Source organism: Argopecten irradians, chromosome 5 (assembly GCF_041381155.1).
Source record: "Argopecten irradians isolate NY chromosome 5, Ai_NY, whole genome shotgun sequence".
Lineage (NCBI taxonomy): Eukaryota > Metazoa > Mollusca > Bivalvia > Pectinida > Pectinidae > Argopecten > Argopecten irradians.
The window spans coordinates 2,495,110-2,639,288 of NC_091138.1; the positions used below are offsets into that span (position 1 = coordinate 2,495,110).

At 35.4% G+C, this 144,179-nt stretch overlaps 5 protein-coding genes and 1 long non-coding RNA gene across 6 annotated transcripts; 4 read left to right on the top strand and 2 right to left on the bottom strand.

Annotated features, from left to right (window-relative positions):
* Positions 1-14,793: 14,793 nt before the first annotated feature.
* On the bottom strand, positions 14,794-76,859 carry LOC138322650 (somatostatin receptor type 2-like). Its single transcript, XM_069266651.1, has 2 exons — positions 76,574-76,859; positions 14,794-17,927 (listed from the first exon to the last, which is right to left on the bottom strand). Exon 2 carries the CDS (start codon positions 17,873-17,875, stop codon positions 16,637-16,639), a length of 1,239 nt encoding a protein of 412 aa, XP_069122752.1. The 5' UTR covers positions 17,876-17,927; positions 76,574-76,859; the 3' UTR covers positions 14,794-16,636.
* A 10,010-nt stretch (positions 76,860-86,869) lies between these two features.
* Positions 86,870-89,492, bottom strand: LOC138324487 (uncharacterized). The gene is made up of 2 exons (XR_011208632.1): positions 89,362-89,492; positions 86,870-87,437 (listed from the first exon to the last, which is right to left on the bottom strand). It is a non-coding gene; the product is annotated as an uncharacterized lncRNA (long non-coding RNA).
* Positions 89,493-100,610: 11,118 nt separating this feature from the next.
* Positions 100,611-103,204, top strand: LOC138324195 (uncharacterized). Its single transcript, XM_069269275.1, has 3 exons — positions 100,611-100,620; positions 102,066-102,530; positions 102,570-103,204. Exons 1-3 carry the CDS (start codon positions 100,611-100,613, stop codon positions 103,202-103,204), a joined length of 1,110 nt encoding a protein of 369 aa, XP_069125376.1.
* Positions 103,205-103,657: 453 nt separating this feature from the next.
* On the top strand, positions 103,658-106,491 carry LOC138324196 (enolase-phosphatase E1-like). The gene is made up of 3 exons (XM_069269276.1): positions 103,658-104,512; positions 104,690-105,682; positions 106,063-106,491. The coding sequence occupies exons 1-3, from the start codon at positions 103,658-103,660 to the stop codon at positions 106,489-106,491; spliced, it is 2,277 nt and encodes a 758-aa protein (XP_069125377.1).
* Positions 106,492-106,869: 378 nt separating this feature from the next.
* On the top strand, positions 106,870-108,683 carry LOC138324197 (uncharacterized). The gene is made up of 2 exons (XM_069269277.1): positions 106,870-107,841; positions 108,255-108,683. The coding sequence occupies exons 1-2, from the start codon at positions 106,870-106,872 to the stop codon at positions 108,681-108,683; spliced, it is 1,401 nt and encodes a 466-aa protein (XP_069125378.1).
* Positions 108,684-109,061: 378 nt separating this feature from the next.
* On the top strand, positions 109,062-109,661 carry LOC138324198 (uncharacterized). Its single transcript, XM_069269278.1, has one exon. It carries the CDS (start codon positions 109,062-109,064, stop codon positions 109,659-109,661), a length of 600 nt encoding a protein of 199 aa, XP_069125379.1.
* Positions 109,662-144,179: the final 34,518 nt, after the last annotated feature.

Sequence of the window (144,179 nt, forward strand, 5' to 3'; positions counted from 1 at the left end):
AGGAGATTAATTCTGTGCTGTATTATTCATGGAAGCTCTAAGTTCGATTCCTGTATATAATAGGTAATTGAACATGCAGTTAGAGATAGAAATCCTAATAAACGGAACTCCGCTCGTTGGCCAGTATGTATGTTAAACGGAACTCGGGTCTGGTTCCTAGTTCCGTATAAGCTTAAACGGAACTCGGGTCTGGTTCCTAGTTCCGTTTAAGTTAAACGGAACTGGAGTCTAGGTGTCAGATCCGTTTAAGGAAACTTGTGTGAAGGAGATTAATTCTTTGCTGTATTATTAATGGAAGCTCTAAGTTCGATTCCTGTATATAATAGGTAATTGAACATGCAGTTAGAGATAGGAATCCTAATAAACGGAACTCCGCTCGTTGGCCAGTATGTATATTAAACGGAACTCGGGTCTGGTTCCTAGTTCCGTTTAAGTTAAACGGAACTGGAGTCTAGGTGTCAGATCCGTTTAAGGAAACTTGTGTTAAGGAGATTAATTCTGTGCTGTATTATTCATGGAAGCTCTAAGTTCGATTCCTGTATATAATAGGTAATTGAACATGCAGTTAGAGATAGAAATCCTAATAAACGGAACTCCGCTCGTTGGCCAGTATGTATGTTAAACGGAACTCGGGTCTGGTTCCTAGTTCCGTATAAGCTTAAACGGAACTCGGGTCTGGTTCCTAGTTCCGTTTAAGTTAAACGGAACTGGAGTCTAGGTGTCAGATCCGTTTAAGGAAACTTGTGTTAAGGAGATTAATTCTGTGCTTTATTATTCATGGAAGCTCTAAGTTCGATTCCTGTATATAATAGGTAATTGAACATGCAGTTAGAGATAGGAATCCTAATAAACGGAACTCCGCTCGTTGGCCAGTATGTATGTTAAACGGAACTCGGGTCTGGTTCCTAGTTCCGTTTAAGTTAAACGGAACTCGGGTCTGGTTCCTAGTTCCGTTTAAGTTAAACGGAACTCGGGTCTGGTTCCTAGTTCCGTTTATTAAACGGAACTAGGAACTAGGAACTCGCAACCAACTTCAGCCCTCCAATGATTTCATCCCGTTAGACCTGCACCTACTTCTATTCGGTAATTCTATTATTATCCAAGCAAGATAACGAAACTATTTGCCAATCCACCCAGCAGTTTATTAAAGATACTAATAGATTTAATTAGAATATTGCTTTGTTTGTTTTAATATATTACATCATTCTGGTCTTTCCCGGCTCAGGTGACAAATATGTTTGTGATAAGATTTTATAGAAGGATCAGCGAACGAAAAGGAGAAAGACATCGAAGGCACGGTATGTGATAGACATTAGATAGTTTGAATGGCATGAACAGTGGAATAGTTTAACACCGGTGATTGTCACCTGAGCCGGGATGGACCATCTACTTTATTAAAAATATATATATATACAGGATGTATGTTATATATGCTAATAAGTCTCTCTCTCTCTCTCTCTCTCTCTCTCTCTCTCTCTCTCTCTCTCTCTCTCTCTCTCTCTCTCTCTCTCTCTCTCTCTCTCTCTCTCTCTCTGTATATATCTTTGTATATAGTTAAGGTCATCCGTTTGTTGTTGTATATGATAGATAATAATTGGGGCGGGCTTAATATAAGTTTGTGATCTTGTGCCCAATCCTTTTTGTGTATGAATTTACAAATAAACTATGTTTAAATCAAATGAATACATCGCCAAAATACCCGAATTTTTAGACCTACTCCTTTCATATGAATCATATATGCGTGTCCCCCAATGGGCCTCACAAGTAACGTTCTCGGAGGTTGGCGCATGCGCGGCGGTAGTTTACAAAATGTCGCTCGATTTTAGCCGAGAAATTGACAACATTGGATTCAAATGCATCTATCTGATTAAATAATGGTGATAAAGTTAAAAACTCGACGTCTACAGCTATAATAACATACCCTTCTAACATCCAGATATGTGTAAAAGCCGTGTTTGATCGGAATAATTTTTGACAAGACATAATCGATGGTCGGTCGTACCTGATTTGGTTTCCCACACCTTTATAGAGGGACCTTGCAGTAGCGGAAAAGTCAGTCAGAAGGTGATATCTTTTCCGCTACAACAGAAGCTACAATTTTCTATACATATATATATAAGTCAAGAAAAAAGTATGTGACTATGCAGAGTTGAATACATAAAAAATAGAACTCAACGACATTCCCTCTTGTACTTTTGTCACTTCTTGATGGCTCTTCAGGAATATAAAAGCATTTATATTGTTATAAATGAGAAAATAAAATAGTCTATTCATGAAGAGCCATGCAGAAGTGGCGAAAGTACTAGAATATATGAAACAAATAGCAGAAATTGAATTCCGTTGTCCTCAGAGTTTATGTACTAGTATTCTAGAAAGGATCTATGCCGTTAAGGAAGTCTGTGTTTATTGTGTTTTCTGGAACACCAAACTTTCACGTCTTCACAAGTAATATATATCAACCATCAGTACCTAGATATTGTTAGTTTTCTATCTGAATACTAATCAGCGCTTGATATGGCCGATAAACTATTAATTATAATCAAACACACTATCACAGAATGAACGCTGGAAATTGACGACCAGAAACAATAAAGTGCATGCATGAAGTATATTGAAAGTTCAAACCTACAAATGGTTCTACATATAAGGCTAACGTTCGGTGTACATTATCACTGATAGTCATATAGACCAGACAAACTTCTCCACAATATGTAAATATAACATCTGGTTACTGTTTTGCGGGAAGTTGTTCGGACACCAACCCAATTCCCTTCCACCAATAGATCCCATTGGCTCCAATCTTAGTATTTTTTATAATCTGTAGTTATTGGGATAAACTATATGCACTTGTCGTCAGTGTTGTTTTGCTGGCTGTTGCTCTTACATAATATATGTACACTCAGAGGATAATGCTACTTCAAATGCTCCAGTAACATAAATAACAATTCACTGTATACGTATCCATAGATTAATTACGTGGATCTTCGTGCACATCATATTTGATGTTTTAATGTTCCTTCTCTCCTAACATACATCTGTATCTAGGTTTCAAACAATAGGATCATGGTAAAAAGCAATGAATGTTTCTCCCTACAATCGTGACTACAACGTGCCGCAAGATCCTGAACGTTCTGTCTACGTGGAAAAACGCAGACACACATAGAGGACTTCGTACGTTTATTCGGGAGCAAGCAGACATGCCGTACATCATGCAGAGCTTTCGTTGCGTTCGGTGTGTTTAGACTACGGACCGTGTATGGGCAATGCATTTGTGTAACGTAGTAATGTCAGTCAAAGTCATCGAAAATCCTTGTCAACAACATCAACATATAGTTACCAATATCTCAAGTAATTGGTGGTTGTACAAGAATAATAGATGATCTAAAGTGTAACATATCTGTATGTGAATGCCCTGGTATAATTCTAAATCGTTCCAGGTTCCGAATTAATTATGTTCACAAATCCAAGAAGAAAATGAATGTCCACAGATAATTTGTTAAGTTCCAGGCAATATGAATAAATCCACACAATGCGTTGTAACAATCCACAGATAAAGTCACAATAGCTCTCCCAATAGAATCTATTTCAAGACTATTTGAGAACCTACTTCTAGAGATATCTAACTAAAAACAGTAAACAAATAAACACACAGAACTTTCTGGAAACAAATCATTCTAGATCCCTACTTATAATCAATATGTTTACAAATATGTATGTTTATACATGGTAATGTTCTAGAAAGTTCTATAAGCTAAATTAAGAATGTATTGATAATAAAGCAGCTATAGGAGTTATCTCCCTTATCTAATAACTACATGCATTTAGTGTCATACATAACAATAGATATAATGAGTCGCATTGATCTGAAAGAAAATTTAATTACAAGGTAAATTATTATTTTCAGACCTGGTTTATTATTCATACAATAACAATTGAAATAGAAACATGTGTCTAATAAACTTCCTTTGTACGGTATCTACTGCATGAGGAGGGAGCAAGGGTAACTCTGTCAGAATAGATCCAAATAATTATCTCGGATATCAATATCTTTCTGCCATTGAAGGTCACACGAGGAGATCGTTCACCTTTGGAGATGGCAGCATGTTCTGAATGTAACCCAGAAGCGATATGATCTTATTGTTCATACGTCGTGGAAAGAACACTAATTTACGACACCAGATCAGAGCGTGTTATGTGTGCAAATCTCGTCTTCATCGGCCAGTGAATGAAACCAGCTAAATCACGATAAGATCTACACATTTATGTCCGCTTCATGATTTTATTGGTAACCTAGGGACTATAAGTCTCGCTTTATTAGACCGTAAACATCACGGATCAAGCATTGTTTCAGTCAAATGTCCGTGGAATATCAATGAGGCTATAGAACAACATCATAAAGACTATATTGGGCATAAGAACGGAATGGCCGCAACAGGCATCTGGGATGTAATTGAAAACGGTGACGCGTATTTGATCGTCTTTTTGGATATCCACAGTGATTCGGTCTTCTTATAACCCTGATTTGGAAATTACAAAATCATAATTTGTGTTGTGACCTTTTAGATCTAGGAGTCACTGAGATTAATTACTTATCAAGTTTTAATAGCTTGTTGTGATAGAATATAACCTCATATGACCTTGTCTGGTTTTGCTTTTAGACAAGATATGTTTAATGAAAAGTATTGTGCTGTCAAAATGATAAAAAGAAGAGTTTTCTTTTTTACACATGGTAGTTGTCAGTGTAGTTACTTAGATGACATATTTATGTTCATTGTAGCTGTAATTAATTTATTCTTATTCTCCGTTTGTACGGTATTTGTGTTGCCTGTCTAGTCTACCATCTATGTGTATGGCCCTTGCTGTTTGAATAGCGTTACATTGAGATAGAAGGGATAGAAATCAGAATGATACTTATTTAGAATAACTGACTTGTTTATATGTTATGTTCGGACATAAGAATTCTCCTAAGACAAATGAACCTAAGACGCTACATTACAATTAACGGCAGATAGAGATCCGGATATTCTAATTGAGTTTTGTTCCTAGCATGCCCAGGAGACATATTCTATTTGTCGTTTCCTACCACGCTTCCTTCGTCCACCTTCATCATATGTTCAGATTTCAAATGGAGGCAGCACGAAGTAAACAAGTGCGATGATCCTTTCAGTCTTCCAACTAATCGGATCACAATATAGACTGAACCTTGTGGTCGGCTGCTGATACCAGCGTGAGGCAGGTCAATACATCTCTGGTCACTCGACTCCACTCCCAGGATCCATGTGACTTCGAGAACAAGTATCGTTTGTGTAATGATATTGACCCTCTCACTCAGGCTTTCCATGTGGAATGGATGGTATAATTAGTGAACCACTGTGTAATGTACTCCTCCCGTGTGACTGCTAGTGGTAATTCCAATGGTCGTATTTTGCATTCCGTGCATTAAAATATAACTTTGTCCTTCCTAAATAACGTTTTACTGTTTATTTTTCAATTAATTCTGACGGATTTAGTTCTTTCATTAGTCGTCAATCCAAATGACGTGCTTGAAATGCTTGCTTTGAGTAGGGAAGAACATTATTTTAATTTCTTGTTTAGAAAGTACAAGTTCGAGACATTCAATTTGCATGTAATTTCTTTTATCAATTATTTTCACTTTCTTTAATCACTAAGCCAATTTTTTCCCTCAATTTAATTTTCGAGACAGATGAGTTTTAAAGACAGGCGCACTCCAATTGTGTAACAATATGAAACGTTAAAAGCAAATCCGTAAACAAGATGCAGATTTCCATTGCAATTTTCATTTCCTTGAGAATTGATGAAACGAACATAACAAACATTCTTATATACAAAAATTCTTTTCATTGCTTCAATGATTACTAACTAGTCTTAGGCATATACACGTCATCAATGAGTAAATAAAAGTGAAGAACAGTTGTCCCTTTTCGTTTGTCCTCTTTTCTCTTTCGCCCTGCAGGTTGGGCGTTAAAATTGCATCTGTTGCCTCTATAGCATGTTCGGAAAAAAACGACTAAAGGTGGGGTTGCAAAATCTGCCCACGTGCCAATTTTTTTTCAAATTTTGCAATGTTAAAGGTCTAGGTACATAACTACTTTTTATGTGCTGTTTATTTATTTTATATGTTTTAAAAAGGCATAAAGGGCCTGAAATGATTTTTTCTAAAATTACTTTGGGTATGTGGCAAGGGGACCCCTTGTGTCCATTTTTTGAACATAGTTTTTATTTTTTAATTATTTTTGTTGATAAAAGATACTTCATTCTCTATTTCATATCCATTTATAATGATATTTACGAATTAATTTTACGACAAATTGATTTTGAAGCAAAAAAACCTCAAATTTTTGTCAGGATAAAAATTGAGGATATTGGGTTTGCTCGAAATATTTGGCATATTATCGATTTTGTCCACACTTTTAAACCATTTTAAAAACATGCTATAGGTATAATCTTTTAACAGATACTTTTTCAAAAAAATTGAAATCCGGGAAAATAGCATTTCATAGGCTGAAATGTAGGGAGGGGAATTTTCTAAAAAATCAATATTTGCCCTAGTTGACCATAAATTTAAAATTGATCATAGACACCATAATAAAACAACAGTTAGTGATATATTTTTTGTTAACTAACATATGTACTCTAACATTATTGCATTTCTATTCATGCATCTTCCCTAACAGTACAAAAAAGCCTAACAACTAGATATGCTCTTGTGTGAAACAAATAGTTTCTCTTTTCTTATCAGAAATCAAATAATTATTGGAAAGAAGTATATTTTCGTCCGCAACTTAAACTCAAAAGATATAAATTAAGATTATCCATCTCTGTTATGTAGATAGAAACTATTTTAAATTGAATTAAAAATGATTAAAGGGGGAAACAGAGTTACATTTGATTTTCAAATAAAGTATGTATAATTTTAAAAATAATACCACCACCACAAAGGCTGCAATCTTAATTTTGAGCAATCAGACGGCTTTTATTATGAAACAATGGCAACAATGTATTAAAAACAGTTCCTATCTCATTCGGCCGACCCCATAACCCATATGTACCAATTTTCACTAATATCTAATAATATCTAAATTTCAACCAATCAGAGACCTCCATTTTGTTTCCAAGGCAACCAATCTTTCAAAAAAGGATTCCATGTTATTCAGCATATTTTATAACCCATATATACCAATTTTCACTTAAATCTGACAATATCTAAATTTCAACCAATCAGAGGCCTTCATTTTGTTTCCATGGCAACTAATCTTTTTGAAAGTGTTACCATGTTATTCAGCATACCTCGTAACCTTTATATACCAATTTTCACTTAATTCTGACATCATTTAAATTTCAGCCAATCAGAGGCCTCCGTTTTGCTACCATGGCAACCAATATTTTAAAAGTAGTTACCATTATATTTAGCATCAAACATTATTACTGTACACTGATTTTCACTTATATCGGACTCATAAACTGGAAATGTATAACTAGGTATACTAACAAAGAAGTGGTTCGTTGCTACATGCACTCACTATTTTGAAATCACTCAAAAACAGTTTTCCCGGATTTTAATTTTGAACCTAATTTACAAATAGACCGAAAATGTCATGGGAGTATTTTTAAATGGGGGTAAAATTGTGGACAAAACCAGTAATAGGGTGAAATGTGATGACAAAGAGCAATGTTTCGTTTTCATTTTTTTCCAAAAAGTGCTACTTTTTCGTACAAAATATTTTTCAAACTACATTTTCCGTTAAAAATCTAAAAGAAATGACTTAGATATAAAGAATACAATCAACTCAAATAATTTATGGATAAAAAATGTAGAATATTTAAAAAAGGCTAACCTTTTTTTGGCATGTTTGTGCAGGTAGTTTTAATGAAAATGACTACAAAAAATTCAGGCCCTTTGGACCTTTTTAAAATCACAAAATGAAAAAGAAGTGTCATGTTAAAGGGACAACTAGTAGTACTTTCAATATGCAAAGTTTCAAGAAAATTGGGCTGTGGGCAGTTTCTATGGGATTTTTAACATTAGCTTGAACACCACCTTTTGGATCTTTTCCTTATTTTCTTCCTAACTTACTTTCTTCATCCCATCGTCTCCCTTGACACCACCTCACTTTGCGCTCGTCCATGTGACGAATGCCCTATAAAATTGGTGATTTCTGCTCAACGCTATACACCGCATACGTGGGAGGCCTGGCTGTTAATAGGGTGTTAATTAATCAAAGAAATAAACAAACAATTCCTTCGTTCTCAGCTTAGTCTGTATACATGATGTAGACAGTCATTTGGTGTTAACCTTGTAAGTTGCACTGGTAGACATTGGTTAATTTGGAGTAATGTGTTAGTCAAGACAGGATTCCTTTCGTCGTGTAGCTTTTTTTCCCCCCTAAAAAGATTTTTTCTATTTAAAGATGCTCCACCGCTGACAAAAGGTATTTTTTCACTATCAAAAACAGGAGCAGACGATTTAGTATTTTTCTTCAGTTACAAAAGTTACTTACTTTACACCATTACTACCGTTGAAAAGTTTGAGCTTCTAATTTTACTTCAAGTTAAAAATATGAAAAACAATTAATTGCATTCCGAAAAAATTCCGTGGCACTATATCCTATATGGAATGATGTACTGATTGCACATATACCAAAGGAAAATAAATTATTTTTTATTATTTTTTGTGTTAATGAGACATATATATACACTGTAAAACACCAATTATTGTTCAAATGATGAATGTCATTTATGGTCTGTCGGCGATGGAGCATCTTTAATAGACATTAATAGATAACATTATGTTCCTTACACAGAAGGACTTGCATACAAATTTCCATATTTAAATAGATTATTCTCATCTTGAACAAACTTTCATCGCTTTCACATTATTTACAGATATATCATCATTTATTCATCATTACCTCTCAAACATTCATATCCATTCAAAATAAATTGATATTTGTAATTTCAAATGATTAATTTACATTGTGTATTTATTATGTCAGATAAGGGGAGACAACTCTAATATAAACGTCTGGGATACTATCAACGTACTTATTTTGACGGTAGGTTAATCTCGCGGTGTCTTAAAAGCACTACATCATTATACATTCTATTGTTTAGCCTTGTACAGTCTTGTTTGGTAAGTACTCTTCCAAATGATTTACCTTAAACTTCAGACTTTTATTTGGGTTGTTATAGTTTTAATCTGTACTTTCAGACTTTTATTTGGGTTGTTATATTTTTAATCTGTACTTTCAGACTTTTATTTGGGTTGTTATATATTTTTAATCTGTACTTTCAGACTTTTATTTGGGTTGTTATAGTTTTAATCTGTACTTTCAGACTTTACAGAGTGATCCCGTGTTACTAGAGGAGATAGCATTCTATCTGACACAATGAGTTGGTATTATAGATCAGTTCACATGCCCTTAAGGACATGCTTTGTGGATGGAGCCATTTATGTGGACGTATAACAACGCCTCTGTGATGATCGGGGTTGTGAAAATGCTTAAAAAATATGTTCTCTTTATTTTTTCTTGGCAGGTCTTGACAAACCGGACTATTACCCTCGGTTCGAGATATCACTGTCCATATATGATTGTATACATACACGAGCAATTTTCATCAGAACAAGTGCAATAACCCTGTGTTAGTTTTACTTTTAAATATCCACGAAACTCGGTTCAAAATAGTCAGATACGTATTTAAGTCACTAACTTATTGTTTTTAATTGTGTAAACTGTAAATGTCATTGATGACTCTTTAATAGACAATTTAGTTTTTCTTGTTTAAGTAAGCTACCGAAGAGAATCCTTGAAAATAAAAATAAAAAATAAAAAATAGGGATAGTGGAGGTCACTAAGTAGATTCGAAACAGGATGATGGAAATAATATGTGAGAGATTACAGATATTCTATAACAACGAGAAACAAAATTGTGAAAAGAGATAATTAGACAATTATTCAAGAACCATGTTAAAGACATGGTCACACAGTATTATTTTCGACATCTGGCCATTTGTCGTTTTCTGGTTACTATTTTCGCTGACTAGTTTCGAATATGTACTTTATGTTTCGAGATTTTGCTGATTTAGTGACAGTCATTAGTTTATAGAAGGTAAGAATCTACTATTGAGTTCAACAATTGATAACTAATAGCAAAAAGAAAAAAAAAAGTCGTTAACGAAAAAAAAACCTTAATTAAAACATCAATTTTATGGGATCTTGAAAAATACAAAGAATGCCAGGTGCACAGACTGATTTAGTACTCTATACATAATATTTGATAGTATATTACATCATATTAAACTATTAGAAGCTGACGGTTATCCGTTCCTTAAGTATCCTTAAAAATGCTCCACCGCTGACAAATGCTATTTTTTCTCTATCAAAAACAGGAACAGGTGAATTAGTATTTTTCTTCGGTTACAAAGGTTACTTATTTTACACCATTACTACCATTGAAAATTTTGGGCTGCTAAGTTTTCTGCCAAGATAAAAATATTAAAACTTATGAATTGTATCTCTGAAAAAATTCCATGGCACTGTGTCTTATATAGAATGCAGTAGTTATTGCACGTGTACAAAAAACGAAATTAGTTTACTTTTTGTGTTAATAAGACATATATATATATACACGAGTAAACACCAATTATTGTTCAAATGATGAGTACAGTTTATGCTCTGTCGGCGATATAATATGTATTTAATATAATATTTGCCTTTATTAAGACAACATTGCGTTGACATTGCAGTTTCACTAACGTGACCCTATCTCAGGGCACATCAGCCATTACATGAGAAGAACAACACAACATATAAATATATCACTATGACATTCAGGAAACGCGGTCACGATTAAATGAAACAAATACAATTAAAATCTGAATGGATCTACATGAAATGTTCTCCTTAATGTAACGGGAGCTGTAAATGATATTGAGTGAAACCATCCTTTGATTGGACATCCGAGCTGATACAGACATAAAAGCATGTTTCATTTAAGTGAGAGTCAATAAAAGATAGGTTCGAAGATACGTTTAGCTGGAATAGAAAACATCGAAAGGTTAATAAAAACTTAATATAACCTACATGGGAGTTAACCGTCATCTAATGAAGTGAACGGAGAGACCACTAGGGGAAGCTACAGAGTCAATAAACATTTATTGGACACAAAATAGCACGGGAACGAATCCGCACAGGACAGTCACAGCTGCAGTGACTTAATACATGTCTCGTCACATTCGTGAGTCGATTCCTGATGAATGCCATTCAGGGAAAACTACAGCGGTTTTCAGTTCGACACACTGCAACCTAGTGTTACATTACGTTTTAGTTATAAAATACCATTTGTTTATCAATGAAATGAATTGAGTTGTAGAAGTGTGAGAATCATTTTTTTTATATTTTATATCGTTTGAATGATACTATCATAGTTCAATGCATCTGTACTGTCCACCTACTGTGTTCCCTTAACATTTCATTGGTACGATATTGTCTGGAACAATGAAATCTAAAATTCACCGAAGGGACGGATACATTTATCTGTAACACTGGTGTTTATTGAACTTTTAGGTTTTCAGGGAACTTGTAATATTAAAGTGAATAGTCAGGCAAATGAAGGCTAAAGTCGGTAGAAATGGTGTTAGTATATCCAGTATAATTTCTACCAACTAGGTTATATCGAGTTTTTATTTCTTTTGAAATAGAAAAATAAAGTTTCTTGTCCAAATTGCTGTGCATGTGAAGAAGTTTATTTAATTTATAGGAATCCTAACATGTCCCCCCGGCTGGCTATGTCCCTGTTGACATTTCCACGCAGCCTTGCTTTCTTTAAGAGTTATTCTTAAAAATATTCTTAATTTACACGGGGATTTTTCATAATTCCAATGGTCAAAACAGGACAACGTAAGCAGAACTGGACTGTCATTTTGATTAATGCATTTAGGCTGTTTTCTTTGTCCGACTATTTACTTTAAGTAGAGCGTCAAATGACAATATTTTCTTATATTGTCTCCCTTTTCGCTATCACTACCACTAACTATATGGATGTATCTTGTGATGTCTGCCAACACTAGTAAACACCAGTCATGTCAGACTTAATGCTGCACTAGTAGGGATTACCAAGCCAATTCCCAGGTTACTCCTTGCCTTGTAATGCCTTTGTAGATTGGGCTTTCAAGTGTTAGTACATTGTGTTCATAATTCTCTAAATGATTTAATAACGTGATAATGACATATTTGCGATAATTTTTACATCATTACATATTATACTATATATATTTCGGACCTTTTTACATCATTACATATTATACTGTATATATTTCTGACCTTTCTACATCATTACAGATTATACTGTATATATTTCTGACCTCTACATCATTACAGATTATACTGTATATATTTCTGATCTTTTTACATCATTACAGATTATATTGTATATATTTCTGATCTTTTTACACCATTTCAGATTATACTGTAAATATTTTTTACTTTTTTAATCATTACAGATTTACTGTATATGTTTTGGACCTTTCTACATCATTACAGATTATACTGTATATGTTTTGGACCTTTTTACACCATTACAGATTATACTGTATATATTTTTGACCTTTTTACATCAATACAGATAATACTGTAAGTATTTCTGACCTTTTTACATCATTACAGATTTACTGTATGTATTTCTGACCTTTTTACATCATTACAGATTTTACTGTATATATTTCGGACCTTTTTACATCATTACAGATTATACTGTATATATTTCGGACCTTTTTACATCATAACAGATTATACTGTATATATTTCGGACATTTTTACATCATTACAGATTATACTGTATATATTTCGGACATTTTTACATTATTAGAGATTATACTGTATATATTTCGGACCTTTTTACATCATTACAGATTATACTGTATATATTTCGGACCTTTTTACATCGTTACAGATTATACTGTATATATTTTGGACCTTTTTACAACATTACAGATTATACTGTATATATTTTTGACCTTTTTACATCAATACAGATAATACTGTATGTATTTCTGACCTTTTTACATCATTACAGATTTACTGTATGTATTTCTGACCTTTTTACATCATTACAGATTATACTGTATATATTTCGGACCTTTTTACATCATTACAGATTATACTGTATATATTTCGGACCTTTTTACATCAATACAGATTATACTGTATATATTTCGGACATTTTTTACATCATTACATATTATACTGTATATATTTCGGACCTTTTTACATCATTACAGATAATACTGTATATATTTCTGACCTTTCTACATCATTACAGATTATACTGTATATATTTCGGACATTTTTACATCATTACAGATTATACTGTATATATTTCGGACATTTTTACATCATTACAGATTATACTGTATATATTTCGGACCTTTTTACATCATTACAGATTATACGGTATATATTTCGGACCTTTTTACATCGTTACAGATTATACTGTATATATTTCGGACCTTTTTACAACATTACAGATCATACTGTATATGTTTTGGACCTTTTTACATCATTACATATAATACTGTATGTATTTCCGTCCTTTTTACATCATTACAGATTATACTGTACATATTTCTGATCTTTTTACATCATTTCAGATTATACTGTATATTTCTGAACTTTCTAACATGTGTAAGTCCACCCTCGGAAACCCAGTGACTAAACTCCACTGTTCTTCGTTTATAGTACAGACTGATTACGTACAGTGTACGATAGGGTGGGATGAATTAGTATAATTCTCAAAATTGTCATCTCCGATATCTAGTGTTATTACTGATCATAATGTTTAATCATATTTCGATTTTTTTTTTTAAATTTTACCAACCAAGAACAGGAAATTTGTCGTTTATTAGCTAACCGCACACGGTACCGTTACAACACATTTTCCTGATGTTTGTTATTCTTGGTCTCAAAGTGTTTTTCCAGTATATTAATAAAACTAAGTGCACTGACTGTTTAAACACAGTTCTAACTCAGTGGTGTGGAACTAGGCGCTATTGTCTTTAATAATGTTTAATCATTGGTTTTGCATATATGGTATTTTATGCGTGAACTGAAACGTGATGCAATGGATGTCGAGCACGATATTCTTTGTTGCAAAGTCACGAGAGGAATTTTTTCAAATAAATATCAAAAATCATTTATGACATGTGAAATACAATCTCAATTTAATAGTAAAGTTAGTAAAAAAAACCTGTAACTCGAAGTACATGGATCCGGTTAATAGTTCGAGGAATACGGAGTATTAGAGTCATCAATGATTGTTCATTGATATAAAAATAACAAAAAATACTATGATATCACATGAGGATACACCATGTCTGTCAATGGTATTTGAACATTTAGTTTATACGATTTTTATTATTATAACAGTGATTTTCAACCGATGGGATAATAATATTGGATAGAAATGAATAAAAGTGCGCATTAACAATACTGTAGATAGAACATTAAGACTTACCGCCTCTTTAACGAATAGATGGTTTAATTACTCTGACTTCGAAGATAAGCGGATATACATCTGTTCGAGGAACAAGGGAAATTCGACTAAACGCTGTTCGAACTATCCACGGTTTTGTTACATGAAATAAAAAGAGTACGGTCGGGGCCATGCGATTAGTTTTACGTATAGGGGTATTCAAGTTGTTCGAGTTAGAGAGGTTATACTGTATTGCGGAACTTACTCTCGAATAAAACAAAAACCTAGTTTACTTAACAATCATTTATTACACAAACAACATAAACATTTAACCAGTCTATTACATACAATTGACATTCAGAAAATATATTCATTAATATCAACAACTCATTTATATATATGTCAACATATACACCAAGATTTCAATGAACACTATACCCAAAAAGAAAGTGTATATTTTCAAATCCGTAAATATTTACGCGCGCAACCATTCCTATTTAGACCATCTCTTTATATATTTATCATAAACCAATGTATTACAAAACGGTGAAACAAACAAAAATAAAGCAAATATTTAAATTATGAAAATTCTTGTCGCAATGTAAGCTTTTAAATAGTTGATAAGATAGAGAGTTGGTAACGGTACCATTGAACAAACGAAGCAGGGATTGCTTGGACTTTGCTACAACGCGATTTAAAAGAAACGTACATGTATTTGTATAGTATGGATTTCAAAACGCAATTCCATCTATAATTATAAAGGATTTTTAAAATAAAATTAAAAAAACCACTTTTACAATCATTCGCACAGATTGGTATTCATAATTGACACGATTCACAACTCACTCATTCATTCTATATAAATCATATGTTTGTATAATAGCAAAGTATAACAACATGTCAATCAGAGAAATTGTTTCTATAGTAACAATATTTCAAACCTTGACCATAATATATATTGATCTGTTAAACAGTCCTGGTACAGCCCATAAGAAATGTATTACACATGATTCTAATACATTACGATAAATGTTCATTAACATCGATATGCCGTTTTCTTAATATTATTTTTTTAATGAATTCAAATACAAATATAAATATAGAGCAGTTCCATGTTGGAAATATATATCTTGGAATCAGATGAAAAGATACCGTCGTTACACAAGCATATTTTGTCTAAAAAATCCTAGAAATGTAAATGTAAGACAAAAATGGTTTTATATTTGTGTGTAAGCTGCATGTTTAGTAAATAATTTCAAAAGAATGGTTTATGTGATTTAGTCATGTGTGATAAATTCAGTTTACGCACCAGTGGATAATAGATTACATGTATTTACATTAATGATGTGTACGATGTATTGATTATCATATTGTTTATTTATCAATAATGTTTATTATCGCATTTCATGTTAAATTTCTGGACAATTTGGTTCTTTTTGGTATCGATTGGAAATCACTGGCTTGTGATAAGATTTACAATAAACGACATGAAAATAAATATTACACATATCTGCACTTCACTGTGTACGACAGGCGAGCTATATGTTCAAATAAACGGAGATAACAATAAATGACATTAAAGATTTAGGTATAGATGTCTCACATATATTTCTTATATTAATTCGGCCCATTACGGTCCGTGTATTATAATATACACGTTATACTGCGTCTCAGGTCACAGGAAACCATTCGGAAACATTTAAGCACGGTCTCGTTGAAACACCTTAAGCAGGATCTTTAGAAAATCGTCCACAAAGATCTGTCGGAAAGTTTCACGTGGCGACATGATCAAAGTTGTAAGTCTGAAGTAAGTCCATCACTATGGGTTCAACCCGGTTGGTGTCAGTAGTTAGACTTAATTAAGAAATACATTTGAGGCCAAGTGTTCAGTAAGTGAAACTGATAATGTTTACGTAATAAAACAATCATGATCTTGGTTTGTCCCTTGTTTACTGAAAGGCAGTATGGCTAACCGTTGCATGTCAATCGATCAACGATTGGCATGTTCACATATTAAAGTCCAATATTTAATCAAATGTCGTGCGCATGTGAAGCGTCCATCTGTAAAACAGCACAGACCAGGGGAATAGTCTTGTTTCTGTACTTTACAATCACGTGATTTCTGTTACCACGTGATTGCCGTTCGGAGTCATTGTGTCTGACTTTCTTTATCTACATACAAGTTACCTTCGTCATTGATCGAGCCCTTGCTTCCTGATTTAGCATTCTGTTGAGTGTTCTCAGCACTCGTTAGCATGGTGGCCATTTCGTACTTATCACCCTTTTGCGCTTTGCACGAGTCATTTCGCCATTGTTTACTTTTAGCGGGAAAACTGCTTTCCCTAGTATATATGCTGCGGTCCATATCCGCCCGGCCCAGACATTTGAACGCTTTAGCAAAGCTACGACGGAAATTGTCACTTAGGAAAGCATACAATACTGGGTTAAGCATACTGTTGGCGTTGGTGAGCACAGTAAAGAAGCTGAACAAGTACACTCGCCATTCTGATAAGTTGAAGCCAGACTTCATGAATGTAAGATTAACCTGGAATCCCCAGTAGGGCAGCCAACATATAATGTAAACAAAGATAACTGTTAAAACCATCCGGGTCACTTTCCTGTGCGTTCTTTTCTTTTCCTTGGATTTAATTACCGGTCCTACTGTGCGCAAGCGCAGGATAACGGACAGGTAAAGAACGGAAATCATCGAGACAGGAATCGCAAATCCCAGCAGGAACGTGTACCAGGTAAAGGCCTTACCTGCAGGTATCAACTGACCTTTGGGCCAGACGATAGTACAGGTCTCGTGGGAATCGTCGCCCATTTGCTTTACCGTCGTGGAGTAGAGAATTATGGGTAACATGACGAGAAAAGAAATGGACCAGAGACACAGGCACACGAAGAACGCGATATTGGTGGTCCTGTATTGGCTGGAGCGGACTGGATGACATACTGCCAGGTATCGGTCCCCACTTAGTGCAGTCAATGTGAATATCCCAGTAAATAAATTGATGGACACTAACACGAAGAAAATTTTACACATGGCTGCTCCGAAAGGCCAGTAATGTAGAATGGATGTCGTTATCAAAAACGGCAAGCTCATGAGGAATAAAGCGTCAGAAATAGCTAGATTTAAAATGTATAAGTTTGTGACAGTTTTCATTTTAGCGAAGCGAAGCACAACATATATCACCAGTCCATTACCGATGAGTCCGATGAAACATATTAAAGAGTACGAGGTCACAAGGATAACAGTCATGCTAGAAATGGCATTAGGCATGCCCATCGTGTTGTTAGCTACCGATGACGTGTTGTCTTCGTCATCACAATACTCGAGCGAGTCATACTCATATGACGTGTTGGTGGAGTTACTGAATGATGTTTCCATGGTGACGGCAACGGAAGTGGCTTCCTCAGTGAATCAAATACTTGTGAAAATCCTGAAAAATAAAACAAAACATTTATTACATATAACATGTTATCTAAGCTTTTTGCTTTCGTGACATCTGAGTGACTGATATAGGTTATAAAAATATAGCAAACAATTTAATGTTTATTTTATAGATATTTGTTTAGTGCTTGCATGGTGAGCAAATGGTGCATACAATAAGTATATTAATAAAGATATCCTTGTCCATAACTAGATTGAATGAATACATTATCTATGGAAATTAAACTTAATATACCCGAGATAAACCACTGCAATTAACTTAATTACTTTTGTGTATAATATTATAGTAATATTGATAGATAGTGTTTGATTCACTTCACATTCCTAGCCCTGCTTTTGTAAACTGTTACTAAAAGAGATACTAAGAAAACCTGGTTATTAAAAGATAAAAACGTCGCATGCACATAGTTTGATTAATTCATCATCAATTTAACCTTGCTATCGTTACATCCTACTTCAAAATTATTGATTATTACAGAGAGCACTCAATCCAGTGGTTCTACTGAATTATGGCTTAATCACAGACAGTGAACTGGCCTTGGCGCATCTCTCAACGTATCATTTAATCACAGAAATACATCTACGGCACCAAAGTATATATTTTACGGTCCTAATGGTTTCCTTCGACATTAAGGAAGCACTTGTCCGATGTTGAATGTTTGCGATAAATGTTTAGTATATCTCTAAAGCGCCCTTGACATCAGAAGAGAGCTGTGCCAGAGAAATGTGACGATGATTAATTACGAGGATACATTATTTGAAAAAGAGAAATCTAAGGCCAATAAATAGTGTATACTAGCAGAAGTACCGGCCCAATTAGGCGCTCAACCGACGACGGATTACAAATAAACAAGCCTACTCATTACATAGAACAGCTGATAACCCTATAAACAATTTGTTTAGCAAGCATAAGGCCAGTGGAATCGTTTCTGCTGTTCGTCAGAGGGGGAGGGGGAGATCCCCCGGAGTAATTGACCATACTTTAGTATCGATTTTGCCGTACCGCTGGTAGGTAATGCCGGTTTGTTGTGTTATTCTTTGTGTCGTTATCATTAGGTATCTTTGATGTTGGCGTATGTCAAATTAACAATGTTTGGATTTGAGATCGTCGTATGATTTGATGTTTGGGAACACAGACGAAACATCAATTTACCTTGTCTGCATGTGGCTTTATACACTAGTAACACAATATCCAGAAGGCACAGATAAATAAGCTGTCTGTCACTTCACTACTTACACAGATATATCCACCTTCTAAATAAGGATCAATCGGTACCTTTTTGTTGGAAATCAAATAATATCCTTTTCTGACGTAAAGCTATATGAAAATCTAATAATACCAAAACCAATACAACAACAGGTCATTAATAAAATAAAATTACAGGTAAGAATCAACAGACATAACCAGGTGCGCTAATGACGAGCGACGCGACAAACAGCTGTAATCTCGTCGTATTACCGGAAAGATATCTCTAAAATTGACATTTCTATTATCGAGCGAGAGGATCGATGTCTGAAATCGGACATTGTCCCTTTTTTGCCCATAACTAGCCTGACTGCAATTGACCTTCATAGCGATAGCGAAATCAATGGTTCGTCAACGGTTTTTGTCATGCCCTCCGTGCACGTAAAAAGTCGACGTTTTCCAAAACAGTAATCATAACAGATTTAATTCAATATTATAAAAATAAAAAAAAAATGGCTGAATCGATTTTCTTGAATATTATAAGTGACATGAACTCAGTCTCCCAAAACACACATCTCGCACTTCACACACGCTACACACTGCATACATGGGAGGCCGTCCTTACAGGATCCTGGCTGTTAATAGGACGTTAAAATAATCAAACAAACAAACATATTTTCACAGCATTTTAATTTCGCGACTTCAATTAAGACTACCATTGCATATAACGATTGTTTTGCGATTAAGTGTCTTGAACCTGCGCTTTAAACAATTTCGCGCTAATATCATCAAACGATTTTCATAAATTCCATTCCATTTGCAAAAATATCATTATTACAAAATATATCTGTCTTAACCTATACCATACAGTGTCCAATCACCCGATCATCTATCTTAAATTATTGTTTTGTGTAAGGTTTAGTTTTTTTCTCTTCTGAAAATGTCCTTTGCCATTCCAAACTCCATAATAATTCCTTTGTTTGTTTGTATGATTAAATTACGTCCTATTAACAGCCAGGGTCATGTAAGGACGGCCTCCCGTGTATGCGATGTGCAGCGTGTATGTAGAGTGATGTGCCTGTTTTGGGAGGCTGTGGTATATTCGTGCTGGTTTTTTTTTTTTTTTTTTTTTTTTTTGAATAGTTGAACTGTTGACATTTTATAGTGCCATATCACTTAAACATGATACCAAAGATACCAAGCAACATACCCCACCCGGTCACATTATACTGACAACGAGCGAACCACTTGTTCGAATTCCTGTATGCGGAGTTCTAACTACCAAAAAGACTTTGTGTGTCTCGGCCAGGGACAGAAGCCAGAACCTACCTCGCATGGGCGAGCGGTCAAGAAAAGGCCAAAAAAGCGGTTTTGTCAAGGGAGACGTTAGGAAGAACAAAGTTAGTTAGGAAGAACAATTTAGTCGCATTTTACGTTCATATGCAATAGGAACAGAAGGTACAATTCTAACGCCCTACCTTCAGGACCAATTCCTATGTACAAACCAGTATAGGTCTGCTATTAAGGACTGCTGATTGGAATCTTATCCGCGTCTTCATCAAATATTTCTATCTAACACGCGTAAATGTCCATTCGACAAAAGTGTATTGCGTCGAAATTCTAATAAGACATCATAAAACCAATATAAGCTGACTGCATTGTCATTTAACAGTTATTGATGGCGATGTGTATCATTGACTTTTCGGATCCACCACATAATTATGGCTTCCTGATGTAAACTTGACCTAGAAAAGAAGTCTCCATGGGATATAAATTTGTTTTCTATATGGGGTATTTAAATAGCAGAAAAAACGGAACTGTCAACACACTTAATAAATAAAATGAACAAATATAGATTGCCTTCATGATGACTTCGAGCTGTAGGTTTCTGCTGCAGTATTACAATATACTACTAACTATATTACTATTACCGATTCCGTAAAGATTTGCATAGGCTGACATAGTTTCAGTAATATATAGACGGTATTAGGAAATTTTTTCACAGATTCCAGACGGCAACGACATCCGAATTTGTAGAGATGGCAGTTGATATTTACAAGGACTTTGTACAGATCATGATAAATCTTTATATTTTAGGTCACCTGAAACGAAGTCTAAAGTGGACTATTCTATTCGCCTTTTTTACGTCGTCGTCCGTTGTGCGTCGCATGTCCATACAATTTTTACATTTTCGACTTAAGTAATTTCAATGAAATTTTGCACAAACCTTCTAAAGTATAAGGCCAATCAGAATTCTGAATTATATGGACCCCGACTCCTTGGGGCTATGAGAGGGGTCAAATTGGGTAAAATTGACTAAAATTTCAAAAATATTCTTCTTCACTTACAGATGTGTTAGAATCAAAAACTCTTCATAGATAGAAAGGTCTTAAAGTCCTTTACAAAAAATATGAATTATATGACCCTAGGGCCTCAGGTTTTCCCCTAGGGAGGGGGTTAAGTTTTCTATAGTTTATTTAGAAAAAAAACACATTATTTGAGTATTATTTGGTCATTTGTAATAGGAAATGGGGCCTTAACGACGGGGACAAAGGGGGTCACATAGGCTAAAATTCCAAATATCTTCTTCTGAAATTCTGGAAATGGGAGAATCAAACACTCTTCATAGATTGAAAGGCCTTTAGCTCCTTTACAAAAATTGCGAATTATATTACCCTGAGGGGCGGTGCCAAACAGAGTCAAAATGACAAAACATTTTAAAAATTATCTGAATTCACAGATTTGATGGGACCAAAAACTCTTCAAAAATAAAAAAAAAAGTCAAAATCACTGCCCGACTTCAAGGGCTGCTGAGCAAATATATAGTATTTAAATGTCTTAGTTTCATTATGTATCCGAGCTCAGGTGACCGTTAAGGCCCATGGGTATAAAAGCATATTTTGTACGTGCCCTTAATTAACTTATTACGAATTGCTATAAATAAATGTATTATTCATTGGCCAAGGTTCAGTGTCCGAGTTGTGAAGGATGTGATACTGAATTATGATTTTCAACAAATATGAGTGGTGGAGATTGTTAAACTAAAAAGATAATTCTAAACATATTGTATACACTAGTCTGCAGTGACCAAAGGATTGAGGTATCAAACATTTAAGCCATCTACATTTAGACTGACTTGTTAACACTCAGCATGTACGGACCATAGGGTAATAGTATTTTCTCAAGGTAAATTGGTCTCTGGCATTCCAACAGCTTCCAAATTTGGCACTTCCTTAAATATACCTGACCTTGATGTAAATATCAGTATGTAATAATGAAGACAACTACGATATTCAGACAGGAAGTAGCTGTATTAATACCAACATTGACCCATTAACGGCTGGGAAATAGACGGCGTCCAACACATACTAGTATACAAGCGTTTGTAGGAAATACGATTTTTAGCTAAAGGCCATGCAAAAAGGAAACCCGTGGACCATTTTGTCCTCGGAATCCTTCAAGTACAACACTTGCCAAATGTAATATAGGCTCTCTTTAGAATGCCTACGATGACTACCGGATGTAAGAGGTTTCCCTACTTCTTCACTCATGTGACTATATATTCGGGTCAATAGGGAATCCTCGATAAAATGAGCAGTTGTTTCTATCGGTAGTTTTAAACAAATTTAACGTTATTCATTTGTCAGTCTGGATTGTGATTGTCTTGATTGTACAGACATGGATAACCATGAGGTTGTTTGAAGGCGACCTCTTCTGTAGATACTGTAGATCAACTGTATTTCACGGTTACTAAATTTCGCGATTTCCGTTTCAAACCATTTTCGCGGAGATTAACATTCGCGATTTGTTTTAAACTGAATAGAGAAATCTTTGAATTAAATTGTACAATAATTGTCTAAGATATTAATTAGCGGAGAAAAAATTCAACTAATTTACCTTGATCGCGGATTTCACGAAAATAAATCGCACACGAAAGGAAGTTGGTTTACAGTAAGTATAACAGGGGACAGTGATAGAAGAATATTGTAATATTGAACCACCTGCTAAAAACACCAGATACAAAACAAAAAGGATGGATCAGTGGTTAGTAAACATAGCAAAGCCAATTCCAACACGTATGTAGACGTGTTACTGGCTCATCAACAAGTCGGCATAGCTAAAAGAGTTGACAACAAAAACAACTAGTATATAGTTTACATTAACATCCATCAGTAGTATTGTGTACTACAATTCTGAATAATATCTAAACTATTTCATTCTAACTTCCTGGTCGAAGGATACGGAAGTCTATACATACCATGTAGTATTTCGTTTTATCTCGTTATAACGAGATAACTTATATGTTTCCGTAAAAGAGGACCTCCACACCACATACAAAGATTAAGCTTATGACTGATGTTTGTTTGATGGAAGATTTTCCACCTGACGAGGATGAGTGTAGATATCTGTCCTAATGATGTATATACCATGGAATAGGTGATATATCATGTAAAGATAAACAAGTAAACAGTAGTTTTATTATAGTTTGAACTTTGAGCTCAAGCTAACATGTGTATTCCATTACAACAAGGATAAATTATTACCAAATATCGATAAGATCATGATATCTCGGGGATCAGAAATAAAAATGTAATAAAGTTAATGGCCGTTTCTTCGTCAGACATCATAATCCACGGGTAGGCCTAACTGCGCATGAGCTGAAATCGATCTGATGTGGACTCTACAGATCGAACTCGAGGAAATGAAGTTGATAATTTGCCGTGTACATTTTATCGTCAAATAATGAATCAACATGTCAGAACAAAAAGAAAACTTTGGCTATTTAGATAATTCTTTATCACGATGCTGCAGGCTAGAATATGTGGACATTTTAAGTTTATTCCATAGCATACGTTATACGCTTGTATTCTACATGTAAATAGGAGATTCCTTTCTCTTATGAAGCTCACGATTCTGTTTGTCTGGTTTTGTCTACTGAAGACGTGATCTCTATTGTAGTTATCGTTAATTACTCATTCACCTCTGAACATCGTAACAGTCTATTTCAGCCTTTGAATTGGAATAGACCAAATGTATCTAAAGAGATGAATGAATTGATAATGTCCTTTGCCGAGTGAAACAAGGTTTTTTTCCTGAAAATGTCACTCGCTCCGTGCGTAATGATTCTAAATAAAGATGGTTATGATAACATGTCACTATCTGACGTTTATAGTTTGATGTACATAATACTGGAGGAAACGAGATGTCATCCGAGCTTTTTCAAGAATTCAATTCCAATTACGTGACGGTCAATGACCAAAGAAAATTTGACATTTCCGAAAGAGAGGATGGTGAAGTTTCATCTAACGACATATTTAGATATTGCAATGCATTTGACAATAACTACACTGCTTTTACAGCGATAATAAAGTTCTTAATTCGCATTGTGAGTAGAATTAAAATTTACCGCAGCAGTAATTGTCCTATCATCATTTCTGAATTGTTGCAATAAAGCTCGTAAACAATTATAGCAAAGTTAGCGAATTTCAGGGAAAAATGAAGAAATTGAATAAATAACAATGCCATGAATCACTAAAGCGTTCATCTTCAAATTAGAATTTGCGTTTTTTTTTCATTTCTGTAGAGCAGGGTAGATTTGGTATGACAGCTCCACTATCGATATGCAATTTAAAGAATCCATCATATTGTTTCCTTTCCGAATTGATAAACAATAAATAGAATGATTTAATTGTTGTAGTTAATTCTTGCCTAATTAGCTCTCAAATGATGATTTAATGATGAAATATTGTAATGTAAATAACAATATAATGCAGAGTTTCCATTATACCATAAGAGAGTGAGTGGTTACTGTTATAATAAACCATGGTATACAATATCCCTTGTTCAAATCCTTATTTTTGTACGGACATTTTACGGTGTAATAATTTGATTTCCTGTGTTACACTCATTTCAATGTTTAGGTAGTTTAAGTTATTTTCACATATATCGAGAGGACTGTACATCGATTATTATGACGTCATGCATAAGGAACGTTTTTGCGGGAAACTTTAAAAGCAGCACAGTTATTGGTCAAACTGAACTATTGGATAACATATCAATGCGGCAAGACTTCAATTATTTTAATGTTCATGTGAAAGTAATTAAAAGCACGAAAATTAATGCCTTACTAGCTCCTGATTTAGTTACGCAAATTAACGTATAAGCTCAATATCTCAAAAACGGACAGACATTCTTAAAGACGGACTGTTCTTCCATTTTTTTGTCTATGACTTCATAAACCCAACAGATATTGAGAATAATGCTTAAAGTTGTATGGTCAATCACATTCGCTGTTTTTGTCATAGTCAAAAATGTTTAAGTGTTATACACATTTTTCTCCGTCTGTACGAGATTTAAACTTTCTAATTTTACCACTTTTTATAAAGTTGCAGCCCTGTAAGTCATTTTGATTATAAAAGCAAAAAATCTTTTTTTAACTTGTACAGGTGAAAAATAGGTTGGAAAGATGCCGAAATATTCCGAAACCAAGAGAAAATGCAAGCAACACTTGTGGTTGACCTCAGCAGTCTGGCTCTACAAAGAAAATAATGCTCACACATTACAATATTTGATACACACAATATTGAATTATGGCAACGTTTGAATAAGATGTTTCAAATACTAGCTCTGTGGGCATATACAAATGTACCAGCACGATTTGCTCATATTAGCCAGAAGGAAAACGTAAACAAACACATATGCGCTTACGTTAGTTACCTGGATCACCACGTGCATGTGTTGTGGACGTCAGATAAGATTCGAAATTCCGACAAAACCCGAAGGTACTAAACATTGTAGTGATTGAAGGCGCTTTATTCAAAACCAGAAATATATGGTCCCTAGATTTCGGCTCTCTTATTGGCCGACATATGCTTTTGGGGAGCTAAATCATCCAGTTACATGAACGACATTTCGTTACAGTGAAATTAGCATTATAACTTTAAATGAATGACAAAATGTGTAAGCTTACCGCTGTACTTGGAACTTTAAAGTGAGTCCCAGAAACTATCTAGCGTTAATTCCCAGTGGTGCAAAGACTAATCACGACGCATTTTCTCAATTAATTTTAATTTTCCATTAAACTAATTTTAGGTCGGTCTTATGGTTTCTTGTGGTAAATCGATATTGTTCAAATCTAGTGCAGATCAAAGAAAAAGACTGAAATGGAATTATTTGTATATGTTTTTTCACTTAGGAGATGGAAATGAAGCGGACAAGAAACTTTTTTTCTCTGAGTTGTTAATCTATGATCGATTTGTGTAAGGAAACTCAGGACGTATAGAAAATCGGATAGGTCAGACAAAGAATAGAAGGATCACGTGATATTTATTGGGAATTAATCTTCTCAGGGATAGGTCTAAAGGGACACAGATGGCGCTGTGTTCCGTCTGATCACTTCCGTATTCACGCGGACGGATTGGTTTGGAAGGAGTGTCAGATACAGATAGATTGAGGCAACAGATCTATAATAGGTGGACGGAAATGACATTATTTTATAATAGCAGAGGAACAGAAGGAGAGATAATAAGAATGCCGTGAAAAAAAACCTACAGTAAGTTGTGAACGAGGGAATCAACATAAAAAATCAAAAATGGATTCAGGGCAAAAACTACAAAGCAAACGAAAATGAAAAAAGTTATACAGAATCCTTCCACTCTTTCATCTGTTTCCTTAGCATTTTTTTCGTTTTCCTTGATGATTATATAAGCCTGAGATCAAATATCGATATTGAAACTCAAAAGCCGCATTTCTGTTTTTACTCTAATATGGACTTTTATGCTCGATTAACAAAAAGGAAAGCATTTCTATCCCGTGTCTTGAATATTGCATAACGTAAAATGACACCGACGTTTGTAACGTTACCACGGATTGGCTGATACAATGGCGTAGGATTTCGTGTAGAGAAAGTGGTCTTTCCAGAAATGCTTAATTATATATACTTGTGAGGCTTACTTTGGAATGACTTGAATAGAACTTTTTATGTTATGAAACTTTAACAGAATGTTTTATCATCATTCGTGGTTTCTTTCAGAGAACCCTTTAGATGGTTAGCCCACACAACATGAGAATTCGTTATGCATTTAAATAATCGGCACCGAATTTAACTTATTATATTTTGAATAACGACAAACATGCATTCAGTGAAGAAAATAATATAATTACAATTAACACAAAAAATCAATTCGCGATGGATAATGTGTTTAACAGTATTGCATACAATGCCCAAATGAAGGTAAGGTCAGTTCTAGAGGAAAGCAGTCCCGACTGGCATCAATATCAGAAATAAAATATTAATGGATACTTTAAACAATAACAAACTTTATAAACTTCTCAACGGACAATGAGGTATGATACTATTTGCGCTGATCATTTGATAACTTTATACCTTACACAATAAAGAAGCAAAACAGATTTATTTAATAATTACTGTACTCCATTTTCATAATACACTGGAAGTAAACGTTTTGTCAAACATTCAAAACTATATTGTAATTCAAGGACATAACAAATAGAACTTTAGAGGACGTATAATAAAATCAATATTTAGATCCAGTATGCAATGTTCTGTGGTGCAATGTTGACATTTCAAAAATAGTTTGATGTAAGTATTTCACAAACATTATCCATAGATCCTACTGTACATTGTGCAAGATTCGCTTTTCAACCAGATCTCATCAAGGATTTTCAAATCAATATAGCCTTTCATAACGCGTACAAAGTTTGTCAACAAGCTCTGACCGATGGTGACATGCTTTTCAAATTCATCTAGCATTTCGTACGGCGTATTAAGTTTGGTGTTGGAAACATTGATACATGTCGGTTTAAAGTTAGATTTTTTTAGAAATTACTTCCATACAATTTGTTATCCATGCTTTTCGAAGGTGTATAATTTAGTTTTTTATCAGTCCTTTTTTTAATATGTATACCAATAAAGAATTTATTCATCGAATAATACCAGTGGCTTGATATGTGGAGGATGATAACATCAAACTTATATTTATCGTTGTATTTGAGAAACTTTCGCGACCCAAAAGTGGAGAGTTTGTGGTAATATGTCGAGACATCTTAACCACTCGGCCAGGCGGGCCGTAATGAAACCAATTGGAAATATTTTAACATTTTTTAAACTACATGAAAATATCTAACATCACTTCATAACGTTTTTTGAGTGAATGAAGAAAAACGAAAATAGCTTCATCATTGGAATACAATTGGGAAAGAAGTTTTCATGATAATGATGTCAAATTATTGGTTTTGTTGTGTTTTGCGAAATTAGCTGTGGCATTGCTTGTGCAATGCCTGTGTAGCAAATGCCGCGATGAAAAAAGGTTAACATTCCGTCGATTCCAGATCAGATCAAATATTTAGAACATATGTTTCGGCTGTTGACATGAAAGCCCGAGAACATTATAGCGCTACTTCACCAACACAAGGTAACCTAACAATGCATTCTTATATTAAATTATCATTTCTACATCGTCACAAATGTAAGTGTAAGCTTTTAATGCTTTCAGTTAAACGTTAATTCCAATATCCAACTGCCGTACCATCGCTTCAGAGACGTCTATATCAGTTAATCGTTGGATGGAGACGCCGACCCAGACAAAAAAAAAACCTTGGACATTTCAGAACTGTGTCGTGGCCTCCAGTTAACACTTTATACCATAGCAATACTACAAGCCTTCCATCAGCTAATACCACTGAGATATGTCAAATTGGTGTACAATACCACAACTAGTTAAGTTCAACGTTTAGCTCAGGATTTCAACTATACCTCTCTACACAATATTCAAAGTTTCATTTAGTCCAAAAGTTGAATATGAAATGTTACAATAATGTTGTGTGATCCTGTGTGTAGTGTTAGAGTTGTATATGACCCAAAGATCTTCTTCTTTTATTACCATTAGGAGAGGGTATCATTTTTGCTTTAGTTTTAAACGCCGAAACGAATGAATCATTTGATGTCAACCTTACAGCATATAATCTGGGTATCATAATATCGACCATTATAACAATCTAATAAGAAGCGACTGGCACAAGTCTGGAGCCACTCATTCCTATTCGATATGTCATCCGTAGCTCTACAATAATACAAAACACATCATTATCTAAAGCAACATGACTATCCCATCTGTACTCCTGTATTAAAAGTCTCTGGAATAACAAACTATTGTTGTTTATGTTCGTATTTATACAACACCATTGCAAACGTTTGTTTTACAAAAAGTATTTGATATTATAATATTATGTCTGTGGTAAAATTAGAGATATAAACAATGCTAGGAACATTGTCATTAATATCATTTGTAAAATCGTGTTCGCTCTACCAAATGATTCCAGGCACACGGCCTTGTATATGATAATAGATAATGGAGCAAATGTACATCTAGGACTGTCGTGGCGCACGCTGCTGGCAATGAGATGATATATAGGCGGTGGTTATGAATCCGGTTAAAATGCCCAAAGACAGTCGTCTGTGGCTCCAATCAATAAAGATAACGGCGCTATTGTCTTGGTTGCTTTGTTTAGATTATCTTGGGTTTTCTAACACTATTGGTTATATTAACGAGTTTAAACATGAAAGCGAGCTGGTCGTTTCTATTGTTACCATTGCCATAACATATTAATCACAATAGAGATCAAACAACAGCCACAAAGCTTCAAGTTACAACTCTCATTAGGAAATATCTTAGATAGAAACAGATTCGATGTATTTGAGATAGGAGCCAGACTATGTCTTTCAAGATTAATTAGAAATGTAGGCACAGTTTACTAATTACATTGCCTTATTTCGCTCGTCTTGGTCCCCACTATTTACACGACCTAATATATCATCATTATACAGAATCTCACGAAAACAGTAAATGTCTTACAGGTTTCCGCGATTTAACTTCGGGCCTGTATCAATATAAAATGATCAAATACAATTGTTTGACCTTCAGAGCAATTTCCAGTACAATCTCACTGAAACGATTTACTGATATGAAAACGTCATTGAAAACTAATATATGATCTTCACCTCTATCTTAATTAACGAAATCAATAATACAACGTATATTGAAAATACATATTTATTTGTTAATTTCCCACATTTCCATATTTTGTGGTTAATGTGTGATTTAACACTTTCATGTTCAATTAAAATAAATATAGAGAAATTTAGGTATATCATAAACAACTCTAACTTCGTGTAAACTTCCTATAATTACCATAGGATTTTCTACAATATACATAATAGATACGTAAAGTATTGGTAACATGTGCTACAACTGATCCGATAAGGATATTCTTCAGACAATATAAGTGTAAGGCCGGGGGTTTTATTGGTCCGGAATGGCCTTGTGGACAGATCGCCATTGTCAGACAGTGGAACAACACCGGAACAACACAAGCTCTCATTACAGATGGGCAGTGATATTGGGTCCTGTCATCCATTATACGGCCGGACAAGCTATCGGGCATCTAAGCATCCTCGATTTGTCTGACCTCTCATTACCCCTAGCAATACGGATAACCTAGAGGCCAACTAACCTTTGGTATCTGTACGATGTATGCGATTATATCACAAAAATAACTAGGAAAAGCGGAGGGAAAGTGCCTCAGACCCTCGAATACCATTACAATAAATTAATGAGTTATAAATAGTTAAAGCGGAAAAAGGACTTCGCATCATTTTACCTCGAAATATATCGAAAAAAGGCTACCAGTTCTGATATTAACATAGCTACAGCTTTGAACATTTTTCTTCTCAGAAACTGATGTAAATGTTTATGAATATGGTCAGTGACGCAGCAGACACATCTCACCTTCTGATGCTCGGAAAACGGTATGTTTATGGGTTCGATTTCCTTTAAGTATTTCCTTTGTCTCTCTATCAGCAATGACAACACATGCTTGTTACTTCTACATGTTCTATAATCTAAACACTGAGGATAGGTTTAATTATAAGGGAATATATGTGTAATTCACAGACATTTAAGTTGGGTCACTCCTGATCATGACTTTACATGCATGAACTGCTAATCAAAGTCTTTGTTGAATACAAACCTTGTCTCAAGTTAAAATTAATTTTGATTAACAATGATCAGATACGCCTTTATTTTCAAGGGAGATAATTGATAGTAAGATCTACAGTCGCATACCAATTATTACTCTTATTCATCAACAGATATGTCCCATTACGGGGTAATTTGTAGAGCCGTAAATGTATTACATGATATTTCATCGTCCGACAATAATGGCTTATGTCTGCTCCGACAAATTGACCAGAATCAAAATTGGACTGTCAAAGTCGATGGTTCTGCTAAAAAGCAATGTCGTGACGTCTGGACTGTAGTTTGTGACGGCCATAATCACTGGTACTGACAATGGGAATCTGAGTAATGGTCAATATAATATACAATGGCACGAACGTAAGTTCCATTTCAGACAAATCATGTCGACTTTACATCAATAACCTAGATACATCAGTGCTAATGTACTTTATACGATATTCAAACTTGACGAAAGTGACCTTCGACATCAGGCAGAAACGAGGTAACTTATTTTAGAAGGTGACAAGACTATCGATATGATCAGTGATGTAGATGCGCGGAGACAACCTAGCATTTAGTTTAGTGTTTTGTTCGAACACTTTAAATACTACTTAACGAGAGTAAAACATTTTGATTACATATTTCCTGGCTAGGGTTGTCAAGCTTGAACGATGCCGACTGATATATAGGATTTCTTTGACTGGTGATAGTTACATTCGGGTGTATTTGTCATGCATCATACATTGTTCACATTGAGCAATTACAAAGGTGTTATAAGACAAAGCAGTTACTTATAAAGATAACAATGTCGTGCTGGTGGCGATGTTTTCTGATGTAGCGTTCATGCATCGCAAATCGTTCACCATCAACAAAAACACAATGACAACAGATAGACCAACTAGCTAGTGATAAACATAGAACTGGGTCGTTGAATATAATCATAAAAAACATTGGTCTGCTAAATATGGAAATGGGTCGCTAAAATCTACTTTGCATTGTCTTTAATACGTATAAAACAGAATTAATGAATAGTTTGCAAAGAGCTTAAAGCAAAAAGATAAGCTAAGAACGTACATGAGTAATCAATGTCTTTTTAAATGGAAATAGAAAACTAAATTTGCATTAATATATTAGATTTTCGGTCGACCTCGAAAAGGGACAACTATTCTGATAGAATGCCATTATATGTTTTCAATAAGACCAATTGTTCCGTATTAAAAGGCGTTAGGCGATGAGGTTTTGCAGCAATGATGAAAAGCGAAACGTTAGTCATATACGTACTTTGAAAGACGAGCGGAACATTTCCAATTACTCCACGAACCGAACAGCTGTTTGTGTGTGAATACGTCGAGGCCGACATTGGCAGAAGGAACTTTCAAAAGGAGGTACGGTTTGGGCACGAGAATGGTACAGAAAGAACATAATTATTCAGACGTAGACCTTAAAATAACACGAGTAAACAAAACCATTCAACACCAAGTTATAGTGCATGTCAGAATTATATAGATGGGCAGAAATCAGGCTCAGATCTACGGTGTATTCAAGAACAACTAAGAACGTAATATTTTGTAACACAGTGAAAAGAACAGGTGATTAACATTAGGTAGTTCATGAAGACTGAAAAAAAGATACTTTACATGTTTACTTAACAACCTCTAGATAATGCGATGCAGTAATAAAACATTCTAGCATGGAACACGAAGAGTAGAGATTTATGTTCTTTAACGAAGTCTGGAAAAAGAAGATTCTTCAGAAGACCGCTCTACACATTTGTACTATACTCTACACATATGTACTATACTCTACACATGTGTACTATACTCTACACATATGTACTATACTCTACACATATGTACTATACTCTTCACATGTGTACTATACTCTATATATATGTATTATACTCTACACATATGTATTAAGTTATTGTAAAGTTATGTTTGCGAAGAGACAATTTAGTTAGCATTTACTTATATGTTCGAATTTGAAGCTTAAACTTAACATTATTTATTTTGCAACATGTTTCTTTGGCTGGCATACCGTAAAATTTCTTCATCCCCTAATGGGAACTGGTCCAAATTGTTTTTAAATGGTCACTTTGTGACTGTTATGTCGAAAAGGACTATAAAATGACTGGAAAATGCCCAATACTTCACCGAGTTATCGTTAGACTTTTATTGAGATAGCATTCAAACTGCGGATAGTATTTACCGTTTCACGCAGAATACTAATATCCCTGTGGTATATCTTCCACGTCATTAGTCCCTTGGTATCGTTACGTAACGTAATTACGAGATGCATACTCGCGACTGTCGTTTACGTAGATATATACATCAAAATGTCGTTGCTTATTTACAATTGATACTATCAAGGGACCAGTATCGTCACCACTCACAGAATTCAATAAGACTGGAGTTAGTAATTTAATCCCATCACGGTCATCTCAACAATATTAAGTCAACATAAATCCATAAGCTGATTTGAAATCTTGAGAAAATTACTTTTGCCAAACCTCTTTGAAAATAAAAAGGAACAAATGTTTATATCGGTATTTTTCCAAATTGTCGGTATTTCAAGTATTTATGTACACAAATTCTTCCCTTCCTACGATTTTTGTATTGTTATGTATAGATATTATTCAACCTTGACTAGCTTCATATGGGCACGTAATAATGATACTAGCTGTTAATGGGGCGAAAATAAATCAACCAACCGACGTCTGTGGCTGTGCGTTTGATAAGGTCTATGCAAAAAAAACCCACGTTGAGCGTTGTCCGCTCTTGGATGGCTGACCATTCTATTGTACACACTTAGAACGTCCGAGTTCGGCCTTGCCGTACCTGTTAGCGTCGTGGATTTGACCTAGCTGCACCTTGTTTCTTCATATATGAAGCAATCAAAAAGTAATATGATTTGGAAATTTTGTTAAGCATAGTGATCAAACGTCAAATCTGATAACAGAACAACTCAGAAATAAAACTTTGTATGTTCCATGGTAATAAAATCTGCCGAACATGGATCACGACTATCACGGGCTAAAACTTAGCGGGTATAAATCTCACCCTGTGTGCTGTGTCTATACGACACTTGTTTCACTACTCTCTAGGGACACGTTGCAAAGACCAATATTTAGGAATGAATTTCTACGGAAATTAATGACATGGCGTTATGGTAGTGTTTTACTGTAGTGTTAATACTAAACTCCAGGACGGTAATTATTGATCGGCTTTAGACTTTTCTTCTTTTGCTTTGCAAGCACTTCTTAAGCGTAAAACACTCTCGGCTTTAAGAGGTAGTTAAGAAAATTTTAACAAAATTAACTTTCATAGATGAGTTCTTCTCACATGCTATGTAAACAGATCGACTAGTACATTAGATGATTAAGCAGATGGCTTAATGTGATGAATTATTTGTTCTACTTTCTACTTTATCGTGTTTGATATGAAATGTTGCCATATCTGTAATCTATAAAAAATATTTCTACAGGTTTGCTACTATGGGTGACCTCAATCATACTTATAATTTACATATCTTATTGATCATATTCAATTAACTACATAGAATAATTCAACTGACTAAAATGCTTCGAAATAGTGTGAGCAAAGTGGTTCCCTTTCCTAATTACAAAAGCACATGTAATTGCAGCACTATCAAAGAAATAATGGTTTGTCCTCCTTTTATATTACGGCGTCAAAGACAGATGGTCTCCAACTGAATGACCATGGTTTATTTGGAGACAGTCGACCTTGTAACTTTATATAAACTGTCCCGTGTGACGATTTGATTCAGATTTACCTTATTTACTGGTTAGAGTTGAACCATCAAAGACATCATATCATCGTCACGTCACTCCTACTATCACCCCTAAACGTTTGGGTGTGTGACTCATTGCACCAGTACGTCTCCATGGATGATCATACATATGCAGATCATGTATGTGTTTCAAAAATCATTTGATCAGAAAAAAACCAAAGCACATAAACACCAATGATAAAAGGAAGGAAGGTTTCCAGGTCGCCATAGTTCCCATTTTGTCAGTGAATGAAAGAAAGGTTTCCAGTTCGCCATAGTTCTCATTTTGTCAGTGAATGGAAGAAAGGTTTCCAGGTCGCAATAGTTCCCATTTTGTCAGTGAATGGAAGAAAGGTTTCCAGATCGCCATAGTTCCCATTTTATCAGTGAAAGGAATGTAGGTTTCCAGTTCGCCATAGTTCTCATTTTGTCAGTGAATGGAAGAAAGGTTTCCAGATCGCCATAGTTCCCATTTTGTCAGTGAATGGAAGAAAGGTTTCCAGATCGCCATAGTTCCCATTTTATCAGTGAAAGGAATGTAGGTTTCCAGTTCGCCATAGTTCTCATTTTGTCAGTGAATGGAAGAAAGGTTTCCAGATCGCCATAGTTCCCATTTTGTCAGTGAAAGGAATGTAGTTCAGTAGTTCCATTTTGTCAGTGGAAGGTTTCAGATCGCATAGTTCCCATTTTGTCAGTGAAGAATTAGGTTCCATTCGCCATATCTCATGTGAAAGAGAAGGTTTGTTAGTTGTCATTTTGTCAACATTTGAATGAATTAATGTAAATTTGTTTATATCTACAGCATCCGAGGAGGGAGGTAAATATAATAGCCTTCATATTTATTTTCTGGGTTTTTTCTTTTCATTTTATTACCGTTATTGCAGATAACACTCCTTAGCAAACTGACCAACAGACTGTGAAGGAGTAACATTCCGTGATATCCCTCCTGTTTTGTTTACCAATTTGCCATTATTTGAGGGAAAACTCTCACTCTGACTGTATAATACAAGTTGATATAATCGTTAATTAAACATGTATTAATTCAAGTATTCTTCTAACAAATATAAAAAAAAAAGTAAAAATCACAACATTACGATGTCCATTACATTTTTTCTTTAATCTCAAAGACTGGGGGAAAATTAAAAGCGAAATGTTCCTCCGGGAGCTTCCCTTTTAATGAGTACATGTTGCCTTCAATTATTTGCTGACGGTGCAGAACACGGGGTGCTTCGAGAAATAATGTCTCCGCAGCGAGAATTCGCCCGTATTGATTTCAAATATGCGATTTGCATGACACATAATTCATCATTCATCTAAGAGAAATGCAGACAAGAAATTATAAAAAAACCAGAGGTCATGATGTATTACTATGTTACAAAAATAGCCACCACGACGTCCATCCTACTGCCATCGGATAATTTATAATGATGGCTTAATGGACCCCAAATATCACCACCAGATTTCTGTGTGTCTTTAATTGTGACGGATGTGTTTCTGGCGGCGTGAACAATAAGACGGATTGTTATGCAAGGGTAGCTGTATACAGCTATCTAGGAGGGCCTTCTCACAAAACAATAAAAAAGTATTTCGAACCGCCAAGTCCACAAGCCTAGTACACGTAGTGTTAATAGAGTTTTGTAATTTCTACATTTAAATGCGGGAAACGTTTCTAAGGCCATTATCCAATAACATTAATGAAACAGTCACGCCTATATCTTTTCATCATTGACTAATCAGAAGAAAACAAATCTCAGAAATTATAAAGGTTGGGGTAAACATGATTATATTTTTAATAAATCACTAAAACCTCCCATGTGCTTTTTTCTCTCTCATCATTTGAAGCTCTTACAGCGTGATTCAACAACTACATTTTGTAAAATGATAAACACTGTATATTTCATGACCCACATTCGATGCCGTTTATATTTTGAAAGCCCCATTATGTTTTGGGATGAAAAAATATCGTCATAAAGTACCAAACTTTGCTGAATAGTAGAGCATATATCCTTATGAAAATATCCGCTAATAAAAAATGCCCAACATTTCCATGTTTTTAAAAAACAATAGAAAACCCCTCTTCGGAGAGGGGGAAATCCGTAGTTCCGCCCCAGAGCAAAAATAATCTAGTACGCATGCGTAGGCACAAAAAAGTGGAATTTCCCTAACAAACTTCAACATATAGTGCATGGCGAACGCACTGAAGACTCGCAAAATACGTGTCAGCGAACACACATGGGTCCGTTCTTCACCACGTGCACGTTCCTTCAAACAACGACAATTTAGCGGTCAAGTTGCATTGCTCGATCGCGATCGACTGCACGTTACGATCCCGGCCACGCATTCCACGCGTGGACCTATAAATACATGTTGTACATGCATGTATTTACATGTAGTTTCTATATAAAACTAGGCTAAAACTATTCAAAAAATGTTTGTTCTTGAATGGAAAGCAAGCAATTAACACAATTTTTAATTACAATGGTATTTGCTGATCTTATGTATTTTGTAATAAATATTTATAGATGCCTATAGGGTCTAATCTAGCTTTATTGAAATGTACATTGAAACCGAACACACGTTTAAATTTGTGTACATGGAAATCGAACACACGTACGTTTGTGTTACCTGATGAGGCCTCCCACGGGGTGATTAGCCATACTCGTAAACAAATGTAAGTAAACACAAACACGCCATGTCGTTACCTGCTATATAGATATTACACTTTGCTTCTTTTTATAATAATACAGCGATGATATTACACATTTACATTCATTTTACATAATACATACAGCGATGTATACATACATTACATACATACGAAGTCTGGAAAGCCTACATGTTCTACTCCATCGAAGACCGATCGCGAACATGAACATGAAATTAGACCAGTGTGTTTGAGACAACAGAGTCAACGACGATATCGGCATTATCGGATATATCAATGACAAGTTATCATGATCATGAATTACTAACTGAGTACAATCCACATTGTAGCATAAGATCATCATTATGAACTTTGTAATAACTACATGCAATATATATATATACATAATATATGTTTATGCTACATGTAAAGATACATGTATATGAACCACAGGTGTTAGGCTCTATAGACTTTTTCTCTCTCTCTATATATATATATACATGTACAAATGTATATGTAATACTGTGTCAATATATAAAGAGAGAAAAATGTCTATGGAGCCAAACACCAGTGCATGAACCACATATGTAGGCCAATGTGATTCATTTTTATCTCATAATTCATTGCATGCACTGGACAGGAAAAGGAATGCGTGTACAAAATGTAAAATAGTTTGGTTTGATTGAATAGTACTAATTAAACAAGAGGCCCATGGGCCTTAACGGTCATCTGACTATTAGTACAATACAACATAGTCGTTTAAAGATTTTAGCCTATTTGACCTCTGTGACCTTGATTGAAGGTCAAGGTAATTCATTTGAACAAACTTGGTAGCCCTTCATCCCAGCATGCTACATGCTCAATATCAGTACCCTGGGCCTTCTGGTTCTTGAGAAGAAGTCATTTAAAGATTTTAGTCTGTTTGCCGCCCATGACCTTAAATGAAGATCAAGGTCATTCATTTGAATAATCCATGCAGAACTCTATGACTAGTAGCGATTTAAAGGAAATGTTGACGGACAGACGGACGCCGACGGACGACGGACGCCGCGCCATGACATAAGCTCACCGGCCCTTCGGGCCAGGTGAGCTAAAAATGGAGTATAAAAACAGTCCGTTAATGATTTCTATACAGTTCATCAAGTGAAGAAGATCTGGTGGAAAAGTATACCAAAACAGCTAAAGAAAACCTGGATCAGTCCTTCATTAAAAGAAGAGAAAATGGGGAAAATATCCGTTTAAATAAGACTGGTAAAGTCCTAGCAGGCATCACGAACTTATTTTTCTCTCACATATTTTATTTAGCGCATAAACTTTTAGACTTGCTCCATTAATCGAACTTTTCCTATGAAAACAAATGGGCTGAACGCTAATAAACATAATTCACGTTCAGCATAAAATCAAATGCACACTCATGAAATTAGAGAAATTTCAGTTTCAATTCCCTTTTCCTTTTTACTACGTACATGTAAGAATTACGTACCGACGGCAAATGATAGTCCACCAGGTAGTATCAAGGGTCAAAATAATATATGTTGTGTCTCTTTAATGACGAAACTCCAATAGTCTGACAATATTTATATCCCCTTAGTTCACTCTAATACTGACGTTTGTACTAATATAAGTGCAAGTCTTTGATTAGTTTAATTCGCTCCGTGTACATAAAATTGTAGGCCTATATTTAAAAATGCCCATACGATAATTAAGACTCATGCACTCGGTAATCACTACTTGATGGATATAATGATCCTTTTCTAAATACACGAAACGTAATCGAAAAAATTTAATCAGTTAATTATACAGAAATGAAATCTCGACAGGTATCGATATCGGTATATAGATACAACATACAGATTGATGTATCTCGACTAGCGTCGATTCCAGTGATCTTTCATCTATATGTACATGCATGTACTATAACATATTTCATAGACGAATATCGTTAAAAAAATACCCAAAGAATAAATAGAAAGCAGTTATAATACATGTATATAGTAAGCTATTAGTCCACCTCTTTACGTATGTTCTAAGTATTTAGATATACTGTGCTCTCCTTACTCTCAAATTATGAATAGATTAGTAGCATCATGGTATTTATTTATCTATACATAGTTTTGGATTAATACTGTATTTATCTCAACTTATTATACGAGAGGAAAAAAAATCAACCGATCATCACCAAAATTGACACGTCCACGTGTTTATATTTGTACGATAAAATACCCCATATGGTGCCCCATGTATGCATTTCACTATACGTATTTTGTATTATTATACCTCACTTTTATTTAGAATGTTCTGATTGGATTAAACTTGATCACATGACATTGAATAAGTTAGATGTTTCCCCGGAATTGGAAGGCGAGGGAAATAACCCCAGGAAAATAACCCCCGAGGGAAATAACCCCAGGGAAATAACCCCCGAGGGAAATAACCCCAGGGAAATAACCCCCGAGGGAAATAACCCCAGGGAAATAACCCCTTGGAAGCTCCGCACGTGACCGGAAGTTGACGTCATCTGCAACGTCAACCAACAATGGCAACGATGTTGTTTATTTTTTGTAGCCCAACGAATTTAACAACGTTGTTGTTGGGAAATATCTTCATGGATTCTTTTAACAGAGATTTTTTTTCTTTTGATTTTGTTCGGTATAATAAAATAATTATGTCCCTATGTGTCGGGATACATCTAGAATTGTCTCCCTGGAAAGAGTTATTTTCTCTCGGGCTTCGCCCTCGAGAAAATAACTCTTTCCAGGGAGACAATTCTAGATGTATCCCTCCACAGAGGGCCATAATTGTATATTATGCTAGGTTTACACTATGTTCCCGTCGGCCACGGCAGCCCCGTTTCAGGCCACCGTGGACAAAACGTGGTGACCGCGGGACAACGTGAGACAACGCAGAAGGACGTGATATACAAACGTTAGCGGTCGTGATTACCGTGGATGCCGTGCCAGATTTTTAAACTGTCAAAAAATTTGCCACGGCAGTCACGGTACAGATGGTGAACGCCAGAGGACGTCATAAAACGGAATTGACGTAACAAAACGTAACAGTGCGCACGAGACCGTAACAGAACTTCAATACGGTCCGTGGTGGAACGGGCAGCAAGCACGTTCACCGGAATCTCACGGTGAGTTCGAGTTTTGTGACGTTCTGTTGCATTTTTTCCACGTTTTATCACGGTTGAAGCAGATTGGCTGCACGTTTTGTGCCGTTTTGTCCAGGTTTGTCAAGGTTTTTACGGCAAGCCAAGGTGGATGAAAACCGTTTTGATGCGTTCTGTCAAGGCATCTCACGGCTTGTATAGCGGTTGAAAGTCCGACGTGATACGGCTTGTTACGTTTTATTACGGTCTTACGTTGCAAGCAAAATATGATGGAGTACCATTGCCTCTCCTGGTACATATTTGCTACTTCATTGAATTATTTGTATTAATAAATAGAAATAGTCACTACCAAACACGTTTAACCCTCAAATTATACCAAAGCTATTATTGCAAAAAGCAGATTAAAAGAGTACACAAAAAAATATTTGCGTAGAAAACACTTGGCTTTAATATTTAATATATTTTTACCAAATATGCTTTTAACAAATTTTGTAATTAAAACGTGTTTGAAATGATATTTTCGGCAATAAATATTATTTCAGTTGCTCCAAAAAGCCCGGCATCAGACTTCCATCCTAGTAAGCCTTGGCGGATCGTGAAAAACGTATTTGAGTTCGATCAAAACGTGTAAAACGTAGCAGACCTCATCAGATCGTAACAGGCCAGGAGAGAACGTAGTGGTATCCTTGATAGACCGTGCTAAAGTCGTAGTGTTCCTTTGAACAGCACTTTCACCTGTATCCACGGTCCACCACGTAATCCGTAAAAGACCGTGGCAAAACTTCACAAGACCTAGCTCAACTTGAATACAGATACAAAAATAGCCAAAATTCCACGGCGCACCACGTTTCGGGCAAACGGGGCTACCGTGGTCTCCGGGAACATAGTGTAAACCTAGCATTAGTATGTGACGCGGAAGGCTTTATATGTAACCTTTGACAGGACACATTTATAATCTGTGAAATCTAATATGTATCATATACTAAAACAAGTATAGAACATTGTATTGCTCACAGTTTCCTCAAAACTGCCCTCTGTCTCGGCCATGCTTGTTTTGTTTACTATATCCGGGTATCGAACATATACGTATACACAAGGTATTTTTAACTATGCAAATCAACCCGTTCTATTTTAAGAATTCTTTACTAATTGATTATTGCGTAATTATCTTCATTTGAAAGAAACCAAATGAAGAACCTTTCATAAGGGATGTTAATATATATTTTAGCAAAGTTTGGTGAAAGCACATTCGATGCCGTTTATATTTTAACGCAAATAACTGAAGCCTAGTGAATACCGTTTTGTCTTCGGCGCAGATAAATGCAGTACAACGTTGGCGGATTTACTGAAGTACACTGAATCACGAAAAAGAATGTGATTGTAGTCATAATTTGGAGAGTTCGGGGCACATACTTTGATAACACATCCTAAAGTTTCTGATAAAAGAGGGAGAACCTGACCTGGAAAATATATCATATGGTATGTACTGCTTAACGGGAAAACGACACGAGACGGCGATAGGGCGAACGGTATATCATCTAGAGACAACACCAATTGTGCATTAGTGAACGGGCTACACAGTTATCAAATATAATAGGGTGCATGCGGTCACAACAGGCAAACATATATCTGTACTGGTTCTCTCTAATGAAACCATTATTTACTACTATTTGGTATGATGAACAAAAGTGCTATTCACCTCCAAGAGCGTGAGAAAACTTCTTGCCATCGACAAAGAACACCGACCGAGAGAGAAGTACATATCAATTAGGTTTATGTGTAAGATTGCACATAACTACAGACTACTATCACAGCCGTCATTAAACGTTGTGGCGATTTGATTGTCCTTGACGAGACTTTCAAAGCAAATCATTATGTCACTTGAAAACGCTCCATCCCATCGTCATACGAATCCAACTGAATAAACAAAGATGTTAAAGACAACTAATGTACGATAAAGACATCGTGTAGCATCCATTATTCTCTTAGTGTAAAACGAAATAATGCACAGCCTGAGTAGCGCACCTCTCTCCCATTAAGACAATTACAAATTGGGTAACACTCTCGGGGTAAACAACCATTAGTTTAAGATACTTTAAAACAGACATAATGAAATATTTATTCTTGAATAAATAATATATTAATTGACACCTTCACATTGATGTTATTATACTTGAGGAGAAATGGTTTAGGGGTCGGATCACCATTGTAACGAAAACGCAACTATATACTAAGCTTAATACAAATATCACTTAGAAAGAATATGCAATGTTTTTGATATAGTTACCAATCACTTCAAGCATCGAGATATATCTACAATGTATGTTATAAACAGTTTTATTCAATATAATTTCCGATTCAGGTTTCATTTTCAGGCACCATCAAACTGTACACATCAGGTGGCATTGTGATCGTACAAAGTAATGTCATCCAATTGGCCAATCAAAAACGCCATATCTATCAAAAGTGTGGTCGTTGTGAGGTGCTACGGAACATAAAATCACCTGCACTATCGTTGTCACAATCTACAGTCGATCAAACATAGATAAGTCACCCTCCGATTGATTCCACAAACGATAACGAAACATCAAAGTAAAGCAGCCATCCGTCGGCACATAAACAGAGACTAGTCTTGTGTGTAAACACTCGGTTAATAAGTTTTCCTCAATCTCCTCGAACCGTAGCTATCGATCGTTTAGATTTACGCGTAACCCCAATACTGCTAGATAATTTTATAAATTGAAACCTTGAGCAAATATCTCAACATATTGCCCTATATACGACCGACAGATTAACGTTTATCACTGCCCGGAAAAAGTATTTCTAGTGAAGGTAACATGCCAGTTGAAAGATTATTCTATAATGAATAAGCTCTTTTTCATGCAACATAACCCTCTAATGTTAAGAACTTACCGGCTGTGCGCCAATTGACATTTTTCATCCTCTAGATATAAATCCAATTCCCTTATCAAGTTGCTCAGCGACAGATGCAGATTTATCAATGTTTAAAAAACTAAATGAATCAATTTACTTGTAGGTTGACCTGATGGATTTTCCGGCACCATAATTGATTTTCAGTAAACCTACATATTTTGGCAGTCATCTAATCATAGCGCTTTCCGCGCCAGAAATGCTACGCTAAAATACCATAGTGCTAAGTGCATTTGCTTTAAAGTTGTATGGTCTATCAATTTCGCCTTCTTTTGTCTCCAATGTTTAAGCGTTATACAAATTTTCTCCGCCTGTCCGAGTTTTAAACTTTCTAATTTTACCACTTTTTTCATAAAATTGCAGCACTGGAAGTATTTTTAATCATAAAGTAAAAACTCTTTTTAACGTCTACTTGTGAAAAATAGACTCGAACGATACCGAATCATTCCGAAAACTTCCGAACATTGTCGCGACATTCTCGAAGTGACACGAGAGTTGTGAAACCAAGAGAAAATCTCAACAGACTGGAGCTACAAAAAATAAAGCTTGCACATTACGATATTTGATACACACATTATTGAATTACGGCAATTTGTGAATTAGATGTTTCAAATACTTAGACGCTCTGTGGACATAAACCTGCACGATGCTCATATTAGCCAGAAGGAAAACGTAAACAAACACATGTGCGCTTACGTTAGTTACCTGGATCACCATGCGCAGGTCGTGTAGACGTTAGTCACGTGATAAGATTCGGAATTCCGACAAAACTCGAAGATACTAAACATGGCGGTGAATGGAGGCGCTTTAATCAAAACCAGGAATATAAGATTCCTAGATTTTGACTTTTTTATAGGCTGACATATGCTTTTAGGGGGCTAATTCATCAAGTCACATGTTCATGTTCAAATATCAAATATTTAAGCGACATATCATTACAGTGAAATTAGCATGAAATATAACTTTAATATGTTTTATCGTTTATATACCCTTTATAGGATTGTTTTGGCACAAAATTGTACCTAAATATTTTTACAATGTTCCTCAGAAATGCAGCAAAAACCGGAAGAGATAGGTCTGTCTTCGACGGGACGATACAAAGAAATAACTTCTATTCCTTATGAAATTGTTAAATCGCATGGTCATCAACCGATCAAGAACTGATATTGTGAATAAACACGCTAAAATTGAGCTGAACATATTCCTAGAAAACCTATTGAAAAAAATAAACACAACTTACAAATGCGAAGGTACTGAACATGGCGGTGATTGAAGGCGCTTTTTTCAAAACCAGGAATATATGACCCCTAGATTTCGGCTTTCTTATAGGCTGACATATGCTTTTGGGGAGCTAAATCATCAAGTTACATGTCCATGTTCAAATACCATATGTTTAAATCTTATATCGTTTACATACTCATTATTTAATATTTCTATTATATGACTGGTGTTTTTTGCGGTATTTTGATTGGCCGATACGTTTTTCAGAAGTATTCATCAACTGCGATATCAATCCCGAAATCGGCGGCGAAAAGGACGCGAGGTTACTGGACTCAGCCCAGATACCTCTCGCGAGTCCAGTAACCTGCGTCAAAAATAGATCGAGGTAAACACCCTTTAGATGTGACGTTATAATCACTTTTGACGTCGAGTCGTGCCCAAATATAGCGTAACGCGAGTTTCCTAATCCAATGACGTCGGGATAATATATTATGACGTCATTATTTAAGCATTGATGTCACTATTTTTTAATTTTATCTGGATATGAAAAAAAATGTTTGCAAACTGTGTGAATCCGCTACGTTTGCAAACATTTTTTTTCATACCCCGATAAAATTTTAAAAAATAGTGACATCATTACTTAATAATTAATTACTATAATTAATTTTATACTCTGTTTGATAAAATGAAGTATGTTTAAATGTAACATTATAGTGTTTTTTCAAGGGGTTTTTTTCCGAATCAATACGCAACGTCAATGTCTCTATTGTGACGTCATGATAACGTCGGGGTTTCGCGCCATTCCCGGATTTTTTTTTCATAGTGGTATGCAAAAAAAATATTGGACAATCAGAAAGCCAAATTTAGTATGAAAACAAAGAAAAAATAATTATTGTAGTCTACAACATATATGGCGGAAGGCAGCAAGTTTACTGCGATGCATCGATGAAATATTCTGGTTCTACCAGTCCTAAACATTAGCTAGAAGCATTTTGGTATGTAACATATGCTACATGTTAGTGATGAGTTACTTTTGTAAAAAGAACATTTGCAAATATCGTCCTGTTTATTGTAGTAAAGTCTTTTTGAAGATCCAGGTTAATATCCTGTAAATGTCATATAATAAAACAGTTATCGACCTATTTCCATGTGGATACGGCGAGTTATCAACCCTCGAAAATGATAAATATCACTTACTCGGGTTGATAACTGACCGTATCCATCTGGAAATAGGTCGATAATTGTATAATATCGTTTATACCCATTATTTAATATGTTATATCGTTTATACACCAATGATAGGATTCTTTTGGCGGTTGATTGTACCGAAGTATTTTTACAATATTTCTCGGAAATTCAGAGAAAAAAACCGGGATTGATAGGCCTGTCATTCGACAGGGATGATACACAGAAATCACTTCTTTTTATTATGAAATTGTTGTTTTATAATCAGATAATTGCATGATCATCAACCGATCAAGAACTGATATAGGGAATAAACACGCTAAAAGTGAGTTGAACAAATAAAGACACAGCTTACATATGCCAAGACTACCGAATAGTTCTGATAACCACAGATTATCTTGATCATTCTAAACATATATTACGTCACATGATTTTAATGATATCCAGATATGTTACATTATCTAAGTAGGAGAGATATCTAATACAGATTTCCTTTCTTTCTGAAATCAAATTTAAAACATTTCTGTACAAACGTATTCTGGTGACTAAAGTACCCTGTTAAACATCCAGTAAATATCTTATTTATGGGTTTAAGGCGAGAGAAGAATTAACCCACTTTGTTATGTATAACATGTGACGTACATCAGTAAGTGGAAGAGACCCGTGTCGTATGTACTTTACTGCTCCATAAACTGTGAGGAATCATCAGTTAATGTGAAACCATTACTTTTAACGGTTGCAATACTGATCCAAAAGATAAAGAGCTCATTACCAACCACGTATATAATCCCGGGGAAGCGACATTAACTCACTGTTTCCTGCCATATTTGGATACTGCTATATAAATTGATGGAGACGTTACTTGAGTATATTTCAGTACACACCTGTACGGTTCTTCTGTAGGTTGATCAGTTAGGCTTGGCCATTCAATATGGAAAGATCCCTTTGGAATAGAATGCTTCGTTTGAGGAATATGTCCATTTTAGTTTCCTTGGAGGCACACATGTTAGGAATATCTGAGTAACTATATTACTATCCCAATTGTCCACCTATAGCCTATTTCTCATCTTACTGTCATCAAAATGGTTACAGATGTATCGTGCCATGTTTAATTGAATGCGCCGAAGTAGATATGTTGTGTTTAGTAGTATCATCAAAATTGTTCTAATTTGTTGCCATCTTAGAATGTAAATATTCACTAACTTTTATGATATTTGTATAAATAAGTAAACGATTTAATATAGGCTCTCGGGAATTTGAGTCACAACTCGCCAATGGATATGACGTTTTATGTGTTAAGAGTTACAGCCACCATCCACAGACAGACAGATGTTCAAACGAAGTATAGTTTACATCAAATCTCGATCTGTTCTGATTTAAATAAATAAACAAACTTCAAATTCTGTAAGGATCACTTGGTCCATCCGGTTCTTATCATTAATAACAACATCATGCATGACTATCTTATTTTGTCGTAATCCAGAGCATGCCACAAGCTAAGTATTCCTCTACTTATCAGTCTCATTGATCGATATCAATGTTATTGTTATAGTGATATCAGTCATAAACTTGTCTATAAACTTATACCCTGGTATATAGTCTAGTATATACCCTATTGTCAGCAGACAAACATTCCCGTGACCAGATGGAGTATACCACTAAAGACATGATTGATCACGTCGTATCACCATACCGTACAGGAGTTAATAACTCGGCCTTACTGAAGTGAGCAGCAGATCTACGTATCATGTCAAGTATGACAGAGTCTGCTTGTGATCAATACATGGATAAATTAAACTGCTTAACATGTGTATATATATATAACCTTATGCTTTACATACAATCCATACAACGTTAAGTGTTAACTGTCTAACATTCTCACTTATCAAGCTATCAACATCTCCAGAGTGCAAACGAATGACAAGATTGCTCTTGACATTGATCTCGTTAAACATTGCAGTGATATAATCCTTCAAACAGAATTATGAGCGCCAGAACAAAGTCTATGTATGTATAATGATCATCTACGATGTTATTTTGTTCGTAAGGTTTGACTATTAAAATGTAAACATCGACATCTTCACTCTAGCCTATTTGGTTAATAACGATAGGACTGTATGATGTAAAAAAAAAAAAAAAAAAAAAAACAGCAATAAATCCATTAACAAATCATACAACGACTAGGTCACTTTTATTGTTTAATATTTCAATTTTCACTAAAGTTGAACTCAATGAAAAAATCCGATTTCATTTGCTCATGAACTTGGGCATCCTCGATACTCCAGGGGTTCCGATCACTTACGATCTCTACACCCCTGGACTATCTCATAGTGAAATTAAAGGCAGCTCAGCTGAAAATATTTGACCAATCACAGACCAGCAAAGATTTCCTTTGAAGACTACAGAGAGAGCGACGCCCAACTTCAAAGCCACATAGTCAACCACAGTGTACCGTTATACGGCTCTTTTGATGTACATCAAAGGACTAAATTACCTGTTCTGTTATGTTGCCTCCAGTTTTACGATGAGATAGTCCAGGGGTGTAGAGATCGTAAGTGATCGGAACCCCTGGAGTATCGAGGATGGAACTTGGGTATCTTAACATCGGTTTTCGCGCAAGGAAATATTTTGTTTATACCTACTTTTGCCTAAGAAGGCGTGTATGTAGCTTCCTACTAGGCCTAGGCATAGATCTAAACAGCGGCGGTTTAAAAAAGTACAAATATTACAGACAGATTTGTACAATTTTAAAAGCGTTTTTATGAACTCTCGTTTTACTGACTCTTGTGTATCGTTCAAGTCGAGCAGTATTGCCTACAGAAGAAAAATTAAATGTGCCATGTCCCTGTGTGACGTGTGCCGAAACTACGTTAGAACATCACAGTTACAAACAAATGATGAAGCCTAAACGGCGATAATAACTACTATATTGAAGTCAAAGTGTTGATTTACCTTTAATCAGTTGTTTAACTTGTATCAAGGGTAAAGGCTACACAAACCACTAGAACCTTTCCGCTACCATCACGTTACATGGCGACTCTCCATTTTGAATCGAAGCGGGAGACAACCGTATCACACAGTCTAAACATCATCATTCCGCATCTTCGGCGGACCATTTTTGCAATCACTTCTAAATCTATTGTAAATGTTTTATGTTTCATCTAGATTACATTGATAATAAAGTTGTTTCTAAATAAATGTATAACAAAGTGTAATATTTGCGCTATATATTTTTAACGAGTAGTATTAATGACGAATTTTTTCTAATGTCTCTTGTTGTAGACATGCAAAAGCCCAGAAACTCGCATTTTTTAAAACAAAAATCAGCAAAAATTAATACGATTAAATTGAAATATAAGGATTGAATCTTGCTTTGGTCGATTTCATGGGGTGATGAATTGAGTTGCTCTTGAAACAAATTCAACTTTCAATTTGTTTCAAGAGCAACTCAATTCATCACCTCATGAAATCGACCAAAGCAAGACTCAATCCTTAATTTAATCGGCTTTTTATATATTTAACAAAATAGTTTCGCTTATGATAAATCAAAACAGAAATACAGAATAATACCTACTGTAAGCTATTTCGTGAATATTAAATACGTGTTCTCTTCCCTACCCCAAAAGGACATAAGTTACAGCATTTGGTCATAAATAAACAAAGACATGGCGAACATCAAACAGTTTCAATAACGTACTGGGCACCAATCTGCAGTAAACTAAATGTGTGTTTTTACGTAATTATTTTAGATATCATTCGAACTTATTTCTCCTAGGACGGTCGTACTGAATATATATTAGAAACCGTTTTTCGTTACAAATAGTTTTGTAAAAGGTTTGTTGTGTTGCATAATAAAATTAAAAAAACTATGAAAGAGAATTTATATTTTAATACTATAACATATGCTGTAATTCTGACGATCTAGACCAGGTTCTATGGTTTCAAGGTCAAACTCAACTCTAAGTAACAGAATATAAAGATCAGGTAGGCTTCGTCAGGTAACTAAATGGAATAATGTTCCCATTTAATCGTAAAAGTGTCGATATGACGTCAGAGTCACTAAATATATCATCGATATCAAATATTGATAGTGTCATTTGTGAAACGAAAACGATCCACGATGTCATTTATAGTGACGCCTTCATGACACTGATTAGGAAAGCTGAGAAGAATGGGATTATTGGGAGATCGTATCAAACCATTCAAGAGCCATAGGAAACAGAAAGTATTCGTGTGAAAAGTAATATCTGTTCCAACCGAATGGTGTAACGGATATGAGTTTTTATCGTAAGATCTCCATTCAGTCAGCTGCAATTTCGTGTTACCATAAAATGAAAATTTTAAAATATTATTCGCGTGTTGGAGTCGAATTTGTAAGTGATTTAACTTGTATGACATTTAATGGTGCTAGTGTACTCATTCTAATTGTATCGTGATTTGTACAACAACGGAAAGGAATCAAGAATGAAGCAATTAGAAAATACAGCTGAGATAATTAAAATATGTATTTACTACGATGGTCGTAAATAAAGCATTGTTTGGATAAAATTAATTGACACCATGAGGGATATATTGACTTATTTCAATATGTACTTTGATATATGCCTCATCATTACGATAACACTATGTAAATGAATCAAACAGGACTATATTGCCAAGTGCTATGCTTTGTTATTGGTACAAGGTAATTATACGATACGTAACAGTACATCTACAAATAATATCGAAATCGTCTTGATACCTTAAGCCTTCATATGCAATATTTTGCATAAAAGCAGCGGTTTGTAGAAATAAATACAACAATGGAATAGATGCAAATTGGATCACTGGGCCAACTTCTACAAATTATAAATAAGCCCTTGCGAATATCTTTTAATATGCATGCATACAGCTACAAAAGAAAAAAAAAAGAAAAAAACAAATGACGTAATCCGGTCGTAAGGTTGAAATTTAAATAATCAATATTTCAAATGGAGCTTAACAGACCAAATTTCCGGAATATTCATGCAAATTATTACTAACAAAGGACACGTACGTACCAGAGAGCAACAGAAAGTACTCAACAGACCTTTGTAATTCTATGTGGTTCAGCAAACTAATTATAAAATGAAAACAAATCCGCATCCTGGTTAATAGGCATGCAATGAAAAAAATAGATAAGTCGGGTCAAAGTAGGGAGAGAACTGGAAATAAATTTGTGATTATATGAAAATGATATACATGTAGATTGGTGTAGAGAAGTGTGAGTTACTGCTTCATACACAAATGTTAAATTTCTACTATTTGAATAAACTTTGTCAAATCTCAGTAAATGTCTAGTCAGGTCAGGTTCTGTCAGACCATATGTGACTGACGTATACCCTCGGGTTCAGCTACGTTACATTTTCCACTGGCTATAATATCAACTCTTTCTGAAGAAATCTTGTTTAGTCCCTTAAAATTACTAAAGAGGTAATCAAATTGTGCCATTATATGGAAATGTTAAATATTTAGAAAATTAATGGAAATGTTAAAGATTTAGAAAATTTCATAATATATTATACCAATTTATAGCTAAATTGCTATAATTTATAACATGGAGACGAATGTGCCATTATATGGAAATGTTAAATATTTAGAAAATTAACTTTATGTATAATTCAATGAATACACTTAGTCTATTATAGTTACATGTATAGCCTTAGACATCAGGTCGCAGTGACCAGACCGTTATAGACGGTTATTCATGTATATGCCTTGTAGCTATCATGACCAAGTCATCGGTTTCGATACACTATTACTTAAGTGCGTATTCGTGACAAGAAGTGGTCAGATTACTTAAGAAGGATATGTACTCTGACATTTATTATAAAACTGATTGATGTTGAATGTCCATGTACCTCTATATAAACCAAGATTTCACAAGTTAACGGGGTCGCTCTTAAGGACTCCACGAATAAACACCAGAAGCTACCAACACGTGTTTGAGTCCTACATATACACACCACTACAGAAAATACAACCAAACTACAGAACTTCTACATTTCAAAATGAGAGAAAACAACGAGGGTTCTGCAAGAGCACGCGCATTTTGCTTCATTATTAACGACATATGCTATATAAAATATTAAACACAAGGTGTTCTAACGAGTAAGGATCTTTGACGTTATCGAAACACATTCAAGACAATGTTAAGCAAATCGTGGAAATCCGAGTGACAAACTCAACATTGTTTCAATTGCTTCTTGTGTTTAACATCAAATTTCAACAGTGGTATCGAACGAAAATGTTATTTTCAACAGTGTTTAATGAATAAGACATCAATTGAATTAAATATTGTCTTTAACTTCGATCGATTTCTATTGACTATGAGGGTTACAATGTGTTTAACATCGGTTCTGATCGCATTTTCTCTTGCAATTTACATCAATCTGCTACTGAACGGGAATATAAAATTGGTAATAATGAAATAAACGATCCATGCTGAATCTTTAATGTTCACCATTTTGTTTTCTTTCTCAGAGGAAATGTCTTCACATTTCAACCTCCTCAAACATGCGACAAATGGGTTTAGATGGTGATTTGCAGACAAGATCATTGAATTACGGACAATCAATTTTCTAATTTCTCGCCGCGAATTTTTGTATTAGATCGTTCTCATTACTATGAAGCATGGTGCACGGAAGTAGAGAGACTGGTCTGCCATTGTTTACATGGTAAAGTTCCCAAGGAAAGTTCAATTGTCAATCTGTAAATCATGTCAACCAATTCTCGATTTGTAGTCTTTTTATAAACGTAGATTCGATCTGAATTATATCCAGATCTTAACATCTCTAAACGTAGATAACTATTGAATTCCATTACATAGAGGATGGCGGCTTTGTCTACTCATAAGAGATACTACTCGACTCTACAAAATTAATAAATAAAAGAAAGCATTTTATGGATAACATAAGCAGATCATGTAATGTTCAAATTAGATATGGTAAAATATAAACGCTGAGTGACGTAAAGGAGAATACTACGTAAAGTATTGTTACAGTAAAATATATTCTGAGCGACTGTATCAACATTCTGTTATCTGATGTCTTAATGCTGATATCTGCAGTATTGTTAGGTTACTGTTAGGTTGTGTAGTGATACTAGTGTCGGATAACTACACTCCCGACACACATGAACATTTATATCTTGATAACTTCTTAATCGATGGGGAAATTAGGTTCTATCTCACATATTGTAGATTAGGACGACAAATTCGTGATGGAATCTTAATCATGGTTGATGATGAGAAATGCTGAAGAGAACGGTTTTTTCTGACGAACTAAGAAACAAATTTCCGTATCTTCCGCGCTCATAGAGACATGTGTAAATTATTTTTGCTAAATTATAAGCCTATGGTTTGGGATAAATTTCTGAACTTAGATAAGCTTTTATGAGTGCAGGTTATAATTCCATCTTTTATAACGAAGAAGCAGGATGAAACATAATAATTACAGAAGGCTTTGTAGCATATTTGTAACTAATGTTACACAGTTTATCAACGTTGTGAGAAGTAGGCCAGTCAGGTTTTGTAGATAAAAGCTGGGAATACAAAGATGAGCGAGCATCATTACGTATTTACGACACCTTACTCAGACTTACTGCGGGTTTTTGTAAACTACCCACGATTGTGATGTCAGTGGATATGAAAAAGTTGTGTTGTTTTCTTTAAAAATTATGTCGTTACTCTCATAAAACATGACATAGCAAACAAGGGAAGATAACTCCCCAGCTCTGAAAATAAAAAACTATTGAAAGCTAATTGAGCATACATTCGGGGGGAGTATGAGTTAATTTTATAACGAATAGCTACAAGATGTTACCTTTCCCCGTGTTTCTTTGATAATGTTTCCTGCTATTTTGTTTATAATATCTAGCTGTTTGTTTGGCTTTTGATAGCTATTAAGTTCGTATTCATTATGTTTTTGGATTGCGTACATTTGCCTCTTTCGATTGTGTTTTATACAATTGTGTCAATTTACCATTATCTTGGATTAATTTCGGTGACACATGCAATTTTGACAAATGATTTTGTTAAATTACAAATGAATAAATACCTTATGACCACAACCTACCGTGAAGTTATTATATCAATTGTAATTAATTTGAAATCCTAACAAATTAAGCTGTATAACAATCCTGACACGTCACACCTACCTGTGACCTTGACAATAAAACCACAATAATGTTCCTGTTATAGACTTAGCTATCAATGAATATAACTTTATATTTACAGTTTGCACTGACATGGACTCACTCAATAACCATGCTTTCTAGTATTATCATTATCAATGTATAATATTAGCACAACACGCGCCGCGATTCTATTGTTACGTGAACAGTCGACGGCGTAGCAACATGGGGTCATGACCCCACTTTTTGCAGGAACATATAAATGACTCGATTCCAATCAGCTGTTCAATCGAATTCGTTGACAATGACGGGAGAGAAAAAATATGGATATTTTAATAAAAAATATGCAACTACCCCGGGAAAAATAATATTAATTTACTTGAAAAACTGTAAATATAAGATATAGATGTTTATTTTGTTGAGGTTATGAGGGTATAATGATAATGGAGCCCGTGTAAATTTTATGTAACCCGACTTCGCCGGGGTTACATAATTTATACGTGCTCCATTATCATTATACCCTCATAACCTCAACAAAATAAAATCTATTCCTTAAATAGTGCTTCCTTATTTATCAATAAATTAAATATTCATAAACAATTAAATTTTACATTTATTGATGTAAATTGAAATGTGTAACACTATCCTTGGCTTTACAACAAACTTGTATAACCGTTTTATATGTTAGGATCAGACATTGTTTATATGACTTCGCTCTATATTCTTGAAAATATTCATTACATTGTGATATAGAAATAAATCCATACAAAAGCATGAATTGAAATAAAATATACATTTATTGCATTAATGTACGGTATTGTGTGACACATATACCACTGTCTTTCATATTTCATATTCAGGAAATCTGTTGAGGTTGTGATATATGAACCAAAATCTGCTTTAAATGAAGAAAATGTACTATATTTCAAGGCATTAGTAAATCAAAATTTGTTCTGAATTAGATCGGCATACCCAATCTTCTTTTTCACATGAAAATACTATTGTATACTAAAACTAAGTCTTATATAGAACGTAATATTGTACTTTTAGGCTTTGAGGAGTTCAACATTTGATAATAACGTGTATTTTCAGTCCAAAATGTTTATGAAGCTCAGTTGAGAAATACTCACGGGATCATGTTAACGAGTGAGAGTACTCCTATCCGAGCATTTAGTTGAAGATGTTAATCAATAATTCAAATTGACATTAGTTTTATGAGAATTTGCACAAAATTCATAATTTTGTTAAATAATTTTCTTGTAATTTCTTTAAACAAACTGATTATGAAGGGAAAAGAATTTAGAACAAATCTCTAATTCTCGATAAACAGGTTTGCTGTGAGAACCCCGGAGATTACATTGCTATGTGAGATATTCCAGAGCTTAGGAATGAGACTAAAACAGAGCGACCTCATTTACGCAAGACGTCTCCTGGGTAGTGCTTGTGGCGTAATAATCTTCACTTGGAAGTCGAATCACTCCGTGTGTAGTCTGTTCGTTCCAATACCACTATAATCTTTTATTACATACGCAGTGAAGTGCACGACTTCCAAACGAGCCATTGCGTCACTCAGGAACCAAAATAATCGGGTGATGTGACCAGATTTATAGACATGTATGTTATAAGAAACAATCGATTTTGTTTCTAAATGCTGAAAGCACCCCATTGAAACACTTGTATTAATATGCTTCCTTTAGCATATAGGACAAGCCACACGTATTTGTGTTTCACCGCTATACAGGATACAATTAGCTGGTGGCATGCTAAATATTCACGTGATTTTAACATCACGATCCAAACATCGAGCGTAAACGACACCAAACTGGTAATGTCAATTTCAATGTTCGTTAGAGTTTAAGGACGTGTTTTGTAAGTCTGTATTCAAAACCGCTATGAGAGGTGTCTGACAATGATTTGTTGGCGTTTTGGAAACATATCATTCCTCATGAATCAACCCACAAAAAACAAATCTAATTAGAATCAGTGATGAGTAATTTGTAATAAAAACTTACGTTTATAGCATACAGTAATTTCTCATTGGTAGTTCTCAAAAGTTATAAATAAAACGGAAACACTTAAATGAGTCGCGGTGATCAGGTAGGTTCGGCAGGTACGTTCGTCAGGTAGGTTCGGCAGGTACGTTCGTCAGGTGCGTTCGTCAGGTTCTTTCGTCAGGTACATGTACGTTCTTCAGATACCGTACGTTCGTCAGAAATACCAATAACTAAGTCGGATTTCACATGTAACACATGCAGTTATATTACACAGAACATCTCACTAAAAAAATGAAAAATATGATTCTATTTTACAATGAAAATATAACTATTCTTTATTTAGTACCGTAGGTCGCTAATTTGAGCCATGGATAGGGCAATTTGTGCAATTTATACTTTAAACTATTTGTAACCTTGTCATTGAGGTCTACTAGTAACCTATAGCTAGAAGTTAATGTCCTTCCATAGTAATGAGGCGTTAATGGCGGAAACATATGTACAGATCGACCTGTGTAGAAGATATCACAATCAATGTCCTTATATGTTATTATTGTTTTGATTATTGTTTTGATTATATGAGAACTTAGAAAATGGTTCGCATCCCCATATTTGAATTTAACAGGTACACTTTAATTCGATGTAAAAGGTTCCATGGAAATATCAAAGATATCTGATAATCCCTTTCTAATCTATATAAAAATATAGTGATATCCAGTATTAAGCAAACACTTGTGTGTAATCGTCCAATGGTTTTAATTATAATAATAACATTGTTTGTAAGTAGGGTCTACTCGCCTAATGTCAAATGTACAGTATAATGATATACTGTCCATATAACTATACTTACGATAGGACACTGTCCATATAACTATACTTACGATAGGACACACATCACATTGTCGACTTGATTGTCGACTTGACCACATGACTATAGTAAAGATAGGGCACACATCACATTGTCGACTTGTCTACATGACTATAGTAAAGATAGGACACACATCACATTGTCGACTTGACCACATGACTATAGTAAAGATAGGGCACACATCACATTGTCGACTTGACCACATGACTATAGTAAAGATAGGGCACACATCACATTATCGACTTGTCTACATGACTATAGTAAAGATAGGGCACACATCACATTGTCTACTTGTCTTACAAAACTATAGTAAAGATAGGACACACATCACATTGTCGACTTGACCACATGACTATAGTAAAGATAGGGCACAAATCACACATTGTCGACTTGACCATATGACTATAGTAAAGATAGGACACACATCACATTGTCGACTTGTCTACATGACTATAGTAAAGATAGACCACACATCACATTGTCGACTTGACCATATGACTCTAGTAAAGATAGGACACACATCACATTGTCGACCTGTCTACATGACTATAGTAAAGATAGGACACACATCACATTGTCGACTTGACCACATGACTATAGTAAAGATAGGGCACAAATCACATTATCGACTTGTCTACATGACTCTAGTAAAGATAGGGCACACATCACATTGTCGACTTGTCTACATGACTATAGTAAAGATAGGACACACATCACATTATCGACTTGTCTACATGACTATAGTAAAGATAGGACACACATCACATTGTCGACTTGACCACATGACTATAGTAAAGATAGGACACACATCACATTGTCGACTTGTCTACATGACTATAGTAAAGATAGGACACACATCACATTGTCGACTTGACCACATGACTATAGTAAAGATAGGACACACATCACATTGTCGACTTGTCTACATGACTATAGTAAAGATAGGACACACATCACATTGTCGACTTGTCTACATGACTATAGTAAAGATAGGACACACATCACATTGTCGACTTGTCTACATGACTATAGTAAAGATAGGGCACAAATCACATTGTCGACTTGTCTACATGACTATAGTAAAGATAGGACACACATCACATTGTCGACTTGTCTACATGACTATAGTAAAGATAGGACACACATCACATTGTCGACTTGTCTACATGACTATAGTAAAGATAGGACACACATCACATTGTCTACTTGTCTACATGACTATAGTAAAGATAGGGCACACATCACATTGTCGACTTGTCTACATGACTATAGTAAAGATAGGACACACATCACATTGTCGACTTGACCACATGACTATAGTAAAGATAGGACACACATCACATTGTCGACTTGTCTACATGACTATAGTAAAGATAGGACACACATCACATTGTCGACTTGTCTACATGACTATAGTAAAGATAGGACACACATCACATTGTCGACTTGTCTACATGACTATAGTAAAGATAGGACACACATCACATTATCGACTTGTCTACATGACTATAGTAAAGATAGGACACACATCACATTGTCGACCTGTCTACATGACTATAGTAAAGATAGGACACACATCACATTGTCGACCTGTCTACATGACTATAGTAAAGATAGGGCGCACATCACATTATCGACTTGTGTACATGAGTATAGTAAAGATAGGCACACACATCACATTATCGACTTGTCTACATGACTATAGTAAAGATAGGGACACACATCACATTGTCGAATTGTCTACATGACTATAGTAAAGATAGGACACACATCACATTAGCGACTTGTCTAAATTACTATAGTAAAGATAAGGCACAAATCACATTGTCGACTTGTCTACATGACTATAGTAAAGATAGGGCACACATCACATTGTCGACTTGTCTACATGACTATAGTAAAGATAGGACACACATCACATTGTCGACTTGACCACATGACTATAGTAAAGATAGGGCACACATCACATTGTCGACTTGTCTACATGACTATAGTAAAGATAGGGCACACATCACATTGTCGACTTGTCTACATGACTATAGTAAAGATAGGGCACACATCACATTGTCGACTTGTCTACATGACTATAGTAAAGATAGGACACACATCACATTGTCGACTTGTCTACATGACTATAGTAAAGATAGGACACACATCACATTGTCGACCTGTCTACATTACTATGGTAAAGATAGGACACACACCACATTGTCGACTTGTCCACATGACTATGGTAAAGATAGGGCACACATCACATTGTCGACTTGTCCACATGACTATAGTAAAGATAGGGCACACATCACATTGTCGACTTGTCTACATGACTATAGTAAAGATAGGGCACACATCACATTGTCGACTTGACCACATGACTATAGTAAAGATAGGGCACACATCACATTGTCGACTTGTCTACATGACTATAGTAAAGATAGGGCACACATCACATTGTCACTTGTCTACAACTATAGTAAAGATAGGACACACATCACATTGTCGACTTGACCACATGACTATAGTAAAAGATAGGGCACACATCACATTGTCGACTTGTCTACATGACTATAGTAAAGATAGGGCACACATCACATTGTCGACTTGACCACATGACTATAGTAAAGATAGGACACACATCACATTGTCGACTTGTCTACATGACTATAGTAAAGATAGGACACACATCACATTGTCGACTTGTCCACATGACTATAGTAAAGATAGGGCACACATCACATTGTCGACTTGTCTACATGACTATAGTAAAGATAGGACACACATCACATTGTCGACTTGACCATATGACTCTAGTAAAGATAGGACACACATCACATTGTCGACTTGTCTACATGACTATAGTAAAGATAGGACACACATCACATTGTCGACTTGACCACATGACTATAGTAAAGATAGGACACACATCACATTGTCGACTTGTCTACATGACTATAGTAAAGATAGGACACACATCACACATTGTCGACTTGCCACATGACTATAGTAAAGATAGGGCACACATCACATTGTCGACTTGTCTACATGACTATAGTAAAGATAGGACACACATCACATTGTCGACTTGTCTACATGACTATAGTAAAGATAGGACACACATCACATTGTCGACTTGTCTACATGACTATAGTAAAGATAGGACACACATCACATTGTCGACTTGTCTACATGACTATAGTAAAGATAGGACACACATCACATTGTCGACTTGTCTACATGACTATAGTAAAGATAGGACACACATCACATTGTCGACTTGTCTACATGACTATAGTAAAGATAGGGCACACATCACATTGTCGACTTGACCACATGACTATAGTAAAGATAGGGCACACATCACATTGTCGACTTGACCACATGACTATAGTAAAGATAGGGCACACATCACATTGTCGACTTGTCTACATGACTATAGTAAAGATAGGGCACACATCACATTGTCGACTTGTCTACATGACTATAGTAAAGATAGGGCACACATCACATTGTCGACTTGACCACATGACTATAGTAAAGATAGGGCACACATCACATTGTCGACTTGTCTACATGACTATAGTAAAGATAGGACACACATCACATTGTCGACTTGACCACATGACTATAGTAAAGATAGGGCACACATCACATTGTCGACTTGTCTACATGACTATAGTAAAGATAGGACACACATCACATTGTCTACTTGTCTACATGACTATGGTAAAGATAGGACACACACCACATTGTCGACCTGTCTACATTACTATGGTAAAGATAGGACACACATCACATTGTCGACTTGTCTACATGACTATAGTAAAGATAGGACACACATCACATTGTCGACTTGTCTACATGACTATAGTAAAGATAGGACACACATCACATTGTCGACTTGTCTACATGACTATAGTAAAGATAGGACACACACATCACATTGTCGACTTGTCTACATGACTATAGTAAAGATAGGACACACATCACATTGTCGACTTGTCTACATGACTATAGTAAAGATAGGGACACACACATCACATTGTCGACTTGTCTACATGACTATAGTAAAGATAGGACACACATCACATTGTCGACTTGTCTACATGACTATAGTAAAGATAGGGACACACATCACATTGTCGACTTGTCTACATGACTATAGTAAAGATAGGGCACACATCACATTGTCGACTTGTCTACATGACTATAGTAAAGATAGGACACACATCACATTGTCGACTTGTCTACATGACTATAGTAAAGATAGGGACACACATCACATTGTCGACTTGTCTACATGACTATAGTAAAGATAGGGCACACATCACATTATCGACTTGTCTACATGACTATAGTAAAGATAGGACACACATCACATTGTCGACTTGTCTACATTACTATAGTAAAGATAGGACACACATCACATTATCGAATTGTCTACATGACTATAGTAAAGATAGGGCACACATCACATTGTCGACTTGACCACATGACTATAGTAAAGATAGGACACACATCACATTGTCGACTTGTCTACATGACTATAGTAAAGATAGGGCACACATCACATTGTCGACTTGTCTACATGACTATAGTAAAGATAGGGCACACATCACATTGTCGACTTGTCTACATGACTATAGTAAAGATAGGGCACACATCACATTGTCGACTTGTCTACATGACTATAGTAAAGATAGGACACACATCACATTGTCGACTTGACCACATGACTATAGTAAAGATAGGGCACACATCACATTGTCGACTTGACCACATGACTATAGTAAAGATAGGACACACATCACATTGTCGACTTGTCTACATGACTATAGTAAAGATAGGGCACATAATCCATTATCGACTTGACCATATGACTATAGTAAAGATAGGACACACATCACATTGTCGACTGTCTACATGACTATAGTAAAGATAGGACACACACATCACATTGTCGACTTGTCTACATGACTATAGTAAAGATAGGGCACACATCACATTGTCGACTTGTCACATGACTATAGTAAAGATAGGCACACATCACATTGTCGACTACATAGACTATAGTAAAGATAGGACACACATCACATTGTCGACTTGACCTACATGACTATAGTAAAGATAGGGCACACATCACATTGTCGACTTGACCACATGACTATAGTAAAGATAGGACACACATCACATTGTCGACTTGTCCACATGACTATAGTAAAGATAGGGCACACATCACATTGTCGACTTGTCTACATGACTATAGTAAAGATAGGGACACACATCACATTGTCGACTTGTACCTACATGACTATAGTAAAGATAGGACACACATCACATTGTCGACTTGTCTACATGACTATAGTAAAGATAGGACACACATCACATTGTCGACTTGACCACATGACTATAGTAAAGATAGGACACACATCACATTGTCTGACTTGACAAACATCACTTACACATGACTATAGTAAAGATAGGACACACATCACATTGTCGACTTGTCTACATGACTATAGTAAAGATAGGGACACACATCACATTGTCGACTTGACCACATGACTTAGTAAAATAGGGCACACATCACATTATCGACTTGACTACATGACTATAGTAAAGATAGGACACACATCACATTGTCGACTTGACCACATGACTATAGTAAAGATAGGGCACACATCACATTGTCGACTTGTCTACATGACTATAGTAAAGATAGGACACACATCACATTGTCGACTTGTCTACATGACTATAGTAAAGATAGGGACACACATCACATTGTCGACTTGTCTACATGACTATAGTAAAGATAGGACACACATCACATTGTCGACTTGTCTACATGACTATAGTAAGTAAAGATAGGACACACATCACATTGTCGACTTGTCTACATGACTATAGTAAAGATAGGACACACATCACATTGTCGACTTGTCTACATGACTATAGTAAAGATAGGACACACATCACATTGTCGACTTGACCACATGACTATAGTTAAGATAGGACACACACATCACATTGTCGACTTGTCTACATGACTATAGTAAAGATAGGACACACATCACATTGTCGAATCATACATGTCGACTTACATATGACTATAGTAAAGATAGGGACACACATCACATGTCGACTTGTCTATATGACTATAGTAAAGATAGGACACACATCACATTGTCGACTTGACCACATGACTATAGTAAAGATAGGACACACATCACATTGTCGACTTGTCCACATGACTATAGTAAAGATAGGGCACACATCACATTGTCGACTTGTCTACATGACTATAGTAAAGATAGGACACACATCACATTGTCGACTTGACCACATGACTATAGTAAAGATAGGACACATCATATTGTCGACTTGTCCACATGACTTAGTCATAGCCACCACATTGTCTACTTGCACATGACTATAGTAAAGATAGGCATACATCACATTGTCGACTTGTCTACATGACTATAGTAAAGATAGGACACACACATCACATTGTCGACTTGTCCACATGACTATAGTAAAGATAGGGCACACATCACATTGTCGACTTGTCTACATGACTATAGTAAAGATAGGACACACATCACATTGTCGACTTGACCACATGACTATAGTAAAGATAGGACACACATCACATTGTCGACTTGTCTACATGACTATAGTAAAGATAGGGCACACATCACATTGTCGACTTGACCACATGACTATAGTAAAGATAGGACACACATCACATTGTCGACTTGTCTACATGACTATAGTAAAGATAGGACACACATCACATTGTCGACTTGTCTACATGACTATAGTAAAGATAGGACACACATCACATTGTCGACTTGACCACATGACTATAGTAAAGATAGGACACACATCACATTGTCGACTTGTCTACATGACTATAGTAAAGAATAGGACCACACATCACATTGTCGACTTGACCACATGACTATAGTAAAGATAGGGCACACAATCACATTGTCGACTACTTGATACCACATGACTATAGTAAAGATAGGACACACATCACATTGTCGACTTGTCTACATGACTCTATAGTAAAGATAGGACACACATCACATTGTCGACTTGACCTACATGACTATAGTAAAGATAGGGCACACATCACATTGTCGACTTGTCCTACATGACTATAGTAAAGATAGGACACACATCACATTGTCGACTTGACTACATGACTATAGTAAAGATAGGGCACACATCACATTGTCGACTTGTTACATGACTATAGTAAAGATAGGGCACACATCACATTGTCGACTTGTCTACATGACTATAGTAAAGATAGGGCACACATCACATTGTCGACTTGACCACATGACTATAGTAAAGATAGGACACACATCACATTGTCGACTTGTCTACATGACTATAGTAAAGATAGGACACACATCACATTATCGACTTGACCATATGACTACAGTAAAGATAGGACACACATCACATTGTCGACCTGTCTACATTACTATGGTAAAGATAGGGCACACATCACATTGTCGACTTGTCTACCACGACTATAGTAAAGATAGGGACATTATCGACTTGACCACATGACTATAGTAAATATGGCAAAATCACATTGTCCGAAACTATAGTAAAGATAGGGACACATTCACATTGTCGACTTGTCTACATGACTATAGTAAAGATGACACACAATCACATTGTCTACTTGTACCTACATGACTATATTAAAGATAGGACACACATCACATTGTCGACTTGAACATGACTATAGTAAAGATAGGACTAACACATCACATTGTCGACTTGACCTACATGACTATAGTAAAGATAGGATCATAAAATATATGCACACATCATCACATTGTCGACTTGACAAATGGTCTACATGACCATACCATCACCCTGATTTAATAAAAAAAACAACCTCTGGATTAGTCTATATCGATCCCGTTTAAGCCGATGTAAATTCAATGATGCGAATCCAATAACCGAATAATGACAGGAAATCCTTGAATCTCGTTATATCCTCGCGGGTTCATGTGCACCAAAGCATCTGTAAGTTACTATTGTTTTCCGCATCTGATTGTACCTTAGTGGCGCCATCAGGGCCTTTTATTAGGTGTTTAGATTAGCTAATCAACTAGCATGTCCCCAAGGGGAACACGAGCTCACGTGATGAAAACGGTGCGTTTGCTAAACATAAACGAGCATGGCTTCACAATATTGATGATAAAGCAGTTATATTTCAATATAATTATCCTTTCTTTTCTGCAATTGTCGAATGAATTTGAAAATAGACTTGCTTAGATCATCCTTGCAGACCTATTTTAATTATAAAAGAAAAAAAAGAAAAAAAAAACTGCTTGCTGTTTCCGTATGTTCATTTAAAGTTGACCTATATTTTTTCTTTGGAATATTGCTGACAAACATATGATGTCGTTCTAATAAAGCAACGAAGCCAAATTGTTGAGAATAAAGTAATTTTTCACTACATTTCTTATGCTGTTAGACAACCTGTTTAATAAAATGTCTTGAAACACAATAAAGCTGTGTATAAGGAACAAGTGAATATGAATATTAAGTTTTCTATTGTTCCGTTTGATTACTATACAACAATCAAACAAAGCAATATATAACATAGATACCCCTATCGGTGTGGGTCATTGCTGTTGAAGACAGAGATCTAACAAAACTCTTAAGTCATGGCTTAGTTGTACGCGACCCATGCTGGTAACACAGTAAAGATCTACATAACCAGATCATCAGGAAATATTTAAAAGGTCATTGATTTTATGTTTGTGCGCACTAGAATGATATGGATGGGTGACTAACCTCTGAGAGTTACTGATACCCGGTAAAATAATATACTATTTTTTTTTATTTTAATGGACCCCTATAATCCGAACCCCGATAATCCGGAACCTGATAATCCGGACGTCGATAGTCACGTGAATTCGCAGTCCGGACAAACATATCAGGGAACAGTTGCTACAACGTTACATACTGGATTATAGAGGGTTCATTGTATTCTGTTACAAAAACAACTTGTACTTCACACCTGAATAAAAGCTTTATGAAATAAAACGAACGTGTGAATGAGTCGGTGATATCAACATTTCACGTAGATGCATGCATACATTTTCATTGGCATTTCATCATTTCTAGTTTCAATTTTAATGAAAGTCGTGTCATTTTAAGCGTTTGATCTTCACTTTGTTATATATACATATGTATCATTGAGAAATTGATATATCATTGAACCTGTTTAATGATTCGACAACAGGTGGTTGTTTTCTCTAGTCTCGCTTATCAGAGACCCAATCTGTATTGGTTCCATCGATTGTGCAATATCATATAAATCTATTACCCCACACGTCTTGTTTTTGGACTTAATTGTAGAATGTCCATCTTGCTCTTGACATTTACAGCCTATATCCCACTAGTGTCGGGAGTAGAGGATATGGTGACGTAGATCTAATTAGATCTCACTACTCAACACATTTTACTCGATACCAACCAAACGTCCGGGAGTGAGAACAAAGGCCTTTTATCATGCCGATGAAGTGTCCGTCAATAAATCCTATTTATGACCCGAGAGTGATATTGGTAAACCGATATGTCCCAGTATTAATGCTATTTATTTGCCTTTCTGTAGATTCTATGGTAGAAAGATGTTGTCGGTGTGTCCATTACATATCGCGATACCTAACACATCTTATCGTTTCCATATAACTCTGTCAAGGGTATGAGATGAGGCTGCAGAAACACTATGTATATGATTTATATAAGACATTTTCTTGCACGACAATATTGTTGTTGGTCCTACATAAACCAAGTTTGTCCTTCAGCTGAACTTTGGTATCCTTGATATTGACGTTCCCATTTACAATATTTATCTACAATAATGAGTACTGATACCGCAAATATATAGTATAGCAATTAGACTACTGGATAATTCATTTCTTATTTAGGTCGAAAAATGAACGTCAAGGATACCAAAGTTTGATATTGCAGTGAAGTTTCATCGGGATGATCATATCACTTGTAAAATAGACGTTATTTGCCCTACTCCAAAGACCCCCTATCAATTGAGACATATTCTTCTGTGATATCAACAAGCACACATATTTTGACAACGATAGATGATACAATCCTTTCTGAGGTGATATACCTGAGCACTGTCTTGTTGTTATTGAGGTGACCTCTCTATAAAAGGACGACAACAAACATGTAGAAGGGTGACAACAAACCATAAAATATGAGTTGATACTACCATTGTCACATGTAGAAGGGTGACAAACAAACCATGAAATATGAGTTGATACTACCATTGTCACATGTAGAAGGGTGATAACAAACCATGAAATATGAGTTGATACTACCATTGTCACATGTAGAAGGGTGACAACAAACCATGAAATATGAGTTTGATACTACCATTGTCACATGTAGAAGGGTGACAACAAACCATGAAATATGAGTTGATACCACCTTTGCCACATGTAGAAGGGTGACAACAAACCATGAAATATGAGTTGATACTACCATTGTCACATGTAGAAGGGTGACAACAAACCATAAATGAATAAGTTGATACTACCATTGTCACATGTAGAAGGTTGACAACAAACATGAAATTGAGTTGATACTACCATTGTCACATGTAGAAGGTGACAACAAACCATGAAATATGAGTTGATACTACCATGTACACATGTAGAAGGGTGACTACAAACCATGAAATATGAGTTGATACTACCATTGTCACATGTAGAAGGGTGACAACAAACCATGAAATATGAGTTGAACTACCATTGTCACATGTAGAGGTGCACAAACCATGAAATGAGTTGTATCCTTGTAATGTAAGTACTACAACCTGAATGAGTTGATACTCCATTGTCACATGTAGAAGGGTGACAACAAACCATGAAATATGAGTTGATACCACCATTGTCACATGTAGAAGGGTGACAACAAACCATGAAATATGAGTTGATACTACCATTGTCACATGTAGAAGGGTGACAACAAACCATGAAATATGAGTTGATACTACCATTGTCACATGTAGAAGGGTGACAACAAACCATGAAATATGAGTTGATACTACCATTGTCACATGTAGAAGGCTGACAACAAACCATGAAATATGAGTTGATACCACCTTTGCCACATGTAGAAGGGTGACAACAAACCATGAAATATGAGTTGATACCACCTTTGCCACATGGGTGCTCTCAGTCAGTATCGGTGTAGACATGTCTTATACGACTACTGCCAATGAACACAAATTGATTTATTATGGAAGCATCAAACGACAGACAACTTACGTCCCTGGTCACACCTCTCTCCCTCAGTGCTGCCAATGTCAATATGTGTAAGCGATAACGGGTCGGTCGCTATATACCGGGGGATAATATCACTGTGGTTTGGTACCCACAAACTATAAATAGATTATCAGATATGGGTGTCCGTATCATCATTGATGTGATTTATTATTGTAAATGTTAGGCAGTATGATAATCGACATTTAACAAGTAAACTTAAGTATGCTTTACGTTTGACCTGAAGATCAAGCAAAATCAACATGGTTTATCGGTTGTCTAGAAATGTAAGTTACACAGATAGATACGCTAGATCGTCTAAATTCAGAATGATCTTTTAAGCCCCCAATACAAAAACGGTAAACTAGTTATAATCTGAAAATGTGATTTTCCTTCTTTTTAATAGATAAAACTATACACAAACATGCACTTATCATGTCATACCCTTAAACACTTTCTATGAATCATTAGAATGAAAACAAATGGTGATGGTTGCATGTTACACGAACGGGAAGAGCTAAACGCCTAATTGGAGGCCTTCGGTACATACTGTATATCAGTGATACCAAGCTATAATACTGTAGTAATCATAATTCAATACGGCTCGCTTCAGGGTTTGGTGAAGTACAGTCGGTACCAAAATAAAATAAACATAAAAAGGTTAAGAGCTCCTTGATCATCAGTATTTCCTAAGAGAAACCGATACCAATTTTCAGACATAAAATGGAATGTGGCTTCCTGTCATCCTCACGGATTAGGATGGAGACATGCTTTTCCAGTTAGGTATTACAAGAAACATAAAAACTTTCGCGATTGCTCATAAATCATAAATAGCGGAAGAAAAAAATCTGAACTGACGGTCGACCGAAAAAGGACTATGTTTATATACAGATATAAAACTGGTTTTTTTTAACGCTATGATTCTGATAACAAGGACCCGACACATTCTATGTAAAGCCCTACACGGACAGAATTGACGGCATGTGTCCACCTTAAATAAGATCGATGCCGGCAAGGACAAATGGTCACACGACTTGGGGCTCATATTACACATACATAAGATTGTGGAAAGGCGAGGCAATCTATATTCCTATTGGGGCAATTAGGGAGGTGATACCAGGGAAACCTTTTGTGGTTGTGCAACATATATACGAATGATGTACATATCGAATACATAAGTCATGGCACAAATAACTTCTAGTCACATTACGCACGGCGTGGGTACAAAACGGTCAAGGTACAAGGGCACTAAACAAATCTCAATGCTAAACAAGCAATTGGCTTTTCAAAAACATTTCGGAATCAAAATTCCTATAGAATTGTATTTCAATTTCTAAACAACTGTCCTCCAGAAGGGGAAATAATAATTAAAGCAATACACATGTCTCTTCTTTTACAAATTCTCGACCTCATGACCATCCTTAGCCACATGGCAACAAAAAGCAACTATATCAATTCCATAGGAAATGTCCAATTATTTTCCAATAATTTAAATATCTTTTTTAAACAAATGTTTATTTTAACAAAATTAGTAACATAACTGATTGCAAGAATATTCGTCAATAAGAAACAAAGGAATGAATGCTGAAAACGTAGGAGGAATAAGTTGTAAGTGTACTGAATTCATACGATTTAACATGGTACTTTATGAAAGTGTTGGTGATTATAAGATAGCGAGACCTGTCTGTCGTCGTAGGGGAGGGTTATTGGAAACATAACTGATCAACATAGAATAACCCCTGATTACTTAAAGAAAGACATATATTCCGTATTAGGAAATCGATCTTACCTCCGCCACTCAGTGGTGGTCCAATCCTCTTTGGAGGGTATCGAACTAGACGTTTAATAGTTTTCACTAACATATTACCCCAAGCTTCCGTTTATCACAGGCTGTTGTCCTATGAATCAGTTTTGGAATAAAAACTTGTTCAGAAAACAACAACGATATATCTTCATATTAGATCTCTGACGTTTTGAGGAAATAGATATTTCCTTGTTATTGAGGAGGAATAGTTGTTTAAAGAATAAAACCATGGTTAGCACTTTGGTGAGAAGAACGCACGCCTTTGGCTAAGACTTGAAGAATAATCTAGATCGGTTCTCATCACTAATAATGTAATTCACTTGATAAGTGTAATGGTAAATAGTGTCCTTTACTGTATTAATTCAAGAGGTTTTATTTATTCTTTTAGGTTTCATTAGTTTAACGTCCTATTAACAGACAGGGTCATGTAAGGACGTGCCGGATTTTGTTGGTGGAGGAAAGCCGGAATACCCGGAGAAAAAACCACTGACCAGCGGCCAGTATCTGGCAACTGTCCAAAATGGGATTCGAACTTGCGACCCAGAGTTGGAGGGCCTGTGGTAATATGCAGAGACATCTTAATCACTTGGCCACCGCGGCTCTGCTTTCCTTAATTCAATAATAGCGATACACATGTCTTTAACAAAGTATAAACTGAGAAGGCCAGAGAATACATGAATATCATACTGAGAAGGCCAGAGAATACATGAACATCATACTTAATTGACACAAAAACTATAACATATATTCATATTTGAAAAATATTAAAACTAAACATTGAAGATACGTTTATATATAACTGAGCGTGTAGCTACAAGTCTATCAACGTACTACCGCTTTCAAGTGAATTCAGATAAAAATGTGCCGAAAAAGAAAACATTTTAAATATTTCCGCATACCCACACATAAAGCAGTTGATGCACTCTGGGCTAATTGCCTTGTGTATTAGACTTGAGTGACATTACTACTAATTAAATATGACGGAGACACCTGAGTAATCTGTCATTCCCAATAAAGTGTCTAATTAGTCATCAGCAATATTTGAAATATTTAACATTTACGATTTTGAATTGCGTTTTAAATTGGCGTAATTCCGGAGGTTATACATTTTTGTACAAGCCCTTGAGATATCAATCATAACTAATAACAAACTGTTTATACCGGAGGTCTGCAGTAAACCATGCTTTAAATTGACATAATCTATAACAATCAAAATAACAGCAAGAATAATTCTTTCAAACCTCGAATAAAATCCTAGGTCACAAGCTTTCAGTCTGTTTTTAAAAACTATAAAATCTATATTTGTTTTTCATGTTCTTTGACATTCTGTACAACTCCGAAGTCAAATCATGAATACGTACATTTTAAAAGATCTTGTAAAATCATGAGAAAGGATGACAAGACGTATGATAACTATGCGTTATTAACTTTGTTTTATTTAATTATGATACTTCCTGGTTCCTTTGTCAATGTCATAGTTTACATAGGTTTGGTATTATAACATATATATAAGCCGTGCGATTGATGTTCTTGCTAAGAACCCGACTTTGACAGAGCTGTAAACTTCCGGGATATGTAGCTTGAGTTGTGAGGACTATAACAGTATTACTTACACCATATCAATTACAACGGCTGTAAGATGTCCCAGTGCTGTCTCTAAATCCATTATCTAAAGCATCCGAGGGGGAGACACTGACAAGCACATATAATTGTAATTTACAAGAATAAAGGAATAATGATGCAGAGAAGGTCTTTGTTTTCTACGTTATTTTCTACTTCCTTCTCGAACAAATAAGCTAGCAAAACAATATTTAAATTAACAAGCTAGCTTATAACGACGGAATAAAATCATATTTGATGGACGCTTCATTTTAAATTATTACCTTGTTTAATATTAATATGATAATAAAAAGAAAATTAAAACAATTGAAGATGAAAAAGACACAAACACAAGAGCGCTCGATAAACCTACACTGAAATTTCAGAAATCACAATACATTTTACCAATACTGGGATTTCAGAAATCACTATACAATACGGTATACAACACTGGGATTTAAGAGTTCACAATACCGTACACCAACACTGGGATTTCAGAAATCACTATACAATACGGTAAACCAACAGTAGGATTTCAGAAATTACTATACAATACGGTATACCAACACTGGGATTTCAGAAATCACTATACAATACGGTATACCAACACTGGGATTTCAGAAATTACTATACAATACGGTATACCAACACTGGGATTTCAGAGGAATTTCAGAAATTACTATACAATACGGTAAACCAACAGTACGGATTTCAGAAATTACTATACTATACGGTTACCAACACTGGATTTCAGAAATCACTATACAATACGGTATACCAACACTGGGATTTCAGAAATCACTATACAATACGGTATACCAACACTGGGATTTCAGAAATCACTATACAATACCGTACACCAACACTGGGATTTCAGAAATTACAAATTGTAGCGATAGAATTCTAAAGCATGGTAGTAACGGGTTTACAACAAAAATCGTTCTAAAAGTCCAATTGTAATTTGTGCACTGGTTGGCATAATAAATAAGATATTAAAAGAAGGTTAGAGCATCTCTGTAGACAATCTGAGTATAGTATTGTTAGAATACCTTTAAAAGGAATAGAAACATTGATCGGATAACCTTCATGACGATTCGATAGTACCAGGATACGGTACCGCATGATATAATTTGACATTACTACTGATGCACAGCAAATTAATAGTCCAACATTGAATACGGGTATTGTAAGAGAGACGCAGTAAAAATAAACTGTGAGTTATGGCAGGATGTAAGAATAAATATAATTTTTGCTATCATTACAATTACATGTATCTAAGTGCGCGTTTAAATTATTTTTGGTTAAAAAATTCTTTGTTTTCATATCAAATCTTGCTTTATATAGTATATTTGGGACGGAAATGACTGATAATTTTCGATCAAAAATGCACTTAGGTAATGCAGACATGAAACGAACATATGTCTTTACATCCATGAGAGTAAAGAGACAGCCACATGTCTATACATAAAGGCCACCATTTAACCTAAAACCACAAAAAACCAATATGATTCTTCATATTTTGAATTGCCATGAGCCGATAATATTACATGCCACAGGTGACCAAACCGCTGTAGTTAACGTGGGATAACCATGTGTATTCCTAGCTATACCTGATGTGGGGAAAATATAATAATAATGAAGATAAGAAGAAACATCAAAGACAAAGACAATGTGTAATTACTATCTTTTATAGATCTTCGCACTATCTGCCTAAAGATGAAAGGAAGAATTACATTCAAAAGGAATCATGTTATCAAAAAAGAAAGAAATGAAATGCACATGACATCAATCAATTCTGTAAGAAATAGCGTGTTTTATCTTATATTAATATATTATTCCATGTATGTTTTTATTTTGCATTATGTTTATTCATACACGTAGTAATTTTGATGTCCTTTTCGCAGCAAACAACACTTTTCGAAGAAAAAATTATAAAAGCATTGTTCCGGGACTTCTGACGAAACTATGAAAAGATAAAAAGATTTTTATTGGCCAAATAATTCAATAAAATAGAAGCCGATGAAAGGTGATATTACTTATTTAAAAGTATTTACATATATATATATATAGTATATCCCTTTAGTTACATTGGGAGTAGAATGTATCGTGCCCGGTTACTGCCGTGGAGCACGCCGATGTCACCACAAGCCACACGACACCAGTATGATACAGGACAGCCACTATTATCTGTTTTGCACCAGACTTGGTAGTTAGCTAGCGGCATTGTCGTATTCTAACGTCACTTTCACCACTATGTGTTAGAATAATGCCAGAACATAACCTAAGATCAATTCGTGATGTCTTTGTCCCCGAACGGTTTAACGATCACAGAAATCGAAGTAGGTACGTATAAGATATGTATGAAGTACCCGGAGGCGATGTCAAGCTGCCGTGTCTACAGCCAGTACATGCTACTTTATAGAATGTCCTTAAGCACATGCAGTTCCGTTAATTAGCAGGCAGGTTAAAAAACAAAGCACCATTTACGTCATCCATGCAAAGACGAACGATAATTCTTCGTTTGTCTTAAAAACAATTTCTGTGAGGTAGTTTCTTAGAATTCATGTTAAAAAATTACATAAATTAATAGCATTTAAGTTTCAATGTGATAGGATTTCCTAGGTCTATTTCACAACTTTGTTTTAATATGGATAAAAATCTGTCCATGCGACAACAAGAAGCACACAAGGCGTGATGTTGGAGCTTTTGTCTCTTTAATTTGGTCAATATTGACACGATCTGTGGCAGCCTAATTTAAGTGTATCATTCGTTATCGATAATGCTTTTCTGGAGCCAAAACAAAAAGCATTTTGAAATATGTCTGGGGGTATGTCCTTTAAGAAATGCTCCGTTTTCACATTTCTATTGGCCTTTCACGTCGTTTTAAGTAGGAACGTGTATAAAGGGGACTATATCTCCTCACAATCAGATTAAGAGAAAGAAGTGTATACCTCAGACCTTAAAACCTCACACGCGATGTATCTATTCCTGCGTGGTGCACCAAATAATGCTGTCTTTATGTGGTTAAGTATACTAGTGTATAAAATCATTAAAACCTAGCTAAGCAGCCAAAACTTAGAAAAGTTGTCAGAACAAACCATGATCCTATCGAGATCAGTTAAATAAATACATACTACACGCTACACTGTACTATGGATAATGGTGCTCTCCTTTGGAGGGATGGAACTCCAGCATAGTCCACCTTAGATTATCTGATTAGCTTGGAAACACAAACATCCGAATCCTGTTCAGTGTATCTGAGATGGTGCTAGACTATCAAATCAGTTAGGTTAATACGACATACAAATATCAGCCAAAGTAAACTCAAGTTTGTTTCCGCTGATATATACTAACTATAACGTTTCCTTTGATACGAATTCGTGTTTCTACAATATCAGCATCATAGACACACAATGATGTTTTGCACGTGTAATGTATGTTCTCTTAGAATATAACATATTGAATTAATCTGATATTACGCTGTTTGTAGTCACATGATGTGTAAAACCGGTACACCTTTAATATGATACTTGAAGATCAAATTAATATGCCAATAAAATAAAATATGTTATGTTCTAAAGAGTTTTAAACAACAATGAAGAACAGGAGTTGACTATTGATTACGTATTTTATCTATATTTGTAAGAATTTCTTAACTTTTACGAATTATTTATTTCATTCTATAAGTACCATATTTAATATTTGCATGACCATTGATTTCTAAAAAGTCGCCAACAGTATTGCTATTCAAGCATTAAATCCCCGTTGTTCCAATCAATGCGTAACATGTTCTGATTGCGAACGATGTTATATAACCTATGCATGAACGGAAGAACAATCGTGTTGTTTTCACGTTAATCAGGCCACGTTTCTTGATTCTACGATAGAATCGGATCATACACAACTTAATCAGACGCTGGGACTGGTGCGTACGTAAAAAGGCTTTTAGGATTGAAACAAAAGCAGCAGCCCGGATATAATGCATTTCAACATGGCATATGATTAAAAGGTGAAAATGTTAGAGAGTGTATTTATAAAAATACAATGTATCAAACCCCAGAGAAAAAACAGGTTTATTGTATCGGATAATACTAATTCTGTAGCATTTTTAAACTTAAGTGTCCTATACTCGCTCATAAACATCTTGTTGCCATCTTTGATAAATCATAAAAATCGTATTGGAGTTAAACTATAAATTCTTATTGATTGCAAATATTGTTTTATCATATAACGATTGGCAGACTACTCATTAAACATATAATTACGCAAATATTTGATATGGTGACACGAGTAATACGATTTGCATCATTTATCAGTAATTGGTTAACATCGATGTAGTTTTGAAAGTTGACGTACTAAGATTATGTTTACCGAAATTGTTAAAATGATATTCGAGTCATTTGAAAATCCAGACGTACATTATATAAGGTATACTACCTGTGCTCTTATGTAGCGATGCTAATTATCAGTTATGTCACTCTTTTACATCTGTCTCGGAGATGCATTTTGATTCATGACATAATTAGTTTTGATGGTGGAAATTACAGAGACACCAATTGATCTTTAATTGAAATTTATGATTAATTTTGAAGGAAGAAAGCTAAAAGGATAATCGATTTCATAGAATAAATATTTCATGAAGATGTTTTAAAATATTTTTTTTAATGAAAGATTATCAAAGACTGATTATTGATAATCACGGGCACTTGGCAATAATTTGCATTGATATATATTTATCAATCCCTTAATGCGATAAATATAAAATTCTATGAAATCCATGATTACGTAGACTCACCTGTACTTTGCCTTAGATAAGAGAAATCACAATATCACTGGCCGTGTATCACTAACACACTGTATATAGTCCATAGTGTTATAGTTAGCCTGGCTTTCCTAGAACACTGAAGCTGCTGTAACAGGGAGAGTGGTCTGCCGCCTCTGATAGACTTCACTGCCACAATGCGCCAGCTGAAAATCGTCCTCGCCAGGCATAGAAAGCAAACCACGTTCGACTTACGTTTCAGCAAGCAGGTGTTGTTGGCGGGGTGGAGAGGTGATCACGCCAACCAGCTGGGAGCCGTTACGATCTGGAATACAGGGAGAATCTTTATCGTGGTCAATATAAACAGGAATACATTGAACTTTTGATATCAGTGATCGCAAAAATACTGTATAATACGACATATGTATTGGTACTTAATTTTGTGAGATGTCATATTATTATGTGTGTGGAAATGTTATTTGTTCATCTTTGTTCCAATGATTCTAATATTGTATGAATCCAATCCAATTTTTTTTTTATTTTCGTGATTCCCGTATCATGTCAACCAGGAAACGAATGTTTGACGCGAGACAAAAATCATAATACAATGTATATTGTAGGATAAAATAACTTTGAGGATATTCACTTCTACAGCAATGGAAAATGGTGATAATCAACATAAACATCTATATGTTATATTGTGTAAATGATATCATACCCCTTGGGATGGGATGCTAAAAGTTCATTACACTTTACAATACCTTTTTACTTAACCTTTCAGTCTTTCTTATCCGAGTAGTGAGATGTCAGTATTTGCCTTCCTTGGGAACGAGTATTTCTGTAATCGGATTTTTTACTTTTACTAATTTTGTTGTTGTTACTTTCAATGGATTCTTAAGATTTCGTAAAGAAATGACGTAGAAACAGAAAAAAATGAAATATATGTATTCTGTCAGTATTGCAGGGGTATTCGTGGACATAAGTTTGTTCGATATTTTGAGAGACATTTCTATAAAAAAGCGAAATAAAATATATTGAAACTTTCAAAGTTGATTCTTTTTTCAGATTCTAACAAACATGGATTGTTTCCTCAGTCAGAGGACATGCTGTCATGTCGATAGGACCTAAATCTGGCCTGTGCTATTGATTTATATAGAGCAAGGGGTATTTTACTTATATCAAGGTATCATTTATATCAATAGTCAGTTTCTACCGTTCCGTCCTCTGTGTTCTTTACTTGGTTTTGCTGCTTTTGTTTGTCCGTTTGTCGTTAGTCAGGTAGGGCGGTGTCTGGAACAGTGAAACTGATCATTGATTTATGTAGGTAGAACATTGGGATTCATTGAGGACTTATTAAGTATGGCTGTTTGACTCAATGAAGGGTCTTTTTAACACCTACTGAATTACTTAAAAGGCCGATAATTCATAGACAACCAAGGGTTTCCGTGAACGAAATTAAAATGACAAATATAATTTAAAGATAATAAATCAGTAACCTGGAGAGCATGTTTCCTTACAGGTAGATTTATTTCTAAATCGTAAAATATTTGTAAAGTTTTGTTGAACTGAAGTTAGTTTTAAGTAAAAGCCAATTTAAAGCCTATAATAGCTTAGATTCCTTACCTGGCTTTCAGTGGCTGTATACCAATATATAGACTGTCTCTAATGCAGAACCCGTGATCTCAGATTCCTAACCTGGCTTTTATAGACTATGTACCAATATATTGACCGTCTTTAATTCAGTACCTGTAATCTCAGATTCCTTATCTGGCTTCTATTGGCTGTGTACCAATGTATAGACAGTCTCTAATACAGTACCTGTGATCTCAGATTCTTTACCTGGCTTTTATTGGCTGTGTACCAATATATTGACCGTCCTTAATTCAGTACCTGTGATCTCAGATTCCTTATCTGGCTTCTATTGGCTGTGTACCAATGTATAGACAGTCTCCAATGCAGTACCTGTGATCTCGGATTCCTTACATGGCTATTATTGGCTGTGTACCAATTTATTGACCTATCTAATACAGTACCTGTGATCTCAGATTCCTTACATGGCTATTATTGGCTGTGTACCAATTTATTGACCTATCTAATGCAGTACCTGTGATCTCGCATTCCTTACATGGCTATTATTGGCTGTGTACCAATGTATTGACCGTCTCTAATACAGTACCTGTGATCTCAGATTCCTTACATGGCTATTATTGGCTGTGTACCAATGTATTGACCGTCTCTAATGCAGTACCTGTGATCTCAGATTCCTTACATGGCTATTATTGGCTGTGTACCAATGTATTGACCTATCTAATACAGTACCTGTAATCTCAGATTCCTTACATGGCTTTTATTGGCTGTGTACCAATGTATAGACCGTCTCTAATGCAGTACCTGTGATCTCAGATTCCTTACCTGGCTTTTATTGGCTGTGTACCAATGTATAGACCGTCTCTAATACAGTACCTGTGATCTCAGATTCCTTACATGGCTATTATTGGCTGTGTTCCAATTTATTGACCTATCTAATACCGTACCTGTGATCTCAGATTCCTTACATGGCTTTAATTGGCTGTGTACCAATGTATAGACCGTCTCTAATGCAGTACCTGTGATCTCAGATTCCTTACCTGGCTTTTATTGGCTGTGTACCAATGTATAGACCGTCTCTAATGCAGTACCTGTGATCTCAGATTCCTTACATGGCTATTATTGGCTGTGTACCAATTTATTGACCTATCTAATACAGTACCTGTGATCTCAGATTCCTTACATGGCTATTATTGGCTGTGTACCAATGTATTGACCGTCTCTAATGCAGTACCTGTGATCTCGGATTCCTTACATGGCTATTATTGGCTGTGTACCAATTTATTGACCTATCTAATACAGTACCTGTGATCTCGCATTCCTTACATGGCTATTATTGGCTGTGTACCAATGTATTGACCGTCTCTAATACAGTACCTGTGATCTCAGATTCCTTACATGGCTATTATTGGCTGTGTACCAATGTATTGACCGTCTCTAATGCAGTACCTGTGATCTCGGATTCCTTACATGGCTATTATTGGCTGTGTACCAATGTATTGACCTATCTAATACAGTACCTGTAATCTCAGATTCCTTACATGGCTATTATTGGCTGTGTACCAATGTATTGACCGTCTCTAATGCAGTACCTGTGATCTCGGATTCCTTACATGGCTATTATTGGCTGTGTACCAATGTATTGACCGTCTCTAATACAGTACCTGTGATCTCAGATTCCTTACATGGCTATTATTGGCTGTGTACCAATTTATTGACCTATCTAATACAGTACCTGTGATCTCAGATTCCTTACATGGCTTTAATTGGCTGTGTACCAATGTATTGACCTATCTAATACAGTACCTGTGATCTCGGATTCCTTACATGGCTATTATTGGCTGTGTACCAATGTATTGACCGTCTCTAATGCAGTACCTGTGATCTCGGATTCCTTACATGGCTATTATTGGCTGTGTACCAATGTATTGACCGTCTCTAATACAGTACCTGTGATCTCAGATTCCTTACATGGCTATTATTGGCTGCGTACCAATTTATTGACCGTCTCTAATACAGTACCCGTGATCTCAGATTCCTTACATGGCTTTTATTGGCTGTGTACCAATAAATTGACCGTCCTTAATACAGTACCTGTGATCTCGGATTCCTTACGTGGCTATTATTGGCTGTGTACCAATGTATTGACCGTCTCTAATGCAGTACCTGTGATCTCGGATTCCTTACATGGCTATTATTGGCTGTGTACCAATGTATTGACCGTCTCTAATGCCATACCTGTAATCTCGGATTCCTTACATGGCTATTATTGGCTGTGTACCAATTTATTGACCTATCTAATACAGTACCTGTGATCTCGGATTCCTTACATGGCTATTATTGGCTGTGTACCAATTTATTGACATATCTAATACAGTACCTGTGATCTCGGATTCCTTACATGGCTATTATTGGCTGTGTACCAATTTATTGACCTATCTAATACAGTACCTGTGATCTCAGATTCCTTACATGGCTATTATTGGCTGTGTACCAATGTATTGACCGTCTCTAATACAGTACCTGTGATCTCAGATTCCTTACATGGCTATTATTGGCTGTGTACCAATTTATTGACCTATCTAATACAGTACCTGTGATCTCGGATTCCTTACATGGCTATTATTGGCTGTGTACCAATGTATTGACCGTCTCTAATGCAGTACCTGTGATCTCGGATTCCTTACATGGCTATTATTGGCTGTGTACCAATGTATTGACCGTCTCTAATGCAGTACCTGTGATCTCGGATTCCTTACATGGCTATTATTGGCTGTGTACCAATGTATTGACCTATCTAATACAGTACCTGTGATCTCGGATTCCTTACATGGCTATTATTGGCTGCGTACCAATTTATTGACATCTAATACAGTACCTGTGATCTTGCATTCCTTACATGGCTATTATTGGCTGTGTACCAATGTATTGACCGTCTCTAATGCAGTACCTGTGATCTCGGATTCCTTACATGGCTATTATTGGCTGCGTACCAATTTATTGACCGTCTCTAATGCAGTACCTGTGATCTTGCATTCCTTACATGGCTATTATTGGCTGCGTACCAATTTATTGACCGTCTCTAATACAGTACCTGTGATCTTGCATTCCTTACATGGCTATTATTGGCTGTGTACCAATGTATTGACCGTCTCTAATGCAGTACCTGTGATCTCGGATTCCTTACATGGCTATTATTGGCTGTGTACCAATTTATTGACCTATCTAATACAGTACCTGTGATCTCGGATTCCTTACATGGCTATTATTGGCTGTGTACCAATGTATTGACCTATCTAATACAGTACCTGTAATCTCAGATTCCTTACATGGCTATTATTGGCTGTGTACCAATGTATTGACCGTCTCTAATGCAGTACCTGTGATCTCGGATTCCTTACATGGCTATTATTGGCTGTGTACCAATTTATTGACCTATCTAATACAGTACCTGTGATCTCGGATTCCTTACATGGCTATTATTGGCTGTGTACCAATGTATTGACCGTCTCTAATGCCATACCTGTAATCTCGGATTCCTTACATGGCTATTATTGGCTGTGTACCAATTTATTGACCTATCTAATACAGTACCTGTGATCTCAGATTCCTTACATGGCTATTATTGGCTGTGTACCAATTTATTGACCTATCTAATACAGTACCTGTGATCTCAGATTCCTTACATGGCTATTATTGGCTGCGTACCAATTTATTGACCGTCTCTAATGCAGTACCTGTGATCTCGAATTCCTTACATGGCTATTATTGGCTGCGTACCAATTTATTGACCTATCTAATACAGTACCTGTGATCTCGGATTCATTACATGGCTATTATTGGCTGTGTACCAATGTATTGACCGTCTCTAATGCCATACCTGTAATCTCGGATTCCTTACATGGCTATTATTGGCTGTGTACCAATTTATTGACCTATCTAATACAGTACCTGTGATCTCGGATTCCTTACATGGCTATTATTGGCTGTGTACCAATGTATTGACCTATCTAATACAGTACCTGTGATCTCGGATTCATTACATGGCTATTATTGGCTGTGTACCAATGTATTGACCGTCTCTAATGCAGTACCTGAGATCTCGGATTCCTTACATGGCTATTATTGGCTGCGTACCAATTTATTGACCTATCTAATACGGTACCTGTGATGTCGGATTCCTTACATGGCTATTATTGGCTGTGTACCAATTTATTGACATATCTAATACAGTACCTGTGATCTCGGATTCCTTACATGGCTATTATTGGCTGTGTACCAATGTATTGACCGTCTCTAATGCAGTACCTGTAATCTCAGATTCCTTACATGGCTATTATTGGCTGTGTACCAATGTATTGACCGTCTCTAATACAGTACCTGTGATCTCAGATTCCTTACATGGCTATTATTGGCTGTGTACCAATGTATTGACCGTCTCTAATACAGTACCTGTGATCTCAGATTCCTTACATGGCTTTAATTGGCTGTGTACCAATGTATAGACCGTTTCTAATGCAGGTAATGTGATCTCAGATTCCTTACATGGCTATTATTGGCTGTGTACCAATGTATTGACCGTCTCTAATGCAGGTAATGTGATCTCGAATTCCTTACATGGCTTTAATTGGCTGTGTACCAATGTATAGACCGTTTCTAATGCAGGTAATGTGATCTCAGATTCCTTACATGGCTATTATTGGCTGTGTACCAATGTATTGACCGTATCTAATACAGTACCTGTGATCTCAGATTCCTTACATGGCTATTATTGGCTGTGTACCAATGTATTGACCGTCTCTAATGCAGTACCTGTAATCTCAGATTCCTTACATGGCTATTATTGGCTGTGTACCAATGTATTGACCGTCTCTTATACAGTACCTCTGATCTCAGATTCCTTACATGGCTTTAATTGGCTGTGTACCAATGTATTGACCGTCTCTAATACAGTACCTGTGATCTCAGATTCCTTACATGGCTATTATTGGCTGTGTACCAATGTATTGACCGTCTCTAATACAGTACCTGTGATCTCAGATTCCTTACATGGCTTTTATTGGCTGTGTACCAATGTATAGACCGTTTCTAATGCAGGTAATGTGATCTCAGATTCCTTACATGGCTATTATTGGCTGTGTACCAATGTATTGACCGTCTCTAATGCAGTACCTGTAATCTCAGATTCCTTACCTGGCTTTTATTGGCCGTGTACCAATGTATTGACCGTCTCTAATGCCATACCTGTAATCTCGGATTCCTTACATGGCTATTATTGGCTGTGTACCAATTTATTGACCTATCTAATACAGTACCTGTGATCTCAGATTTCTTACATGGCTATTATTGGCTGTACCAATGTATTGACCGTCTCTAATGCAGTACCTGTAATCTCAGATTCCTTACCTGGCGTTTATTGGCTGTGTACCAATGTATTGGCCGTCTCTAATGCCATACCTGTAATCTCGGATTCCTTACATGGCTATTATTGGCTGTGTACCAATTTATTGACCTATCTAATACAGTACCTGTGATCTCAGATTCCTTACATGGCTATTATTGGCTGTGTACCAATTTATTGACCTATCTAATACAGTACCTGTGATCTCAGATTCCTTACATGGCTATTATTGGCTGTGTACCAATGTATTGACCTATCTAATACAGTACCTGTGATCTCGGATTCATTACATGGCTATTATTGGCTGTGTACCAATGTATTGACCGTCTCTAATGCAGTACCTGTGATCTCGGATTCCTTACATGGCTATTATTGGCTGCGTACCAATTTATTGACCTATCTAATACGGTACCTGTGATGTCGGATTCCTTACATGGCTATTATTGGCTGTGTACCAATGTATTGACCGTCTCTAATTCAGTACCTGTGATCTCAGATTCCTTACATGGCTATTATTGGCTGTGTACCAATGTATAGACCGTCTCTAATGTAGGTGCTGTGATCTCAGATTCCTTACCTGGCTTTTATTGGCTGTGTACCAATGTAGGGACCGTCTCTAATGCAGTACCTGTGATCTCAGATTCCTTACCTGGCTTTTATTGGCTGTGTACCAATGTATAGACCGTCTCTAATGCAGTACCTGTGATCTCAGATTCCTTACCTGGCTTTTATTGGCTGTGACAATGTATAGACCGTCTCTAATGCAGGTAATGTGATCTCAGATTCCTTACCTGGCTTTTATTGGCCGTGTACCAATGTATAGACCATCTCTCATGCAGTACCTGTGATCTCAGATTACTTACCTGGCTTTTATTGGCTGTGTACCAATGTATAGACCGTCTCTAATGCAGTACCTGTGATCTCAGATTCCTTACCTGGCTTTTATTGGCTGTGTACCAATGTACATAGACCGTCTCTAATGCAGTACCTGTGATCTCAGATTCCTTACCTGGCTTTTATTGGCTGTGTACCAATGTACATAGGCCGTCTCTAATGCAGTACCTGTGATCTCAGATTGCTTACCTGGCTTTTATTGGCTGTGTACCAATATATAGACCGTCTCTAATGCAGGTAATGTGATCTCGAATTCCTTACATGGCTTTTATTGGCTGTGTACCAATGTACATAGACCGTCTCTAATGCAGTACCTGTGATCTCAGATTCCTTACCTGGCGTTTATTGGCTGTGTACCAATGAACATAGACCATCTCTAATGCAGTACCTGTGATCTCAGATTCCTTACCTGGCGTTTATTGGCTGTGTACCAATGGTCATAGACCATCTCTAATGCAGTACTTGTGCTCTTAGATTCCTAACCTGGCTTTTATTGGATGTATACCAATGTATAGACTCTATCTAATGCAGTACCTGTGATCTCAGATTCCTTACCTGGCTTCTGTTGGCTGTGTACCAATGTACATTGACCGTCTCTAATGCAGTACCTGTGATCTCAGATTCCTTACCTGGCTTTTATTGGCTGTGTACCAATGTACATAGACCGTCTCTAATGCAGTACCTGTGATCTCAGATTCCTTACCTGGCTTTTATTGGCTGTGTACCAATGAACATAGACCATCTCTAATGCAGTACCTGTGATCTCAGATTCCTTACCTGGCGTTTATTGGCTGTGTACTAATGAACATAGACCATCTCTAATGCAGTACCTGTGCTCTTAGATTCCTAACCTGGCTTTTATTGGATGTATACCAATGTATAGACTCTATCTAATGCAGTACCTGTGATCTCAGATTCCTTACCTGGCGTTTATTGGCTGTGTACCAATGAACATAGACCATCTCTAATGCAGTACCTGTGCTCTTAGATTCCTAACCTGGCTTTTATTGGATGTATACCAATGTATAGACTCTATCTAATGCAGTACCTGTGATCTCAGATTCCTTACCTGGCTTCTATTGGCTGTGTACCAATGCAAATGCTATCAGGGATGACATACGATTGAAAATGCTTTAAATTTGAATATATTATATCTCTAGTGTTGCTAATTCACATAGTTGGTAATCAGGTAACCCGTATCGGATGTCTTATTTTTGGAATATCCTTGTGTAACAAATGTGTTTGTTAAATAAATGAAATAAGTAAATAAATAAAACCTTCTGTAAAATAAGGAAGGTTGTGATAATGTATGAATAATGTGAGTACAAACTTTGTGTTTGTAAGAAACTATTAACGCACACTCATGCAATCATTTAACGATTAGATTTATAAAAACTCCTAATTAATCAACCTTTAAACCAGACATCAACTAATGTTCTGTTATCATTTAAAGCCTTTCAAGAATCATTTTAACGTGAGTCAATGAGATATTGGGTTAATATGGGCTTGGAAACTGAAACATGTCTTGACATTTGAAGTCTGACCTGGCTCGTCTCTTCATTATGGCTATCTATTATATGATGTCCCGCATCCTTAACTGTCTGTGTAAACAGACACCCGGTGTTTTTGTGATGTTTTTGCTATAACACAGTAGAACAAAGCAATTAATCTACCTCCAAACTACAGACAGGAGGCGTAAGACGAACCCTGGTTATTATTATCATTGAGATTTACCTTGGATACCTTTTCATTAGGACAAATATAATAAGAAAATCTCCCGGTACAATATCCGGAGATTCAAACAATTGTTGGGGATTATATTTTACATGGGTATTGAGGATGACGCAAAGCCTCTTATATATCACGGTATTCTTGTCGCGAGATTGGAGACGAAATCCAAACATATATAAGGACTAGATCATCAAAATTAAAAATAAGCATTTTCTTTTTAGTTAATTATTTAAAATGAAACGAAAGAATACCAGTCTTAATTAATTTAATTTCATTTTATACCCAACTACAATTATCAAAGAACATGACAAGGATCGGTGGTTTATATTACCAAAGATGTTTTTATTCCCATCGGTCATTGAGAGTTAGTGTATAGTTTACCACGTGTTAACCAGTCAACAAATGTACACAAATGTAGAACCGGTCTTAACTAAGTAGTATTGCGTTAATTTTGACATCAATGTTTTAATTAGCTATCAGAGATAGGGCGTTGTCGGGTCACGACCTTTGCAGATTCCGTCTGTTGGGAGGTCAGGTGCCTAGTGCTGAAGGTCATGGAGAGGTCATGTAATTTTATTAGTTACATTTACATAATATATACTACTAATGATAAATAATACTGTTCAAGGTATCTTGATAATTCCATCTGACCTGAAATCAGAATGATGTTTAGTGTTCCAGCAAATTAAAGTGTCTATTGTCTGTTCGTAAACCATTTCACAAAAAAAAAAAAAAAAAAAAAAAAAAAAAAAAAACTAGAAAAAAAAACCTCACGAATAAAATGTACTTTATTATGATCCATATATCATGGATAAACATCGAACATAATAACGTTGAAATTTTAAAAAATGTGATCACTGAAAAAATTACAATTACTGAAAAAGGAATTTGTCTATTGAGAAATGAAACAAAAACAAAAACCTTTCAATACCAACGTGTACTCAGTCGATATCAAATGAAAGAAATTTCAAAGGGCTAGATCATCCAAATCAAAGATATGCATTTCCTTTTTAGTTAATTGTTAAAAAATCATGTTAGTTTTCATACACGATAGACTGCAAAATGGCGCTCAGACACGCGCGATCAATTTCACCCACCTTCAATCTGTTCTTTTCCATTCATCTTCATTCTTACATTGAAACCATTTATGTTACACGGCAATACGGATTGTCAACCTCTCAACTACAGATTGCAAATACAGTATGTCGTCTGATGAGTTTGCAGTTGAAGTCTGATGACATTTCTAGATAATTTGTAACGATGGATGAAATCGTTCATCATATCCTGAAATAAACATTTCATAATCTGTTACTAATTCACCAAGATTTATTGAATCAATGTAGTTGTTATTAAGTTAATTTTCACACAAATCGCCTATTTTACAAAACCTTAAAATCTTTGTTTGAGTCGTTGCTATATTTATGTGTAATTTAGGAATGCTTTTATTTTCCTGTTTATCATCTGACTGAGCTATGAGATGTGTCCAGTGAGGAACATTCTCGACATATGACGAGTTATTGTGACCTTTTATACCATAATGGTAATTAATACACCTTCCACTAGTATAAGTCACTGGGTACAGCTGTCACATCAGTCGTATTAATTAAAATCCAAACCAAACACAATAGCTGCATTTTGCGCATGCGACATTTTACTCTTAACATTCGGTCCTTATTATTTTTTGTGCGATAAACTGTCGACAAATGTATCATCGGATTACTTCAGAAACCGTTACACTATACTAACATTTTACTAAGTTCCCTTTACGCTAATAATATTCATTTCAAAAGCGTTTATTTGTTCGAAAATGACATGTTACATAACAAGTTCCTCTGTTGCGAGGTATCTTGAGCTACCACGAGTTATACGATAGTGCCTTCTGTATACTAATCGTTAACCTTTAAAAGTTTGTGTGCATTCGGAGTGTAGAATAGTACTGCTATCATGTTCTGCAAAGCTAGTAAACGATATTTAATAAATTAGATTTAAACGTTAAAACCGTCTTTGTGAAGATAAAAATTCCTCGATGTTTCCTAATCAAAGTAGGCAATAAATAAAGCTATCTCCATTGGCTGCAGTATCCCGAAGTGTCCACCTCCTGTACTACAGTAATATATATAATATGGTATTAACTTCATCTGTTCCATTCCCCATCAAGGTTACCATAAAATTCCAAGTATCTGTGTAAAACCAACTATGCTTATAATGAAGTCATTTCATTTGTTCTAGAGGTTCCTTATAACTGTTTTACTGTATACGTTTCTGCGACATTCCGTGGGGAAATGAATGCAGTATCTACGTCACTAATCATTAACCAATTAAAAACTCGGTAATCAACGTTAATGTATTTGACAGCGTATTAGCAAAGACTAAAGTCTTAATGAGACCACCAAATGGACCAAGAACAATTATCTTTATTACCAAGTGGACTTTATAAACGACCAAATTGTGTTGATATTGACCATTAGAACTCGGGTGGTCTTTACACAGGGGTGGTCGCTAAGGTAGGGTTAACTTAATGCCCTTTGTGTGTTAAAATTCACAAACTGTAAGGCAGAGCATTCGGTGGTGAAATGAATATTGTAACAGTAGTAGTATAGTAGAAACCTTTATGCATCTACACACTGTCGCAAGAATAGCACAACGATAAATATGAATGAAAATGGCCAACCTAAAGTAGGCTAACTTAGAATTTATTAATATGAATATTGAACACAAAAACAATATAACAAAAAATACATGGTACAAATTAAAAATATATATACATATCGGAAAAGGGTGCGAATTTGGGGTTACCAAAAAGGGTCCCTTTAAAACACAAAAAATCAACCCAGCTTAAATATGGTAGGAAGAGGGTGGGTAATTTTGGTTAAAAAAGTCTTAAAATTTAGCCCTTCTCTTCAAAATCCAATATGGCTGACTGATGAGAGGGGCGTCAGCATCCCATAATGTAATTGACCAATCAGCGTGCGAGTTATGCGAAAAGGGGACGCCCGAAACCAATATTGCCAATTAAGGGAGATAACTCAAAACACTCAAGCACCGAAATACGAAAATACTAGTACTCTTGCTGTGTGTTTAAGATGCATAAATTAAGCTAAACATTTAACTGCCTTTTATGCATCTAGATTGGAGTTACAAAACAAGAAACGAAAATGCATAGTTGTACTCCCATACTCTCCACACCCGGTGTGTGTACTACAGGTACCTGATAGTCTCATGTGATCCACTCAATTTAGAATTCCAGCAGTCGTCTTTCTCTCAATGTTCTTCCTGATGTTTCCCTCGACACTGCATCTTAGTTGACCTTTTGAACATTTGAAGTTTTTACTTCCTTTAGCTGAGAGATACTACAGTCTACACATGATCGTGTTCTTTTGCTGCCCTGTAAATGAAACCAGCGGTGTGTTTGACTTTTTACTTGACATAGAGCTCCAATGTTGTCGGCATTTAGGCTTGTTTTAAAGACCTGTTCAAACAAACTATATCTTACCAGATAGGGGGACTTTCCTTAAAAGAGAGAGAGAGGGGTATCCTATCGATCGACTATCGGCAAACATATACTGGAAAACTGATTACTTTTGTATATAGTAATGTGGTTTGTGAAGGAATGGATAAACCGTTAACAAATATTGTCGGTTCTTGCAGGTTTTTGACAATTAGAGATCTTTCCGATCGAATTTGTTATTTTGAAGCCATATTAGTTTGCGAACTTTCGGTAAGCTGCGTTTGTGAAATATATATCCATTGTATTTTGAGCTGATTTTGAAAACCACTCATGCCTTTAATCTATTTAATTCCTATCCTATAACAATTTGTTATAAAGAAACGACCTAATGGTAAGTATGACACCACTGTTGACAGTCGATGTGGTCTAGAAGCACTGTTTGCTTACAACAGACCGAAAATATATCATATATCATAATTGAGTGTGTATTTTGACAAGGTTTTTAAACTTACCAAACAAAACCGGGAAACAAACAAAATAAGAAAACACATTGATATGAATTTCTATACAGTAAATAAGACTGATGTTTCTTGACGTATCTCAGAAATTCCTGATCAAAGGTGCGTTTGTTTTTAACTGATATTTTCTTCGAATGTGATTTTAGGAATGCGTTTGATTCTGAATAGTAAACATGTTTAAATTGTATATAATTGTATGAATGCAGCCAGCATTATGCGAAAACGTGGTGCCAAAATAATTTTATCAATTATCCAATAATTGGATTTATGTATAACTTCTACAAGCGCGTGGCAATTAATTACAGCCCCTTAGCTATGCCTATGCGGTGAGATCGTGGGTTTGCATGTCAGCGATGGTATGGCAAAGATCGTCAGGAAAAACCACGGCACTTCTGTAACGCGTTTAACAAATACATAACTAAATACTAACAGTACGAGTGTTAGGGTGAAATGCGCCAATAACTGGATAATTCAACAAATGAATAAGTCTCATGTGTAAAGACAACTGTAACTAATTATTTAGACATTGAAAAATAAATCTAGTTGATAAGTGAAATTTGTGTGGATTTCTCCTGTATCAATAGTTTTCTGAAGGTTGAATCAGTAATATGGTGTCATCGTATGGTTTTCTTTGTATCACAAATTTTTCGAGTCCATCGTTTTGGTTATATATAGTATTAAGATATTACTTATATTGTGCATATGTTTTATGTAGTATAACTAATATGGTTGTTACTATGTCTGTCACATAACTCATAAAATTACTTTTACTTCAAATCCTTGTTTGTCCACCCCATCGGACAGAGATATCTGCACTTCGGTGAGGGTAATATTTCTCTGTCTTACCCAGGGCAAGAAGACAACCTGCACGCGTAGAACATATTCGCTTGATAAATGGTTGTAAAACATCATAATTATGCAAATCAACATTAATCTACGCGATCCAATTGGAAAAAATATATATATACATTGACATCGAGCTCGTGCTTCACGCACGTGCTGAGCTTTTACCTAATGATCGCCGCAATAGGAAGTCCACATGTATGGTGGCTGATTTCTGCCATTTAAAAATCTCACCTTTTCGCGTAACTTTTTTCGCCTTTTACGTAAATTACGTATTTCATCAAATATATTAAGGGAAAATAGATGGAATACGTTTGTTCTTATCCAAACAACATGCTTCAGGAGTTTTCCTTTTTCATGTTAGATGATATTGTCCTCTGTAACTGCTACTTCCTGAACGACCATACGTATAACAAATTATGATTTTCCGGATGTAGATTATCAACCAATGGCCAGTACTTCCTGCAGATTGTTTACCTCTTGTGAAATCACAACATACCACCTAAAGTACGACCAAATCAGCACAAAACACAAATATTATCACGTCTAGGTAAGTTACCTGAGAACATTCTGTACAATGAACTAGGTACGGTGTTATGTACGTCTATCAAATTAATTTTATCACTAATATACTGAGGCTGACGTCATTATCCTTCACCAGTGCATTAAGGCTAACACCCGGGTTCATCTACAATTACTTTATTAGTCATAGTGGCATTGTTTGGAATTTCCATATACAGCACATATTTATTTTGATAGTTGAAGTTGTTTTACATTTATGTTTTTATTTTTGTTAAGAAAGTTGTTAGCATAAAATTGAATAACCGCCAGATACATTTGTCTTACACAAAAGCCTACCAGTAAACATGGCATGACACATTTTTCTACAATCATGCTAAAATTGAATAAAATTTAAAATATGTGATTTATATGGTTGCTAATTAAAGAAACTAATGGTTTTATACATGAAACGACTTTATCATGATTGTGTCACAATTATAATGCTGGATAGCATACGTTTACACTATGATTACTGGGACACCTAACGATTTACTCTAGAGTAGTTACGTAATAAGACGTAATCCCAGAGTTCGCACCGGGTGTTGTAAATCTGTCGACAGCTAGTGAAGGCTAGGATGGTATACATCACAATCACTGCCAACATTTTAATGTGCTGTAAGGGACGCTTTGGTTAAAAGAACCTTACTTACAAATTATCAAATTAAATAATGTTTATATCACCGGGCCATGATAATGGGTTCATTGGAACACACAGGGAGAACTTCTAAATGTTGTTCATTTGGAACTTTCTCTGTTATCATTATTCAGACCAATTATATCGTCGTTTTAAAGATAATATATTTTACATAACATACTTTTGTACTTGAAAATTGAAAAAGAAATAAACTTCATTTGTGTTGTATCATCACGGAAGGGATGGCAATTTGGAAAAATTGTGTCCCCCAATATCATGCATGGTGCTTTATAGATAACAAAGCAAACCAGATGAATAACATGCTTTTGAAAACCGGAAAATTCTAGCGGTTAAAGGTTAATACAAATATACCAACTCACTCTTTCCCCTCTGTATACCAAACAGCGCTCCTTACATTAAGCGAACTAAAGTTGCTCGTCAGATGTTAATTGCGTAGAAGCAAAACCATTTAGATTACTCATGAAGTAAGGTGATGTAATTCAAGATAGAAATCGACAACAAAAAAACAGAAATACTGATAAATTGATACAAGAAGACAGGGATCAGGTGCGTCTAACACAAAACGATGTTTTTTTCTTCGTCAACAAAATCAGTTATACTATTCAGGATTAAAAACCCAGGTTCAATGGGATCTCAAAATTAAAAATAGAATGACGCATCGCTGAGTACACTGAAATTTGGTTCATCTCTATAAGATTCAACACTAATTAATCAACAACTTGTACAACAATAACATGATTAAGCACTTAAGGCAGAATCACTGAAGTTGAAGAAGAAAGATGATCTAGGAATATCAAAGGGAAGATGGCGTTGTGGGGTTGGGTAGCTGCAATTCCTCCATTTTGAGAAAAAAAGACATAGAAGAAAAAAAGATAAGAGAAAGCGGGGCTACTGATAATTGCATATTGCTATAATTAGAACGATCTAGATATTTACAATATACACACATACAAGCTCAGTAAATAATGATGAGATTAAAATAATTCCTCAGTTTGCTCTCTTTAATTGTGTGTCATTCAATGGTGGATGTTATTTTAAAAGTCACCAGATCATTCATGTGCCTTTTTCACCATTCACGAGTCCAGGAAAAGCACTATTTATATTTACATAACTAGAGGGCATTAGATTTAATCGATTGTGGAAAAGACAAAAGAGAGACGAAGAATGCAAAAATAGACTATCGCCTAAGAACAACAAATGGGAGAAACATTATCTTATCTCTACATTCCGATCATTTCCAACAAGACAGCAGATGTTGACACAAAAATCAAGTGACATCTCACAATCTCAACACTAATGTCTCTAGCGCGAGATTGCTTCCTTCTTCTCGCATTCTGGCAACTTTGCACTGGAATCTCACGACCTTGCCATCTTGACTTTCGTAGCGTTCATACAAAGACAACAATACTTTCTTCGTATATGTTGGCAGACACTAGTTTTTCTTCGGCACGAATTAATAGCTCATTAATTTGTCTATGTTTTTGATTAATTGACATTCACATTTATTTTCAGACTTTAAATGAGTTGTTTTTATGGTTCCAGTTCGCTTCCACTAGTGTACCTCACAAATGTCTGAAATAGCAGACGATAAGTAAGGCTGGTATACTCCAAGTGGTATGTCACCACCAGTTCCTGGCCACGCGGATGATTTATTTGAATGATTGACTTAACTACGATGCCAATCGTCTATATTACCAGAACACTTCTTCATAATCACCAGGCGTTAAAACGCTGAGGATTGTATTACAAATCAAAGACAGATTTATAACAAAACTGAAGCAAAACAATTGCAGTTCTCGGCTACATTAAATCCTGGATTTTCTATATTTGTGTTTAATATCATAAATTAAGAACTTAGGACCTTAATATTCAATTAAAAAAGGAGTAGTTTTGCAATAAACCATTTTCGCGTGGCATTCTAAGCGTTAGTGCATGATGTAATATGCTTGGTGTTTAAATGATAAGGGTATTGCACCTACAAAGGACATTGACTTATTCCTAACCATCAAGGACATGGGACGCACTTTAATATGTATTAAAGACGCGGGTTGTTGTGGCTAATACATAGTGTTAGTCTGTCACTCAGTTGACGGAGCATGACTTTGACCGGGTTTTTTTTATCTAGACCTCTAAAACGTCTAAAAATTGTTTTGATGGCACTCTGGTGGGTTCATGATTATGTAATCTTAACTTATACTCAGATCCCTATGGTTTTAGATAGATATTTGCACAATTGCTAGCTTGTCATCAATTACTTTATGAAATAATCACATACAAATGTTATTTTTTCGACACCTCAGTTAAGTTTTAGGTTGTCACAGAAGTTAGAGTTGTACCCCATCTTTTCGAAAGTGCGAGTACAATTACCCATCCTTCCAAAAATTATCTGGAGCACTGACTAACATCAGAACAGAAGCATTGGTAAGGAGAATCAGCCGATATATAGAGACAGGTTGTTCAGGAGTGGAAGTAACTGAAAAAAGGGACAACTGACCGGAATTACAAGTTTTAGAAACATGCTGTCGTGATGCCATTTATGTTCATTCTAAGTGTACAGTGGCCTTGGTCGAGCCGGATATAAATTCAGACAATCTCAAACGATTCTTTGTCATCTAATTACGGAATCTTCTTCAAATCAAAGTTATAGAAAAATGTTTTTCCGGAATAAACAACATCACCTCTATGAAATACGTTATTAAGATCGCCGCAAAAGTCAGAAGCAACCTTGAACTACCAGAAAGTATTTGTAAAGGCAAAAATCAATTTGTGTATGTGAGCGCCTTGCATGCATTGTGGTGGGTGAAAAGGTCGCCCGGTGTCCAATCCTAATGTGATTGTATGGGATCGGGTTTATTTCGGAGGCTTTCTATCCAAATCTAATCTCGACAGAGTACATTTGACATTATTTAGTGTTTGACTTAATTATCCTATATTCTAGGGTATAATACGTTAACAAGTATATCTGAACACGCAACAGTTGTACAGGGATATAACATCAATCTATTTAAACGGATAGTAACACTTATAAAGTGTTTATTGCTGTTCAGTCAGTTCCGTTGGTCACTTTATAAAACACATAGGTGGGACTGGTTTGTATTTCATCAATGGTATTCCTGATAATAAAAAGTTTAAAAGTATGAAAATAACAAATGCATGAATTAAATGCCGGTCAAATAACAAATGCATGAATGAAAAGCCAGTCACTCAAAACAAATTCGAAATATTCCCCTCCCTCCTTTATCAACTTCATGAATTCATCATTTATTTTACAATATACCGTTGTTTCAGCCAATCAGAGGAGACGTTATAAATCACAACGTCATTTTGACGTTATCCGATCATAGATAATTACAAGCCAATCAAGATGCTCTTTACAAGCATGGTTGAAAAACAAATCAGTGTAGCCCACATATTTCATAGAAAAAACCAATTTCACCAAAACTTTCCTAAAAATGAAAGTATTATCTTTCAAAATTCAATTTCTAGCTTTCCTCATCAAAGAGAATACCGGACCTGCAGTCGTCTGTCATTTCTACATATTTGGTATTTAAACTGACTCACTTCTCTAGGGCTTAGTTAATCACTTTCAACGATAGCAATTAGTGGTGTCGTCAACAAACATCCACAAAATCAGAAAATCTCACAGAGTCTTATATAACATTCATAAACTTGCTACTTATGAATATATGTAAGCGATTTTTTTCAAATTGTATATAGACATTGCTATGACATAAAAGCACACGTTAACAATAAATTGTGGCATTGACATCCGGTTGTTTCTGGTTTAGTTACAATTGAACCAAACAATGTTAAGGCTTTGGGCGTATTATATCACTAGCAACTACCGCTTATGGAGATTTCGTTAGCTAGTCCGCTAAACCTGCCTATACTAATAGGCTTTTTTAATTTTTGATAAGAATAATTAAAAAGCCTAATAATATAGGCATGTTTAGCGGACTAAATGATAGTGGGATAATTGGGAAAACGCCCTAACTGTAGATCTTCTATTGAGGTAATATATAATACCGCATGGTCTTCAGCACGTACAATGATCAAAAATGCTTCTTAGAAATATTGTAATTCATATGGTATTGTTGTAAGGTTAGACTTAAATGAATACAGGATTAAGCAAATTTTGCATAATGTATACATGGGGACTTTCCATTCAGTATCAGCTATATAAAGAGGCTACGTTAACACGCGAATACCACCACATTTGTGCTCGCTGACAAGAAGGCAAGTCAAACGAATGAAAGTTTATTTGTGTTGTAAAGATGAAAGTAACAGATTTATTCCATAACTAAGCATGTTTCACAATGGAAACCCATGTAATAAATTCTATAACAGTTGGTTATCATTTAATATGTTTACACACCTACGGCGTGTATAATTGGTCAACGATTGGCTCTCAACTTCGGCTATTTTTTCATAGCGCATTTTCTTTTAAATGAATGAATTTACTATAAACAGCTAATCCCTTATTCAAGGTATTAAACAATAGAATATTGGCTCTCTATTTAGGCACTATATTTTATGGCGGAAAGATATCACTACCAGTATATTGTATGGTGGTAAGTTTCCCTGAATGACGACGAGAAAATGGTCACCACCGTATACATATAGAGTTACGGGATAAATAAGTTCCCCAGCGATAGGCTGGTGTTTATCGTGTTTATCTAAACTCTCGTTAGTTAATTCTTAAAAGACACGAGACGCGTCGCAAGATACTGGTGATACTTCGCGTAATCCGTACTTCGCGGTTTAGTATTAAACGTGATGCATTTAGTCAAGCTTTAAAATATGAAGTATTATATACCAAACGAACCGGAAGGATTCACAGATTTCAAATATGTTAACATCTGACAGATATAAAGAAAACATTTAGGAAAAATTCGTAGAAATTTGTCAACATAACGTCATTTTCTCGTTGTCCCATGTTACATCGCGGTTGCACAAATACGTAAGAAAGTCACGGTACTCTCGTAAATTTTCACTCAAAACTGTTAAAATTCGTCCATCTTAAGTACGATATACACTTATTTTGTAGATTACGGCATTTTGGAATTTGAGTCTTTTTTCTGTAGTAAAAGAGTAGAATAGAAAAAGAGCAAAAGTGTCCCATCTTGTATCAAGAATTAGAACCGCGTTGTTTAGCTACGCTGAAATGTATTGATAAGACGATATAAGTGGACAATAAACAATCATAACAAAGCACAGGTTCAATAAAACTATCTGAGGTAGAAATCATATGCAGATATAAAACGGTATCTTAGTTACATTGATTTTGCCGTGTCCAAAGCAAATGTCCCAAATGCGAAGATGCCCTACCTTAATCAACGGCATTGCGTTTATGACGTACTCATACCAAAAACGCTTTGTGTTGTGTTGTTCAATCTATAAGCGTATAAAAGTACATTTTGTGCTGTTCATTTTCATATATAACATGACCCAAGTCAGTTGCAAATTATAAAAGATATATCCATTGTCGCATGTTACATAGAAATGTCCCATGTTCACTTTTACGTCATACGTAAAATCGTGTTTCATCATGACGTCGCCGTTTATCCAACCATAAAACAACATTCACTCATACAACTATATATTGAAAATGTTTCCGTATGATAATACACTAAGTTTAATTAAAATGAGTCCTTCTAAAGACCAGTCGAGCAGTAATTATAACAATAAAACTTGTAACCCCTCCCCCTCCTCCGCAACTGATCAATACCCGATACTGATACTACTATCGAGCAAAACTTTATTTGCAAAAGTCATTGACGTTAGATGCTACCATGTTTTACGGCATTTAATGAAAAAGCTAAAGGCTTGCACTAAAGGTGCGAACCCCAACTTCTCCCTACCACCTTCCAAACTATCAGTGTTGTGGGCATTTCGATTTCAGTGGTGTGGTCATGATATTACGTATCCTATTTATGCTATTGTTTATTTTCTTGGAAACATATTTTATCTGCAAATTAATGTCCCCAGAACATTGAAATGTTCCAGACATCTGCGTAATAAAATTTTAATCCAAACCGTGACGGTATCTGACGGGAACATTTTGGTTAGAATTTCAAGCTATAAACACTGAAAAAAAAAATAGATTTCACGCATAGGATTCCGTATTTAACCTATGTGCATGTGTAAATGTATGTCCATTTAATGAATTCATAGACAGAATTACTATACATTGAGAAGCTCGCGAGATGTCATGAGAGAAGTTTCAACAAATGGGAACTACGATAAGTCTGTGACCTTTCACGATAATCTCTTCAAATGAATACTGGTACTAGTATATAATTTATATGCAGATGCTTACATGAACATAATACTGTACATGCAATACATGTAGCCCAGTATTAAAATTATGCAATATTAATTGTACATTGACTTTTCCATTTTTAGTCATTTTGGTCTGGATCCCGGCTGGACACCAGACATGTCCGGCCAGTGGCCGAGGCTTTCAGGCATATTAATCGGGGAGGTGCCCGAAGAGTTTTAACTCCAAGTAAAATCTCTCCGGCGTCCCGTAGATTTTCATAACTGGCAACATACTTCACGCATCGTTTAATATCGTCCGATATTCAACCGGGAATCGAGCGGAAATCAGAGCGCCCCGACATTCGGCCGGGCCTGCAGGTACAACTATCGTTCGTTGTCCGTAAGATAATTGGGTGATATTTGCACGATGTCCGGTGAATAGGCCGGTTATCGCCCGGACATCATATGATAATCGGCCGAATATCATTATAAGTTCAGTTGATATTCACTGCCTCACCGGTCCCCTAACAATTTTGTTTCGATACAAACGCTGTAATATTTCCGTACGGCCTCCTTTTTATGTAAATGATGTGTGACAATTTTTTTGACCGTGTTGTCCGATGAAAAATGGCAAAACCACCGGTGTACGCCCGACTACCCTCTATCCCCGGATACCGGTGACCAAAGCATAAGCGTTTCGGACACGGATCAATTTCTGAACTTTTGAATATGTTTTGGATGTAGGCTGGGTTTAACATGGCGTATTTAACGATAGGTTCCTAATTTTTAGTCTATAAGAAAATCCATATAACTCCAAACTTGCATTGTTATGTTTAGTAAAAGAAACAGGTTGTCGTCAGCGGCACGGTACATTGAAACTGTCGGGGTGTTGTTATTTCATTCAATGAACATTCTTATTATAACATATTAACTGGTAATTGTCCCACACTGGTTTCCAACTCATGACCCAGAGATGGACCGTTAGTGATACTATACCGGGTTATCTTTATCACTCTATTATTGCACAAACCACCACTCAATCCCCTACCAAAAATCAGAATAAGTTTAAAAGGTTGATACATGTATACATGCACTAGTAATCGTTGGTATCTTATTGTGTCGTCACTGTCAGAAAGCATGTGGCTACAAAATTGAGCGTTCCATGAATTAAATATGTCTGAATCATCTATACTTTTTGTTGATACATGTTTGTATTATATTGTCCAGTACAACCTTTGGCCGTTTACCATGCTATCTCTAGTTTCCCTTTGCCGGGATCGTAGAATTAGAGAATATTATGATAAAAAAATATCCATGTAGTGAGTTCAATTGAGTCTTTATCGATCTGTATCTATTATGGTACTCTATTTTATTTACAGGAAATACTACTGTACTGATGCCAAATAACAAATATCGTAATACTATCTTTTTCATTAAAACCTTACGTTAACGTTGCCTTATGTAAATACAATCGCCGTATTTGACTTCTAAACCGAGATCGGCTTAATTGCAGTTTTGTGTACTAAATTAGCATTTTATGCCGTTACATATGTACTGTTAGGAAGTAAAATAAAGATGAAATATGATTTTAGTCCTCAACATGGGTAGCGGAAACTCCATTCAAACACAAGAGAATCATTACAGGAATCTTTAATTAAATGAAATCAAAGAAAGGTCAGAAACAGACACAATATACAGATGTATATACATATATTTGATATACATGGTCTTATAGGCCATATTAAAAGGATTTGATACATATATAACTTTTGTATTTCTATATAAGAAATTTCTTTATATGCCATTTTTAATCCATGCCGTTGTCCGTATTTAACGCCGTTCGACGTTACGCTAGTGTAACGTTAAGTATCACCAGTATCTTGTGAGCTTTCAAACTTTGAATATTAACTCGAGTTTGATAAACATGTTAAACAAAATTCACCTGTTGGGGAACCTCTATATATCCAATAGGCAATAAAAGAATAAACACAATAGTTAGACGTTTACGAATATAGAAAAATCATTAATTTGTTTAAAAAAGAAAGGAACAAAGAATAATTCAGGAAACTAATTATAACATTCGTGACAATGTGGCACGTTCGTTGTGGGATTTTATAAATTATAAGAATGGAGAAATGCTTATGAAAGTTACGGAGATATATTCATCGACAATGTACAGGCGTAAGTAACAGACGTCATGATTGGTAGTAAAACAGGAAAATACACTGTGCTGCTTGTGCAACCAACTGATATATGATACGATTATCGTTCAATTTCAGTTATAAATGGAATATTCGGAAACGAGTCTTAAAGTTGCTCAACCGCTGACAAACGGCATTTTAAGTACATACACAATGTTTTCCTAAGCTAAGTACACAGACAATGTTTTCCTGAGCTAAGTACATAGACAATGTTTACCTGAGCTAAGTACATAAACTATGCTTTCCTGAGCTAAGTACATAGACAATGTTTACCTGAGCTAAGTTCATAGACAATGTTTACCTGAGCTAAGTCCATAGACAATGTTTACCTGAGCTAAGTCTATAGACAATGTTTCCCTGAGCTAAGTACATAGACAATGTTTACCTGAGCTTAGTACATAGACAATGTTTTCATGAGCTTAGTACATAGACAATGTTTTACTGAGCTAAGTACATAGACAATGTTTTCATGAGCTTAGTACATAGACAATGTTTTCCTGAGCTTAGTAGATAGACAATGTTTCCCTTAGCTTAGTACATAGACAATGTTTACCTGAGCTAAGTACATAGACAATGTTTTCCTGAGCTAAGTACATAGACAATGTTTTTCTGAGCTTAGTACATAGACAATGTTTTCCTGAGCTAAGTTCATAGACAACGTTTTCCTGAGCTTAGTACATAGACAATGTTTTCATGAGCTTAGTACATAGACAACGTTTTCCTGAGCTTAGTACATAGACAATGTTTTCCTGAGCTAAGTACATAGACAATGTTTTCCTGAGCTTAGTACATAGACAATGTTTTCCTGAGCTAAGTACATAGACAATGTTTTCCTGAGCTTAGTACATAGACAATGTTTTCCTGAGCTTAGTACATAGACAACGTTTCCCTAAGTACATATACATTAAATTTAATGTTGGTTAAATACGCGCCCTCTCACATAGCATTGTGATATTAGGCTGATGATTTTAGCCAATTACGGGATTTATGTGAAGCTCATTTCTCTGGCAACATGCGATGTTATTTCGTATAGATAATAGAGTACATTAAAACAGAAACTTCAAAGGCCTGAACCTATTTAATATCAATGTGTGGCGTTAATGCAGTCATTATCAGATCCGAACTATGTGCTAACTCGTACACAGTTAAAATCCTTTGCTATTTAACGTGTTTATGTGAGTCGATATATCCGACTGTATCAAACGAAAGCCTTAGAATGAATTAATGAAATTGTCCTCTTGGCAATTTGAAAACATTTATAACCCAAGAACGAACGAAAATATAATACAGCCAGTATTACATACATGTTAGGTACTGAAATACACAGACGGTTATAAATGTTGTTTACTGGTGTATGACATCTTCCCAACCAATGGTAAAGACGGTTGTCAATGACACTTCAATAACAAAATGTCGTGAGGTCAGGTGTCAAGGAGAAAACATCAGACAAGGTCGTGAAGTCAGGTGTAAAGGTGACAACAGACAAGGTCGTGAGGTCAGGTATCAAGGAGACAACAACAGACAAAGTCGTGAAGTCAGGTGTTAAAGAGACAAAAACAGACAAGGTCGTGAGGTCAGGTGTCAAGGAGACAACAACAGACAAGGTCGTGAAGTCAGGTGTTAAGGAGACAACAACAGACAAGGTCGTGAAGTCAGGTGTCAAGGAGACAGCAACAGACAAGGTCGTGAGATCAGATGTCAAGGAGACAACAACAGATAAGGTCGTGAAGTCAGGTGTCAAGGAGACAACAACAGACAAGGTCGTGAGGTCAGGTGTCAAGGAGACAACAACAGACAAGGTCGTGAAGTCAGGTCTCAAGGAGACAACAACAGACAAGGTCGTGAAGTCAGGTGTCAAGGAGACAACAAGAGACAAGGTCGTGAAATCAGGTGCCAAGTAGAAAACAACAGACAAGGTCCTGAGGTCAGGTGTCAAAGAGACAACAACAGACAAGGACGTGAAGTCAGTTGTCAAGGAGATAACAACAACAGACAAGGTCGTGAGGTCGGGTGTCAAGGAGATAACAACAGACAAGGTCGTGAAGTCAGGTGTTAAGGAGACAACAGACAAAGTCGTGAAGTCAGATGTCAAGGAGACAACAACAGACAAGGTCGTGAGGTCAGGTGTCAAGGAGACAACAACAGACAAGGTCGTGAAATCAGATGTCAAGGAGACAACAACAGAAAAATTCGTGAAGTCAGGTGTCAAGGAGACAACAGCAAATAAGGTCGTGAAGTCAGGTGTCAAGGAGACAACAACAGACAAGGTAGTGAAGTCAGGTGTCAAGGAGACAACAACAGACAAGGTCCTGAGGTCAGGTGTCAAGGAGACAACAACAGACAAGGTCGTGAAGACAGGTGGCAAGGAGACAACAACAGACAAGGTCGTGAAGGCAGGTGTCAAGGAGACAACAACAGACAAGGTCGTGAAATCAGGTGTCAAGGAGACAACAACAGACAAAGTCGTGAAGTCAGGTGTCAACGAGACAACAATATACCAGGTCGTGAAGTCAGGTGTCAAGGAGACAACAACAGACAAGGTCGTGAGGTCAGGTGCCAAGTAGAAAACAACAGACAAGGTCCTGAGGTCAGGTGTCAAAGAGACAACAACAGACAAGGACGTGAAGTCAGGTGTCAAGGAGATAACAACAACAGACAAGGTCGTGAGGTCGGGTGTCAAGGAGATAACAACAGACAAGGTCGTGAGGTCAGGTGTCAAGGAGACAACAACAGACCAGGTCGTGATGTCAGGTGTCAAGGAGACAACAACAGACAAGGTCGTGAGGTCAGGTGTCAAGGAGACAACAACAGACAAGGTCGTGAAGTCAGGTGTCAAGGAGACAACAACAGACAAGGTCGTGAGGTCAGGTGTCAAGGAGACAACAACAGACAAGGTCGTGAGGTCAGGTGTCAAGGAGACAACAACAGACAAGGTCGTGAAGTCAGGTGTCAAGGAGACAACAACAGACAAGGTCGTGAGGTCAGGTGTCAAGGAGACAACAACAGACCAGGTCGTGATGTCAGGTGTCAAGGAGACAACAACAGACAAGGTCGTGAAGTCAGGTGTCAAGGAGACAACAACAGACATGGTCGTGATGTCAGGTGTCAAGGAGATAACAACAGACAAGGTCGTGAGGTCAGGTGTCAAGGAGACAACAACAGACAAATTCGTGAAGTCAGGTGGCAAGAAGACAACAACAGACAAGGTCGTGAAATCAGGTTTCAAGGAGACAACAACAGACAAAGTCGTGAAGTCAGGTGTCAAGGAGACAACAACAGACAAGGTCGTGAGGTCAGGTGTCAAGGAGACAACAACAGACAAGGTCGTGAGGTCAGGTATCAAGGAGACAACAACATACAAGGTCGTGAGGTCAGGTGTCAAGGAGACAACAACAGACAAGGTAGTGAAGTCAGGTGTCAACGAGACAACAACAAATAAGGTCGTGAGGTCAGGTGTCAAGGAGATAACAACAGACAAGGTCGTGAAGTCAGGTGTCAAGGAGACAACAATAGACAAGGTTGTGAGAGCAGGTGTCAAGGAGACAACAACAGACAAGGTCGTGAAGTCAGGTGTTAAGGAGACAACAACAGACAAGGTCGTGACGTCAGGTGTCAAGGAGGCAACAACAGAGAAGGTCGTGAAGTCAGGTGTCAAGGAGACAACAACAGACAAGGTCGTGAGATCAGATGTCAAGGAGACAACAACAGATAAGGTCGTGAAGTCAGGTGTCAAGGAGACAACAACAGACAAGGTCGTGAGGTCAGGTGTCAAGGAGACAACAACAGACAAGGTCGTGAAGTCAGGTCTCAAGGAGACAACAACAGACAAGGTCGTGAAGTCAGATGTCAAGGAGACAACAAGAGACAAGGTCGTGAAATCAGGTGCCAAGTAGAAAACAACAGACAAGGTCCTGAGGTCAGGTGTCAAAGAGACAACAACAGACAAGGACGTGAAGTCAGTTGTCAAGGAGATAACAACAACAGACAAGGTCGTGTGGTCGGGTGTCAAGGAGATAACAACAGACAAGGTCGTGAAGTAAGGTGTTAAGGAGACAACAGACAAGGTCGTGAAGTCAGATGTCAAGGAGACAACAACAGACAAGGTCGTGAGGTCAGGTGTCAAGGAGACAACAACAGACAAGGTCGTGAAATCAGGTATCAAGGAGACAACAACAGACAAATTCGTGAAGTCAGGTGTCAAGGAGACAACAACAAATAAGGTCGTGAAGTCAGGTGTCAAGGAGACAACAACAGACAAGGTAGTGAAGTCAGGTGTCAAGGAGACAACAACAGACAAGGTCCTGAGGTCAGGTGTCAAGGAGACAACAACAGACAAGGTCGTGAAGTCAGGTGTCAAGGAGACAACAACAGACAAGGTCGTGATGTCAGGTGTCAAGGAGACAACAACAGACAAGGTCGTGAGGTCAGGTATCAAGGAGACAACAACATGCAAGGTTGTGAGGTTAGGTGTCAAGGAGACAACAACAGACATGGTCGTGATGTCAGGTGTCAAGGAGATAACAACAGACAAGGTCGTGAGGTCAGGTGTCAAGGAGACAACAACAGACAAATTCGTGAAGTCAGGTGGCAAGAAGACAACAACAAACAAGGTCGTGAAATCAGGTTTCAAGGAGACAACAACAGACAAAGTCGTGAAGTCAGGTGTCAAGGAGACAACAACAGACAAGGTCGTGAGGTCAGGTGTCAAGGAGACAACAACAGACCAGGTCGTGATGTCAGGTATCAAGGAGACAACAACATACAAGGTCGTGAGGTTAGGTGTCAAGGAGACAACAACATACAAGGTATTGAAGTCAGGTGTCAACGAGACAACAACAAATAAGGTCGTGAGGTCAGGTGTCAAGGAGATAACAACAGACAAGGTCGTGAAGTCAGGTGTCAAGGAGACAACAATAGACAAGGTTGTGAGAGCAGGTGTCAAGGAGACAACAACAGACAAGGTCGTGAAGTCAGGTGTTAAGGAGACAACAACAGACAAGGTCGTGACGTCAGGTGTCAAGGAGGCAACAACAGAGAAGGTCGTGAAGTAAGGTGTCAAGTCAGTCAGGAGACAACAACAGACAAGGTCGTGAAGTCAGGTGTCAAGGAGACAACAACAGACAAGGTCGTGAGGTCAGGTGTCAAGGAGACAACAACAGACAAGGTCGTGAAGTCAGGTCTCAAGGAGACAACAACAGACAAGGTCGTGAAGTCAGATGTCAAGGAGACAACAAGAGACAAGGTCGTGAAATCAGGTGCCAAGTAGAAAACAACAGACAAGGTCCTGAGGTCAGGTGTCAAAGAGACAACAACAGACAAGGACGTGAAGTCAGTTGTCAAGGAGATAACAACAACAGACAAGGTCGTGTGGTCGGGTGTCAAGGAGATAACAACAGACAAGGTCGTGAAGTAAGGTGTTAAGGAGACAACAGACAAGGTCGTGAAGTCAGATGTCAAGGAGACAACAACAGACAAGGTCGTGAGGTCAGGTGTCAAGGAGACAACAACAGACAAGGTCGTGAAATCAGGTATCAAGGAGACAACAACAGACAAATTCGTGAAGTCAGGTGTCAAGGAGACAACAACAAATAAGGTCGTGAAGTCAGGTGTCAAGGAGACAACAACAGACAAGGTAGTGAAGTCAGGTGTCAAGGAGACAACAACAGACAAGGTCCTGAGGTCAGGTGTCAAGGAGACAACAACAGACAAGGTCGTGAAGTCAGGTGTCAAGGAGACAACAACAGACAAGGTCGTGAAGGCAGGTGTCAAGGAGACAACAATAGACCAGGTCGTGAAGTCAGGTGTCAAGGAGACAACAACAGACAAGGTCGTGAGGTCAGGTGTCAAGTAGAAAATAACAGACAAGGTCCTGAGGTCAGGTGTCAAAGAGACAACAACAGACAAGGACGTGAAGTCAGGTGTCAAGGAGATAACAACAACAACAGACAAGGTCGTGAGGTCGGGTGTCAAGGAGATAACAACAGACAAGGTCGTGAGGTCAGGTGTCAAGGAGACAACAACAGACCAGGTCGTGATGTCAGGTGTCAAGGAGACAACAACAGACAAGGTCGTGAGGTCAGGTGTCAAGGAGACAACAACAGACAAGGTCGTGAGGTCAGGTGTCAAGGAGATAACAACAGACAAGGTCGTGAAGTCAGGTGTCAAGGAGACAACAACAGACAAGGTCGTGAGGTCAGGTGTCAAGGAGACAACAACAGACCAGGTCGTGATGTCAGGTGTCAAGGAGACAACAACAGACAAGGTCGTGAGGTCAGGTATCAAGGAGACAACAACATGCAAGGTTGTGAGGTTAGGTGTCAAGGAGACAACAACAGACATGGTCGTGATGTCAGGTGTCAAGGAGATAACAACAGACAAGGTCGTGAGGTCAGGTGTCAAGGAGACAACAACAGACAAATTCGTGAAGTCAGGTGGCAAGAAGACAACAACAGACAAGGTCGTGAAATCAGGTTTCAAGGAGACAACAACAGACAAAGTCGTGAAGTCAGGTGTCAAGGAGACAACAACAGACCAGGTCGTGATGTCAGGTGTCAAGGAGACAACAACAGACAAGGTCGTGAGGTCAGGTATCAAGGAGACAACAACATGCAAGGTTGTGAGGTTAGGTGTCAAGGAGACAACAACAGACATGGTCGTGATGTCAGGTGTCAAGGAGATAACAACAGACAAGGTCGTGAGGTCAGGTGTCAAGGAGACAACAACAGACAAATTCGTGAAGTCAGGTGGCAAGAAGACAACAACAGACAAGGTCGTGAAATCAGGTTTCAAGGAGACAACAACAGACAAAGTCGTGAAGTCAGGTGTCAAGGAGACAACAACAGACAAGGTCGTGAGGTCAGGTGTCAAGGAGACAACAACAGACCAGGTCGTGATGTCAGGTATCAAGGAGACAACAACATACAAGGTCGTGAGGTTAGGTGTCAAGGAGACAACAACATACAAGGTATTGAAGTCAGGTGTCAACGAGACAACAACAAATAAGGTCGTGAGGTCAGGTGTCAAGGAGATAACAACAGACAAGGTCGTGAAGTCAGGTGTCAAGGAGACAACAATAGACAAGGTTGTGAGAGCAGGTGTCAAGGAGACAACAACAGACAAGGTCGTGAAGTCAGGTGTTAAGGAGACAACAACAGACAAGGTCGTGACGTCAGGTGTCAAGGAGGCAACAACAGAGAAGGTCGTGAAGTAAGGTGTCAAGGCGACAACAACAGACAAGGTCGTGAGATCAGATGTCAAGGAGATAACAACAGATAAGGTCGTGAAGTCAGGTGTCAAGGAGACAACAACAGACAAGGTCGTGAGGTCAGGTGTCAAGGAGACAACAACAGACAAGGTCGTGAAGTCAGGTGTCAAGGAGACAACAACAGACAAGGTCGTGAAGTCAGGTGTCAAGGAGACAACAAGAGACAAGGTCGTGAAATCAGGTGCCAAGTAGAAAACAACAGACAAGGTCCTGAGGTCAGGTGTCAAAGAGACAACAACAGACAAGGACGTGAAGTCAGTTGTCAGGGAGATAACAACAACAGACAAGGTCGTGTGGTCGGGTGTCAAGGAGAGATAACAACAGACAAGGTCGTGAAGTAAGGTGTTAAGGAGACAACAGACAAGGTCGTGAAGTCAGATGTCAAGGAGACAACAACAGACAAGGTCGTGAGGTCAGGTGTCAAGGAGACAACAACAGACAAGGTCGTGAAATCAGGTATCAAGGAGACAACAACAGACAAATTCGTGAAGTCAGGTGTCAAGGAGACAACAACAAATAAGGTCGTGAAGTCAGGTGTCAAGGAGACAACAACAGACAAGGTAGTGAAGTCAGGTGTCAAGGAGACAACAACAGACAAGGTCCTGAGGTCAGGTGTCAAGGAGACAACAACAGACAAGGTCGTGAAGTCAGGTGTCAAGGAGACAACAACAGACAAGGTCGTGAAGGCAGGTGTCAAGGAGACAACAATAGACCAGGTCGTGAAGTCAGGTGTCAAGGAGACAACAACAGACAAGGTCGTGAGGTCAGGTGTCAAGTAGAAAACAACAGACAAGGTCCTGAGGTCAGGTGTCAAAGAGACAACAACAGACAAGGACGTGAAGTCAGGTGTCAAGGAGATAACAACAACAGACAAGGTCGTGAGGTCGGGTGTCAAGGAGATAACAACAGACAAGGTCGTGAGGTCAGGTGTCAAGGAGACAACAACAGACCAGGTCGTGATGTCAGGTGTCAAGGAGATAACAACAACAGACAAGGTCGTGAGGTCAGGTGTCAAGGAGACAACAACAGACAAGGTCGTGAGGTCAGGTGTCAAGGAGATAACAACAGACAAGGTCGTGAAGTCAGGTGTCAAGGAGACAACAACAGACAAGGTCGTGAGGTCAGGTGTCAAGGAGACAACAACAGACCAGGTCGTGATGTCAGGTGTCAAGGAGACAACAACAGACAAGGTCGTGAGGTCAGGTATCAAGGAGACAACAACATGCAAGGTTGTGAGGTTAGGTGTCAAGGAGATAACAACAGACAAGGTCGTGAGGCCAGGTGTCAAGGAGACAACAACAGACAAATTCGTGAAGTCAGGTGGCAAGAAGACAACAACAGACAAGGTCGTGAAATCAGGTTTCAAGGAGACAACAACAGACAAAGTCGTGAAGTCAGGTGTCAAGGAGACAACAACAGACAAGGTCGTGAGGTCAGGTATCAAGGAGACAACAACAGACCAGGTCGTGATGTCAGGTATCAAGGAGACAACAACATACAAGGTCGTGAGGTTAGGTGTCAAGGAGACAACAACATACAAGGTAGTGAAGTCAGGTGTCAACGAGACAACAACAAATAAGGTCGTGAGGTCAGGTGTCAAGGAGATAACAACAGACAAGGTCGTGAAGTCAGGTGTCAAGGAGACAACAACAGACAAGGTCGTGAAGTCAGGTGTCAAGGAGACAACAACATTTACTGTGGTAAATAAAAATGAAAACTCACCTAAAATGTTATCCTTAACGGATATTACCATTTAGAATGCACGTTATCATGAAGATGATAAAGCTAATTTGGAAAAAACCAGACACATGTCTCATACCATCTCATACCATCGCCTTTGAAGGCCATAACCTTTCCATGAAAAATCATTTGATTTACTATTAGACATGATCAAACACAATAACATATCATCCCTCACATTAACCACGTGGCGTCCCACAGGCCTAGTGGAACAGTGATAGAGTGAACACAAATCTAAACAACAAGGTGTCCATAAATTTGAGGGGATTTAACGTAACAAATCTTTGTTAAATATTATTATATCTACATTGACCAATATGAAACGATAATTCAGCTGTTTCGTTTCCTTTTTATATCGACGCAGATGACATTGTGTAAACCATAAACATAATTAGCTTAATTAAAACTTAATTAACAAAGAGAAATGAACTCATAAACAGATGCATGTACTGATTACAATGACGAAATAGAAATAATGATAGTTTGTCCAGGGGTATGGGAGGAGTGAGCGTCTTGGCTTTATCATCGTCATCTCCTACTTAACATATCTATGTCTATTCGTGGTCTAGCCATAGTATATAGGTTTATTATATCAGATCTGATAAAATTTGTATTTTAAATAAGCAGTTTGTTGTCGATATAAAAAGTTCGTCAGCGTCCCGTGTCACGTCTATTACTTCTCTCTATTAATGTTTCACAATTCCCATACTTTCTACAAGCTTCTATGACGAGTATTCTATTGAGTTTTATATATGATGTTTGGAACATTTTACGACACCATAAACACGATCTTTACACAATTGAAATGCATATAAGGTCCGTGCCTGTAAATCATGTTGATATTTACTATCCTGAGTCGAACTTTTTGGACAAGGTCAATGTGAATCAGTGACACTCAGGATTGAAATGCTATAACCATGTACCTATCCCTTACATCGTCACATGTCCATGTAATGATTATATAAACATGAGCCTTAAAATTATGAAACTGTGCCATCACAGGCTTCATCAATATGGCTACCATGACAGGAGTTACAGACAGATTTTAGTTCACAGTTTGGATCTAATGATTATACTTGACAGGAGTTACAGACAGATTTTAGTTGACAGTTAAGATCCAATGATCATACTTGACAGGAGTTAATGACAGATTTTAATAAACAGTTAGGATCTAATTATCATACTTGACAAGAGATACAGACAGATTTTAGTTGACAGTTAAGATATAATGATTATACTTGACAGGAGTTACAGACAGATTTTAATTGACAGTTAAGATCCAATGATCACACTTGACAGGAGGTAATGACAGATTTTAGTTGACAGTTAAGATCCAATGATCACACTTGACAGGAGGTAATGACAGATTTTAGTTGACAGTTAAGATATAATGATTATACTTGACAGGAGCTACAGACAGATTTTAGTTGACAGTTAAGATCCAATGATCACACTTGACAGGAGGTAATGACAGATTTTAGTTGACAGTTAAGATCCAATGATCACACTTGACAGGAGGTAATGACAGATTTTAATTGACAGTTAAGATCCAATGATTACACTTGACAGGAGGTAATGACAGATTTTAGTTGACAGTTAAGATCTAATTATTGTACTTGACAAGAGATACAGACAGATTTTAGTTGACAGTTAAGATCCAATGATCACACTTGACAGGAGGTAATGACAGATTTTAGTTGACAGTTAAGATCCAATGATCACACTTGACAGGAGGTAATGACAGATTTTAGTTGACAGTTAAGATCCAATGATCACACTTGACAGGAGGTAATGACAGATTTTAATTGACAGTTAAGATCCAATGATTATACTTGACAGGAGGTAATGACAGATTTTAGTTGACAGTTAAGATCCAATGATTATACTTGACAGGAGGTAATGACAGATTTTAGTTGACAGTTGATTAGGATCCAATGATTATATAGAGATTGAACAGTGTTTTGATTGCGTTAAAGGTGGTATTAACGCAATGGGATACAGACATATTCAATGTAGCGCGTAAGCGCTACATGTAGAATATGTCTGTATTCCATTGCGTTCATACCAAAAAAAAAAGTTAAAAAGATTATCATACATGCTAATTTATGTATATATATTCTCACTGGAGCATTAGATAAAACTAATTTAAAAGCCCTTTTCTAGAAAATTATCACTCTCTGAAAAATTAATACCCCCTGAATTCTGCTTTTAGCTGTCTTGTAGAGCGCTGTAAACAACAGTTAATTCTGTTATACAGTTGGGATAAGTTTCAATAATATTAAAACGAAAAAAAAACGATCATCTTACATTTTTAACCCAATTCAATCCATAATTCGATAAAAAATTAATATTGTTTTAGGACAAGGGAATTGAGCACGACTTCCTAAGGTCAACAGTACGATTTTTAAGTATTCGTTTTATAGTGGTTTTATTTATCGAATACTTCTCTCTTCATTACGGTGGTTGGGAGCGGACATGAAATAAAAAAAATATTACGTGGGAACGAAATATTATTGCGTGGAAACGAAATATTATATCGTTCGAACGAAATATTATAGCGTTCGAACGAATTATTATTGCGTGCGAACGAAATATTATTGCGTTCGAACGATATTTTATTGCATGGGAACGAAATAATATTGCGTTCAAACGAAATTATATTGTGTGCGAACTAAATAATATTGCGTTCGAACGATATCTTATTGCATGAGAACGAAATAATATTGCGTGCGAACGAAATATAATTGCGTTCGAACGATGTATCATTGCATGAGAACGAAATATTTTTGCGTGGGAACGCAATAATATTTCGTTCGCACGCAATAATTTTTATTTATTTCTTGTCCGCTCCCAGCAAACGTTGCACACATAACAAAAAATCCGTTCTTGGAAACTCATGTAATCAATGGTGACAAAATGACGTGTGAGGGGGTTCACCACCTTGTTGATGGAGAAATGTCTCTTGATATATATCGTCTGATTCTTATCTATATAAATGCAAAATAACAGAAGAAATATATACTGTACCAATTAAACGAAACAGATGAAAGATAATATATTAGTATGGTCGAATAAATGAAACGTCGGCAGTAATCTATAAACAGATCGGTTGTCAAAATCAAGAAATTATTTCTTATCTCTTAGATATCCGACATATTTGAATTAGACTTACATCAAAGAAATGATAAGTTCTTAATTCGTTTGATCGAAAAAGTAAATGACTATAATTTGTCTCCGAGAAGTGAGAAAGGATTGTCGTGTATAAATAGAGTGAGAAAGGATTGGTCGTGTAAAAATAAAGTGAGAAAGGATTGTCGTGTAAAAATAAAGTGAGAAAGAGGATTGTCGTGTAAAAATAAAGTGAGAAAGGATTGTCGTGTAAAAATAAAGTGAGAAAGGATTGTCGTGTAAAAATAAAGTGAGAAAGGATTGTCGTGTAAAAATAAAGTGAGAAAGGATTGTCATGTAAAAATAAAGTGAGAAAGGATTGTCGTGTAAAAATAAAGTGAGAAAGGATTGTCGTGTAAAAATAAAGTGAGAAAGGATTGTCGTGTAAAAATAAAGTGAGAAAGGATTGTCGTGTAAAAATAAAGTGAGAAAGGATTGTCGTGTAAAAATAAAGTGAGAAAGGATTGTCGTGTAAAAATAAAGTGAGAAAGGATTGTCGTGTAAAAATAAAGTGAGAAAGGATTGTCGTGTAAAATAAAGTGAGAAAGGATTGTCGTGTAAAAATAAAGTGAGAAAGGATTGTCGTGTAAAAATAAAGTGAGAAAGGATTGTCGTGTAAAAATAAAGTGAGAAAGGATTGTCGTGTAAAAATAAAGTGAGAAAGGATTGTCGTGTAAAAATAAAGTGAGAAAATGATTGTCGTGTAAAAATAAAGTGAGAAAGGATTGTCGTGTAAAAATAAAGTGAGAAAGGATTGTCGTGTAAAAATAAAGTGAGAAAGGATTGTCATGTAAAAATAAAGTGAGAAAGGATTGTCGTGTAAAATAAAGTGAGAAAGATTGTCGTGTAAAAATAAAGTGAGAAAGGATTGTCGTGTAAAAATAAAGTGAGAAAGGATTGTCGTGTAAAAATAAAGTGAGAAAGGATTGTCGTGTAAAAATAAAGTGAGAAAGGATTGTCGTGTAAAAATAAAGTGAGAAAGGATTGTCGTGTAAAAATAAAGTGAGAAAGGATTGTCGTGTAAAAATAAAGTGAGAAAGGATTGTCGTGTAAAATAAAGTGAGAAAGGATTGTCGTGTAAAATAAAGTGAGAAAGGATTGTCGTGTAAAAATAAAGTGAGAAAGGATTGTCGTGTAAAAATAAAGTGAGAAAAGGATTGTCGTGTAAAATAAAGTGAGAAAGGATTGTCGTGTAAAAATAAAGTGAGAAAGGATTGTCGTGTAAAAATAAAGTGAGAAAGGATTGTCGTGTAAAAATAAAGTGAGAAAGGATTGTCGTGTAAAAATAAAGTGAGAAAGGATTGTCGTGTAAAAATAAAGTGAGAAAGGATTGTCGTGTAAAAATAAAGTGAGAAAGGATTGTCGTGTAAAAATAAAGTGAGAAAGGATTGTCGTGTAAAAATAAAGTGAGAAAGGATTGTCGTGTAAAATAAAGTGAGAAAGGATTGTCATGTAAAAATAAAGTGAGTAAAAAGGATTGTCGTGTAAAAATAAAGTGAGAAAGGATTGTCGTGTAAAAATAAAGTGAGAAAGGATTGTCGTGTAAAAATAAAGTGAGAAAGGATTGTCGTGTAAAAATAAAGTGAGAAAGGATTGTCGTGTAAAAATAAAGTGAGAAAGGATTGTCGTGTAAAAATAAAGTGAGAAAGGATTGTCGTGTAAAAATAAAGTGAGAAAGGATTGTCGTGTAAAAATAAAGTGAGAAAGGATGTGTGTAAAATGTCATTTGTGTAAAAAATAAAGTGAGAAAGGATTGTCGTGTAAAAAGTAATGTCGTGTAAAAATAAAGTGAGAAAGGATTGTCGTGTAAAAATAAAGTGAGAAAGGATTGTCGTGTAAAAATAAAGTGAGAAAGGATTGTCGTGTAAAAATAAAGTGAGAAAGGATTGTCGTGTAAAAATAAAGTGAGAAAGGATTGTCGTGTAAAAATAAAGTGAGAAAGGATTGTCGTGTAAAAATAAAGTGAGAAAGGATTGTCGTGTAAAAATAAAGTGAGAAAGGATTGTCGTGTAAAAATAAAGTGAGAAAGGATTGTCGTGTAAAAATAAAGTGAGAAAGGATTGTCGTGTAAAAATAAAGTGAGAAAGGATTGTCGTGTAAAAATAAAGTGAGAAAGGATTGTCGTGTAAAAATAAAGTGAGAAAGGATTGTCGTGTAAAAAATAAAGTGAGAAAGGATTGTCGTGTAAAATAAAGTGAGAAAGATTGTCGTGTAAAAATAAAGTGAGGATTGTCGTGTAAAAATAAAGTGAGAAAGGATTGTCGTGTAAAAATAAAGTGAGAAAGGATTGTCGTGTAAAAATAAAGTGAGAAAGGATTGTCGTGTAAAAATAAAGTGAGAAAGGATTGTCGTGTAAAATAAAGTGAGAAAGGATTGTCGTGTAAAAATAAAGTGAGAAAGGATTGTCGTGTAAAAATAAAGTGAGAAAGGATTGTCGTGTAAAAATAAAGTGAGAAAGGATTGTCGTGTAAAAATAAAGTGAGAAAGGATTGTCGTGTAAAAATAAAGTGAGAAAGGATTGTCGTGTAAAATAAAGTGGAAAGGATTGTCGTGTAAAATAAAGTGAGAAAGGATTGTCGTGTAAAAATAAAGTGAGAAAGGATTGTCGTGTAAAAATAAAGTGAGAAAGGATTGTCGTGTAAAAAATAAAGTGAGAAAGGATTGTCGTGTAAAAATAAAGTGAGAAAGGATTGTCGTGTAAAAATAAAGTGAGAAAGGATTGTCGTGTAAAAATAAAGTGAGAAAGGATTGTCGTGTAAAAATAAAGTGAGAAAGGATTGTCGTGTAAAATAAAGTGAGAAAGGATTGTCATGTAAAATAAAGTGAGAAAGGATTGTCGTGTAAAATAAAGTGAGAAAGGATTGTCGTGTAAAAATAAAGTGAGAAAGGATTGTCGTGTAAAAATAAAGTGAGAAAGGATTGTCGTGTAAAAATAAAGTGAGAAAGGATTGTCGTGTAAAAATAAAGTGAGAAAGGATTGTCGTGTAAAATAAAGTGAGAAAGGATTGTCGTGTAAAAATAAAGTGAGAAAGGATTGTCGTGTAAAAATAAAGTGAGAAAGGATTGTCGTGTAAAAATAAAGTGAGAAAGGATTGTCGTGTAAAAAATAAAGTGAGAAAGGATTGTCGTGTAAAAATAAAGTGAGAAAGGATTGTCGTGTAAAAATAAAGTGAGAAAGGATTGTCGTGTAAAAATAAAGTGAGAAAGGATTGTCGTGTAAAAATAAAGTGAGAAAGGATTGTCGTGTAAAAATAAAGTGAGAAAGGATTGTCGTGTAAAAATAAAGTGAGAAAGGATTGTCGTGTAAAAATAAAGTGAGAAAGGATTGTCGTGTAAAAATAAAGTGAGAAAGGATTGTCGTGTAAAAATTAAAGTGAGAAAGGATTGTCGTGTAAAAATAAAGTGAGAAAGGATTGTCGTGTAAAAATAAAGTGAGAAAGGATTGTGTCGTGTAAAAATAAAGTGAGTGAGAAAGGATTGTCGTGTAAAAATAAAGTGAGAAAGGATTGTCGTGTAAAAATAAAGTGAGAAAGGATTGTCGTGTAAAAATAAAGTGAGAAAGGATTGTCGTGTAAAAATAAAGTGAGAAAGGATTGTCGTGTAGGGTTAGGATTGTCGTGTAAAAATAAAGTGAGAAAGGATTGTCGTGTAAAAATAAAGTGAGAAAGGATTGATTGTCGTGTAAAAATAAAGTGAGAAAGGATTGTCGTGTAAAAATAAAGTGAGAAAGGATTGTCGTGTAAAAATAAAGTGAGAAAGGATTGTCGTGTAAAAATAAAGTGAGAAAAGGATTGTCGTGTAAAAATAAAAGTGAGAAAGGATTGTCGTGTAAAAAAAAAGTGAGAGAAGGATTGAGTGTAAAAATAAAGTGTGAGAAAGGATTGTCGTGTGTAAAAATAAAGTGAGAAAGGATTTTGTCGTGTAAAAATAAAGTGAGAAAGGATTGTCGTGTAAAAATAAAGTGAGAAAGGATTGTCGTGTAAAAATAAAGTGAGAAAGGATTGTCGTGTAAAAATAAAGTGAGAAAGGATTGTCGTGTAAAAATAAAGTGAGAAAGGATTGTCGTGTAAAAATAAAGTGAGAAAGGATTGTCGTGTAAAAATAAAGTGAGAAAGGATTGTCGTGTAAAAATAAAGTGAGAAAGGATTGTCGTGTAAAAATAAAGTGAGAAAGGATTGTCGTGTAAAAATAAAGTGAGAAAGGATTGTCGTGTAAAAATAAAGTGAGAAAGGATTGTCGTGTAAAAATAAAGTGAGAAAGGATTGTCGTGTAAAAATAAAGTGAGAAAGGATTGTCGTGTAAAAGTAAAGTGAGAAAGGATTGTCGTGTAAAAAAAATAAAGTGAGAAAGGATTGTCGTGTAAAAATAAAGTGAGAAAGGATTGTCGTGTAAAATAAAGTGAGAAAGGATTGTCGTGTAAAAAATAAAGTGAGAAAGGATTGTCGTGTAAAAATAAAGTGGAGAAAGGATTGTCGTGTAAAAATAAAGTGAGAAAGGATTGTCGTGTTAAAAATAAAGTGAGAAAGGATTGTCGTGTAAAAAAAATAAAGTGAGAAAAGGATTGTCGTGTAAAAATAAAGTGAGAAAGGATTGTCGTGTAAAAATAAAGTGAGAAAGGATTGTCGTGTAAAAATAAAGTGAGAAAGGATTGTCGTGTAAAAATAAAGTGAGAAAGGATTGTCGTGTAAAAAAAAAAGTGAGAAAGGATTGTCGTGTAAAAATAAAGTGAGAAAGGATTGTCGTGTGTAAAATAAAGTGAGAAAGGATTGTCGTGTAAATGAGAAAAATAAAGTGAGAAAGGATTGTCGTGTAAAAATAAAGTGAGAGAAAGGATTGTCATGTAAAAATAAAGTGAGAAAGGATTGTCGTGTAAAAATAAAGTGAGAAAGGATTGTCGTGTAAAAATAAAGTGAGAAAGGATTGTCGTGTAAAAATAAAGTGAGAAAGGATTGTCGTGTAAAAATAAAGTGAGAAAGGATTGTCGTGTAAAAATAAAGTGAGAAAGGATTGTCATGTAAAAATAAAGTGAGAAAGGATTGTCGTGTAAAAATAAAGTGAGAAAGGATTGTCGTGTAAAATAAAGTGAGAAAGGATTGTCGTGTAAAAATAAAGTGAGAAAGGATTGTCGTGTAAAAATAAAGTGAGAAAGGATTGTCGTGTAAAAATAAAGTGAGAAAGGATTGTCGTGTAAAAATAAAGTGAGAAAGGATTGTCGTGTAAAAATAAAGTGAGAAAGGATTGTCGTGTAAAAATAAAGTGAGAAAGGATTGTCGTGTAAAAATAAAGTGTGAAAGGATTGTCGTGTTAAAATAAAGTGAGAAAGGATTGTCGTGTAAAAATAAAGTGAGAAAGGATTGTCGTGTAAAAATAAAGTGAGAAAGGATTGTCGTGTAAAAATAAAGTGAGAAAGGATTGTCGTGTAAAAATAAAGTGAGAAAGGATTGTCGTGTAAAAATAAAGTGAGAAAGGATTGTCGTGTAAAAATAAAGTGAGAAAGGATTGTCGTGTAAAAATAAAGTGAGAAAGGATTGTCGTGTAAAAATAAAGTGAGAAAGGATTGTCGTGTAAAAATAAAGTGAGAAAGGATTGTCGTGTAAAAATAAAGTGAGAAAGGATTGTCGTGTAAAAATAAAGTGAGAAAGGATTGTCGTGTAAAAATAAAAGTGAGAAAGGATTGTCGTGTAAAAATAAAGTGAGAAAGGATTGTCGTGTAAAAAAAAAAGTGAGAAAGGATTGTCGTGTAAAAATAAAGTGAGAAAGATTGTCGTGTAAAAATAAAGTGAGAAAGGATTGTTATGTAAAATAAAGTGAGAAAGGATTGTCGTGTAAAAAGTAAAGTGAGAAGGATTGTCGTGTAAAAATAAAGTGAGAAAGGATTGTCGTGTAAAAATAAAGTGAGAAAGGATTGTCGTGTAAAAATAAAGTGAGAAAGGATTGTCGTGTAAAAATAAAGTGAGAAAGGATTGTCGTGTAAAAATAAAGTGAGAAAGGATTGTCGTGTAAAAATAAAGTGAGAAAGGATTGTCGTGTAAAAATAAAGTGAGAAAGGATTGTCGTGTAAAAATAAAGTGAGAAAGGATTGTCGTGTAAAAATAAAGTGAGAAAGGATTGTCGTGTAAAAATAAAGTGAGAAAGGATTGTCGTGTAAAAATAAAGTGAGAAAGGATTGTCGTGTAAAAATAAAGTGAGAAAGGATTGTCGTGTAAAAATAAAGTGAGAAAGGATTGTCGTGTAAAAATAAAGTGAGAAAGGATTGTCGTGTAAAAATAAAGTGAGAAAGGATTGTCGTGTAAAAATAAAGTGAGAAAGGATTGTCGTGTAAAAAGTAAAGTGAGAAAGGATTGTCGTGTAAAAATAAAGTGAGAAAGGATTGTCGTGTAAAAATAAAGTGAGAAAGGATTGTCGTGTAAAAAGTAAAGTGAGAAAGGATTGTCGTGTAAAAAATAAAGTGAGAAAGGATTGTCGTGTAAAAATAAAGTGAGAAAGGATTGTCGTGTAAAAAATAAAGTGAGAAAGGATTGTCGTGTAAAATAAAGTGAGAAGGATTGTGTGTAAAATAAAGTGAGAAAGGATTTTTATGTAAAAATAAAGTGAGAAAGGATTGTCGTGTAAAATAAAGTGAGAAAGGATTGTCGTGTAAAAATAAAGTCAGAAAGTATTGTCCTGTAAAATAAAGTGAGAAAGGTTTGTCGTGTAAAAATAAAGTGAGAAAGGATTGTCGTATAGAAATAGAGTGAGAGAGGATTGTCGTGTAAAATTAAGTGAGAAATGATTGCCGTGTAGGTAAAGCTATAGCGGGACTAAAGTCCGTGCATTCCATAAAAAAAAAAAACCATCAAACAACACTCCTGTATCGAATCCGCTTTGAAACACTAGCCTGAAGGTCACCCGATAGTTAATCTCACAATACGTAATTTATTAAAACATGGCCATACTGAGTGCATCAGCCTTCCTTCCACCGACATGCCAACATGTTCATTTTTACCATTCGCTAATAGAAGACGCAACTATACTTGGTCTGGAAGAAGAATGAAATTCCATAGATACAGTTAAGAACATTGATTTGGGGATAATATCTGATAAATTAATAAATATATAACAACAAAACGTACTATAATTTAAACAAAATATAAATATTCAACCTAATAGCTCAACGAATAAGTTTAATAAAAAAATCTTGTCTAGGCCACAATTCTAAATTCGAAAGTCTTGTTAAAAGAAGATAAACATCTAGCTAACTACAGTTTTATTTTCCTTCTATTTCTACAAAGATCGCTACAACATGGTATGATTTGCACATGAAGTATAAAGTAGGAGCAAAGCAATTTACATATATGATGATTAAATGATTGCAACTAGAAAACAAAGTCAAAACGTGAATGTCTAGAAATACCGTGGTAAACATTATAAACGAACTGCTGAATTCATGTTTCCATCCCTTTTAATTCACTTTATGTTAGAACACAAAGACAACAAAACATACTTCAATAAATTTGATTTAGCAGTGATTGTTTCAGCCTGGACAAAAGGTGTTTATAGTATTACATGAAAGTTTAATTTAAAAAATTACACGTTCCCTTCCAGTCGCTGTGTCTTGTTCCTTAGCTGTATAGCGTCTATCGTCGCGATTTTTGGCCACTATTTATCAAAGTACAAGATTAAAAGAGGTAGTTATGTACAAACAAGACATGGGATTAACCATATTAAATTTACATTAATTAATGGTTGTATAAATGATGACATGTGAGCCATTTTCTGTAACAGTCGACTGATCATATTTCAATCTCACAGCCTTTTTTCCTCTTATCCCCGATCATGTTATCGACGACCAAATAAAGCGTCTGATATCGCATTTCATCTTGTCAATTTGATAAACAACAATGGATTCTGATGAGTACCGTTTTCATTTTCTGTATTTTCATCTTAGTAAGGTCTTATCTGTAAACGTTCTTGATATATTACAAGTCGTCGTTGCGATATACTCTTCCAATCTCTCATACTCGTCCCTCCTGATCAGTGTGTCTTTCCCCTACGAGACGTTGATGAATAATTCAAGAACATTCATGAATTATTCATGAATTTTATTCATGAATATTATTCATAAATATTCTTCAATTATTCATGAATATTTTCATGCAATTCATGAACTTAAAACTTCATGAATAATTTAGGAAAAACTACTTCATGAATATTCATGAATCCTTTCATTCATGAATTCATGAACGTTCATGAATCTCTTTTATTCATGAAATCATTGGAACAATTTATGAATATTCATGAAACTTCATGAACTGGAACAATTCATGAATATCAATGAATTTGAGTCGTGTTCATGAAGTTTAATGAATGCAATTTGGAGTCAGCGGCCTCTTAATTTCATAAACTCTACTGGGGGTCCAGGATTGAAATTTTCTATAAAACCAATGGCAATTCTCTTGGAATCAATTCAATATTTGATGAAACAATTCTTATGACAATAAGTATATTCCATACATCAATATATAACATAAGAAGATTACCAACAGTTTACTGTGTTCATTACATGTTCTTACTGCCACAGATAAGTACTTACAACATCTGTATTCATGACAGTGGTACACAGTAATCAATTTCATAATACATTCCAAGTAAATTAGTATTTGTCCAATATAAACATAGTAGTAAAGCATGAAAGTTTATAGGGACAATTTGATTCAATAACATTTGACAAAATTTCACAAACCAATGTCTATCCATAATCATTATAGCAATATCAGTGTGCAACAATTTCATATTGAAAAGAAATGCAGATAAATCAAAACTTACTGAAAATGTTCATCTGTGGTTAAAGAAATCCAGGAATGGAACAATCCGTTCATTAATGTGCCAAAACTTCCATTTTAAGATGAATAATGCCCCCCCTTCTACATGCCAGCAGATACAGCAGCCATTTTGGATTGTGACTGTTTTGGCGGGAATATATAAAGAAGTCAGGTGACTCATATGGTCATGTGACAAGTCATGTGACTTCAGAGGATATTCATTAAAATTCATCTAAATGAATGAAATGGCATGTCAAGAATCATTCATGAAGTTTTGTGCATAACTGATATTCATTAAAATTTTTAAAAATGAATGAAACATTTTCATTCATTTTGAAGAATTTTAATGAATAATCATGAATGTTTCATGGATTCATAAAACTTCATGAATAGTTCATAAGAGTCATTTAATGAATATTCATGATTTTTTTTCATGAACAACAATCTGCTAATATTCTTGAAAGTTCACGAATCATTCTGAATATTCTTGATGTCATGAATACCATCTCGCAGGGGTTATATTAACCTGTTATGTTTAATCAATAATTTAAGCGCGATTTAGTCATACCGAGCTGATGTTTACACATGTTTTATAGATAAAATTGACTCGCATATTGTCAATATATTGTGACAGAAGAACTCTATGCTCTTCAAGTTACATTTTTAATACTTTTCAAATATTTTTTAAGATATGTACGTATTGAAAAATAAATATATGAGACAATAATCACTGTCCGCGTTCAGAAAATTACTTTAATAAGACAAGATTTGTAGACTTAGAATCCGTTTTGCACTTTAGTTTTACTTCCGTGATCAATTCCCGATGGCACTTATCTGTTATTCACTTTTGGTGAAATCACTTGGAAACACATTTGCACAATAGACAAATACCAGCAGGTGCTTGGTTTACAAATACATATTTGATTGTTTTGACAATTTTGTTTCGGATATAATTTCCATGGCAGCAGGACATTACCTACATCACGGCAGGAAAAGACATTTGTTAATGGTGGTTACAACATCTGGGTAAGGCTCACTTAGCGGTGACAGACATCCGGCGTGTAGACAAAACCGTTCATGATAGAAGGAAATCATTCGTATATCGTTGTATGTGGCCATGGAAAACGTATCATAACTGGGTAGAGAGCACATCAAATCCAACTAACATAGCATACCGCCATGTAAACATATTCAGATATGATCAGTGATTTACGTTTCAGTTCTGTTATGGCATTCGCAGTATTTGCAATAGAACTTCATATTCGGCAACTGTTTTAATAAAATGTGCCCATAACAAATTCTGTTACGCTTTGCTTAGGTTAGGTGAAATAACTGTCAATGCTGAATGACAGCAAACAGGGCAATGCCTTAGATGCACAATGTGTTACAAATGTTTTAAATTACCGCTACTCTAAAATAGAAAGAATGTTGTTCTGAACCGCGAAAAATTGACCACAGTGTCGCAGTGATTATATCAGACATAATAGCCTAGACACAGTGGCGAACACCTTTAAGCTGAAGAGAAGATATACCTTCAGTGACCACTCATTTTACGGATCGGGACAGAGACACATATGGTGATATGGCGTAAACTGGTAGGTTTGATTGTACCAACAAAGAGTTCCATCTGATTTCGGATACTGACATTTCGATAGGAAGTGTGTATGCGATAAGATGCCGACACAAAAACTGTCCAAATGAGTCCCAAACGTGATGACAAACCGTCCAATGTTGACATACTTTTATTTATGGAGGAGAACACTGCCATGATCTTATACTATAAAGTGTAAAGGAGAAACACAAAATATGATGATTGGTATATTATTTGGGCTGTGTACGTCTCAATGATAATTGGTATATTATTTGGGCTGTGTACGTCTCTATGATAATTGGTATATTATTTGGGTCTCTGTGTATACGTCTCTATGATGATTGGTATATTATTTGGGCTGTATATGTCTCTATGATGATTGTTATATTATTTGGGCAGTATATGTCTCTATGATGATTGTATATTATTGGGCTGTATATTCTCTTGATGATTGGTATATTATTTGAGCGTATACGTCTCTGTATGATGATTGGTATATTATTTGGGGTATACGTCTCTATGATGATTGGTATATTAGTATACGTCTCTATGATATGATTGGTATATTATTTGGGCTGTATACGTCTCTATGATGATTGGTATATTATTTGGGCTGTATACGTCTCTATGATGATTGGTATATTATGTGGCTGTATATACGTCTCTATGGTGATTGGTATATTATTTGTGTTATATACGTCTCTGTGATGATTGGTATATTATCTGTGTATTCTTTGATTTGTATACATCTCTATGATGATTGGTATATTATTTGACCTGTATATGTCTCTGTGATGATTGGTATATTATTTGGTCTGTATACGTCTCTATGATGATTGGTATATTATTTGCTTTGTATACATCTCTATGATGATTGGTATATTATTTGGGCTGTATACGTCTCTATGATGATTGGTATATTATTTGGGCTGTATACGTCTCTATGATGATTGGTATATTATTTGGGCTGTATACGTCTCTATGATGATTTGTATATTATTTGGGCTAGTATATGTCTCTATGATGATTGGTATATTATTTGGGCTGTATAAGTCTCTATGATGATTGGTATATTATTTGGGCTGTATAAGTCTCTATGATGATTGGTATATTATTTGGGCTGTATATGTCTCTATGATGATTGGTATATTATTTGGGCAGTATACGTCTCTATGATGATTGGTATATTATTTGGGCTGTATACGTCTCTATGATGATTGGTATATTATTTGGGCTGTATACGTCTCTATGATGATTGGTATATTATTTGGGCTGTATACGTCTCTATGATGATTGGTATATTATTTGGGCTGTATACGTCTCTATGATGATTGGTATATTATTTGACCTGTATACATCTCTGTAATGATTGTTATATTATTTGGGCTGTACACGTCTCTATGATGATTAGTATATTATTTGGGCTGTATACGTCTTTGTGATGATTGGTATATTATTTGGATGTATACGTCTCTATGATGATTGGTATATTATTTGGATGTATACATCTCTATGATGATTGGTATATTATTTGACCTGTACATGTCTCTGTGATGATTGGTATATTATTTGGTCTGTATACGTCTCTATGATGATTGGTATATTATTTGCTTTGTATACATTCTCTATGATGATTGGTATATTATTTGGGCTGTATACGTCTCTATGATGATTGGTATATTATTTGGGCTGTATACGTCTCTATGATGATTGGTATATTATTTGGGCTGTATACGTCTCTATGATGATTGGTATATTATTTGGGCTGTATACGTCTCTATGATGATTGGTATATTATTTGGGCTGTATACGTCTCTATGATGATTGGTATATTATTTGGGCTGTATATGTCTCTATGATGATTGGTATATTATTTGGGCAGTACACGTCTCTATGATGATTAGTATATTATTTGGGCTGTACACGTCTCTATGATGATTGGTATATTATTTGAGCTGTATACGTCTCTATGATGATTGGTATATTATTTGACCTGTATACGTCTCTATGATGATTGGTATATTATTTGGATGTATAAGTCTCTATGATGATTAGTATATTATTTGGGCTGTATACGTCTTTGTGATGATTGGTATATTATTTGGATGTATACGTCTCTATGATGATTGGTATATTATTTGGATGTATACGTCTCTATGATGATTGGTATATTATTTGGATGTATACGTCTCTATGATGATTGGTATATTATTTGGGCAATATATGTATCTGTGATGATTGGTATATCATTTGACCTGTATACGTCTCTATGATGATTGGTATATTATTTGGGCTGTATATGTCTCTGTGATGATTGGTTTATTATTTGGGCTGTATATGTCTCTGTGATGATTGGTATATTATTTGGATGTATACGTCTCTATGATGATTGGTATATAATTTTGGCTGTATACGTCTCTATGATGATTGGTATATTATTTTGGCTGTATACGTCTCTATGATGATTGGTATATTATTTTGGCTGTATACGTCTCTATGACGATTGGTATATTATTTGGATGTATACGTCTCTATGATGATTGGTATATTATTTGGGCAGTATATGTCTCTTTGATGATTGGTATATTATTTGAGCTGTATACGTCTTTGTGATGATTGGTATATCATTTGGATGTAAACGTCTCTGTGATGATTGGTATTTTATTTGAGCTGTATACGTCTCTTTGATGATTGGTATATTATTTGAGCTGTATACGTCTCTATGATGATTGGTATATTATTTGGATGTAAACGTCTCTGTGATGATTGGTATTTTATTTGAGCTGTATACGTCTCTTTGATGATTGGTATATTATTTGAGCTGTATACGTCTTTGTGATGATTGGTATATCATTTGGATGTATACGTCTCTTTGATGATTGGTATATTATTTGACCTGTAAACGGCTCTGTGATGATTGGTATATTATTTGAGCTGTATACGTCTCTTTGATGATTGGTATATTATTTGAGCTGTATACGTCTCTATGATGATTGGTATTTTATCTAGGCTGATCGATTAAGATAGAGTATGTAATACATTGTGATTGGTTTTTTTTTGGTTTTGGGAAGGGGGCATATGGTATTTTTTCAGACGAATAATTGATTAAATATGGTTAATTCGAGAGTATTGCTCGATTTTCCTTTTCACCCTGTTTGCTCCAAGAAATGCTCGATTAGCGACAGTTCTGTATGGTGGCGTCCAGTTCATGACTTGGACGTTGTATTAGACTTAAAGGTCACGACAACCAATAGCACCATGGGGCTTCAAATGGTCTTACTGCGACGGTTTAAATTACATGTATGGTCAAAGATTAGAGGAAGAACATGTGATCCTTAAACCTGACTCCTATACTTAAATGCTGTAACAAGCCATGGGCAGCCTATTTGGGTATTTTATGCATAAAGATATTGCTTACTGCATGACGCAGTGAAGAAAATGTTACTTCAAAGGTCAAAAGCAACCCGATTCGATCCGTATGTATTGAACATTAGCGTCGCCCTTGGGTGGTTTGCAGACCATTAATTCTCACTACTTTTTCATATTTCGAAATTCAATGTCTACATCTAATTTCTGCTCCGATGATTACACCGTCTGACACACGACGTCAACAGTTTAAAAAACGCTTCGATTTAGTGTCATAGAGAAATTTGAGATGTTCTTTGTTGTTGTTATATAATTGTATATTTTTCCTATAGATGTGTTGACGAGTTTAAAATCTACCCTAAGGCATTGTGGTCTTATTTTTGTGGAGTGACCGACAATTACATATAGTATTCACATGTCAAAGTGTTTATAACCTTCCTTGAGGCAATGGTGTCATTGATAAGCTTAAGTAGATATATTTCATATCAAACTGCCGATATATTGTCAAGTCGTTTAATTGTGATAATATCTTTATGCTATTGATCTTGATTACATCCGGGTTTACCTATCGGACAATGGTCATTTTATTATAAAAACCCATGCCTGATTTATGAACATGAGTTGGATTTCCAACCTTCAAGGCGGTCACTACGGATATTTCTTGGATTACCAGATAGTGAACTGTGTGTGTGAACATTATTCAAATTCGGAACTTTTATAAGGTGGATCGCCATCTACGGATAACTAATTCGGTGTCTACATATTGGATTACCAATACGAGTGAACTTTCATTTTATTTCTATGTAATGTGCTACATATGTTTGATATATGAGAAAGAAATACAATACAAGAGAAAATCAAATACCAATTGAATTCTTCGTTTTGTGTCCTGTGATTTATATCATTACCAACGGTCTGAACTGAACTTGAAAACAACACACATTTTCTTTATCAAAATTGGTGGAGAATCCGGGTAACTTGCCACAGGTAAGCCAAGTTACGCACAAGATCCCCGGGAACCTCAGCGAGACCTAAACCTTGGAGCACCAAGACTAGTACTGTTGCCACAAATTTGCTCCGCATTTTAACAATGGATACCACATACCGAAACAACATGTCGTACCAAAAAGCATTCCCCTCAGCGAGACGAACAACGTTTCTACCAAATCTACCTGTCAACCGAACATTGACACGTTCACCTGACGACGTCTGCCAAACGACTGCTACAAGGCACCAGGGACCCCCTATGACATCTAACAGTCCAAAATCGTCGCCTCGGAATCAGTGTTTTAGATGTGGTAAGTGGGTATTCCATTGTTTTCAAGAGCACGTTAATACCTCTTGTCAGGCAAAATCAGCCCAATGTTTCAAATGTGGCATATTAGGACATTTTTCACGGGCTTGCTTTTCAAAGCGCCAAATTTCGGACCAACCAAACCAAAATCATAAATCAAAAAGTAAATTTCACAAAAGCAGGGACGCAAAACGCATGTCAGAGTTTATCTCGCGAAAATCAATCGTATGTGCATTTCCATTTTCGGACCTTTCTGACTCAGAATTCACCAAAATAAATAAAAGAAATCAAATTCAAGTACAAATTGTACCACAGATCAAAAGCAAAAATGGCACAAATGAAAACGAGCTGGAAATTGAAGAGCTCAAAATCACCAATGAAAATCTTGAAGCTGAAAATGAACGCTTGAAATTAGAACTAAACGAGAATCAAACTTATACCAATGAGTTAAGAGTCAGCTTTGCAGAAACTTTTATATTTGTACCAAAGTGAACATGAGCGTTAAAACGGGAGATTGCATTTTTTGAAAAAAGAAACGACGATAAATCTGGTCAAATAGTTCGTCTTGAAAAAGACATCACAAAATACAAGGAAACAATCGCTAATCTTGAAAGCAAGATTCAGAATTTCGAAAGAGAAACTTCGCTTGTAAATTCTCAAATCTCTCGACAAAATTGTCAAAATTACGCACCTCCCAATCATAACCAACCATTTCGGCCAAATCGAAGACGAGGAAATTTTGGAAATCAATTCGACTATTATTAAATTTTTAGCGGTTTTGCTTAACCCATGCTTAAGCTAATTTTACTTCTAGATTTGAAGAAGTAAATGAAATTCAATGACAGTCTCTTGAAAACAACAGTATCCACTTTCATTACATGTGTGTTAATTTGATAGACAATTTACTGAATGAACGTTATAAAGTTGTGAAAAGCCTCTAGGTGTATTTAGATTATCAACACTGACTTGTTTAACAAATAATTTAGACTCTGGGACAGAGTCTTTCTGAGCGAGAAGGAAGTTGTCATAGAGAAATTTGAGATGTTCTTTGTTGTTATATAATTGTATATTTTTTCCTATAGATGTGTTGACGAGTTTAAAATCTACCCTAAGGCATTGTGGTCTTATTTTTGTGGAGTGACCGACAATTACATATAGTATTCACATGTCAAAGTGTTTATAACCTTCCTTGAGGCAATGGTGTCATTGATAAGCTTAAGTAGATATATTTCATATCAAACTGCCGATATATTGTCAAGTCGTTTAATTGTGATAATATCTTTATGCTATTGATCTTGATTACATCCGGGTTTACCTGTCGGACAATGGTCATTTTATTATAAAAACCCATGCCTGATTTATGAACATGAGTTTGATTCCCAACCTTCAATGCGGTCACTACGGATATGTCTTGGATTACCAGATAGTGAACTGTGTGTGAACATTATTCAAATTCGGAACTTTTATCAGGTGGATCGCCATCTACGGACAACTAATTCGGTGTCTACATATTGGATTACCAATACGAGTGAACTTACATTTTATTTCTATGTAATGTGCCACATATGTTTGATATATAGGAAAGAAATACAATACAAGAGAAAATCAAATACCAATTGAATTCTTCGTTTTGTGTCCTGTGATTTATATCATTACCAACGGTCTGAGCTGAACTTGAAAACAACACACATTTTCTTTATTAAATTAGCATGAAGTTGGTATGAGGTTTTTTACTCACTGAAAGAAAAATGGACATTGGCAAATGAAATTTTTCTTCGATGAAAAGTCGTTCGTTTATATCTCTAGTTTTACAACGTGTCAACAGAATTGAGATAGATCAACAAATGAACGATAGATGTATATGACGAGTTTTCCATCATCGATACGACATTCTACGTAGAGTTTGCGTAAAGTTACGCAAGAATTTTTACGTAACTTACGCTCGTAAGTTGTGAAGTTTTGTGAAACGCATAGTAATTTGTAAATATGACTTACGCATAAGTAAAGGAAAATTTGTAAGTTATAAAGCTTTGTGAAACGGTACCCAGCATATGGACACCGTAACTTGTTCGAAACTCAGGTCGACCATGTGTGATTATTTCCTGGTCTTAGGTTTCCCTCAACGTCTTAAGAGTTGTCCCCAGTAACTTATATTTAAGATGAATATGTAGCGTAGCTGTACTATCTCAATATCTAACATGTGATGTTACCCGGAATACATTACATGTTTCTGGAGAACACTTACGCTCTCTCTAAAGCTATGTGCGACCACGGTCGGCTAAACTGTTAGAACTAAAGGACATTTAAAACTACATTAAGGTACGGAAGCCTGTTAGGGACACTTTGAAGAAAACATATTATAGCGACATGGTGTTTTTCAATGTAACCCGTACAGGCTTCCGTAGTTAACTCGGTGTAAAGTATAAAATAGAGATCATATGAAAAAAAAAATCATAAGAAATTATATCAACATTATTTACCGACTGTAGCCTTATTTTCCCCGACTAATCACTATAGGACATCTCGTGCACAAATCGTGCATACATCGAACTACAGTGTCCCGACTACTGTGAATATGTTTAAATAATGGTTTCGTTACAAAATGTAAATGCAAAGGACTATGTATTGTTTATGTATTTTTGGCCCCCAAATCCGTCATATGTTCAAACCAAAGATAATGAGTAATTCTTATACATTATAAATTGTTGAATTTCAAGCATCGAATACATCCTTGATACAATCGATACGATGATTATGAATTATTGAAGCAATAGTTGCTGTGGTAACTATTCTAACAATGCATACATTATGAAAATATTGGAATCTTCTCAGTCTTGGCCATTTTTCATCCAGAAACGATAGAACTCATCCTTGAACAAATTTTTATTATTTCCCATAATGATGTATCATAAGTGCCGTAAATATTAAGTTTGTACGTAGATTGCGCTCAACTGTTTCTCACCAAACCTGTCAAAAATAGGCAAAATGTTTCCAAATTTATTTATCATGGCAACTAAAGAATGCAAAATAAGGACACTTACAATAACAATGGAATCTGGGATGTATTAAATTTTCCAAATACAACAACTTAATGTCTTAAAAATTATTTACACAAACCGTGCATTCCATTTGCGGATTTGTACCAGTTGTACTTAAGTGATACGGCACCGCCAAATGGAACGCGTTTGGATTTTTCAATGATGGCGGCGCCCATATGAAAGATACGCTTCGAATATAAAAGCCAAGTATTTTCGGTGGTAACAATAAAATGGATATAAAAGTAAAACATAAATAGTTACTTAAGTGATGTTTGTACTTAAGTGATACGGCACCGCCAAATGGAACGCGTTTGGATTTTTCAATAGATGGCGGCGCCCATATGAAAGATACGCTTCGAATATAAAAGCCAAGTATTTTCGGTGGTAACAATAAAATGGATATAAAAGTAAAACATAAATAGTTTCGGAATACATTGAAATAAATAATTCATGTAGTTGTATAGGATATAAATAAGCTCTGTCTTGTTTTCAACAAAGAAAACATTCCTATCACAAATGGAAATTCTCGGGTCCACCGTCTTGGATCCAAGTGGTACACTTCTGAAAACAAAACACTTGTACCGGTACAGTTCTGCTGGTACGGCGCGTTCCATTTGAGATATAGCAGACTCATATCGACTGGTACGAATCTGCAAAAGCAAATGGTCTTATGGTATCAATATGAATAAGCGACTTCATGTTACTTTTTCCTTAATTCAAATTATGTAGGTTTTAATCATATTATTATGTAAACGTATTTTCATTAGCGTTAACCAGAGCTTTGGGATTAAGATGAAGTCGCATCCGATCATAGACATGTTTTATCTATTGCTAGGACAATAAAAACGTCGGTGTGAAGGTATTTTGTTAACATTGTAAATGGCCAGACTCTGATATTGCCATGGACATCCTGAACATCTGCAGAAGTGTGAAATAACAAAGTAAAAGAATATGTAACAATAGCAATGCTTGCTGCTGTAGCGCCTAGCATAAAAAGACATGTTTGTCACAGTGTCCAATGTGTTAAGTTGTGGTACAGACCAATGTGTTAAGTTGTGGTACAGACCAATGTGTTAAGTTGTGGTACAGACCAATGTGTTAAGTTGTGGTACAGACCAATGTGTTAAGTTGTGGTACAGACCAATGTGTTAAGTTGTGGTACAGACCAATGTGTTAAGTTGTGGTACAGACCGATGTGTTAAGTTGTGGTACAGACCAATGTGTTAAGTTGTGGTACAGACCAATGTGTGTTAAGTTGTGGTACAGACCAATGTGTTAAGTTGTGGTACAGACCGATGTGTTAAGTTGTGGTACAGACCAATGTGTTAAGTTGTGGTACAGACCAATGTGTTAAGTTGTGGTACAGACCGATGTGTTAAGTTGTGGTACAGACCAATGTGTTAAGTTGTGGTACAGACCAATGTGTTAAGTTGTGGTACAGACCAATGTGTTAAGTTGTGGTACAGACCAATGTGTTAAGTTGTGGTACAGACCAATGTGTTAAGTTGTGGTACAGATCAATGTGTTGTGACCCCGTAACAGACGGATCTTTATACCCCTGATTATATACAGTCCAGATTTACCTAATCAGACTGGACGTGCGCCATCTGTAGGAAGTCCATGTCTGACAGGTGGGTGATAAACATGTACAAAACATATCTATTTTTGTTTTGATTATTTCGTTAAACTGTTTTTTTTTTATTAATTTCCCTCAGCAACCGGACATTAAAGACATGTAACCCATGAGGAACGGATACTAGTATACTGGTAGGAAATTTAAGTGACTGTATAATTGATTATCTTGTAAACGTATTTTTAGTTTTTATAATTTAGACAATAATAAGATGATGTATTGAAATTTTAATAGGTGCCTTCATTCATTTCTTCTCTTCATACATACACTATTACTAAATAAACCCTTATTGTACGATTGTCTGTAGTGTATACAAAACTTAGAATACATAAAGTATTAAAAAATGAATTTCAATAAGATTAAGACACAATAGGGTATCGTTATTCTTGCTAAGATACAACAGTGGCAATTCAGGATATATTGAAAATTACTAACAAAACACACAAAAATATGTGTTTAAGGCAGGCTTTATCAACGTACTGAATCGATATCATCCCGATATCTAGTATCAAAGTCATGTTGTCTAAGTTCTAAAATATCGAAATCAATCATACATCATAATGTAAGCAATGCCATGGCGTCAAGGACAATCACGTCACGTCAGAATTAAAGGATTTCTCTCTCACATTTACACGTGTAGAAGCTGATTGTTTTTTAGTCTGGATCCAAAAGTCCAAAGCCAAGGTAATTGCCTTTTTATAAACAGATTGTTATATAAAGCGACGCTATACACTACTCTGACAATAACGTTTCTTTCAAAACAAATCTGGTGTATTGTTTTTCGTACGTCACCCACACTCACTTGTAGACGAAAACGAGATGAACCATTTATCATCTCTAAATATGTTTTGTACATCGTACAGAAAAAACTGTGAATTACGTACATCTTACAATCATGGCACGTAATAATAAAGATGTGGTATGTACTTATGTCTTCACACACGAAAACTACCGACACTGTTTTAACTACAATACATCGTTACTAATTCTGACAGGTTCGCTCAAGTGACGTTGCTGACGAGACAATAATAGCTGTCAGACCTAATGAGAATCTAACAGCATTTCTTCTGTGTTGGAGTGATTTATCCACTGTTGACAACCTCGATACAACCCAAAACCCCCTCCACTTTTAGCGCTGTTACCATGGTAACAAAATTATAACAGCCCATGAGAATGTGTTAAATTTGATATAGAATAGTAGCCCCGCATATTAAGTTGGTACACAAAAATTGTTTTATTGTCCCAATTATGTGTTATAATGAAGAGGCGTGTGGTTCTTCTAATTCAGGAGGGCAGCGGGTGTGATGGTGATACACAATGCAAGATTTACAAAACGTCAAGGACAAAATAGGTCATTTTTATCAGCGCTCTTTTCTTGTACTTGTTTGATCTAAGGATATTAAACAAATAAACACAAAACAAAGACCCACCTTGCTCTATTTCATTCTAAATTTCATTGATACACTAATTACCTTTATTAAATACCACATATGATAAAACATCTTTCCAGACGATTTAATGAGGAGCATAGCTATAAAATGTATATGAAGAGTCAGCTTGGGTTTAAGTTGATTTGCTTTTAACGATTGAATTGTACACTTTCTGTAAAATCTATTTACGAATAGAGGAACATAGAGGAAATGTCATTTATAAACTGTGCATTAAAACAAAGATAAAGTGATTCGTTAATATTGCATATATCCGATTACAATAGGAGATTTCAGAAAAGATGGCGATGACGTCACACAAAGGTACATCCGGGCGCTCAAAGGTACAACTCCTATATCTGTACACATAAACATTGAGAGAACACAGCCGCTTGCGATGTTTGTTTACATTTTATTGTAATAAATAGTACGACAATCCGAGAACTATTGCGTTATTTACATTTCGAAAAGTGTAAATAAAAATATTTTACAATAATTTACAATTTTAAACATATGGAATTCATATATTTTACTCTGTTTATACTCCATTTTCGACCGCCACGAGAAAACACGGTCGCCATTACGTATAAACATTGACAGATATATTGCAAATATCAATTTGATATTACATATTAAATTCAAAGTCACCCAAAATATAATTATAAGCAATTACTGTTTTCAAAGGGTTTCTTGATAAAACACCTTACGATGTGTGATTAGTACAGAATTAAACATTTGCTTTCGTAGATTACCCCAAGCCGACGGCAGCCATTACAGTACAACCGAGAAGCCGAATTTCGTCCGTTTTCAGTGTCATAAAATTACGTATTCTGGTTAATATTTTTGTCATCAATTTTGGGATTTAGTTTATAACATACAAATGAGTCAGTTTGTAGGTTCATTATATCATATTTTTAAACAAAACTTTGAGTATTTAGGATTCTCGAAGCCGTGCGTAATGTATCCTGGTCGGCATTTACGTACAGTACTACGATCTGTAATTTATATCAATTTAAATGAAGTCTACCTAATATGTATTCAAATTATATAAAATTAATACCATTTCAATTGGAGACTTAACACAGCAGTCCATGGCATAAAAGCGGCTGAAAATGAAAATAAAAATGAAATATGCAGCATGAAAACTGAACGATTTCACCATATATTATTTTTCGAGATCGGCAGCCATACATGTACGTGTACGTGTAACACAGTAGTTGATACAAGGGCATTCCATTAAAACAACATGTACATATTAAATAACGAAATATATATATCTTAAACAAGTACTTTTTTTTAGATAAAAGTGTTGGTAATCATTCATATGATTTATTTCCCCAACAATGCTGTGGCCTGCGGTGATCTACCAGCGATGAAGCCATACACGAGCGGCCGTGGTCTGGTCAGGTGGTTCACGTTTTGTTTATTCATGTTTAACAGAAACATGATACATTGAAATAAATCATTTATTCATAAACACCTTTTTCACAACCTCAATTTATACGTATGAACAAAATCGGAAACGTGTGATGGCCCGGCAGCGCTTCGATAGGTGGCTTCGACACTAAATCTACACTTGTTATATTTAGCAATAAACAAATGAAAATATAAAAATGTTAACATCCGTAACATGTGAAACAATAAGAAACCATTTCAAAATCAGAATTTGCAAGTATGAAAGTATAAACTTTTGTCAAAGTATCGATTGTGAAGCAGGGATGTACGTATCTGTTATTGTTTTTATCAGTCGCCATACTGTGTTTGAACCTTTGAGGACCCGGATGTAAACTTTCTGTGACGTCACGCCATCTTTTCTGAAATCTCCTATAGTTAAAAGTTAAAGTTTTATCTAATTTCCTTCACATAATAACCTTATACCTGTTAACGTGTCTATTTCGGGAGGAGATGCAGTATCTTTGCATTGTTAGAAGAGATGAGTTATCTGTAGAAACATTTTTTATCCTAATATGATATAGATTACTGTAACGCTATTAGAAGACATGATATAGATTTAAGCATTGGTTGTTATATTTGTGACATGTATTGGTGTTTACCATGCATTGGGCGTTCTAACATATCCAATGCTGCACGGTAGTAATTAAAATGAAGCAATGTCTACTAAATAATAATATAACGCCAAAACATTTGATTTGTGTTACATCCTATACCAATAAGTCTATTCAACAGCTGATGATCAAACGTGACCTTACATCACATCATAGCTTTATTCTGTAGGAATTCAGTACCGCCCAGAATACAATTCAGCCAAAGGGGACTTTTATGTGGGAAAAAATCTACTGGTTAATATCAATTTGATTCCGTCCAACTGGCAGTGACGTATCCCTTAAATGTATTCTTCCAGCAAGGCAAGATGAATCAGAATAGTAAAACTATGTTCTCAAAAAGGAAAAAAATAACAATGCATTTTGTTTGGCTGTGTTTGAGTAGTGTGTTAAATGATTTGAGTCCTTCCAGAGGTAGTACCAATATGTATTGATTACCATGACCCCAAACACACCTAGAAAACTATCAAAATGATATTACTTGCCCGAGGTGAAAATCAAAGCAAATCGACATTGATGGGTTTAACGTCAGTTCTCTGTCCCAGCTGTCTCCACCAATATCCTTTATGCCTTTCTTTAATTCCCCTCTATAACATGTAGAAGCTCGATACATGCCCAAGGCCAGGTTCTCATTGTCTTCGTCGGCCTATATCGCTGCTAGCTATGCCTTCTCTAGAAAACATCTCCTCCTCATCTCAATCCGGCGTTACACTTTTTTATTACGTTCTGCTGATGTTATAATGGTTACGGAAATCGACTCCATTAGATAATACATAACAATACGTTGACGTTCGTAAACCAAACACAAAGAAATCTCCAATTTTGTGTTTTGTTGAGCATACAATGAATTGGTTTTATGGTGATGGAAGCTCTGGTGCTTAAACAAAGTATTGTTTGTGATATGGTATTGTACACAACCCGCCTTGGTTTCCTCTCTGATTTAGATAATTAGTTATTTGTATGATACAATATAGCCAGTTATTGTTGTCACAATTTTGGCCTTAAACTAAATTTTAGCGAATCAAAACAGGTTTATATTGCAGTTTTCTAATTAATGTTTTTCAAATGTAAATTATTTTTGAAGTTCATTTAATATGCCACTTTACTTTATATACTGATTTAACAAGCGCGAATCGTCAGTATAGTTTAACGATAACATCATTGTACCCAAATTGATACCAATACACGTAGATTTCTCTTATATGACATTTGTTGCTTGGTGTGCTTCACTTTTTTCTGTTTTGTTTTGAACAAGAGCATACACACTTTATTTTGATGCTTTGTTTTTGTTATTACAGTGCTTATTTTTATTGTTAGAACGATTAATATCATGTGCCGAAATTTCTAGTTTTGTCACATGATGTGTACCCAAATCGATACCCAGCAAGAAAAATGTATAAAATTAAGAAAAATCAATATAGATAGTTTTTGTGATTTTACTTTATAAAGGGGATGAAGATGCGTTTATTATACTGAGTTATACTGAATACAGTAATACATTTTACTGTAAAAATTGTACAAGTGTTTTCACAACAGTACCTGCACTAATTCAGTACTCCCGTTACACAACGTAATGATTTGTGTGATATTTCAATGATTTGAATTAAGTTTTCTGTGGCATTCACCTAAGTCTATATAGTTCCAATGTGGTGTATATGTCAAAAGAACACTATCAATTATTTTTAATGATTGTAAAAAATTTCAATGTAAAATAACTACAAACATATTTTATGAATTAATCAAGTTACAAGATACTTGAATCCAGTAACAGTTTAAGTAAAAATCAAGATGGAGAAATAACACTATACATGTACAGTGAGCAATTTGCAGGTAATTAAATGAAAAAAAAAATGTGTGGCAACTATATTTTATCTATTTCTGTTAAGTGTTTATATCTTAAATTTCATTATTTAATAAAAATTTCTTTGAGGAGGCCTTACTCATTGAAATAACACGATTATAGTAAAAATAGTTATTGTCGCACGGCTACATTTCTAGGGATTAACACGTTTCAGACAGATTTATCAATTTCAAAGTTATCTTTCAGAGAAAATAACAGAAATAGGGACATAAAACGAAGTGTAATTATCAATAAATGATGCATCTTTGGTATCACCACTAAGAAATGAGGTAAATTTTAACAAAAAAATGTTTAAGGTATTTTTTTCAATAAGGGTATCAATTTGGGTACAGTATCAATTTGGGTGCAGTATCAATTTTGGTACAGTATCAATTTGGGCACAATGACGTTAGAAGTAGAATGCTCAATGTAATGGATAATCACGATGGTTACTATTACAGCTACAGCTTCAATATTACACGACTATTATACCAATCCAGTAAGATATAAAAACGATGTCGATATAGTATGATGTACCGTCGATTAGTCCCACCTTCCGATAATTATAATATCACATGACTCGCGTCAAAATATGACATCACACTCGCTGGGATGTGGGAATAATCGACGATAAATCGTATTTCACAAACGCCGTCTTGGCATATCGAAATCGACATATTATTTCAGGGATATACTCGATATTTGAAATTCTTCGATTCTGTCATTTAGTAACAGGTTTGAACGTTTTTGGGGCTAAATAGACCTTTATGAAATAATTCAACAAACACAAAACATCAATACAGTTTATGGATAAGATATAACACAAAACATCAATACAGTTTATGGATAAGATATAACACAAAACATCAATACAGTTTATGGATAAGATAAAACACAAAACATCAATACAGTTTAGGGATAAGATATAACACAAAACATCAATACAGTTTATGGATAAGATAAAACACAAAACATCAATACAGTTTATGGATAAGATATAACACAAAACATCAATACAGTTTAGGGATAAGATATAACACAAAACATCAATACAGTTTATGGATAAGATATAACACAAAACATCAATACAGTTTATGGATAAGATATAACACAAAACATCAATACAGTTTATGGATAAGATATAACACAAAACATCAATACAGTTTATGGATAAGATATAACACAAAACATCAATACAGTTTATGGATAAGATATAACACAAAACATCAATACAGTTTATGGATAAGATATTACACAAAACATCAATACAGTTTATGGATAAGATATAACACAAAACATCAATACAGTTTATGGATAAGATATAACACAAAACATCAATACAGTTTATGGATAAGATATAACACAAAACATCAATACAGTTTAGGGATAAGATATAACACAAAACATCAATACAGTTTATGGATAAGATAAAACACAAAACATCAATACAGTTTATGGATAAGATATAACACAAAACATCAATACAGTTTATGGATAAGATATAACACAAAACATCAATACAGTTTATGGATAAGATATAACACAAAACATCAATACAGTTTATGGATAAGATATAACACAAAACATCAATACAGTTTATGGATAAGATATAACACAAAACATCAATACAGTTTATGGATAAGATATAACACAAAACATCAATACAGTTTATGGATAAGATATAACACAAAACATCAATACAGTTTATGGATAAGATATAACACAAAACATCAATACAGTTTATGGATAAGATATAACACAAAACATCAATACAGTTTATGGATAAGATATAACACAAAACATCAATACAGTTTATGGATAAGATATAACACAAAACATCAATACAGTTTATGGATAAGATATAACACAAAACATCAATACAGTTTATGGATAAGATATAACACAAAACATCAATACAGTTTATGGATAAGATATAACACAAAACATCAATACAGTTTATGGATAAGATATAACACAAAACATCAATACAGTTTATGGATAAGATATAACACAAAACATCAATACAGTTTATGGATAAGATATAACACAAAACATCAATACAGTTTATGGATAAGATATAACACAAAACATCAATACAGTTTATGGATAAGATATAACACAAAAACATCAATACAGTTTATGGATAAGATATAACACAAAACATCAATACAGTTTATGGATAAGATATAACACAAAACATCAATACAGTTTATGGATAAGATATAACACAAAACATCAATACAGTTTATGGATAAGATATAACACAAAACATCAATACAGTTTATGGATAAGATATAACACAAAACATCAATACAGTTTATGGATAAGATATAACACAAAACATCAATACAGTTTATGGATAAGATATACACACAAAACATCAATACAGTTTATGGATAAGATATAACACAAAACATCAATACAGTTTATGGATAAGATATAACACAAAACATCAATACAGTTTATGGATAAGATATAACACAAAACATCAATACAGTTTATGGATAAGATATAACACAAAACATCAATACAGTTTATGGATAAGATATAACACAAAACATCAATACAGTTTATGGATAAGATAAACACAAAACATCAATACAGTTTATGGATAAGATATAACACAAAACATCAATACAGTTTATGGATAAGATATAACACAAAACATCAATACAGTTTATGGATAAGATATAACACAAAACATCAATACAGTTTATGGATAAGATATAACACAAAACATCAATACAGTTTATGGATAAGATAAAACACAAAACATCAATACAGTTTATGGATAAGATATAACACAAAACATCAATACAGTTTATGGATAAGATATAACACAAAACATCAATACAGTTTATGGATAAGATATAACACAAAACATCAATACAGTTTATGGATAAGATATAACACAAAACATCAATACAGTTTATGGATAAGATATAACACAAAACATCAATACAGTTTATGGATAAGATATAACACAAAACATCAATACAGTTTATGGATAAGATAAAACACAAAACATCAATACAGTTTAGGGATAAGATAAAACAAAACATCAATACAGTTTATGGATAAGATATAACACAAAACATCAATACAGTTTATGGATAAGATAAAACACAAAACATCAATACAGTTTATGGATAAGATATAACACAAAACATCAATACAGTTTAGGGATAAGATAAAACACAAAACATCAATACAGTTTATGGATAAGATATAACACATTTAATAAGATATAACACAAAACATCAATACAGTTTATGGATAAGATATAACACAAAACATCAATACAGTTTAGGGATAAGATAAAACACAAAACATCAATACAGTTTATGGATAAGATAAAACACAAAACATCAATACAGTTTATGGATAAGATAAAACACAAAACATCAATACAGTTTATGGATAAGATATAACACAAAACATCAATACAGTTTAGGGATAAGATAAAACACAAAACATCAATACAGTTTATGGATAAGATAAAACACAAAACATCAATACAGTTTATGGATAAGATAAAACACAAAACATCAATACAGTTTATGGATAAGATATAACACAAAACATCAATACAGTTTAGGGATAAGATATAACACAAAACATCAATACAGTTTAGGGATAAGATAAAACACAAAACATCAATACAGTTTATGGATAAGATATACTAAGACATGAACCCCTAAATAAGCTACTCAGGAAATAAAACATATAGCTTTTTTTTAATATTCCACACTGAAGCCTTCAATATCTTTTTACATTTACATTTTGTACATTCAGATTTAAACAAATTAACACTGAAATATTCATTTATTATGTCTTTACATAAATAAAGCACCTGCACTTTTCCTTCAATGAGGACCACAGGTATTCAATAAAAGTATACATTTCTTCAGAGACAAAGTTGTCATTTATACAATATCTAGCTGAATAAGGTGGAGAAGTCTATTTTTCAAAAACTCATACGTCTAAGTTAAAGTATATGAATAATGTTTTAGAGATTATTTCAATTCCTTTCATACTAATATATTTCCATTCTATTTTCAGTTTCCCGTTTATCTATGTTAAACCAGATGGGCAATATCTGGCTATGAACTCCAATCTGGTCAAACGTATGAATATTTAACGTTTCCGCCGCGTCACTGACAATGTATTGAATGTATACTTACGCCTATACATAACGGTCAAATAATTTCAAAAGTGGTTTTAAAGTTGAGCAGTCTATGAAATCTAATAGTATTATCGTGTTGACAAAATAGCATGTATTAAAAAACGTCATGGCATAATTTTCATTTGTTCGCTTGTTTCAAACCGTTACGTGTTGAACTATATTCAGAAGCTGATGATATTGCTGTTCCGTCTATTGAACTTGCTGACGTAAACACTAGCGCAAGCGGGAAATTTAAAGGATATATGTGTATAGTTTTGCATTCGAATTGTCGTAATGGAAATATAAGTAATAAACTGTTACCAGATTTGACATACAGTTGATATGAGCCCATCCGTCCGAAAGATAAATATTCATGGCGCCCTAACGGGCGCCATTCTATTTATCTTCCTTCCGGATGGGCTTCATATCAACTGTATATGGTAACAGTTTATTGCTTAAATATTGTGAAAATACAGATCTGTCAGAATTTCCACACTGACGCACAAAGTGTGTAAATGTATTGACTCTACTATATGAATGTAACTTCTTGAACACGCATTAAAATGGACATCTTTATTTCTAAAATGACACATTCCTTCCTATCATGTCACCTAAGGTAGAGACTATTATTGGGTTGTTTTTTTAATTGTGAAAATTCTGTGTGACTTATAGGATTTCAAGATCTTCTAGCAAATACATGTCTGCGGCATTACCAAAATGTCTCCTTCACCATCATCGGAACTCAGCATCTACTCAGTAAGCAGAAATCTGCACAAACAGTTAAATCCTTTTCGTAAACTATCGCATAATTCAATCATTGGCGCCACCAATCATGACGATAAACCATAACTTGTGTTTGTAAATATTTTAACAAAACCAATACAGCAAATCTTTTTTAACATTTCGATGACGCTTGTTCATCAGGGTTTTGTTGAATGATGGTTTTCTTTCTTAAAGGGACGATTAAGTCCTATTCTGTTACATAGCCAGGAATACTATTCAGCAGGACCAATATGTACAAGTTAAATAAATGCAATACATAACCACCGAGAAAATGATGACATTGTATTCTAGGTAAGAGCAAGCACATAATACGGTAAACCCACTACTACAAAACTTACTTTACTCCACTAGCAATGATTAGAGTTAGGCATACAAGGCGTCCGGTACCAATGGATAATGGCGGACAGCGAGCGAGTTTGAACATTTCAGACACATTTCACTACAGTGGGCTTTTCTTTCTTAATGTTCTCTTAGACTGAATTGTCCCTTTAAGACACCTGGTTCCAACCCCGGTACGGCCGTATATTCCATGCATATAAATTGTCATAACAATTTTTCGGCATTGTGATTTGGTTTAATCTTCACAAAAAATGTATTGTGATGTGTACATATGAACAGATAGGCGTCATTGAATGAATATAGCTGTAACCGTACATAAGATGGAACACCAAAAGAAATATTTCAATTTCATTATCCCTGACCTATTTTAATTAATTTTGTTTTTTGTCTCATTCCTTTGACATACGGATTTCTGACTGTTTTTGTGCATTAACGTCGCTTAGCCATGAAACGTCGGAAACATGCTGCAGATCATTGGTTTCAATGATTGTTTAGTAGAACACATCGATAGTTATAATACAGAAACCAAGAGCACTCATCAACAGATAACATGTAATAGTGTCATTCAGCGTTCATAGAAAATGGATAGAATCTAGAAAAAAAATTAAAAGATACCACGTAAAAACACAGAAAGAAGACCAGTTATGCTAACAGGCGTAAACTTGATAATCTGCCAGATATGATTACAAATGAAATATCTTCCATTTTAGCGACATATTTCTGTGAATGAAGCCGGTAAAGTGACCATATTGTAATTGAAAATTAAAAAAAAATCACAGTAACGTAAAAGACTTAAATAGCACAAAAATGTCGTCACAGTGCACACGAATGACATTGTATGACTAGTTTGCGATATTTGCCTGGAATCTTTGTGGTATGGTAATACTACAGTAACAGCAGCATCGAATGTACAACTTGTGTTCGGGAGAAATCTATACCTTTAGTGTGTCCTCTCTAAATAACAACAGCCACGCTGACGTCAATCAACTGGTACCCTTCAATATCGGTCATTGCAATGGGTGACCAG

What these genes read in the sequence shown, in the direction of transcription:
- LOC138324195 (XM_069269275.1), top strand. An exon ending in AGACAAGGTCGTGAAATCAG is followed by an intron (nt 102,531 to 102,569) that starts GTGCCAAGTAGA and finishes TCCTGAGGTCAG; the next exon opens with GTGTCAAAGAGACAACAACA.
- LOC138324196 (XM_069269276.1), top strand. Translation starts at nt 103,658, where the DNA reads ATGTCAGGTGTCAAGGAGACAACAACAGACAAGGTCGTGAAGTCAGGT. An exon ending in AGACAACAAGAGACAAGGTC is followed by an intron (nt 104,513 to 104,689) that starts GTGAAATCAGGT and finishes TAAGGTGTTAAG; the next exon opens with GAGACAACAGACAAGGTCGT. An exon ending in AGGCAACAACAGAGAAGGTC is followed by an intron (nt 105,683 to 106,062) that starts GTGAAGTAAGGT and finishes TAAGGTGTTAAG; the next exon opens with GAGACAACAGACAAGGTCGT.
- LOC138324197 (XM_069269277.1), top strand. Translation starts at nt 106,870, where the DNA reads ATGTCAGGTGTCAAGGAGACAACAACAGACAAGGTCGTGAGGTCAGGT. An exon ending in AGGCAACAACAGAGAAGGTC is followed by an intron (nt 107,842 to 108,254) that starts GTGAAGTAAGGT and finishes TAAGGTGTTAAG; the next exon opens with GAGACAACAGACAAGGTCGT.
- LOC138322650 (XM_069266651.1), bottom strand. Translation starts at nt 17,875, where the DNA reads ATGGAAACATCATTCAGTAACTCCACCAACACGTCATATGAGTATGAC.
- LOC138324198 (XM_069269278.1), top strand. Translation starts at nt 109,062, where the DNA reads ATGTCAGGTGTCAAGGAGACAACAACAGACAAGGTCGTGAGGTCAGGT.